The 144,179-nt window shown below is 37.5% G+C and overlaps 3 protein-coding genes and 2 long non-coding RNA genes across 7 annotated transcripts in view; 2 read left to right on the forward strand and 3 right to left on the reverse strand.

Annotated features, from left to right (window-relative positions):
- Positions 1-4,494: 4,494 nt before the first annotated feature.
- On the reverse strand, positions 4,495-41,344 carry EXO1 (exonuclease 1; the record flags this gene model as incomplete). Of its 2 annotated transcripts, none has more annotated exons than XM_082672143.1 (13): positions 4,495-4,633; positions 6,343-6,536; positions 9,645-9,746; positions 13,546-14,104; positions 18,061-18,307; positions 21,166-21,388; positions 28,066-28,162; positions 28,844-29,031; positions 30,866-31,078; positions 32,006-32,143; positions 33,121-33,244; positions 35,979-36,098; positions 41,184-41,344. In XM_082672143.1, the coding sequence occupies 13 exons, from the start codon at positions 41,342-41,344 to the stop codon at positions 4,495-4,497; spliced, it is 2,505 nt and encodes an 834-aa protein (XP_082528269.1). The 2 variants fall into 2 exon arrangements, with proteins under 2 accessions (XP_082528269.1, XP_082528268.1); XM_082672142.1 differs by having other exon boundaries at positions 21,163-21,388.
- A 2,018-nt stretch (positions 41,345-43,362) lies between these two features.
- LOC309835040 lies at positions 43,363-61,744 on the forward strand. Its single transcript, XR_014297919.1, has 4 exons — positions 43,363-43,426; positions 43,802-44,063; positions 60,747-60,835; positions 61,277-61,744. It is a non-coding gene; the product is annotated as an uncharacterized lncRNA (long non-coding RNA).
- Positions 61,745-78,323: 16,579 nt separating this feature from the next.
- LOC309832194 (phenylalanine--tRNA ligase beta subunit-like) lies at positions 78,324-80,685 on the reverse strand. The gene has a single exon (XM_082669836.1). The coding sequence runs from the start codon at positions 80,602-80,604 to the stop codon at positions 79,006-79,008; it is 1,599 nt and encodes a 532-aa protein (XP_082525962.1). The 5' UTR covers positions 80,605-80,685; the 3' UTR covers positions 78,324-79,005.
- A 7,167-nt stretch (positions 80,686-87,852) lies between these two features.
- Positions 87,853-96,652, forward strand: LOC309835048. 2 transcript variants are annotated; one of them, XR_014297921.1, is made up of 3 exons: positions 87,853-87,938; positions 94,854-94,936; positions 96,168-96,652. It is a non-coding gene; the product is annotated as an uncharacterized lncRNA (long non-coding RNA). The 2 variants fall into 2 exon arrangements; XR_014297922.1 differs by lacking the exon at positions 87,853-87,938 and adding an exon at positions 92,100-92,142.
- A 29,987-nt stretch (positions 96,653-126,639) lies between these two features.
- The window catches only part of WDR64 (WD repeat domain 64), a gene marked incomplete at both ends in the record, with an annotated part of 149,248 nt that continues 131,708 nt past the window's right edge, over positions 126,640-144,179 (reverse strand). Inside the window, 5 exons of the mRNA XM_082666678.1 lie at positions 126,640-126,723; positions 134,469-134,582; positions 135,414-135,494; positions 138,197-138,302; positions 140,722-140,910. Coding sequence (XP_082522804.1) covers positions 126,640-126,723; positions 134,469-134,582; positions 135,414-135,494; positions 138,197-138,302; positions 140,722-140,910 — 574 coding nt within the window. The remainder of the gene's footprint in view (positions 126,724-134,468; positions 134,583-135,413; positions 135,495-138,196; positions 138,303-140,721; positions 140,911-144,179) is intronic.

Genomic DNA, 144,179 nt, shown 5'->3' on the forward strand with positions numbered 1-144,179 from the left:
TATAAGGCCAACATTTTACTTTATGATATGGATAGCCTAGTAAGTTATGTTATTATAAGCAAACTGTCATAAAATACACCACCCAGGAAATAAAACTTTGCCAGCAATTCCCAGAATCTCTTCCATGTGCTTTGCTTTAATATCAATGTCCAACCACCCCACCCCCTGTAACCACCACCCTAAATTTTATAGTTATCACTTCTTTATATTTCTCTATTGTTTAATCACCAGAGTGTGCATCCCTAAATAATCTAGTTTAGTTGTGTCTTTTTTTTTTTTTTTGATATGCGGGCCTCTCACTGTTGTGGCCTGTCCCGTTGCGGAGCACAGGCTCCGGACACACAGGCTCAGCGGCCATGGCTCACGGGCCCAGCCGCTCCGCAGCATGTGGGACTTTCCCGGACCGGGGCATGAACCCGTGTCTCCTGCATCGACAAGCGGACTCTCAACCACTGCACCACCAGGGAAGCCCTGTCCTTTTTTTTAATATGGAATTCTCCTCTCCATCCCCTTCCTTACAATTTATCTGTTGAGAATCCAAGGGCATTTAACCTGTAGTTTCTTGCAGACTGGATTTTGCTAATTGCACACTCATGTTGCAGTCCCACATGTTCCTCTGTCCTCTGTATTTCCTGCACTTCGGCAGCTGGATCCAGAGGAATGATCAGACTCATCTCCAATCCCTTGGCAAGACTACAGAGGATGCTGAGTTCTTTCATTATGAAACATAAAATGTCTGGTTATGATGTTAATAGCAGCTGATGCTCAAAGCCTAAATCCATTAATCCACCAGGGGTTGCAAAATGGTGATGTTATCTTTTTCATTATTAGAACAGTAAAAAGAGATTTATCTTGTTTTATTACCCATTGGTACAGTACAGACAGGGAAAATGCCTGATATTTCTTTTATTTTCCCATATTCAAGATAATGAATTGATATTCTGTCATCCTCTGAAGGTGACCAATTTTTAAAAATGCTTATGATGGGTTCCAGTAAACAATTATCTTTTCAAGATCAAATTCTCCCATGTTTGGACAGTGGGGGCCTCTTCAGGTGTCTCCTTAATCATTTTGAAATTACATTAGTAGTTAGTAAAGGCTCTGTTTTAACAAGATATCCCAGGCTTGTCTTTTACACTTCTTTTCCAGACTATTTTTCCAAGAAGCTCTCATTTCTTTTGGTGAAAAATTGTATTTTAAGACTACAAGTTGAGTGATAGGGATGCTCATTGGTACTGGATTTTTTTTCTGGGTCTCTTCAGTGTGTATATATATATGTATATACATGTATATATATAGTATGTGTGTATATACATTCATAAGTCTCTATCAGTACTCCCAAGTTTATAACTACATTAAAAAAAATTAACCTGTTCTGTATTTTATCTGTATCTCCTTTCTCTAGACATTAAAAATCCTGGTTCTCAAGAAAATTGGGGATGAATTAAAATATCCCATAAATATTCATTTATTCTATCCCACATTATATACAGAATGGTCCTAAAATAACAGTATCAGACTACTACTACGAGTTAAACCAAATGTTTTGCATATGATCTCTCCTCTGTATTTATGCTACCTGTGTCATCTGGACATACAGCCATTGCATATCATACTCTGTCCTTTAGCTCCCAAATTTTTAATTGTACAAGTCACTATGTTTGATGGTCACCACCAATCTTTATGGTGCTGTTTCTCTATTTCAGTTATTTTCTGATTCCTCAGGAAGAGCTTAGTGAGCAGTATTTTCCAAATTCTTGTTCGATGGATAAGTTTGTGCCCTTTATAATTGAAAGTTGATTTTGTTGAACATAAAAGCCTTTGCTTACATTTTCCCTTGAGTATCTTTAACAAGTTACTCCATTTTCTTCATGTATAAAGAACAATTGTGGAAAGTGTGATGATCATCTTTTTTTTTCTTACATGTCACTTGCTGTTCTTGCCTACCCAGAGGATTTTTCCTTTCTTTAAAGTAACTTGTTGTCACTTATGTCTTGGTGTTGGCAGTTTGGGATCAATAATCTTGGGTATAATAGTGCATTTTAAAAATATTGTTTCAAATCTTTTAAAAATTAACGTTTTCTGAAAATAGGGGTTTTTTTCTTCAGAGACTCCTATTATCTTTATATTGGACCTTCTGCCTCATCTTCAACATCTGTCACTTCCTACTCTTTTAAAGTGTTTTTTTTCCATTTTGTTTTGATTTTTACCTATTTCTTTTAAGGCATCATCTATCTGTATGTTTATTTGCTTGTGTTCCTTCTAGTTTAGCCTTAATTTCCGAAATTTTTTTCTAATCCTTTCCTGAGCTTATCTTTTTTTTTTTTCTTCTGAGTTTTTCCAATTCTAAATTTCCTTCGTATCCTACACTATTTTCTTAATAACTTCTAGCACATTTTGAAATAGACTGGTTTTGATCTGCTCTGGGGACCTTTCTGGTAGATTTTCATTATTTGTAAAGATGTTATTCTGCTCCTGACTCCTTTAAATCAATTTTGTAAGGGATTGATCTAAAAACTTTTATGTGGTTTCTTTTTTTTTTTTGTGGTACGCGGGCCTCTCACTGTTGTGGCCTCTCCCGTTGCGGAGCACAGGCTCCGGATGCGCAGGCTCAGCGGCCATGGCTCACGGGCCCAGCCGCTCCGCGACATGTGGGATCTTCCCGGACCGGGGCATGAACCCATGTCCCCTGCATCGGCAGGCGGACTCTCAACCACTGTGTCACCAGGGAAGCCCTATGTGGTTTCTTTTTAAGTAAAAATAATTTTCTTTAACTTTGAGGAGGCATGGGTCATGGGACCTTCTCAACCTCAGCTGTTTTGTTGTTGGTGGTTTTTGTTTTTGTTTTCAGTGTTCAAAAACAAAAACAGTATTCTGCTGAGATTTCTTGGTCAACAATTCCTCCCTTCACTGTATTTAACCTTATCTTCCTTTGTGTCTATTGTCACTCTCCTGCTCAATTTTGGTTTTACAGCCAGCAGTTTCTCTTCTGTGGAGCCTTGACAAATATGGCAAATCATTTCAAAAGTTCATATGGACTACATTGCTTCATTCCTTCAGACATTACTGTAGGTCTCCTGCACTCACTCACCACTGGAATGCTCAAAGCGTCTCCCAGTTTCAAATGGCTGTTTGCAACTTGGCCTGCTATGTGTTTCAATAATCATTCTATTTAAGTTCTGTTCTCAGGTCCATTAGATGCCCTATTGCCATGCTCTACTTCTCCCTAATAGACGCCAGTACCACTTTGTGGTCTTGTGGCTTTTGGTAGCTTGTCTTCACCCACTTATATTTCAGGATTTAAGTATATGATGCCATCTAAATTTGTTGTAATGTTGTTCATTAGTATTTTGACTTTGCTATCCAGTTGCTGCTATGCGACGGTTCGGAGATTGACAAACTACAGCACTGCTACCATCTTCCCTTTCTTAATTTGTTCTATGACAGGAAACATTCACAGAAAGTTCAAATTTGCTTTTGTTCTTTGTATTTGATCTTTTCCAGATTTTTTTAAAAAATTTTTTCCCCTTTTAACATTTTTATGCTGTTTCTTACAATGTTACGTTTTTTGTTCCACTCTGACTTCCTCTACTAAGTCTCACTTAAAAATTAAAATGCTCTGGATCCCTTTCCTTTATCCTCTATATCAGACACTTTTACAATTCCTTTACTTCCTGTCAGATTGTCACTTACTTCACTTCCTTACTTCAGATCTTCACTTGCATAGCTGGTTTTCTTTCCAAGAATCTATTTCTTTGCAGAGTATGTACACATCACAGACCCTGCAGCTTTAGCATTTTACATTGCACCTAGGATACTAGTTTTAAATATACGTTAGGGAATTTTTAGCCCACACTTCAAAAAAGACATATAAGAGAAATAGGCTATTTTGAAGTTTAAGAATATTAATGATATAAGAAGTAGTGCCTTCCATATGATGCTGAAACCAATTTTCTTTTACTGTCAATCTGTAACCCAACCAAACTCTTCAGGGAAAACAGAGCACTGCCCCATTTATGCAAGATCTTTAACGCTTCCAACTACCCCTCCCATCTCAGCAACTGTATATCCAATTCAACCCTGAAAGACAGACAGGAAAGGCAGGTGAAAAAACTATAGCTCAAATAAACACAGTAATTTCCTCTAGTACAAAATGACCACAGAATTGTGGTTTTCCATTTACCATCCCTGTACTTGACAACATTACAGAAATCTTTAGAGTAGATTTTTGTAAGTTCCAAGGGACTTGCTCAATTAACATTAAAACTTCAAAAACCTGTCAAAACCAAAATTATTTCTCTAGTTAGCTTCTTATGAAAATATAATAAGCTGAACAAAAACAGTTACATAGTTAATATACAAAATGTGCTCTTTAAAAATAAATATCATAGATCTAAGAACAAGTCTTTCATACTGATAACTGCTTCATTCTCAAACAGGACATGAAATTGATAGAGATTCTCTTGCAGGCAATAGCCTCCCAGCTGCCCGTGTTTATTGGAATATTGCTCTCTGAACACGCATACAGTCAGAATTGTTAAATATATCCTCTTCTTCTGGAGTTAGTTGGATGTTATCTTTGACTGGAGACAGGGGATCTGGCTTCTTACAAGAAGGAAGCTTTTCAGAATCTCTGCAAAAGATAATATAATAAAATGAATTTATTGGGTGTTTTTAGGGTAGTGTTTATTCGAAAATAATCTACCTGGACAAAAGAGAGGTATGTAAAGAGGATAAAACCCTCTACTGTATAATTTGTCTCAATTTATTATATGACACATTCAGGTTCTCCTCTGAGTATGCCCAATAAAATTTAAGTTTTGCTTCTTAGTACCCATGACTGCTTTCTAAATCACCTTTCAAAGTAGGTGCCAAGTCACTACTAAATATAACTAGCTAAGGCAGAATGGTTCCAGTAAACAAACTTTAGTTCTTTTCTCTCTAGAACCCTTCTCAAGTCTGGCTGAGGACCAGCATGAGTGAAGCATAAACAAATGTTTAAGCCCTATCTTTTTACTCCTCCCAGTCTTCCAACTTTTGGAAGGAAGTTCTATGTCTATAAAAATTAATCCTATCATGAAGATAACAAAACTGATTCTATGTCCTGTCAACAAAATTCCAACAGGAGTAATTAAGTCTTATTTTTCTAAAAGGCATTTAAGAATACTGTTGCACCCTTAATTTCCCTTTAGTAGCAGTTCTCAAAGTATGATCCACAGATGCCTAAAAATTCCCAAGACACTTTCAGGGGGTTTGTAAGATCAAAACTATTTTCATAATAATATTTAGACTTTATCTGCCTTTCTTACCGTGCTGACATTTGTACGGATAATCCAAAAGCAGAACTGAGTAAAGCTTTGATCCCTGTTTGATCCCTGTTCAGGGAACTAGATCCCGCATGCATGCCGCAACTAAGAGTTCGTATGCTGCAACTAAGAAGCCCACATGTTGCAACTAAGAAGCCTGCATGCTGCAACTAAAAAAGATGCCGTGTGCCACAACTAAGACCTGGCACAGCCAAAATAAATAAATAAATATTAAAAAAAAAAGTTTGAGAACTGCTGCTATATGGTTTAATCTAGACTTAACACAATGTAAAGTAAAAACATAATTGTCCAGCACTTATTACAAAGTGTTTCCACTCATACTATCTCATCTGACTGTGATAACATTTCTATTAGGTAAGGTTTAATCTTATCATCCCATGTAAGTCACCTCCCCGCTTCCCTCCCTCCCTTTCTCTTTGTGTTTATTCTTAGTACATTTGCATTAATAAGAACCAGAAAATAAAGTAATTATAAATCTATGCTACTTTGTGGCTAATTTTGTTGTCTAACAGATGCAATTTGGTTCAAAAAATGTAGATATATAGAGGGTCAATTCTCTTAAAACAGTGTTTGCTACATACATTAGAAATCTGGTTAATTCATCATATAAACTCATTGATTCTTCCCATTTTAGATGTGATAATTTAGGGAAACAAACTGCTTTAAATCCAGAAGTACCATAGAGCGTTACCTTCCCATGTCTACAACAACATTCAGAAGGAAAGAAAAATAAGACACTTAAGGCCTGGAAAAGTAATTTGCTTAACGACAGAGAGTCCCCAAAGCCAGATTGAGAACTGAGGTTTTTAGTTTGCCACGTTTTCACTAAAAGAAGGTACAGGAACTGAAGTTAAATATTCCTACAAAGAGTCAGTTAAAGGGACTAGAGGAAAATAATTTTCTTAGGGTAAGAGAAAAAGAAGTTGATTCATATGAAAATAGAAAGAGGAGACAGGGATTGAAATTACAGAAAAAAAATATTTATCATTTTAGAATAAGTTACAAGATAACTCACTTTTTAAATCCAAAATTTTTCCAGAGTTCATTGATTTTTATCTGCAATCCTGGCTTGTTCTCGGCATTATGATGATTTCTCTTATGGATGCTTGATGGCTTCTTGCTCAGCCCACTGACTCTGGCAGGTACTAAAGGTTTGATCTTGGTTGTAGAAAGACTGTCCACAGAACTAGATTTATACAGCCCAGGAACCTGAAGATTAAATGCCTGTTTTAATACTATTCTGTTAAAGCAACTACCTTTATTTAATTTCAAACTATTATTTATACACTGGAACAAAAAATAACCTAAAATCGATGTGCAAAAGTGTGCTTATAAACGTCTACAAAAATTATCATAATATTTTCACCAGGTAATACATGTACCTGGCACTAAATCAAGAGTATAAAAGAACAGACAGAAAAGTGAGTCTCCCTTACTCCCTCACTGCCTTTAGGCAGTCACTGCTACCAGTTTCCTGTACAACCACTGAATTCATTCACACACACACACATACACCCCACACACAACTGGCAGCATACTACAAAATGTCATGTACTTTGTTTTTCTTGCCTAATATATCTTGATTTTACTTAACAATGTATCTTGGAGATTTTTCCATTTCACATGTAGAACTGAATTTTGTTTTGAATAGGTTGCCTGTTTTTTCCATTGTATAAATGTGCCATAATTTACTTAAACAGATCTCTACTGACATTTAAGTTGAATCCACTGATTTTTTTAATTGAGGTATAATTTACAACATTGTGTTAGTTTCAAGTGTATAGCAAAGTGACTCAGTTATATATACATATATATCATATATATATTCTTTTTCAGATTCTTTTCCATTATAGGTTATTACAAGATACTGAGCATAGTTCCCTGTGCTATACAATAGGTCCTTGTTGTTTATTCATTTTATATATAGTAGTAGGTATGTTAATCCCCAATTCCTAGTTTATCTCCCCACCCCTGCCCCCGCTATCCCCTTTGGTAACCATAAGTTTGTTTTCTATGTCTGTGAGTCTATCTCTGATTTGTAAATAAGTTCATTTATATCATTTTTTTTTTAGATTCCACAAATAAGTGATATTATATGATATTTGTCTTTGTCTGACTTGATTTTTATGCTGTGTGAAATATGGAGCCATTAAAATTTTGTTGCTATTTTTTTTGGATAGTAGGAGTGTAGTAATATAAAACAAGGCTTTAAAATTAATGAATCTAGTAGAGGGTGTATAAAGAATGGAAGGACTCACACATGAAAGATGAAATCTTGAATTAGGATGTTGGTGATGGGAAAAGGGAGAGCAAGAAATAAGACAAAGAAAGAAACAGGATTTAGATAGGTATAGTTATTTGGTTGTTTTTCTTTAACCCCTGAAAAAGAAGGATCCAACTGGAGGTTATAAGGAAAGAGGACAACCGTAAGATTTTGAAACTAAGTGACGTAGAACAAATATTATAATTTTATGTAACTGATAAAAATGCTCTGAGAAGTACTGGTTAGAGGTTAAAAAAATATGAGTTTGATTTTAGATACTGAATTTGGATATTAGGGAGCAAGAAGGAAGGTTCATCCAGGGAGTTGTCACCAAAACAGAAGTGACAGTTAAAACACTGACAATGAAAATCTGACAGAAAGAATAAAAATAATAAAAAGATGATGGTTTAATGTCCTTCTTTTGAGGACATTAAACCATCATATTTAATATAACTCCTTTTGAGAAAGTACTTTCTAAATCTCTAATCCTATCATTGTGAATAATTTTGGTATCTTTCCAGACATTTTACTATGATTGTACAAACATACACACGTGTGTGTATTTTCCAGCATTTAAGCAAACAAAAACACCATGCTATTTATTGTGTTTAATATTGTTTAATAGCATGGTTTCCCTTTTCATTCAAAAATAATATGGACATCTTTCCAAGACAGTATCTGTTTGAAAAAGCCTTTCTCACTTAAAGATTTTTAAAAGAATCTTATATTTACATATTTTACATTCATATCCTTGTTATCTTTCAGTTTTATATTTATATAGTATGAGATGGGGACTTTCTTTCAAATAGATATTCCAGGCCATTTATTTAAAATTTTTGTAAAGGTTTTATGCTTTTAAAAATATGCGTAAGAAAATAATATGTTAACTATATGAATATAGTTTTCTTGTATAAATATAAGAAAAATAATATAGGTTCACTATAGAAGAACATGAGAAAACAAAGAAAAAAAATTCACCTATATATCTACCAGCCAAGAGCTAAAACCAACAACGTATTTAATGTATTTCACTCTCTTATTTCTAGATATTTAGATTTTTTCCCCCAATTTTTCATTATTGCAACCAATGCAAGAATAAGTGCTCTTGTATTTAAACTCTCATTATCTCCTTAGGCTCAAGTTTTAGAATGCACTTACTGGGTTAAATTATTTCAACTCTTTCAAATTGCTTTCCAGAAATGGCACAACAATTCTTACTCTCCTAAACATGTGATTATTCATCTCACTATACTCTTATAAAATGAGTAAATTAAAAACTTTTTTGGAAAAATGAGAGGTAAGAAATTATATTTTATTACTTTGATTTGCATTGATTACTAATAAGGTTGAATGTGCTTTTTATATGTTAATCAGCCATTTGTGCTTTTTCTTTTGTGATTTCTGTTCATGTCCCTTGCCCATTTTTAAGTCAGGAATTAGTATTTTGATATTTACAGGCAAGAACACTTAATATATAAAATAGGCTTTAACTTACAAGCTTTCACTATGCAGTCACACATATATTTACAGAGTTTGATAAAAAAAAAAAAAAGCTTGGCTCATCAGGTACCCAATTTCTAGAATGCCTTTTTGCAATATACATCAAAGCTTTAAACCATGTATGCCTTTGGACCAGTAATACCACTCCATAGAATTCACCCCTACGAAAAAATCAAAAATGTGTACAGTACTCAAATATTTACCAACAAAATCTTCGTTGTAGTATTCTTTGCTACAGCAAAAATTTTTAGGGTAAAGGACAAACATAAGAAGATTAGCTAAACCCATACAATGGCATATTTTATTCATTATAAGTAATGTTATGTAAGTACATAGAAAAAGTTCTTTATACTGTAAGAGAAAAATAGCAGGTTTCACAATTTAAACACCTACAAATCATGCACAAATATGGTTCTAGATGGTTTGAAGGTAGACATTTTGTGTAAATAAGAATATAGGCATTTTGATTTTTAATTTTGCTTATATTTCTTATTGCCTGGTAATAAGCATGAGCTGCTTCTGAAATTTAAAAATAATTTAAGTAAGTGTTTTACCTTGTTCCTTAGAAGCGTGCCTTTTTTCGAAAAATGAAATAAGTATAGCTTGGATTTCTGATTACCTTGATTATCAAGTGACTTAAAATTGCAATCAGATTCCTAGATCCCCGAGATGAAAAAATAAAGCAAACTTAGATTTTTACTATCAAATTTTTATGACAACTGACCAATATTCAACAAAACATAAAACAAGTAAATTGAGAAAATCAGTGTAAATAAAATGTAATTTATCAGAAGAATAAAAGTATAAAAAGCATGAAATAGAATAAAAGAAAATTAATCTAATGTGGAAAGAATGGTGTTTGCTAGTTTCACTAAAGAAAACCAGCTGAAGAAGTAAACTATGTAAAATATAAATTAAAAAGCTATAAGCAAAAAAAAAAAAAAACTATAAGCATGGGGGATGGTGGTGGGATGAATTGGGAGACTGGGATTGACATATATACACTAATACATATAAAATAGATAACTAATAAGAACCTGCTGTATAGCACAGGGAACTCCACTTCGCTGTACAGTAGAAACTAATACAACATTGTAAAACCTCAACAAAACAAAAAAAACCCTACAACATGGAGATCACTGTCCTGGGAGAAAGAAAAAAAAAAGACATGCCAAGCATTTGCTGCCCTTCTTTTTAATGGACAGATGGCTGCAGTGATTCATTTCTTAATCACTTCAGGTCCAAACATATAAGAGTAATTTTCACTGAGTCTTTCCTGCCATGATTAAACCATACTGACATGATAGATCTCAATTCCTCCTGCCAAGTTTGCAATGTTGGGGACCTGGATCCTATAACAAAATCCATGTTCAAGGTCATCTTTGTACTGGATGTTCTGTGTATCCCCTTCCAAACTGTGAGCAAGGCACAAGCTGTGTCACATAATGTTAAAGCCAACCCAGTGTCTGGTATATTGTGATATTATCCAGAATCTACAACTGCTTCAGGCAATGGAAGACTATACTTGAAATTTTCATGCATCCCACATTGCCCCAAAGTAAAAAAGAAAGAAAGAAAAAAAAAACTATAAGCAGAGTCTCCAGAACCAGAGGAAGCACACAGGTCTTCTTAAAATTGAAGGTGTTTATGCTTGAGATGAAACTGACTTCTATCTATGCAAGAGGTATGCTTATGTGTACAAAGCAAAGAACAACACTGTAACTCATGGTGGCAAACTCAACAAAACCAGAGTAATCTAGGGAAAAATAACTCATGCTCATGGAAACAATGGCATGGGGTTCATGCCAAATTCTGAAGCAATCTTCCTGCTAAAGCCATTGGACACAGAATCCACGTGATGCTGTACCCCTTCAAGGATTTAAACTTTTTGGAAAGTAAATAAATAAAAGTGTTCTCTTGTTAAAAAAAAAAGTCTCCTGCTGTAACATCATTTGTAAACTTGGCTAATAGTTTTCATAAATTACTAGCTACAAAAGGTTGAACCTGTATAGTTCTACATCTCTTTTTCATTGTGTAACATGTTCAACATTAAAGAGAAAAAAGGCATATACTTTCAAGAAGTAGAGTAGCACTGTATCAAATGCACAGTTACCTTCAGCAAAGACTTTTAAGACCTACCCTCTACACCCCAATCCCATCATGTAAGACTTTTCTATAGACAGAATTATCTGGATTCCCACAAAAGTCAAATAAAAAAGGACAATGAATGCAAATTCAGAAGGCTTTACATTTCTGCATTTTTCAAGAGGTTTTTTTTTTTTTAATATTTATCTTGGGATTCTACATAGTATTATATATTTAAAACAATCCAAAAGTGAAAAATACTCCATTAATTTGGATTGTAACTTACAGAAACTCTAACATTTCTTGCTTATAGTAGTGATGACTCTGGGCTATATCATTTCTTAAAATAAAGATCAAGAGTAAGATCCTAAGATTAATTAATCTCCAATACCGTTAATGAACTCAGTATACATAGAATACATGGTTGTTGCTTTTCACAGTGAACCACCAGTGGAAGAGTCTCCAATGCATTTTCCTCAGAACCATACAGTAAAACCTGATATTCAAAATGAAGCCCCAGTCGCACTGTGGCTCTCTAAAACATTTTCTGAATAAAGAAAGATTACACAGTTTTCATGTTACCTGCTATTGTCCCAATTGTTTGACAATTAATTCATTTATCCAAAGAGGAATTTACCACATCTGGTGGCAAGAGATGACTTAATGAATGATTCTTAGTCTGTTTGTTGTTGAGGGGAGAGAATTTATGTTTCTATAATTGATAATCACAAAAATGGCTAGCCCCAAAGACAGAAGTGTGGAGAGTTCTGTCAGCATGATGAGCCCATAGGCTGTGAGCTGGTAAGGTTTCTCAGTAAAACATGCTAAAAGCTTTACAAAGTTAGTAAAGTAGCAAGATGTCTGCTGGAAAAGGAACAAGAACACCCGAAAGGAGCTCAGCAGACCTGAAAGTATCCTCACAAATAGACAGTGATTTTTAAAGAAAGATGTTCAAGAAATAGCAACTGTGATGGTACCCAAATGGTACCATGAGAAAAATGCAGTAAGATGTGGAAAATGAAAAAGATGACATTAAAATGGAGGCTCAGGGCTTCCCTGGTGGCGCAGTGGTTGAGAGTCCGCCTGCCAATGCAGGGGACACGGGTTCGCGCCCCGGTGCGGGAAGATCCCACATGCCGCGGAGCGGCTGGGCCTGTGAGCCATGGCCGCTGAGCCTGCGCGTCCGGAGCCTGTGCTCTGCAACGGGAGAGGCCACAACAGTGAGAGGCCCGCATACCGCAAAAAACAAACAAACAAAAATGGAGGCTCATGTTAAAAGAAACAGTCTTCTAGAACAGTATGGATAAACTGAAGGCAAAGTGAGTGAATGGGAAAAGAAAAGCAAAAGCCTCAAGGGCTTGGTTTGGCATACTCTTACTTAAAAAACACTACATGGAATGGATTTTGGATTTGAATATATTAATTGATTTCCGCTTTCTCCAAATGAAAACAATTTGCTTCCATATTGTAACTAGGCTTTTGTCTTTGAGTCCAATACAACTCAAGTTTCCTTTAGGAACTTGAATAAAATACTTTCCTTTTTATAAACACAAGATATACTGATTTATTAGATGTTTAATATTCAGGATTATCAGACCTCAAAGTTCTGTCAAATATTACCAAGGCTGTAATTGTTCTTACAACTTGGTAACTGTAGTTGTGAACATAAAATGAAGTATGTTAAATTGATAAATTTAAGATAACTCAGATTAAAGAATGTTATTATGCCATCATGTCATTTTAAAATATGATGTCACTGGGTCTTATGAGCAGTACTTATCTGGAGCTTTGATTTTACTTAAGTAAGGATAAAGATATTTTACAAATTAAAAAAATGGCTAGGATGCTTTTATTAACTTACACAGAATAACATAAAATCACTTGTACTACTATTTTGTTTTGTCATAAATGGGAACTGCAAAAAGAATAGTAAGAGTAAATAAAAAATGTATTTCTGAAGTACTAAAACTTACGATGAACACCATCCCATTAACAGGGCCATTTCATTATAAGGTTTCAAATGTTGTCTGAATTCAAGAGTATATTAAGGATTTAAATATCAAATTTATAATAACTTTTCATGAAGCTTATCATTCTGCTTAGGTCTTAAGTGTTCCACAACTTGAGACACCTATCAATGGAACACAGTGATTCAAGAAATATAGTTAGATTAAATGTATAAGAGTCTAAAATACAGAGAAGCCCTTCAGATGAATAAAACATGAACTTTCTACACAGTAAGATCTAGAATGAAAAATTAAAACAATCAATTATTTCCATAATTAGGCAAAATTTCCTCAATTGTCTGATAAACACCCTATTTTCTCTTACATATGAATTTGAAAACAAACGCTTCATAATGTGACTTACCTCTGAATCTAAATCCTTACTAGAAGGCTGAGAAAGTTTTGATGCATTTAAATTGTGTGGTGATAAGTCCATGCTTTCCTGAGACTGTGAAGACCAATCCACTTCATGTAAGGGATGAGATTCATCACTTGACTCATCACTCTTTAACTGAGATACATCAGATGGCTCATTATTCTCAGGCAGAGAGATGGGAGAATCACTGTTTCTAAGGAACTGCTGCAATGCTGTGCTTGGAGAGGGGCTTGGTGTTCTTGAAAACTCTCCAAGACTTCCAGACCAACTGAAACAACTTCTTAGTGTACCCGAGGTGGGTGGTGAGATGGTCCTCGTGAATCTGCTGGTCTTAAAAGACTGAGACTCTTCAGCAATCACAGTCACATCATCTGGAATATGCTCACTTGAATTATGTGCTACACTGATATCTAACAACTTCTTGCCATCTAGACAATCTGACTCATTTACATTGGCTTCTTTATCTGTGACAGCAGTTTCATCTAGAGACTGGCTGCTTGCTTTCTTTGATATACAGTCAGCAGAACCCAGAGAATTGGAAAAAAACCTAACAAAAAACAACAGAAAGAATGCAGAAGTATTTTAGAGTTTTCTCACAAAGGTGACAAGATTCATAATGGAAAAATGGTTCTTTTTAAAAAATCTCATAAATATATTAACTTCATAAAGGCAAAATAGATTTTACACATGGCTGATACTCAAATATTTGAGCAGATATAGAAATATGCAACAGAAAGGACACTTTATAACTATGGCCTCTTATTTTGTAAAAGCAAAATAAATTAGCCATTTTCCCCTCATCTTAGCTTACCTCCTAGTAGTAGCAAGCCATCTGGGAACTTGTAGTAGTATACTAATCTACCAAGCTTTTTATATACCCTGTAAACTTCTACACTAATTTAAATATTGAGGTTAAGACTTTCAAATCAATTATTCAATTCTGTATTACTAAAGAGGTATTACTTATTCAGGGTAGCAGCTTTAAAAACAATCACTTTTAAAAACTCCAATATAGGGCTTCCCTGGTAGCGCAGTGGTTGAGAGTCCACCTGCCAATACAGGGGAGACGGGTTCATGCCCTGGTCCGGGAAGATCCCACATGCCGCGGAGCGGCTAGGCCCGTGAGCCATGGCCGCTGAGCCTGTGCGTCCGGAGCCTGTGCTCCGCAACGGGAGAGACCACAACAGTGAGAGGCCCGCGCACCGCAAAAAAACCCCCCAAAAAACTCCAATATAAATGAAACAAAGATCAGTATCATTACTGGGAAGGATGTATTCAAGGAGTGTTTTTAGGTTTAAAAATAAACTCCTAGAGTGTATGATCAGCTAAATATGAAACTTAAAGAGAATTTACCTCATTAATAAGCATTAGTTCAAATCCAAGATGATTAAATAGAATATTTACTAAATGCTGGAGAGTAAATATCCTCTCTTATCTTTACATCAAACCCTTAGCTGATGTGTGTGGGTACAGGGCAGGAAGGAAGCAGCACGTAAAAGGAAAAGTCTTACTTGGTTTTTCACTGAGTAAGAAACATCAGCTCCCTTTTAAGCAAACAATAACCCCTATGATATCCAAACATTTTTCTATGTATTATTTCGTAGGTAAGAGAAGTTTGAGTAACAGAGCCCAAGGTTATAAAATTAATCAACTAAAGAACAGAATTAAAACCCAGAACCCCTCCTAGTTCACAGCTGTTTCTTTCCAAACAGCCTATGGTGTGACTTAACTGATAATTATATTTCTAGATCTGAGAAAATAAATAGGCATTATTCTAGGATAAGTATCTATATAATAAAGATAAGACTTAAAACAGACTTCCAAAAAGCAAACAGATTGGAGACAATCTTTTGCATATTTAATACCTCCTGTTATGTTATATTAAAAAGAATGGGGTGGGAATGACCACTGGCATATATATTAGTGACTGGGCACTGTGCCAGGTGTCTGATATATATAACTTCTGCTAGTCTTAAAACAGTCTTATGCATATGATCATCCATATTTTATAGTTAAAAAAAGAGGCTCAGGGAAGTTAAATGGCATATGAAAGATCACTCAACTAATTAAATGATAGAGTGAGAATTCAAGTCCAGGCCTATAAGATCGTGTGCTCCTTTCAAGGTACCATGCCAACTATGACTAGGAATCTTTCCTATCATATCTTTCCTAACTATACAACCCTGGGAAAGTTTCTTAACCTCTAAGAGCCTCAATTTCTTAGCCCAAAATAGAGAAAATAACGCCAACCTGAATATCTCATAATACTGTTGTGAGGAATAACACATAAAAGAACTTTGAAAATCAGCTAAGAAAACTAATTTAACAATATCTAATTATATTAGATATTGCTCTATAATCTAGATCAGAAAATTATACATCAAAGATTTACTCCCAATTATTATTTCACAGGAAGTTGATGCAGAAAAAAATATTTCTCCAAGCATTTCTTAATGCGTCCTCTGAACAATTTCTTAGCGAAACAACTAACTAAGCTATATAAAGCAGCTATTTACAGCTTCAAACAGAGATTTCATTAAGCTTCCACAGTGACTTAATAGCCAAGACCTGTAGAGACACACAAACATTATTCTCATTAGTTGTCTCCAAAGAGGCAGAAAAAGGAAATTCTAGTCTCACCTAAATGGAAAGAAAAAGAAGCACTAAGAGGCAGAGAAATGAAATCCTATTTTCACTCAAATGGAAAAATAAAACGAGTTCCAAAAATTTCTCTGAATGACAGAAGTCAACTTTCTAGAATGTATAAATCAGCATAAATCATCTAGAACCCTATTTTCCATCTTTTGAGGCCTACTTCTTCATTATTCCACTGTTAACAAGCACCTTTAATGAGGGTGACTAACAAAGGAAGAATCAAAATGATCATTTCATTGTACTGTGAATGTTTCCTTGGAAAGACTTGATGGGAGAAGGGTCTGAAACATCCCCTAAAGGAGGCTTAGGGATTATCAGTGGTTCATTCCTTCATGTCCTTCTCCTATCATCATGGTTAGACAAATCTGGCTGCAACCCAGTTTATTAAACTTGAAAAATAAAAAATATTCATTCTAAGTCTTCTAGAGAAATACAGGGGCTGATAAAGTTTCTCTTTCTTAAAGTTACTAAATCATGCCTAAATAACTTCTAACACTTAAATTTCCTGTTTCTAGTTGTGGTACCACTATCCGAAGTCAATAAAATAAGAACTATTTATTGTATGTTTATCATCTGTTGGGCAATATTTTATGCACTTTACTTATGGTAATAATTTAATTCTATCAACGATCCTAAGATTGTTATACTTGTTAGCCTTGAAGAAACAGAAGCACCCAGAAATTAACTTGCTCAAGTCAAACATCTCATGAGTAAACAGGACAGGATTCAAATCCAGGTGGTCTAACCCCAGAGTCCAAATTCCTAACCCCTAAGTTATACTGACTCTTCAAATTCTCATCTTCACTAGCAGGGACTATGGCAACAGCCTAACTAATCTTTCTGCTCAGCTTTGGACCTCTAGAATCCATTCTTCACAGTGTGTTCAGAGTGGTCTATCTAAACCAGGAATCAAATCATACTCCTCCCCTGATTAAAACCTTCTAAATGTTTCCCATCACCCCTAAAGACTCAAGTTCCTTAGATTGGCTTACAAGCCTTTCATGAACTGGCTTGCTTATTTCTGCTCCCTCATCATCTACATTTCTGCTCCCTTTTCATCCTTTTCCCAACTTACATTGTGGCAGAAGTAATAATAGCAGTGATCAACAGCAAATAGTTAACCCCATGCTCCGTGCTGTTGCTCACCTCCATGTCTCTGTCCAAGCTGCATGAGTCTGCTGGGAAAGTATCTGGCTCCCTTCTTTGCTTCACCCACTCATCATTTAAACCTAGGTAACAGCACCTAACACTCATCCCTTCCCTCCCACCATTTCCAACCATTGCCTCAGCATTAGATGCCCTCAAAACACCTCATGCATGATTTTGTCATTGTACTTACCACACTGTATGGAAAGATTTTGTTACTGACCTACTTCTCCAACTACGAAAAACTGCATGTTTCTCAAGAGCAAAAACTATGTCTCTCATTTTTGTAACCCAGCATCTAGTATGGTATCAGATTATCAATTAATATGAGAAATCCATAGTCATCTGCATTTAAATAGATTTCTAAAAATACTTCCCCAAATTATATTTAGCTCTTAAAGAAACTAAAAAAATAGAAACAAAGTGGGGGGAGGAGGAACCCCAAAAGTAACAGAGTTTTTCTAATGCAAAATGTAGTAAGGTCTACAATTCTTATTTTGGTTCTCCATGGAGAGATTACAAAAGTAACAGAAGTTCAAGGGACAGTGGAACTAAAGCAATACATGATAAAAAACTGTAATTGGATTAAGCCAGGTCTTACACCTATCCCATTAGATTCAATGTTATTCAAGACAATTAAAATAAATACCAACAGAGTATATAATACAACAGACACACAACATTCTATAGATATAACTATACCTGCTTCTGGTTCCTGGAACCACAACTGCACCACTTTCTTCATTTTTTCTCTGTAAAAATGTTGCAAATTTGTTTCTTGTCCTAGGTGGTATGCTTAAGCTTTTTTTAATAGTATTTCCATCTACCAGGTCAGGCATAAACCGTTCAGAAGAGTTCAATAATTTATCACCTTCACAACTATTTTTCTTGATCTTCTTTGTAAAGGAAGTAGAATACTGACCAAATAGATCATCTTCTGATAGCTCTTCTAAGTAAAAACAAAATTATCTGTAAATCTTTATTTCATGTATAGTTAGACATTTGGTCTTAGTTTCACAGTCCATGTCCTATTGTCCTAAAGATGAAGTCTTATTTTTTTTTAAACTATGCATCAGAAAAGGAAATAAAAGAATGACTTAAAGGGTCTAATTCTGAATGTAAAAAAAAAAAGGAATTAAATGTATGATTAAACTAATGTTTGGTTAAAAATATTGTTTCAACATTAAAAAAAAAAATGTTTCAAGGAGCTATATATACACACCATCACTGAGTTACAGTTTTTGAGGTGTATTTGATTGTCCTGTAATTTGTGCTCTAGCTCTTATCTTCATTACATAGCTATGGGGCTCTAGAAGACTGCTGTGTAACGAACGCATTTTATTGGTATAAGAATAAATCATAAGACTAAATAATGTAAGATGTTACAGCTGAAATGGGCAAGGACATAGAGATAGCATTAAGGTACTTTAAATTAGTCCAACTAATTCTCAGTTTGAATAGCTTCCACTCACATGGGAGTAAATGCTCATGACTCTAAGAAGTTGGTAAAACAGTTGAGGGTGCCAAAATACTACAGACCAGGTGATACCTCAAATTCAAAAATGTATAGAGTAAAAAAAACGTATAGGTCAGTAAACTTGTAAAAATCTGTTTATTATGCAGGGAATTGGGAGCTCTTACAGAAGAGGAAAAAAATAAACATCGTAAGATCCCCAGCAAGGCTTCACCAAGAAGCCACACCACACTAATCTCATTTTCTTTTTATAAGGTTGTTAGACTAGCTATGTGGAGAAATTCATAGACTTAGTATACATATTTTAAGCGAAACTTTAAGACATACTTGAGCCATACTTCTCAAATTTCCAGGTGACATAATACCCATGTTAGAAGACAATATAAAGGTTCAAAAAAGAAAAAAAAATAATAGGCAGAACAATGGATTATAATGAATTAAGATTACCTCAGTAAGGATAATGTAACCCATATTTAAGTTTAAAAATATAACTACCTGGCTTAACAGCAACTGGTGGATTATAAACTCAGTAAATGCCAGCAAAATGACAAGAATACTACTAAAAGCTCATGTTATCTTAGTTTGCAGTAGTAAAAGCAGCTTCTGGATGAAGGACTGAAATAGTGCCACAATTCTGAATATGATCTATGGTAAGCAGACCACATCTCAACAACCACTCACTGTAGTAGTTACAAATTATTAAAAAATTTGTATTGTATCCAAAGCATAACCTGGATAAGGAACTTTTAGCTTGCAAAAGAAATTTAGGAGGGTCACAATGGCTGTCTCTAAATATATGAAGGGCTGTCACATTGAAGAGGGAAAACATTTACTGTTTTTTGTTTTGTTTTTGTGTTTGTTTTGTGTGCCTGTGGACAAAATCCATTGATAAATGGTAGTTATAACGAAGCAGACTTAGTCTGACATAGGTAATTTACTGATGAGCTCTCTAGATAAAATGAATAAGCCTACCTTGATGGTAGAAGAAGGGAAGGAACTAATATGTACAGTGTACCTGCTATGTACCAGGGCTTTTTTATATGTTATATCACATATACAAAAATTTGTGAGATAGACAATATTGTTCCCATTTCAGAAGAGGAAACAAAGGTTCAGAGATATTATGAAAAAGATTTAGGTTCATAAGGAATCAGGACATTTTGGCCAAACATGAATAATCTATACCTAAATTTAAAAGATAAGGGCATGAACTAAAAGTTTGCAAGGGCTTTGTTTTGTTTTTGTTGTCAGATATTCATTCATGTAATGTCTGAGGGAAAGAAGGAAGAGAGAAGAAATGGATTCTTTCCATTTCTAAGCATATTCTATGGTGGAAAGAAGAAACCTTTTCCCAATACCTAGTATTCCATTCTCAGCACTTTTGTTCAACACTGTAATGGAGGTTCCAGTAGGCAAGAAAAAGAAATAAAAGGTATCCAGACTGGAAAAGGAGAAACAAGACTATCTTTATTTGCAGGTGATAGGATTGCCTACATAGAGAATCCTAGAGAGTCTAAAAAGAGATACTAGAACTAATAAGTGATTTTAGTAAGGTTGCAAAACACAAGATTAATATACAAAAATCAAGTGTATTTCTATATACTAGCAATGAACCAGAAATTGAAATTAAAAATACCATTTACAACAGCATCAAAAATCTGAAATATACAGATAAATTTGACAACATATGTGCAAGACCTGTACACTGAAAACGACAAAGCATCGCTGAAGACTTAAACTAAAGAAGACTTAAACAAATGGATCAGAAAACTTGATATTGTTAAGATGTCAATTCTCCCCAAACTTATCTATGGATTCAATTAAATCCCAATCAAAATCTCAGCAGGCTTTTTTTTTTTTTTTTTTTTTTTAAGAAATTGACAAGTTGATTCTAAAAGTTGTACGGAAATGTGAAGAACACAGAATAGCCAAAACAACTTTTCAAAAGAAGAACAAACTTAGGGACTTACACTACTGGATTTACACTACCAGATTTCAAGATTGACTATAAAAGCTACAGAAATCAAGACAGTGTGTCTGGCATAAAGACAGGAAAAGAGACCAATGGTACAGACCTGCACATATGTGGTCAACTGATTGTCAACAAATGTGCTAAGGCAATTGAATGGAAAAAGGATAATCTTTTTAACAAATGGTGTTGGAACAACTGGATTGCCATGTACAAAAAAAAGTGAACCTTGATCCTTACCTCACACCATATAAAAAATTAATTCAAAATGGATCAAAGGCCTAAATGTAAGAACTAAAACTATAAAGCTTCTAAACTGTGACCAATTCTCACTAGTGTTTCACAAAAACAAAATACATACCACTTCTTGGTCTTTTTGCAATGGATGACTTCCTTGGAAGATTTAATCCTTTAGTACTAATCACTAGTTCAATGCCCACAGTACTTGGATTTTCCTTCACCTTTGTAGCATCTGAAACAATGTCCAGCTCAAGTCTAGGGCAATAGTTCCTATTCCAAATGCTATTAATATTAGATGACTTTTGACATGTTTTGTCAGTCCAACTATGACTTCTTGATTGGGCAGGCTAAAATAGTAAAAGGAAAAAGGTTACTTTAAGAAGAAAAACAGTTAAATCATTTCCCTCTGTATCAACATAAATTATAAGTAAATAATTAAATTACCCCTTTGAACAGCTTTTGATGAAATATCTGTCCTCTAATAATAACATTTTCTACTTTGCTGGTCCTATACTTTTCCATTAAATGTGTCTTGTATTCCTAGGTCTGTTTCTCTCCCAATGAGGGTCAAGCAAACTCATTAGCTCATTTCTAAGAAATAAAAAAATGAATCTTCCTAAGATGAACAGTGCAAGAAATAAAACTACACTTGAAGAAACGTTACCAGAAAAAAACGTACTTTTAAAATTTGAGTATTAGTTCAATATACAATACTAATTAGTTTAATAATCATCTAGCAATAAGCCTCTAAATAATCACTGACATACCCTTTACAAAGGACCTGAAAATTAAAACCATAAAATTATGTATTTAATCAACTATCCCATCTCTAGAACTTGGATGAGTTCAAACCAAAACAATCTAATTTACAAAACAATAGCTTCTTTAGTGGACAATACCTATGTATTAAATAGGTATGTATTAGTAGACAATACCTATGTATTAAACAGAAAGCTACTTTGGTCTACATTGAGTCATGCACAAAACTTTCTCCAGGAAAGAACTTATTGACAGTAAGGATTGGTAAATAATCATTTTTAATGCTAAAACAAGTTATTCACAATTAATAACTATTTTATTATTTTTTCTAAATATATTTTAGATGAAAATGATCTGCTAATAGGATGTCAATGATATTCTAATAGAGTAGGAGAGGCACAGGGAAAAATCAACACTGGTACAAAAAATGTTGGTACTAGGGTGTGAATTCCACCTGACAAAAGTCCCACCTGAATCTGGAATCTAATCTTTCACTTAAAGAAAGGATTAAAAATAAAAATAAATAAATAAAAACGAGGTGACATTATTCATAATATACTCTGAGAATTAACAAGGAAGGTAATTTAGAATAATTGAGAGAATAGGTATAATAAAGACAGTTTAAGCAGTATAGCTCATGGCATTAGATCCCACTGATGGTTTTATTTAAAAAAAAAAATAGGCAAGTAGAAAACTTGACTGGGAAGAATAAATCTTAGATAAATAATAAGAATTAGTTTGATGTACAATTAGTGGTTCTGAAAGAAATTTCTCTATGAAAAAAATAATCTGATAAGGATTTGGACTTCTGAAGGATGGCCACCTTAGTGAGCCATAACATTCCCAATTGTATCTGAACATTTTCATTACAACCAATTATTTTTGAGTTTCTCAAAGGAAAAACTTGAGGATCATTCTGATGAAGTTATAATATCAGTAATTCAAATGTGTAAAGAAGATAGCAGAATAAAGACTTTTCAGTTCCCTTTTCCTACAAACTTCCAATTATAAGGTAAATAAGCCACAGAACTATAATGTACAGCACAGGGAATACAGTCATCCCTCAGTGGCTGCAGGGGATTGGTTCCAGGAGCCCCTCAGATACCAAAATCCACGATGCTCAAGTCCCTTATATAAAATGGAATAGTATGGTCAGCCCTCCAGATCTGCAGGTATCTGCGGATTCAACCAACCACAGACCCAATTCGATTGAATCCTTGGATGCAGAACCCATGGATATGGAGGGCTGACCAGTATAGTAAATAATACTATGTGACTTCCCTGGTGGTCCAGTGGTTAAGACTCCACGCTCCCAATGCAGGGGGCACGGGTTCAATCCCTGGTCAGGGAACCAAGATCCCTCATGCTGCACAGCATGGCAATAATAATAATAATAATAATATTGTAACTCTGTATGGTGACAGATGGTAAATAGACTGATCATGATAATTTCTTAATGTATATAAATATTGAATCACTATGTTGTACACCTGAAACTAATATGTCAATAAGTCAGTAAGAAAAAAATCATCCCCAAAGCAATAAGAAAGAAACACAAATACCATCTACAGAAAATTTAGGAGATATCTGTAACTTCCAAACCACAGTGAAGACAAGAGTATAGAGAGAAGAATTTAAAGAACCTAGCCCAAGGAGGGAGGGGCAAGATAGGGGTAGGGGATTAAGAGGTACAAACTACTAGGTGTAAGAAAGCTACAAGTATATATTTTACAATACAGGGAATATAGCCAATATTTTATAAATATAAATAAATTATAACTTTTAAAAATTGTGAATCACTATGTTGTACACCTGAAACTTATATAATATTGTAAATCAACTATACCTCAATAAAGAAAAAAAATAAAGAACTTAGCCCAAGAAAGATCAAAGTGTCTTCAAGCATCTGCAGAAAAGAAAATCAGTAAAAAACCAATTCCGGACTTCCCTGGTGGCGCAGTGGTTAAGAATCCGCCTGCCAATGCAGGGGAGATGGGTTTGAGCCCTGGTCTGGGAAGATCCCACATGCCGCAGAGCAACTAAGCCCATGCACCACAACTACTGTGCCTGCACTCTAGAGCCCACGAGCCACAACTACTAAGCCCACATGCCACAACTACTGAAGCCTACATGCCTAGAGCCCGTGCTCCACGAGAGAAGCCACCGCAATGAGAAGGCCGCACACCGCAACGAAGAGTAGCCCCGCTCACTGCAACTAGAGAAAGCCCATGCACAGCAATGAAGACGCAATGCAGCCAAAAAAAAAAAAAAAAATACAACCCACAAATTCCGCATACAGAAACCTGAAGACTCAGCAATTTAAGGGATCAGGTACCATGGAGGCCACAAGTAGGGGGAGGGCTAAAAAAAAGGTTTATTTGACTCCTGGGCGCTCATGTTCAATCTGTCCATACAGTCAATTCACACCCATCTGCTTCAGAGTGACTGGACCTTTGAAACCCAGAAACAATAACATAAAAACAGTAGGTACTTCAGAAGATGAAAACATCCATTTGTCTAAAGACAGAGATCAAATGAAAGGCTAAATAATGAATAGTGGGGAACAGCCCTACCCCTTCCTGGTCCACTCCAGTTCATTTCCCTCTCTTACTCTCAAAATGCAAACAGCCACATTTACATAGTTAAGTAGAAATTGGAGGATCCCTTTTTGGAAAAAAGAACTGTACAGAGAAAACATGCTGATGTTTGGGAATTCACAAAACAAAGGCAGCTTGTTTCCAACCAGTTCACCAAAGAGTAAAACCCAAGACTATAAGCCCCACTCATTCACACAAAGCTTCTTAAGCTTCTCAGTGCCTCTCCCAAACAGGAACAAATTGACAAGAAGCTCTAGGTGTTTGAAAAAAAAGTCTCCACCATGAAAGAGAAAAGTCAAAACACATAGGAAAAAAAAAAAAAATCCAAAGCAAACAGAGATAATGCAGAGAGCAGAAGAAAATGTACAACAGATTATAATTAATATTCTGAGAGAGGTGGGGGGAAAGAGGAGATTACATCCATGAAATAAAACAAAATCTTTAAAAAATCACAATCAAAGAAAGGGTTCTTGGGGCTTCCCTGGTGGCGCAGTGGTTGAGAGTCGGCCTGCCGATGCAGGGGACACGGGTTCGTGCCCCAGTCCGGGAGGATCCCACATGCCGTGGAGCGGCTGGGCCCGTGAGCCATGGCCGCTGAGCCTGCGCGTCCGGAGCCTGTGCTCCGCAATGGGACAAGCCACAACAGTGAGAGGCCTGCGTACCGCAAAAAAAAAAAAAAAAAAAAAAGAAAGGGTTCTTAGATATGAAAATTATAGTAAAAAGTAAAATTTCAACAGAATTTTCTGCAATGATAGAAAAGTTCTGTGCTGTCCGACATGGTAGCCACTAAGGACTTTAAAAGTGGCCAATGCAACTGAAGAACTAAAATTTAATTTAATGTTAATTTAAATAGCCACATGTGGCCAGTGGCTACATACTGGATAGTGCAAAGTTGACAGACAAAATAAAAAAAACTTTTCCCCAGAAACAGCAAAAGACAAAGACATGAGTAAGATAGAAAAGTTCCAGAATTTGAAGACCAGAAAAATCCAATATCTAATTAGTAGAAGTTCCAGATACAGAACAAGAGAAAACAGAAAAAAGGAACTAGCAACCTGAGTGTAAGGTTTATATAATTTGAGTTGCTGAACATAAAATTCTTTTTTAGTATCATCATGAATTTGTGCTCTCTTAATAAGCTTAATTTCAGCTGACAGTAACGATTCTTTTCAATGCTCAACTGGTCACCAGTTTGTCAGTGGCCATCTTCTCTAGGCTCACCTCTTTTTCTTTCTCAAGGTGCTCTGTTTCCTTTACCTGGTAAACACTAAGACATTCTTGGCACAGCCAGAATGAACTACTTAGAGTACCTTTAACATGTTATCCTCTTTCACACATGCTGTTTTCTTCAGCGTGGAACCACTCACCCATCTTGAAAAGCCCCACTCATCTTTGTAAAGCCAGGATACACACCAGTTCCTCTATAAGGAGACAGTAGAGGGCTTGGCTTGGAATCAGAGCTCCCCTACTGATTAAATTTGTGAGCTGGCAAGTCCCCTAACCTCCAATTGTTTCCTCATCTGTAAAATGGAAATAATGGTACTGACCTCGGAGGCTTGTTAAGGAGTAAATGAATTACTATGTCTAAGTTGCTTAGAATGGCACTTAGAACACAGCAAATGCTCAAGAAACGTTTATGATTATTAAAAAGTATTCTCTCCTAGGGACTTCCCTGGTGATCCAGTGATTAAGAATCTGCCTTCCAACGCAGGGGATGCAGGTTTGATCCCTGGTCAAGGAACTAAGATCCCACATGCCGCAGGGCAACTAAGCCCTCATGCCGTAACTATTGAGCCCGCATACCACGAGCAGAGTGAAGCCCACGCACCACAACAAAAGATCCCTCATGCCACAACAAAGATCCCAGGTGCTGCAACTAAGACCCGACACAGCCAAAAAAAAGTATTCTCTCCTTAGGTGGAGTTAAGTGCATGCCCTTTGTTTCCAGGGAGCCTCGAATACATCTATTATAGCACTTACCATATTTCTATATATATAACCATGTGTCTCTCCCTTAGATAATGAGTACCTCACAAGCAAGGATTACACTCTGTTTTTCTTTATATTCCAGAACACTAGCTAACCTAACTATGCTTGTTATAGTACTTAACAAATGCTTAGTAAAGAACTGAATGGTGAGTAAGGGTAAAGATCTGGATAACTATGAGAAAGGAGAAACTATTAACCAGAAAGACAAAAAAGAAGCAGAAGGACTTAGCAATGAAAAAGAAGCCAGGGGTGGGGGAGGAGCAAAATAGGTGAAGGAGATTAAGAGGTACAAACTACTAGATATAAAATAAATAAGTTACAAGGATGTAATGTACAGCACAGTGAATAGTCAATATTTTATAATAACACTGTATGGAGTATAATCTACAAAAATATCAAATTACTATGTTGTACACCTGAAACTAATACAGTTGACCCTCGAACAATACAGTTAATCTGAGTATAATTTATAGTCAGCCCTCCATATCCACAGTTCTCCTGCATCTGCGGATTCAGCCAACCAAGGACCGTGTAGTACTGTAGTATTTGCTATTGAAAAATACCCTTTTGTAAGTGGATGTGTGCAGTTCAAAGCCACATTGTTCAAGGGTCAACTGTATAATATTGTAAGTCAACAATACTTCACTTAAAAAAAATTAAATTCCAAGTCTTCTAGTCTGAATGAAAGAGATCATGTAACTGACATTCATTCATTCAACAAAAAACACGGTAAATATAATACGGCAGTGAATATCACAAAACCCTGCCTTTATGAAGATTACACTCTACCGGGAAGAATCAGAAAATAAATAATAGAGACATAATTTATGGAGTAACAAGTGCTGAAAAGAAAAAATGTTATTATTATTATTTTTTTTAACATCTTTATTGGGGTATAATTACTTTACAATGGTGTGTTAGTTTCTGCTTTATAACAAAGTGAATCAGTTATACATAAGAAAAAATATTAAGGAAAGCTGATAAGAAATAGAGTTTGCTTTTGACTGTGGATAGATTATAGGAAAGCATTTATGTAGATTCAGGAGACTTTTAGAATTATGTGATTGGTATACAGACTAGAGATTGGGTTAAAGATGTGCGAGTTCTCTGCATAAATGAGATAATTAGAGTCATAAGAACTTACTTAAGGAGTAAATCTGAACATAAACGAGAACAGAGTCTGAATGGAAATATGAACAGAAAAGAGAGAATGGTGGGAGAGTGTATCATAAGAGATACATACATACAATTGGGAAAAAGTAGAAGAAAACAGGAAAGGGCTCAGAGACACATAGCAGGGGTGCTCAGTAAGTATTTGCTAAATTGTGAATGAGCGAAAAATCAGTTTTTACTCCCCAAGGGAGGTATTTCTAGGTTTGGTCTTGCCAGAGGCTGAATGGGGTGAGATGAAAAAAGGTCATCAAACATTTGGTATATTCAAATGAAATGTTCAAGTGTAAAGGTTTGATAATACATTTTGTGGTCACTTTTTAATTTAAGGAAATTAACCAATATACATATTTTCTCTAACATCGAGTTGTTTTCAATCTACACCCTGCATAATGCCTGGATATAGAAATGCTTAAAAGATGTTTACTAAATGAAGATTTGCCTCTAGTCACAGTTCCCGAGACATAATTAAAATGTGCTCTTTTAGAAAGAAGTCTTTAATATGTTACCACGGCAGTGTCTGGATTGTAGTCATCAATCTGTTCGAAAGTATTTATATCTTTATTTCCAAGTGCTATTTGAAGAGCTATAGAATCATCAACATATCTAGGTTGGTAAGATTAAGGAAAAATGCTTTTATTAACAACCAAACAAATGATACTGTAATAAGACAGAAAAGTGTGTTCTATTGTCATAGGTTTATGACTTCAATGGACCCTACTTACTTTCCACATTCAGCTTTACTGAAACCACAGGCACAGTTTACTAGTCACAGCAGGAGTTGGCTATTTTCTGAAGCAAAGTCCCAAGGCATCACTTATTCCCTGTCAAGGGAGACAGAGAGGAAAGTCTTGGCGACTACCTATGTGACTCATGGCTCTACATCACCCTGGATGTACGTGGCCAGTGGCTGTGGGAAGAGCATCCTCAACTGGCATACTCATATGTTCAGAGCATTCTTCCTGGTTAATTGAGCTTGCTTGCCATGAGGGGTTCTCTTAAGTGCCACCTCTGGAGTATGTACCTTAAGTGACTGACTGTACATGTTTCTGTCAAGTCAATCTAAGTAGTTAGCAAGTTATAATGGATGAGCCTCAGGTTTTTAAACAAAAAGTTACTCTAAATTTTCGCTAGCATTGTAATTAAATTTAACAAAATAAAGATTTCACTATAAAAAAAGAAAGCAAAAAACAATTTGCAAACTTTTTACTGAATGTCTCACTAAAAAATCACCACAAAAATATGGAAGAAGTGCGAAGTTCTACCCTTCTGTTTCAGAAAGGATACCGCCCAGCATAGCTTAGTGTTTCAGGATCAATGTCATCTTCATAGGCATTCAAAGGGATGAGTTTCCTTTTGATGGGATCAAAAACGAGCTGATAGAGGAAGGTATTATTGGCCCGAATAAAGCCTTTGATGTAATCTTCTGGTACTGTTATATTCATCTTGAGATAATGTCCAATTTTCTTGATAACCTAATAATGAATGTAAAAATATTTATGAGTTATCTGCAGATAAAGAAGAGGGAATGCATTATTCCCAACACCTATCACTTTATATTAGAGAAGGATGAGGAGGGATAGAGAAATCAATTGCTTTTATCTACATTAAAAACCTCTACCAGTAAACCAACCATGTCATGACTTAAAATTCTAAGTCTCTATAACAGTATTTTCTTTGTTTGTTCTATTATTAATCCAAAGAATGAAAAATTCAGTTACACATCAAATTTACATTCCTAGGTATAACTTTAGGATACATTCTTCACCCTCAAAGTCCGTTTCATCTAGAAAACAAAAAACAAACAACACACGAAACCTAAGAATTAAAAAAAAACCAAATATTCATAGATCATATTTTAAAAATGAAGTCAACATTCTAATTCCTGTTAGAGTCATGGATGATTAAAGCTGGAAGGGGTTTTAAATCCTTTATATCAAACTCAGAGACAAAGAAGAGAAGACCCAGAGAACTGAAGTCATCCTGTAGTCACAGGCTAATTAGTGCATGTTGCTGTATTCCAAAATCTGCCACCATCTCCCAACCTTGAGACCTGTCTATTCTAGTACACCACCCTTAGTCCTGAGGACTCACATCTTGTACCCTTGGAGACAAAAAATGGAAATTCTGCTTTGCAAACTCTAAGGGCTTAAGAGAACTACTTAAGGGGGGGTGGGGTAGGAATAAGCTTCTTTAATGTATGTTTAATTTTTTAAGGTAAAGACATCAGAGAAATTATAGAGCAGCGATGTATGGGGTCTCAGAGTTTTCTAGAAAATACATGACACATGATACCACATCATATTATATGAGGAAGTAATACAAGAACCCAGTTGTACTCTATTAAGCCACATTAAAGAGATTTACATAAATGTGCAATTCCTCTCATAACTTTCACTTGTTTTAGAAGATAACTACTTTTCATAAAAATATGATACGTATGTTAAAATGTAATGAATTAATTATTGTTAATTTTAAGTGAATTAATAAACATTTTGATTTTTCTGTTTCAATTTCTTTTTTTTTTGGCTGCATTGGGTCTTCATTGCTGTGGGCAGGCTTTTCTCTCTAGTCGCAGCGAGTGGGGGCTACTCTTCATTGCAGTGCACAGGCTTCTCATTGTGGTGGTTTCTCTTGTTGCAGAGCATGGGTTCTAGGCACGCGGGCTTCCGTAGTTGCGGCACGCAGGTCCTGGAGCAGGCGGGCTTCAATAGTTGCGGCACGCAGGCTCTAGGGTGCGCAGGCTTCAGTAGTTGTGGTGCACGGGCTTGGTTGCTTTGCAGCATGTGGGATCTTCCTGGACCAGGGATTGAACCTGTGCCCTCTGCATTGTCAGGCAGATTCTTAACCACTGCGCCACCAGGGAAGTTCCTTCTGTTTCAATTTCTGACTCAGTAAATATCAATAGCTATAACCCATATAAAGAAAAATAATTGCCACAAAGAGATTTTAAGAGTGTAAAGGGATCCTGAGACCAAATAGTTTGAGAACCACTACTACAGAATAACAGTACAGAAATCAAAAGACTACATTTTAACATTAATTCTACCCTAGAATATCTTATCCTTAAGTTTTTTTATATTAGTCTTCATTTTAAAAAATTACTACTTGTTTTTTGTCAGTTGCTGAAAACATGGTTCATCCATTGCCAAAACCAAAGTTCTAGTGTTTTAGTCATTTTCTCCTTTCAATGACACCATATTGGATATGGATATAATAGAATATTTAAGATCCATATTCTGAGCAGTTCATCTATTATTTAAGAACTGCTTCAGAAACTGAATATGACACTTGGTAAATCACTCTTACCTTTAAAATATCTGGATTGTTGGCTAGTCTTAGTACTTTGCAGGCCTTGGCTAATCCAATCCCACGCAGCGATGAGAGATAGTCACAGCCTGAAAGAATGCACATATAACGGAACTTCTCTTCTGTGAACACATCCCCAAGCTGTTTGCACATTCCTAGCCGAGCCTGATCAACTTCTAGTCCATTTCCAAACTGGTCCATTTTTAAAATAACCTTCAAGAGGAATGGAAACTGTTAACACCTGAAAGAGCCATTTTTATTTTTCATCATCTAAGACATTGCAGTATTTCTAAGAAGTCTTTCTTGTTCTTTATCATAACTGAGAAGAGAGACAGGTAGACCAGTTAATTACTGTGATATTTGCAAATAAGTTAAATTGAAGCATAGGCTATGGCTAGACAAGGTCATACGCCAGAACTCAATTGTCTTGACTCTGGTATAAAGAAGGCCCTTTTTGACATGATAACCTATTACAGCAATTTATACAAAAAGCATTTTCTCCTTACCTTCTGCTTTTACATATTAAAGTAACCCTTTTGCTTAGTCTTACAGTAATACATGTCCATTGTAGAAAATTTGGAAAACACAGAAACTCAGGAAGAAGAAAACAGAAGTTGCCCCAAATGCCTCATCTATCACTGTTACCCAGCATTAACCTTTTCACAGATCCTTCTTCATCTATGAAATAAATAGATAATATAAATAATATAGATATTAATGAAAATGAAATCACCCTATAGTTTTGTATCTTAATATAATAAAATTTTCCATTAAATAGTTTTATACATAATTCTAAATAACTGCATAACATCTCATTAGTAGATAAGTTAGCTTATTTACCTAACCTAATTGAAAAATATAAAGCATATAAGTTACCATTATTAAAAAATAAGACCACTTTCCACTAAAGAATTTGGAGAAAACAAAACCCTCTAACTGTAAGGGCTTACTCTGAAAAATCGTCCAGATTACACAAATGTCAAGCAGCAAAACCTTTCTTTTCATTTTAATAAAACAATTATTAACAACTGTAAGTAAATATTAGTTGCAGGTATTAAATAGGATAAAAAACTTTAGCTCCTGATTTACACTATTTCCATCCACACAGAAAAATAGTATGGAGTAGTTGTAGTTAGGTACCTTTTTACAGCCAAAAGCGAGGAGATCAGAGTCTTCTGTAATTACAGCTTGTACAATACCAGCCTTGTTAAGATAGGCCAACTGTGCATCTGCTTCATATGGAGCCACAAGACAATCTACTCCCTGAGACCGAGCAGCCTATGCGAAAGGATTGGTCAATCTAAAGAACAGCATCTGCAAAGCACTGAACAACTCCCTATATCAAACCCATTTTATTACCAGCCTCAACATGTATTGAATACTTGCTAATACTATTTTTGAAAATCATTTCCTCTGAAGTTAAGTTTTTCTGCTTTTAGTGCTATATATATTGAACTAATCATACAGCCACTAAGAAATCTTTTTTAAAAATCAATATATAAATTAGGGAAAAAGAAATATTGCTGTACATTTGGGGGCAAATACAAGCTATAAAGCTTAATTATTTCAAATTATAGAAAGCTACCATCTTAAGAATGATTATGCTCTAAAAAGAACACAAGTCATGCGTTTCCCCAGGTTCTCTTATCACAGGACACTAGTCTGACACTGTACTGATGAAACAACAGAATTTAATCACTATCTTCCCATTTGTTTACCAAGCAGTTTGAACACAGACCTGAAAAGGGGGAAGTGTGGGCTATGATTTTGGGCATGCTGAAACTAAGATTTATGGTAATAGGTAATAAGGAAATAAGCTTCTAAGAAGCAGATCAAGTAGACTAGAAGTCTGTAGAGATCCTGAGTTGGCCAGGCTACTTCAACAGATCTCTGACAGTCATTCATGAGTGAAGGTTACAGTAACTGTCGAAGACTATGAGAGTGGGGTGGGATTGAACCTCCAGGAATTTATTCCTTGCATCTCTGCGGAGCACATCTATCTATGTAAGTGACACATCTAAAAAGGGAGAGCTTCACTTATTCCTTAGCATTTCTCCCTTGGAAACTGTTGGACTCCTCTCTTCTACCTACAGATACTGTTCCTTCTTCCTCTGACACCCAGCTTTCCTGAAGGTTAGGCCTAGAATAATTTTCCTCCCTTTACTTCCTTTAACAAACAACTCAACAAACAACTTATAACTAGCTAAATGAACACAGTAATTTGTTACTTTGGCTTAATTTCTTATTTAGCTCACCTTAATTACGTTGTGGGCCATAGCGTGTGTGATGTTGATAGAACGGGTGAAACATTCTCTGGCTTCTGAGACCTTCCCCTCACGGAGAAGATGCTTTCCCTTAAGAAGATTGGCTTGTCTTCTTCTGCAAGATAAAAAAAAAAGGTGAGAGAAGGAATCAAAAAATTACAATAAAACTATAATTCAAGAATTTTTCCTAGAATAAAAAATGTTTGACTCATTTGAAAGTGCACATCCAATCCTTGAGAACATTAACCCAGATCTTTGGGGCTTCTAGACAAAAAGAACAAGGATTTATAGTGCCTATACACACAAGCTTATCATCAGACTTTCCCATAGCAATGTTTCATGTCAAAAGAAAATGGAGTAATGAAGACACTTAAGAAAATGTAAGTCAAGGCTTTTACACCATTAAAACTAACTTTCCAGTGTAAAGGGTGCAACTTTATCAACATACTAAGAACTTGAAGTATACTGTTTCCTGTGAGTTTCTCTGTGGAATCTATTAATACTAGAGGACAAACTATGGAAAAACCAAAAAAACATGAGAGACATTGATATAAGGACTATTAATAGCCATCAGCTATATCGTGATTTGTAGACGCAAGACTAAATAACTACTGCTCTCTCCCTGTTTAGGGAGAGAGCAGTAGTTATGTGCCTTGACAATGTAGTACCACTATGTTTGAAATGGGGGGAGAGAGTGCACATGCAAAGGAAAGAAAAAGAAACTGTAACAGTTTTCAACAATCATATTGGTAGTGGTAGTATTCGTATTTTATTCTGAATCTATTGTTGAGTATAATGTGGGGTAAAATAAATGAGTTATTATAAGATATTCTAACTTTATTATCCTTGTATCCTTGAAAACGAGGATTCTTAGTAGGAAAGAAAGGAGCAACGGACACCATACAGAAAAAATTAAGTAAAAAAAAACCCTGTAGTCTTGAATTTGAATTGAAGTATCAGTATGAACTCATGAGGTTTACCTTTTAAGTAAACGTGCATATACACATACACACAAATTTCCAAGTTCACTTTTAAACTGAGCTCCAGAGATGAGGAGACTTTGTAGAAAAGGATTTTAAATGCCCCTCCCACCACTACAGTGGCTGATCCTACAGAGATAAGTCAGAAAGAGTACTCAGGTCAGAGACAGACAGCTGAAACATTTTTTAGCCTTTCTTGAAGTTAGCAAGAGGAAATAACTCTGTAATTAGAATTAAGAACAGGATGGGGGACACCCAGGTGGGATATGGCATGGACTAGTCTCTTAGCCACACTGGTTTAGGGTTGTCACCAATCCTTTAAGAAGTAACCTGGAACTAACTTTTTATTAAAAGTATTTTTAATAAACTGTGTATTATTCCTACTAGAATGTGGGTGCAGACAGTCTCAGTTAATCCTTTTATAAACTTTATAAAGTTCTGACTTTAAGAATCAGAGCCCACTAAATACAGCTAGATTGAAAAACCTAGACCTGAAGAGCCCTCTCTAATTTGATTCTAAGCCCAGAGATGGCAAAACTAGGCAAGCAGCACTCTCACAAAATGATCACTCAGTGAGGTTTACTTCTGTTTGGGGCTAACTCATACTACCTTTAACAACTAAGCCCAGTGCTCTTTCCTGTACAGCACAATGACTCCTGGACCTAAAAACTAACACAGGGTAAAAACAAGAACAGATGAAAAGTGGCAGAATAGGTGCTTCAATAAAATATAGAAATTCTTTAAAAAAAAAATACAGAAATTCTTTCTAAGGTCTGTTATAAAAATACTAGATTCTGTTGAGTTAAATATGAATGACAAAATTTCAATTATAACTACTGAAAGAACAGAAATAGAGTACATCACTTTTCAACTAGAAACAAGAGACAACAATAAGGTGGAAAAACAATCAACCCAGAAGTTAAGCAAGGTAGGAGCTATAGATTAGTAATTAATGATCAATGTAAAAAGAATAAAACTCTCCAGTTTTAAAAATGACAAAGATTGGGCTTCCCTGGTGGCGCAGTGGTTGAGAGTCTGCCTGCCAATGCAGGGGACACGGGTTCGTGCCCCAGTCCAGGAGGATCCCACATGCCGCGGAGCGGCTAGGCCCGTGAGCCATGGCCGCTGAGCCTGTGCGTCCGGAGCCTGTGCTCCGCAATGGGAGAGGCCACAGCAGTGAGAGGCCCGCATACCGCAAAAAAAAAAAAAAATGACAAAGATTGACAGAATGGATAAAAAAATTACAGTGATGTGTTCTTTATAGAAGACAAACTTAAAACCAATGACATAGTAAAACTGAAAATAAACAGAAAAAGACATTAGGAACATACAAAAGAAAATTGTTACTGCTATACAAACATCAGACAGGATAGACTTTAGAACAAAAAAACATAGAGACTAAAAGAGTCACTGCATATTGCTTCAATTTGCCACAAAAATATAACAAATTCTAAACTTGAATGCAACCAATAAAATAGCTTCAAAATAAACAAAGCAAAAAAAATCAGACAGAACTACAAGGTAATTGACAATTCTGCTATCATAGTGAAATTTTAATGTACTTTTCTCAGTAATTGATGAATTAAGTAGACACACATAAAAAACAAACAAAAAAAAAACATTAAAAAACCCAATAAGGATATGGAAGATTTGAACATTACAACCAATAAGCTTGATTTACTGGACAGACATAAAACCATCCACTCAATAACTGAAGAACACATATTCCTTTCTAGCACACATGGAACATCTAAGGAAATCTGTTCATGTACTAGAGATTAAAATAAGCCTCAACAAACTAAAATAAAAAGAAATTCGTATTATACAGACCACAATCTCAGATCTTAAAAAGTTAAAGAATTAACTTACTCTCTTCTAGACCTCTCCACTTCCTTTTTAGAAGGTAAAGTACATCCATCAAATACCAGGATAGGCTTGATCCCATGAGATAGTAACATATTTACAAATTTCATACAAAATCCTACATACCTATGAAAATGAAGAAAATAATTAAATGCTTTGCATCTTTAGGTAATACTTTTGCTATTTTTAAAACCAAATGAGACATATTATGAAAAGAGGTTTCTGTTTTTAAGCAAATGTTTTCACAGGAAATGTAAACTCTAATTTAGACTTGGATCCTAATGGGCTATGGGATATTTGCTTTCCTAATGTGTAGATTAAAAGGCTTTGACATCCCTTTCAGTTCTGACATTGTGTGATTCTATATCTAGCCTTTTTACCCCATTTTCTTTTTTTTTTTTGCTTTGAGAAATTTCAAATCTATTGAAAAGTTGAAAGAATAGTAGAAAAAATACCTGATTTCTCCAACAACACCATTATCATATCCAAGAAACTTAACAGCCACAAAATACCATCTAATATACAGTCTACATTAAAATTTGTCTGATTGTCCCAGTATTGTTATAACCAGTGGTGACCTGCTAAATGTTTAACAAGTTCTAGAGAAAGTGGTACCTAATATGTAGCATTTGTCAATCCCTGACATGAATATTCTACAGTGGTGGATAAACTACCAATATGGGCTCACTAAATGCTGAACTGGGAGGAGATGGTGTATAGCCAGCTCATAAAAATTGACTCCAGCACAGCACCGCTACAATTTTTTTCCCTAGTCCAGGATGCAAACAAGAATCAGGTATTGCATTTCAATTTTTATTCTGGCAAGAGAGTTAACAATAGCTCCACGTAGATTCATTCCAGGGTCACATGGATGGCTCAACATATGCAAATCATCACTGTGATACACCACATCAACAAAAGACAAAAACCATGTGATGATCATCTCAACAGATACAGAAAAAACATTTGACAAAATTCAACATCCATTCATGATAAAAACCCTTATGAAAGTGGGTAGAGAGGGAACATATCTCAACATAATAAAAACTATTTATGACAAACCCACAGCCAATATAATACTCAATGGTGAAAGCTCAAAGCCTTCCTGCTAAAATCTGGAACAAGACAACGATGTCCGCTCTCACCACTTCTCTTCAACATAGTATTAGAAGTCTTTTCCACAGCAATCAGACAATAAAAAAGAAATAAAAGGTATTCAGATTGGTAAGGAAGACATGATACCATACATAGAAAACCGTAAAGTTGTCATATAAAAACTACTAGAACTGATAAATGAATTCAGCAAGGTAGCGGGATACAAGGTTAACATACAGAAATCTGTTGCGTTTCTTTACACTAACAATGAAATAGCAGAAAGGGAATATAAACAAACAATCCCTTTTAAAATACTTAGGAATAAACCTCACCAAGGAGGTGAAAGACTTATATGCTGGGAACTACAAAACATTAATAAAGGAAATTGAAGAAATGAAAAGATATCCCATGTTCTTGGATTGGAAGAATTAATATTGTTAAAATGGCCATATGACCCAAAGCAATCTACAGATTTAATGCCACACCCATCAAAATACCCAAGACATTTTCATAGAACTAGAACAAATAATCCTAAAATTTATATGGAACCATAGAAGACCCAGAATTGCCAAATCAATCCTGAGAAAAAAGAACAAAGCAGGAGGCATAACCCGCCCAGACTTCAGACAATACTACAAAGCTATAGTAATCAAAACAGCATGGTATTGGCACAAAAACAGACATACAGATTAATGGAACCGAATAGAGATCCCAAAAATAAACCCACACACCTATGGACAATTAATCTTCAACAAAGGAGGCAAGAATATACAATGGGGAAAAGACAGTCTCTTCAGCAAGTGATGTTGGGAAAGTTGGACAGCTGCATGTAAATCAATGAAGCTAGAACACAGCCTCACACCATACACAAAAATAAACTCAAAATGGCTTAAAGACTAATATAAGACAAGACACCATAAAACTCCTGGAAGAGAACATAGACAAAACATTCTCTGACATAAATCATACCAATGCTTTCTTAGGTCAGGCTCCCAAGGCAATAGAAATAAAAGCAAAAATAAATAAATGGGACCTAATCAAACTTACAAGCTTTTGCACAGAAAAGGAAACAATAAACAAAACAAAAAGACAACCTATGGACTGGGAGAAAATATTTGCAAATGATGTGACTGAAAAGGGCTTAATTTCCAAAATATACAAACAGCTCCTACAGTTCAATTACCAAAAAAACCCAAACAACCCAATCAAAAAATGGGCAGAAGACCTACATAGACATTTCTCCAAAGAAGACATACAGATGCCTAATAGGCACATGAAAAGATGCTCATCATCACTAATTATTAGCGAAATGCAAATCAAAACAACAGTGAGACAGTGAGGTACCACCTCACACCACAGAATGGCCATCATTAAAAAGTCTACAAGTAATAAATGCTGGGGAAAGTGTGGAGAAAAGGGAATCCTCTTACACTGTTGGTGGGAATATAAATTGGTGCAGCCACTATAGAAAACAGTATGGAGGGAGGTTCCTTAAAAAGCTAAAAATAGAGTTGCCATATGATCCAACAATCCCACTCCTGGGCATATACCCAGACAAAACTGTAATTTGAAAAGATACATGCACGCCTATTTTTACAGCAGCACTATTTACAACAGCCAAGACATGGAAACAACCTAAATGTCCATTGAAAAATGAATGGATAAAGAAGATGTGGTATACATATAAAAGCAATGAAACGATGCCATTTGCAGCAACATGGATGGACCTAGAGATTATCATACTAAGTGAAGTAAGTCAAAAAGAGAAAGACAAATACCATATGATATCACTTACACGTGGAATCTAAAATACAACACGAACGAACACATCTATGAAACAAAAACAGACTCACAAATATAGAGCACAGACTTGTTATTGCCAAAGGGGAGGCGGGGCTGGGGAGGCAAGGATTGGGAGTTTGGGATTAGCAGATGTAAACTATTATATATAGGATGGATAAACAACAAGGTCCTACTGTATAGCACAGGGAACTATACTCAATATACTGGGATAAACCATAAGGAAAAAGAATTTATATATATGTATAACTGAATTACTTTGCTGTACAGTAGAAATTAAACACAACATTGTAAATCAACTAGACGTCAATAAAATTTAAAAACAATAGCTACACGTACAACTGCCATCAATTTTAACTCAAAAATATGAAAAGACACAATCTTAAAAGATAATCTTCTAAATCAAATATATTCATCTTAATGGAAAATTCACTACATTGTTCTTTTTTTCCTTTTATTGTAAACCAGTGACAATAGACCTTCATTGTCTACAGAACAATGATTGTGACCTACTGATTAAGTATCAAGTAAAAATAGAAGAAAGCAAACATAAAATTGTAATAAATTTTAAAGGAAATTTACTTTTTTTATTAAAAACTAGACAGAGGAACTCCCCTGGCGGTCCACTGGTTGGGATTCTGTGCTTCCACTGCAGGGAGCATGGGTTCAATCCCTGGTCAGGGAACTAAGATCCTGCACGCCGTGCAGTGTGGCAAAAAAAAATTACTAGAGAGAATATAAACATCAGACACCTGGTGCCCTCACTTTATATATTTTAGACATCTTTCCAGGTCAGCACATATAGAGCGACATCATTCTTTATTACGGTCATAAAGGTTTATCATAGGCTTATCCAAATTTTCTGACCTTTTCTGGTTAATATCCCCATCCAAAGGTGAAAAAGAAAAGGAAAGTAAACTATCAAATGTGACTTACTAGTTGCAGTGGGAAAAAAAATTACACAATACTTTGCTGAAAGTCCTGAAACTTTCTAGTTCAGTAAACATTTACTAAACACCTACAACATGGTCAGTCCTGTGGAGTTCATCTCTGACAACAAAGGATACTCCCTGTACTCTGGACAACTCTTCCAGTTAGTCAAAAATCTCAGAATCCTTAAAAATTACCAAAGAACTAGAGATAAAGTTTCTCCCCAGTGAAGACAATTCAAAGAAACACTGAAGGTAGCACTGAAAAACTTGCAGTCTTCAACTGTAATCGCAACTGCTCAAATTTAGTGGTGGAAAAGAAATCACTTTCAAATAATGATTATAACATGGGCTTCCCTGGTGGCGCAGTGGTTGAGAGTCTGCCTGCCGATGCAGGGGACACGCGTTCGTGCCCCGGTCTGGGAGGATCCCACATGCCGCGGAGCGGCTGGGCCCCGTAAGCCATAGCCGCTGAGCCTGCGCATCCGGAGCCTGTGCTCCGCAACGGGAGAGGCCACAACAGTGAGAGGCCCGCGTAATGCAAAAAAAAAAATGATTGTAACAGTTGGAGTGGCAGAAGTGCCCAGACTCCTTCAGATCCACACAAACTGTAACAGGTCACTTTTGGTCAAATTAACTCCATAGGCCTGAAAGCCCAAAACATACATTCACCTTTCAATAATGACTTCTCTGTTACTCTCCATCCCCACCCCCTCCCTCCATCTTCTGTAAACAAAAAGGGTTATTACTGTCCATTGTGCTTAAGTAAATCAGACTAAGATCTGTGAGCCTTTCCTCTAGGAGATAAATAATATATTGCAAAAAAGAAAACACATAATAGTATCCAAATTCCTGTGGGAAATCTCTGTCCAAAAACTATGCTTGCTTGTTTTTCTAGTGTTTCTATTTAAAAAATAAAGAGGACATTCGTCCTGCCTCAAATGAGGTCACAGAGTTATGACTGGATGTCAACAGGGTCACTAGTTTTGGCCCCAAGTGAAGTAAAAGGGAGTCAGAACACCTTGTCCCTTAGAAGCAACTGCCTTGTTTTGCTAATAGGGCTTAGCAATGTGTTGTCTGTACCCAAGAAAGTAGGAGTCTGAAATCACCATGGATTTTTAGAATATTGTTAAAAAGTTTATCTTACATAAAGAATAAAGAAGATAGTCTTTGTCCATTAGTGTCCTAATACTCTGGCTTAGTAGAAAGAATGAAAACTAGGACTATAACGTAGAAGGAAATGTTCCCTGATTTGGCAATATTCTAAAGCACATACTCTCACGTCTTGATAAACCTGGCATTGAATAAAAATGATTCCTTTCTGAAAAAAAGGCATTATAAGTCTCATTCTTAATTGGCAATGAATTAATATAAGGTCCAAACTTACTTATCGGTAGGTTCACCTTTGGCTAGTTTTTCAGCACAAGCAACAGCTCCTTTGTGAAGCCAGCAGTATGTATCCACAGCTACTACCTGCCCTTTATACTTCCTCATGTGGATAGGTTCAGAAGCTTCTTTGATAAATTGCAGTAATCCTTGTATCCCCATAGTGCCAAGTTAACTACATGATATGAAAAGAGAAAGGCAAAATTTAAAGCAAAATATATTTACCCAAAAGTGTTGGAAAAATAAAGAAAAAGAGCTTGGAAACTGATATAGCAACGATTATTGTTCAGATATTTGAGAATCATGCTCTTTAATATTTTAAGTGGGCTCCTCCCTGTCAAACAATTTCCATAGTCTAAAATATTTACCCCAGTCACTAATACTATCTCTAATGCCACTTCATAGTTCCTTAATGTTTATTCTTTCTAAAGTGCCTTCCCACTTGGAATCATAACGTTTGCTCCAAGCCCTTAACACAGTATAAAGCAAGCAGAAAGTACTAAAAAAGTATGAGACTGTCTTCTCTCCAAAAAGGCATTGTTAAAATCTATAAAACTATGTATGCTATGATACCACATTGCCTCTACACAGGCATTATAAGAAATAACATGCAAAACAGTTTGTAGAACATTTTAACTGAAAAATAAAATAATCAAACACAATTATAGAACTAAAGCTGTACTTTTCTAGGAATGAAATTTACTGCCATCAGAATGCTTTATTCCAAGCAATGAATGTTGTTTATAAGCAGTGGTGGGTGGCATCCAGAGGCAACTCCACTGGACTCTCTGAAAGCTATCCCCAAATAATGTGAAACCATGCCTGCTGTGCAAATAGTTTCAAGAAAAATGTTTTAGCTTCCCACCCTCTTCGTCTAGGTTGCAGCCCCCAAGCCCTTTCTATATGGAAACCTGTAGCTGCCAGTCCTTTCCCAAGCAACTATTGCCCCTTCCCCCAACTCCCCTGATAAAAAAGTAAAAGCAGTAGACACTGAGTAGCTGCTCAGCATTTCGTAAAATAAATCTCTCCCATAAGGCATTACGTTTGGGAGGAAAGGAAGAAAGTACAGGATCAGAAGTCAGACTTACCCTGTTGAAACCCTGTATCAAAGCTGTGATACTCTAGTCCAGCAGTTCTCAATTTTCAATTCTTGGCACATTCTCAACTCCACTCCTAGGGACTATGATTCACTAGTCCTGGAGTGAGGCGGGAATTCTAAATTTTAAATATGGCAGGTAATTTGGACACAGGAGGTCCTCTAGCCACAGTTTAGGAAAAACAATTAGTCTCCTACCTCTCAGACGTTCCTGAAAAGAGGTTTCTTTCTCTGAGGAAAACTGACATAGTATATACATTTCGTGAAACTTACATTTTTTTCTAAGTTAGGTAAATATTCTCGAATAAATGTTTCCTCTTCAGCACAATGAGAACGATGGGGGGCCTTAGGCACAAAGCATCCTCAGGAGACCGCCCGCAGCACCAAGTAGTAGTGACAGCACAATGTCACCGCTCCATCCCGTTTCACAGGGATTGGCAGGGAGGCCCACAAGCCCTTTCCAGGAAACACGTTCCTTTGGCCTGCACAACGTTAAGAAAACAATGTACTTGTCAAACATTTGGAAGCTGGGAAGTTGCTTGTAAAACTGACCTGATAGCTTGCGCAGGAGAACGAGAGGACCCTCCCTCGGTTCGCCGAACCGCAGCCCTGGCCAGGCCGAGCGCGCTCCCCCGGCCCATACACCGCCGCATTTCAGGGGTGCCCCCCAGCCCCGCGCCGCCTTCGGGGCCACTGCAGGGTCCGGGAACGCGTGAGACCCTCCCCTTCAGCCCCGCAGACCCCGGATCCCGAGGGCAGGGGCAGGAACCAGCGGGGACCCACCGCGTGCTCTGAACAGCCCGCTCCGCTCGCTTCCCGGCTAGGTCCCGCGCCGTCCGTCGGAGGGCAGCCCTGTGAGGGCTCAGAAGCCTATCCCCACGGTCCCCACTCGCCTGGGCCGCAGCACGCTAGGTGGCTGCGGGGAACTCAAGGGGCAGAGGCGCAGGGACGCAGCTGTGCACCGGCATCCGGACCTTTCAATTTGCGCGGGATGGCCCGCGACCCCGCCCAGAGGAAGTGACGCCCCATTTCGATGCCGGCTCCGCCTCTCACAGCCTCCCGCTTCCGGTCTGTGCCCGGACATCGCCGAGTGGATTCGGAACGCTGCAGCTGTAAGCGCTTGGTTCTCGGGGCAGCCTTCTGGAGGGGTGAGCGGAGCTGGCTCTGCTGGCCAACAGGGCACGGCGCCCGGGATGCGCATTGAGTTCCTCTCGCGGGCTGCTGGGAGTCGAGGATCTCTCCCGACTGCGGCCTCAGGTGTGAGCACTGAAGCTCTGAGAGGTCCGCAGCGTGTTTGTGTTGAGGTTTCTAAACTTAAGGGTCCCTGCTGGAATTGTCCCTAGTCCTTGTGTTGTGCTGCTAACCCTGGCTCTTGACAGGCAGCTGCATGTGGGCTCCAGGGACACAGAAAGTGCAGTTTGAGATATTTATTCCCTGGACCCTTCCTGTAGACTTTGGGAAGGGGAGGGAGCGCTTACTAAATAATTTAACTGATAAGTGACAGAGAGTCTTTCCTTAACCAGGCTGGCCAGGCTTCTCTGCCCTCTTCTCAAAGCCTCAACCTTGGCATGTAAAGACTTGAACAAACACTAACATGGTCTTTTAACATCAAATCCGCATCCCTCGAGTGACCCCAGCTACATTTGAAGTGCCTGCCTGAGAAAGCTCAAGGCTGCCAAAAGAATTTAGCATTTGTGCTGGTCAACATCCGAAGGTAGGATCTCTACCCCGTTTTTCTAGGAGGGGAGGAGCCTAACTGCCATAAATTCTGGTTAGCAATCCCAGGTGAGTCTCCAGTTCTCCTTCCCGATTCTTTTTTGTTTTTCACTCCCTGCCTCTACTGAGCCACCACTCACTTACACCCCCATTTCCTCTTGTAACTGCCCAGTAGCTTATGTACAAATCCAGGGTGAGTTCATTTCATGCTTGACACTTTTCCCTGTTGCAATATGTTATTTTTAAAAATTTTTTTTTTTTTTGCCGTACGCTGGCCTCTTACTGCTGTGGCTTCTCCCGTTGCGGAGCACAGGCTCCGGACGCGCAGGCTCAGCGGCCATGGCTCACGGGCCTAGCCGCTCCGCGGCATATGGGATCTTCCCGGACCGGGGCACGAACCTGTGTCCCCTGCATCGGCAGGCGGACTCTCAACCACTGCACCACCAGGGAAGCCCTGCAATATATTATTGACTAAAATCTGTCCTGACTACTTTACCTAGTGTCCAGCTTTGTTTACGTTTGGCCTGGGGAAACTATAACCAGTCATGAAAATGGGCCTATGGTGCACAGACTTTAAAGATGTTTTTGACTTTTGTGGCGGAAGCTTCAAGTCCTCATAATGCTCTAGACCTGGTTACTGTCTTCTTAGAAATATTGTGGTAAAAAGAAATTGGGAAGAACCTTAGGTCAGACCACAGAGTATACTCTGGGCCCAGAGATGGGCACGAATGATAATTCAGACTCAATTTAAGGAGTTAAAGGGGAAGAAGTGAGCACATTTTAAAAAATGCTCCCTTGGGGGCTTCCCTGGTGGCGCAGTGGTTGGGAGTCTGTCTACCGATGCAGGGGACACGGGTTCGTGCCCCGGTCTGGGAGGATCCCGCATGCCGAGGAGCGGCTGGGCCCGTGCGCCATGGCCGCTGGGCCTGTGCGTCCGGAGCCTGTGCTCCGCGGCAGGAGAGGCCACGGCAGTGAGAGGCCCGCGTACCGCAAAAAAAAAAAACAAAAAAACAAAAAAAAAAACTCCCTTTTTGACTGCCTACTCTGTATGTTTCTCTCAGGTTTCTTTTTAATGTCTTTTCATGATCAATCTAACATCTATCATGTCAACATATTACCTTATAAATTGTTGGAAAGGTGCCACTTGGGGAAGTGTGCTTAGTGGGAGCAAGGCTGCCTCCCTAGTTCTGGTCTGAAGAGCTGAGGCTAGGAGAGGAGGTCAGAAAAATTATCTTCCCTTGTGATTCTAACAGCTGAATAGCGGTAGACCTCACTCTGGACAAGCTTGGAGCTCACTGTAGTGGAAGGTGGGGGACAGTTCCAAACTGTAGGTTGAAGAGGAACTTAAGTGTGAGTGGGATGTGTTTGTCAGTAGTCAGTTTGGACTGACTGCCTACTGTAAGTACTGCTTCAATATGTCTGATCCAAGCAAGAGTATGCCACACATGAGGGTCTTAGGAAGGAGCCCAGATATCAAAAATGTGCCCACAGCATCATGAAACTAACCTAGGTTGCTGCCCTACAGACAACCCTTATCTTTATTACTGATTTGACTCCAAAGGTACCAGACTGGATTCTTGGCTGCAGTGTTTAAAAACTAAAAAAGAAAATACCAGTTAACAATGATTTCATAAACAGAATATTTTTACTCTTTGCAAAGATAAAACCATTTGAATCCATTCATGCAGTTACTTACTACACGCCTTTGGTGTGCCTGTCAGTACTAGGTGGTATGGGGAACGCAAAGAACTGGTTGCTGTCTTCAAGCAACGTAGGATCAAATTCTGTAGACAAAACATATATTCATCAAAAAATTAAATCATAACTCATGATGATGTATTATTAAATTCTGAAATGAGTGGTACACACCACAAATTATCAGCTTAAGATTCAGTCTTACCAGCTCTATGAACTCTTCTCTGACATGTGCCCAAACATCCTGTGATGACCTCTGCCCTGACCCTTCTCATACTATTTTATTTGACTTTGTCCCCCAGATTTACCAAATAATAATACAGGCCCAGTTACAGATGAATTTCAGATGAACAACAGATACATTTTTAGTATAAGTATGTCTAGTGCAATTTTTGAGACATACTAAAAGAAAATTCCATGTTTATCTGAAATTCAAATGTACCTGGACAGCTGTATACGTACCACATCTTTATCCATTCACCCATCATTAGACACTTATGTTGTTTTCATATCCTGACTCTTGTAAATAATGCAGTAATGAACATAGGGGTGTATATAATTTTCAAAGTAATGTTTTCAGGTTCTTTGAATAAATACCCAGAAGTGGAATTGCTGGGTCATATGGTAGTTCCAACTTTAAGTTTTTGAGGAATCTCCATACTGTTTTCCATAGTAGCCGCACCAATAGTGTACAAGGGTTCCTTTTTCTCCATATCCTCTCCAACATTTATTTCTTATCTCTTTGCTAATAGCCATTCTAACGGATGCGAGGTGATATATCATTGTGGTTTTGATTTGCATTTCCATAATAATTAGTGTGGTTGGACATCTTTTCATATGCTTGTTGGCCATTTTATGCCGCCTTTGGGAAAATGTCTATCCAGATCCTCTGCCCATTTTTGTATTGGGTTGTTTGGGTTTGTTTTTTGGTTTTTTTGATGTTGAGTTGCATGAGTTTTGTTTTGTTTTGCGGTACGCGGGCCTCTCACTGTTGTGGCCTCTCCCGTTGTGGAGCACAGGCTCCGGACGCGCAGACTCAGCGGCCATGGCTCACGGGCCCAGCCGCTCCGCGGCATGTGGGATCTTCCCGGACCGGGGCATGAACCCGTGTCTCCTGCATCGGCAGGCGGACTCTCAACCACTGTGCCACCAGGGAAGCCCTGCATGAGTTTTTTATATATTTTGGATGTTAACCCCTTAACAGCTACATGATTTGCAGATTTCTTCCCATACTGTAGGTTACCTTTTCGTTTTGATGCTGGTTTCTTTCATTGTGCAGAAGCTTTTTAGTTTGATGTAGAACCATTTGTCTATTTTTGCTTTTGTGTCACTTGCCTTTGAAGTCAGATCTAAAAAAAACCCACAAAGATAGATGTCAATGAGGTTACTGCCTATGTTTTCTTCTGGAAATTTTATGGTTTCAGGTCTTACATTCTAATCTTTAATCTATTTTGAGTTAATTTATGTATATGGTATAAGGTAGTGGTCTAGTTTCATTCTTTGCACGTGGCTGTCCAGTTTTCCCAGCACCATTTATTGAAGAGACTATCCTTTCTCCTTTGTATGTTCTTTGTACCTTTGTTGTAAATTAATTGTCCATATATGTATGGGTTTATTTCTGAGCTCTCAGTTTTTTTTGTTTTTTTTGTTTGCGGTACGCGGGCCTCTCACTGTTGTGGCCTCTCCCGTAGCGGAGCACAGGCTCCAGACGCGCAGGCTCAGTGGCCATGGCTCACGGGTCCAGCCGCTCTGCGGCATGTAGGATCTTCCTGGACTGGGGCACGAACCCATGTCCCCTGCATCGGCAGGCGGACTCTCAACCACTGCGCCACCAGGGAAGCCCTGAGCTCTCAGTTTTGTTCCATCGAGCTGTGTGTTTGTTTTTGTGCCAGTACCAATCTGTTTTGATATCTATAGCTTTGTAGTATAGTTTGAAATCAGGACATGTGATATCTCTATCTTTGTTCTTCTATCTCAAGATTATTTTGCCTGATGGGGATCTATTGTGGTTCCATACAAATTTTAGAATTATTTGCTCTAGTTCTGTGAAATACGCCATTGGAATTTTGGTAGTTTGCATTGAGTCTATGCTGCTTTGGGACAGGGACATTTTAACAACATTTTTTCTTCCATGAACATGGAATATCTTTCCATTTTTTTGTGTTTTCTTTAATTTCTTTCATTAGTGCCTTATGGTTTCCAGTGTGTAGGTCTTTCACTTCCCTGGTTAAATTTATTCCTAGGTATTTTATTGTTTTTGATGTAATTGTAATTATTATTTTTTGTTTCTCTTTTTGATAGTTTGTTATCAGTGTATAGAAATGTTACAGATCTGTATGTTGATTTTATAAACTGAAACTTAACTGAATTTATTTATTCTAACAGTTTTTTGGTGGAGTATTTAGGATTTTCTATATGTAGTATCATGTCATCTGCAAAAAGGACAGTTTTGCTTCTTCATTTATGATTTGGATGCCTTTTCTTTTTCTTGTCTAATTGTGATGAGGACTTCTAATACTATGTTGAATAAAAGTGGCAAGAGTGGTCATCCTTGTCTTGTTCCTCATCTTAGAGGAAAAGCTTTCAGCTTGTTACAGCTGAGTGTGATGTTAGCTGTGGGTTTGTCACTTATGGCCTTTATTATGTTGAGGTACATTCCCTCTATACCCCCTTTGTTGAGAGTTTTTATCGTAAGTGGATGTTGAGTTTTATCAAATTTTTTTGCATCTATTGAAATGATCATATGGTTTTTATCCTTAATTTTGTTAATGTGGTAATCATTGATAGGTATGTACTTATTGCCATTTCATTGTTTTCTCGTTGTTTTTGTAGTTTCTCCCTGTTCCTTTCTACTCTTTCTGTCTTTTCTTGTTTTTTGATGGTTTTCTTTGGTATTATGTTTAGATATGTTTAGTTTCTTTCTCATTTTCTTTTGTATAATTACTGTAAGTCTTTTTGGTTACTGTGAGTTTCACCTATAACATCTTATGTAAGTAGTAGCCTGTTTTAAGTTGGTAGCAACTTAAATTTGAAGATATTCCAAAGCTTTATCTTTTGCCACCCTCCCCTGCATGTTTTGTGTTTTCAGTGACACATTTTACATCTTTTTATTTTATGCATTCCTGAACTATTTATTGTAATTTAGTTAATTTTCCTACTCTTGTCTTTTAACATTCATACTTGCTTTACAAGTGATTGATCCACTATTTTTATTAATATTTGCCTTTTCCAGTGAGATTTTTACTTCTGCATGTTTTCTTATTATTATTTAGTGCCATTTCTTTTCAGCTTAAGGAAGTTCCTTTATCATTTCTTGTAGGGCCAGTTTAGTGAGGATGAACTCCTTTAGCTTTCACTTATCTGGGAAACTCCTGATCTCTCTTTCAATTCTGAGTGATAACTTGCTGGGTAGGGAATTCTTGGTTGGAAGTTTTTTCCCCTTCAGCAGTTTGACTTTGTCATGCTTCTCCCTTCCAGCCTGTAAAGTTTCTACTGAAAATCTGCTGATAGCCCTATGGGGTTTCCCTTTTATGCAACAAGTTGTTTTTCTCTTACTGCTTTTAGGATTCTCTCTTTGTCTTTAACTTTTACCATTTTAATTATAATGTGTCTTGGTGTTATCTTTTTGGGTTTATATTTCCTGTACCTGGATGTCTGTTTTCTTCCCCAAATTAGGGAAGTTTTCAGTTACTATTTCTTCAATTAATTAATTTTTCTGGCCCTTTCTCTTTCTCTTCTTCTAGAACCCTATAATGTGTTGTTCTGCTTGATGTTATCCCAAAGGTTCCTTAAAATGTCCTCATTTTTAAAAAGTTCGTTTTACATTTTGCTGTTCTGTCTGGGTGAGTTCCATTGCTTTGTCTTTCAGTTCTCTGATTCATTCTTCTACTTCATCCAGTCTGCTGTTGAACCTCTCTAGTGTATTTTTCAGTTCATTTATAATTTCTGTTTGGTTCTTTCTTATATTTTCTGTCTCTTTGTTGAAGTTCTCATTGTGTTCATTCATTCTTCTCCTGAGTTCAGTAAGCATCTTTATGACCATTACTTTTAACTCTTTATTAAGTAGATTGTTTATCTCCACTTCTTTTAGCTCTTTTTCTGAGATTTTGTCTTGTTCTTTCTATTGGAACATATTCCTGTGTCTCATTTTGTCTAATTTGCTGTGTTTGTTTCTATGCATTAGGTCAACTATCCATCTCTTCCAGTCTTCAAGTAGTGGATTTATTTAGGAGATGTCCTGTGGGGCTCAGAAGTGCAATCTCACTTGGCTACCAGAGCCAGGTGCTCAAGGGTTGTCCTCTGTGTAAGCTGTGTGAACCCTCCTCTTGTGGCAGGGCCATAGCTGCTGCTGTGTGCACTGGTGGGTGGGGCGGCCCCTGGCCAGGATGCAGGGTGCCTGGCTGGGCAGCTCTAGTTTTTTAAATATTCTATCTTGCTGAAAGATCATGTACGCTGATATTTAATTTGGAAAATATTGCCTCCATTGTTATGAAGCAGTGTATTCTAAGATGTGGAATAGGGAGGTGATTTAGGGCCCTAGAACTCAGTGATGTGATCACTTGCAGCCTCTCTGGGATGCCCTCCTAACTTTACCTTGTTTCAGGCAAGGTTGCTACAGCCACAGCTGAGCAGCATCTCCCCAACTCCCATACTTATGCACATGTCAGCACTTTACAAGAAGAGATGTGGGAATGGAGGTTCTTTTCAGTCAGCAAGGGAAGGCTTTTTTTCAGAGCCCAACTTCCCTCCAAGCCAGGGAGACACAGAACTGGGGATGACCTCAAGTGCTGGGCAGGTCAGCATCCTTTTCTCCTAGAGTTGTGAGGACTGTGTTTTCATTTTTTTCTTTGTTGAACTCAATATGAATGTTTGAAATGGGGTTCTTAAAGTATAAGAGATAGTTATGGAAAAGTGAGCAGAGGTGGTGATGGTTATATAGACATAGAACAGAATGCTTTTTTTGTCTGAGTGATTATTAACAGCTCTAGTTTTCTGACTGAGGAACTTATTTTTTAGCTCAATTAGATTAATTTATTTACACTTAATTGTTTTTACATTTTTAGATTATTTTAACTGAATGGCTTTTTCATTGTAGTTTTACAGTTACTTTTATTGTGTCAAGTGATTCTTATAATGTTAATATGAGATTTGCTTTTTAAATAAATTTACATTAAATATGAGTCAATGTAAAGAAAACCTACTAAGTAAATAATAGGACAGGTGTTTCTTATTTATGGCAAATATGGGAGTTTCCAAAACAGTCATTTCTCTCTTCTTCAAAATTACCCTTTGGCTATTGTCCCATTTCTCAGCTCCCATTGTAAAATTTCTTGAAAGAACTGTGTGTACTTGCTATATCATATTCTTCCATTCATTACTGTATATTTTTCTTTTTTTAATTTTTTGTATAACATAGGTACAGAAAGGTTCGCAAATGCTAAGCAAATTACCACAAAATGAACATACATATTACCTCCACTCAACCCTCCCAAAAGACCCTTTGTATCCCCTTTCCAATAACAAATATCTCTGTTCTCCTCAAAGGCAACTGTAATCTTTCTTCTAACTGTATGAACTAATTTTGCCTTTTTTGTAAAGTTTATGTAAGTGAAATCATGCAGTTTTTCTTCTTTAGCTTTGGCCTTTTTTTGCCTAATACTGTGTTTGAGATTCATCCATATTACTGAAAGAACCTATAGTCTTTTTTCTTTTCTGTTTCTATGTGCAATTCCATTATATAAATGTAATTTATCCATTCTACTACTAATAGATATCTGAGTTGTCTCCAGGTTTGGGATATTATTAGTAATGCTTCTATGGACATTCTTGTGTCTTCAATTCCTGCTGTTCTTGCTGCTGCTTATTCTACTTAGCCACACTAGTTTCCTTGTCATTCCTTTAACATTCCAGATACACACCCACCTGTAGGCCTTTGCACGTGCTGTTCCTTCCTCCTAGAATGTTCTTCCACTAGATATCCACATGACCTGCTCTACTTCTCTCAGGCCTTTGCTGAAAAGGTTCCCTCTCAGTGAGGCATTCGCTAACCATTAAATTGTAATTCCTCTGCCTACCCTGGGTCACCCAATTTTCCTTTCTCTGACTATTTTTTTCTCCATGTTACCTTCCATAATTTGGAATATTATGTATTTTAGTAATCTATTTGTTCACTGACCCTCCCCCTTCCCACTATAATGAGAGCTCTACAAGGGCAGAGAGTTTTGTCTGTGTAAGCAGCTCTTTGCAGGAAATCGCCCTCAGCAGGAGACCTCTTTTTTCTTGCCACTTTAGCAAAGCTATATTGTAACTAATCTTAAGCCAGGCACCCCCATGCTCTACTCATGTCCAGCCTAAGCACACCTTTCAGATCTTTTGATCACACAGTATGTTGCTTAACCTGTTGGTTTTTTCCATAGATCAAAGAAGTAAAAATGGAGAATAAATAACTAACAGATGACCAGATCACTCCCCTACCTTCCCCTTCAGTAATCTTGCGAACAAACTGTGTGAATGAGGTAGCATTTATAGAAAGATCACGAGTCAACAAGCTTCCACACAGTAGGAGGTGGCTACAAGTATGACTCCCTATGTCTGTCTATTAACTGAGATTACTTTCCCTTTTCCCTTTAAAAACTTTCATGGCCAAGCAGAATCTTCAGAGTTGGTTTTGGGGGTCTGCCTCCTCCCCATATTGCCAGCTTTTCTGATTAAAAGCAACTTTCCATTCTACTAACACTTGCCTCTTGGACATTGATTTTCGAGCAGCAAGCAGCCAAACCTGAGTTCGGTAGCATCTGTATTCTATAACACTTCCTGGCACAGAGTAGATTCTCAGTAAATTCTGGTTGAATGAATGAATATTGAAATTACCTACTAGGGACTTCCCTGGTGGCACAGTGGTTAGGACTCCCCACTCCCACTGCAAACTCCCAGGTTTGATCGCCGGTTAGGGAACTAGATCCAACATGCATGCCACAACTAAGAGTTCACATGCCACAACTAAGGAGCCCATGTGCTGCAACTAAGGAGCCCACAAGCCACAACTAGTGAGCCCGCCTGGCACAACCAAATAAATAAATAAATATTTTTTAAAAAGAAATTATCTACTAGCCTGTGTCTGAAAGTAGACACTGATATTTTTAGAACTTTGGGTAATAAAGATATTTGCAAAATTTACTTGACTGTCAAAGAATGAAAAGGTTGTCAACATGAGTATTATTTGAATAATCTAGGACATCAGATGCAAAAGGAATAGATGTAGGTTTTTATTGCCTACTGTGAAGGAAAAACGATTTTTAAACAGCCTTTTTTTTTCTTTGCAAAAACCTATGTAGTGCATTTACACAAAATGACACCTCTAAAAAATAATATAGTTGGTCCCAAAATACATATTTTAGAGAAACTGGCATAGGTATTTGGCAGAGCTCTCTTTTAAGGGATTGAAATATTAAAATAAACAGGAAATCTCTATCTTAATCTGTATAAATTATAAGTTTTACTATAAGAGTCCTGAATTATAACAATTAGCAAACACTTAGTATGTTTCAGGTTTGTTGTATATTTTACCTGCTTGACTTGTTTAACACTCATAACAATACTATGAGGTTGGTAAATTTATTATCCCCATTTTACAGATAAGACAAGTGAACTACAAAGTGATCTGAACTCAAGGTAGTTTAGCTATAGACTATGTGCTTTTAATCATTACCTTTCAATGGCTACTATATGTACTTATCCATAGAGAAAGAGAGAGATATCAGTTTAACGTTTTCAAAGTTATCAATTTACTGATCCCCTTCAGAATTATTTTAGTTTCATTTTTGAGATAATTTGCGAAGAAGAAAGGAAAGGAACTTTTATTTAGAATGTACTGTGTTTTGGGAATTCCCTGGTGGCACAGTGGTTAAGAATCTGCCCCCCAATGCAGGGGACATAGGTTCGAGCCCTGGTCCAGGAAGATTCCATATGCTGCGGAGTAACTAAGCCCGTGCACCAAAACTACTGAACCCGTGAGCCACAACTACTGAAGCCCACATGTCTAGAGCCCATGCTCCGCAACATGAGAAGCCACTGCAATGAGAAGCCCTTGCACCGCAACAATGAGTAGCCCCTGCTCACCACAACTAGAGAAAGCCTGTGCGCAGCAACAAAGACCCAATGCAGCCATAAATAAATAAATTAAATAATTTTTTAAAAGTTCTGTGTTTTGCATGTTGTACCTTATTTAATCCTCAGAATAGCTCTGAAAGGTAACTATTATTGTCCCATTTACAAAAGAGAAAACTGAAGCACAGAGAAGTAAAAAAGCTTATCATAAATACTATATGATGTGAATCAAATGTGATTCAAATCTAGCTCTGCCTTACTCCAAAAGTGTATATTCTTCACAATGACACATAGCTACATGAACTGGCATTACCCAGTGAACAGTGGAAATGAAAGCGAGGAGGTGCAGTAAACAGTTTCAGCTGGGAGCAGGCTATAATGGGGCTGTGGAATCAGGAAGACTGTAGACACAATTCCAACTGGAAATTTCTGGATCCACAGATCTTTTTTTCTGACCTTGGCCCTCAGAGCTATTATACATTCCCAGGTGAGTGCTAAGTAAATGTGTGGGACCCATCCAGGCTAACTCTTCCTTCTTATATGAGATCTTTAATAAATCATACATCTTGGGACCCAGTGGCTCAGACTGAGGAAGCTCCTCTTCCTGCTATTGGAGCAGCAATCAAATCTCTTAATGATTCTCAGTGTTACCATAACTTTTTCATGGCCCAGGATTATTCACTTGTCTCAACACTTCAACTTTTTGGTTTGGGGAAAAAAAATACAAAAAGCAAAAACGTCAAGAGAAAGCCGTCCACTTTCCTGGTGAGCTTGGGATCAGTCATACTATAGGCATGAAATGGTTATTGCTTTTTTGACTTTAGTGGGAAGGTGTGACTTGTAACAGGATATCAAAAGAATTCCAAGGTAAGCTGATGGAGGATATTTATTCACCAGATAGCTAGAAGGGATCCTTCTATTGAAAAATTCAGTAAAATGTAAACTGGAGCAGTGAAACAGACATCAATACATCAATGAAATGAGAAAAACAGTAACATATTGCTTAATGCGGTGACATTCAAGATGGAAAGGCTCAGCTTGAACAAAGGAGTCACACTGATTATAAGGCAAAGAGTGGTCCTTGTGTGGTGAGAGTCAAATTTTACATGAAGCAGCTGCTCTCAGAATGAAAGAGTAATGAATTTTTGTCTACTTATTGAGCACTTAGCCAGCTGTTCTATTTTCAGAACCAAAAGAGAAATAAATGCTTTAATTTCAGCATTTAAAATCTAAAAAACGTTTTTACCAGACATCTGTGGCCAATTTTTCCATTGTCCTTTTATGTGTGTGTGTGTGTGTGTGTGTGTGTATATATATGTATGTATGTATCTATATGTGTGTAGATATCTTCTGTTATTCCTTATATACTACCTTACTTGGTAAAGAGTTTAAACTCTGGACATATATTACTTGGATTAAAATCTAGACTACACAGTATTAGCTGTTTGTTAGCTGACGTTGGAAAAATTCTTAGTTTCTTTATTTTTCAATTTTCAACACTGAAAACTGGGACAAATAATACATCTAACCAAACTGCTTCGTAGAATTGTGAAGATTAAATGAGGTAATGTAAAGCAAATACAATGTCTTAATATTGGTTAAGTGAAAAAAAGCCCACAATACTTAATTGTATGGAGTGATCTATAGTTTGCCAAGAGGTTTCACACGTTTCTCATTTGGTCTTTTTTTTTTTTTTTTGGCTGCACCGTGCAGCTTTTGGGATCTTAGTTCCCTGACCAGGGATTGAATCCTTGCTCCCTGCAGTGGAAGCATGGAGTCCTAACCACTGGACAGCCAGAGAGTTTCCCTCATTAGGTCTTCAGTTACCTGGTGTGGGACTTCCCTGGTGGTGCAGAGGTTAAGACTCTGCGCTTCCACTGCAGGGGGCACAGGTTCAATCCCTGGTCAGGGAACTAAGATCCCATGTGCCACGTGGCACAACAACAACAAAAAATAATAAGTGAATAAATAATTATTCAGAAATAACTGAATCGGTTAAATAAAAATTGTGCCTATTGCATATTATTACCCATTTCTGGAAACTTACTGGGACTTAGAATATTTGGTTACCTAAGGGAAGGAAATTGAAATTTACTGAGCAGACGTCTTTTGGTTGTAAATGACAGAAACTCAACTCACATTAGCTCTTATAATGAAGTTATCCCTTCTGTTATGGGTTGAATTTGGTCTCCCCCCAACCCCCCCAAAAAATGATATGTTGAAGCTCTAACTCCCAGTACTTCAGAATGTGACCTTATTTGGAGATAAGATTATTATAGACGTAATTACTTTAAAATGAGATCATTAGGGTATGACCTAATCTAATGTGACTGTTGTCCTTATGAAAAGGGGAATTTGGACACATGAACAGAGGGAAAACAATGTGAAGAGACACAGGGAGGAAATGGCCATCTACAAGGCAAGCAGAGAGATCTGGAACAGATTCTTCTCTCCTAGTCCTCAGAAGGAGCCAATGTGCTGACACCTTGATTTTGGATTTCTATCCTCCAGAACTGTGAAACAATAATTATTTTATTGTTTAAGCCACTTGATTTATGGTACTTTGTTACAGCAGCCTTACCAAAATAAGCACCTTCTTGTACCTCAGTAGTTCAGGAGTAGCTTAAGGATTTAGATATGGGCGGATCTAAGGAATATAATGATATCATTAAGATTTTATATAATTCTTCATCTCTTTTTCCTCTGTGCTGCTTTTACTATATTTCATCAATTCTAAAGTGCACATTTTTCCTCTCATTTTCACATCTCTGAAGTCAGCATGCAACTTACATTTTCTTTTTACATTTCTTCATTCTTAGTGGAACATAAAAAAATGGTCTGTTATAATTAATAGCATTTTAGGAAATCTTAAGAGTGTTTATGGGCAGGCTCTGCCTGTGGGCAGTCTTGGCAGCTCAGAGTTTGATATCTAAGTCACTTAGCAACCCCCATGGAACAAGGGAGCCTTTTCCCAATTGTCTCAGCAAATAACCCAGATCAAATGTTCATTGGCTCTAATTGATCTGGCTTTGGTTAAACTCAAGCTTAAAAATCAGAGTTGGGGAGGAAGGGGCAGGTAGACTCAGCACCATTGAAATCTCATGACCCAAGAGTAGTAAAGTTGGGACTTCCCAAAGGTGTTTGTTCACAACCTCGGGAGTTCCCCAGGTGAAATTCAAAACTGACCCCTGTACATGGAGGGCAAGAAAACACCAAAGAGGCAGACCACTCCAGATTGGTAGGAGGCAGGTTTAATAAACAAGAGGATTTACATAGCAGGCTTGTCTTGGGTGGCCTCCACTTCTGCCTGCCAGAATATTAGTCTACTGAGAGGCCTTAACAGGGTTCAGTAACGTATGCAGTACAGATGGTCTCAGCAGCACATGACTGTCTCCAGGCTGTGTCCTTGAAACAGCAGTTAGTATGACAGTAGTAGACTGAACATAGATTCCAGGGATGGGTGGGAGTAAGGAGACTTAGATTGCCAGGGTCCAGCTCTCAGGTCAACCAGCAGTCACATTCTCTTGATGACCTCCATCCAATAAAAAATAAGTGTTGTTACCAAGAGGGGGGCTGAATGCTCTAGAAGGCCTGCGTTACCACAGAGTACCTGCCTGTGCCAAGCACTGTCGCATTACATGTCCTTAATCACTCTACCCATTTCACTAATCAGGAAACTGAGGCCCAGAGAATGATAGACCTACTGGCAGTGCTGAATGTTACCAAATAGTTATAAAGTGCTTACAGTGTATAGGACATTCTCCTAAGGGCTACAAATACAGGGATGAATACTGTCCTTGAACCTAAGATACTTAAGAGACCAGCTTGCCCTGAAATAAAAGTGAACCACAACAGAAATAGAAACATTGTACTATGAAATAATTAAATCTGCCTTGGCAGAAAGGAGGGATCCAATATGGGATAGAAGCTGAGAAAAATTCTTTTCACACTCTTTTAAAAAACCTTTCTTGCACTTGTGACAAATTACATCAGAGCACCAGGAAGCAAAGATATTAAATATTGCAAAGAACCTGGTACATGGAAAATATGAAATATTTATGGAATGAGTGATTGAAAGAGTGATGTGGGTATCACTTGAAAAAGCTAAATGTCATTAGGACGTGGTGTTGTTTCACAGGCTCTGAGTCTTTAGCTCCATGTGCATTTTCAGAGTCAGTCATTGTATCCAGGAGTTCCATCTTGCTCATTTCCACCTGATTTCAAGGGGCCTTATAGCTCTGAAGTTTGCACTGTCTTTTCCGCTGAATTTTGAATAACTTCCTTCTGTTCTTTTTAGCTATTTCATTATGAATCATCTCCTCATATTAATAGAAACTTGTTTTCCAAAATCTGTTGCATTTAGTTTTCAAAAAAATTTTACCAGGTCATAATTATAGTTCACTACTGCTCTGCTTGGTTAGTTTTCAGAAATAAGATATGTAATGACTTTAGAAAACTATAGACTTTTGTAAAAGTTTGGGTCTCAGTTTGTAATAAGATGATATCTATTTTCATTTCTAGTCTCCTGATTTGTGATGATCACATTTTACAATGGCAAAGTAGCTAGCTTGTTTCCACGTCACTGCCCTCCGAGCATCCTTGCTCTTCCCTCCCCTACTTTCTGGAATCACTCTTTTCCATCTCTGAGGTGCTCACTACCCAGTTGTACTTTCTTGATATTCAGTGTCATTGATAGGACCCTTGCCCATTACCACGGCTGATAGTCTCAATTACCTTTCCAAAATTAAAATTTGAGTTCATTGACTCTCAGAGTTATTTAGGAGTCGGATTCCTTTTCTATACAAACCACCTCCAGCTGGTCTCTAGGCTGGCCTATTTCTGCTCACTGGAGATCATCAGCTACTGAGGCTCATCTCAAGAAGTGTCTCAGTTGTGGTGAACCTACCATATTCCATTGTGAGTCTGTCTCCATTAGGCATGGACTTAGGTTTTCTGCATCAAAATTCCTGGAAGGCAGTGTAAAATTTGTAAATATTTTTGGCAAAAGCATACCTGGGTTTGTATAAGCCAGATAGAATTACCCTAATCTCAAGCCATTTTATCTTTATAAACCTATCTTCAGTAGCTCTTCAAATGATATAATTACTTTTCTGACATTTTGGATTTACAGGTTTATCTGTAACTGATACTAGTGCAACGCTGCTATATAGCTTCCTAGAAATTATCAGAACCACCTAGAGATCCCTTTTGGGTGGAAACTAGTGCTATAAAGCACCTTATGTTTGAAAAGGGCACTCGCTCTATTCATCAAAAATTCTCAGATTGAGTGACATTTTGATGTTGAACGTGCATGGAACACAGATCATCTATTGCTTCTGTCTTACTCTGCACATCAGAGCTCCTCTAAGGATCTGAATGTAGCAGTCAGAATCCTGGTGGACCACAAGCCCACCTTTTCTTTCACTGTTTCTTTGTAAAGGTCTGGATCCTTAAGATCAGCAAGCATAAGCTTGCTCCTGGCAATTTCTCTGTCATCCTTAGGTGGCATTTCTTAGACCAGATGGCATGTCCTTCCTCAGATTACCTGTTCATCACAAGTCAAGATGCCCTCATGCCTCCTAAATCAATGCATATTTTCTAACTATATTGGAAATATATATATTTTATAGTAACCTTAGGAAAATACAGAAATGTGTATCAAAGAAAAATCCTCAGTAATACTGTAGTACTACTATTTAGAGATAACTGCTGTTAACATTTGATGTATTTTCTGGCACTGTATATAAGTGTATTCTATAATTTTATATGTTTCTCAGATATCATTATTTCATGAGCATGTTCCTGTACAGTAAAAATTCTTTGAACACATCATATTATATGTTCCTTCATTATGAATGTATCAATGATTTACCTCTTTACCTATTGCTGGATGCTTAGATGTTATCTTTTATTGTAAATAGTGGACATATTTATAACTTTATTCTCTTATCCAGTGATCTACTTAAGATAAATTCCTTGAAGAGGAATTGGAGAATTCAAGGGGTTGATTATCTTTATCTTTAATGTTCTTCATATATACTGCTAGGTTGCCCTTCAGGAAAGCATTAGCAATTTAAACTACCAGCTCTTTATGAATACCTCTTTCAATATTCCCCCAATAACGTAGAATATTTTCATTAATTTTTTTTGACTATATGACAGATGAAAGATGTTATCACACTTTTCTTTTACATTTTATTTCTTTGGGTACTAAGAAGTTGAACATTGTTTCTCATATGTTTTTTCCTTATTTGCGTTTATTTTGTATGTTCACTCTTTATATCCTTTGCCTATTTTTTCTATAAGGTTATTAAAGTTTTCTTTTTTGATATTGGGCCTCAGCTGAAAAGAGTTGAGCTAATGCTACTTCTCTTTTCATGTACATTACCAGGCTTACTCCCTTTTATCTTGACTGACTGATTCCCATTTTACTCCCCCTCCCTCCTACTAGGAAACACATAGGCAAGTTTCCTAGTATATTCAATGAATATCCTTTCATTTATGTAAATTATTATAAAATGTGTACTATTGTAAGCATGTATTTTCATAAATCAAATGGTATTACATATAACATTTAATTCTGTTGCTTAGTTTTACTTAGTACAATTTTAAAAATCCATCTGTATTGCTCTGTGTGTATCTTGTACTTTATTTCTTATTGCTGAAAACTATTCCATGGTGGGTGCCTTCACCATATTTTCCCCAGGTACTTCTCCAATGAGGGTCACTCTGATGTCTCCCAGATTTCATCTCCACTGTGCCACTGTAAACAATGGCCACAATAAACATACCTCTGCATACTATACTGCTTTCAAGCTTGTGAGAATTTGGGGGGAATATATAAAGAGATATAGACACACACACACATACACAAACATACACAACACACACACACAGGAGTAGGATTGCTAGGTCATAGCAAATTTGACTAACCTGCCAATTGCTTTTCAGATGGTATTTCCAGTATGAATTCCCACCAGCAGTGCATGAGAGTTCTGAATTCCCTACATTCTTTCTACACTTACGGTCCACTCTAACAAGTAAGAGTGATAAATTATTGTTTTAATTTGCATTTCTCTGACTGCTAATGAATTTGAACATTGCTTTTTAGGTTTTCTCTTGTGTATATTGATAGCCTTCACCCATTTTTCTATGTGTTTCCTGTCTTTTTCTGATACATTTCCAAATCTCTTGTACATTTTGCTCTATTTGTAGGCCATGTTTGAAGTTTTCTCCAGTTTATTTTACTTTTGTTTATGATATTTTATACATTTCTAAGTTTTAAATTTATTAGGTAGTTAATGCTAATATTTTTATATGATTTCATCAGTGCATTTATTTATGATATTTGGCAAAGTAGTTTTTTTTCTTTGCTTTCTTCTGTACTTTCAATCTATCTACTTTGTTGCTTTCCTAAAATCGTTCTCTGTAGAATGTCAGACAATTATTCTAAAAGTGTGTTGTCACTTTTGATCCACTAGAGGCCAACACTTACCTGAAAGAAATTGATGTCCCTTCCTAAAATTCATATCTTTCCTCTCTGAAAGGAAGCAAACTGGCAGAAAATAAGTAATTTCATTTAAATTAAATGACTAGAAATTATATAGAAGAGTCTGGACAAAATGAAAGGACTATTTTTAAAGACAACAAATTATAATAAAAGGATTCAGGGCTTCCCTGGTGGAGCAGTGGTTAAGAATCCTCCTGCCAATGCAAGTGACACGGGTTTGAGCCCTGGTCCAGGAAGATCCCACATGCCATGGAGCAGCTAAGCCCGTGTACCACAACGACTGAGCCTGCACTCTAGAGCCCATGAGCCACAACTACTGAAGCCCACATGCCTAAATCCCATGCTCTGCAATGAGAGAAGCCACCGCAATGAGAAGTCCATGCACCACAAAGAAGAGTAGCCCCCACTTGCCGCAACTAGAGAAAGCCGGCACGCAACAACGAAGACCCAACACAGCCACAAATAAAATAAATAAATTTAAAAATAAATAAATTTAAAAATAAAGGATTCAAAGTTGTTTTTTACTGAAAAAATGAAAGCAAAAAATACAAATAAAGTAGTTTAATTTTTTTTAATTGACAAGAAAGTTTTGGTTTTAAAATAAAAATAAAAATGGTCTAGCTTCTACTCAAAATCTACATTAAGCATTAGTAAGTAAGAGGTGGGGTAAAAGCAACTTCAATGACTTTTTCTCCCTTTTCTCTGAAAGGCCAGGAGATGGGGCTAACCTGCCTCCCATATTGTGTAGGGCTCCTACACAGATGACTGAGTAGAAAACAGTTCACACACACACACACACACACACACACCAGTTTTAATTAAAATGAGATGATCTGTAAGAAAGGACCATGCTGAAGGACAATGCTGGCCCTGAAGCAGTCATTGAAATGTACCTCCTTTCTGAGTCCCATTACCATTCTTAAACTTATGTTTATCACACAAAAGCAGACAAATCCACAAAGGGTATGAAGGAAGAAGAGAAAGCTAAGGAAGGAAGGAAGGGAAGGAAGGAAGGAAAACGTGGTGAGGGAGGGTCAACTAGCAAGACTGCAGTTCTAACCTATGAAAACACAAAAGGACAGCTAAAAACTGTTCTTTACATATAGATAACTGCTTGCGTTTGGACCTGGAACCAACAATCAAGATCAAATGATAATTTAACTGAGCAGGACCCTATGAGGCCTTCCTGGGACAGACCCCTCTCCCATATCCTCTGCTTTAGCTCCTCTCTGAAGTACCTAGAAAATAGTATCTGATACACATTTCCTGACTTGTTTTATAGATGCTGAAACCTCCACCAAATGGAAGAGTTTAGCTACTTGATCACCATGAGCACATAGACCCCAGGCCTACTAGAGCCTAAGGCTTGATAATGTTAACCCCTGTGACACTGCCCTGTTACCGCACCATCAACCAATCAGAGAATGTGCAAGAGCTGATCCCATACCCTGGGACTCCCGTCCCTCACCTTGCCTTTAAAAATGCTTTGCTGAAACCCATCATGAAGTTTGGACTTTTTGAGCACCAGCTCTCCTGGACTCCTTGTATGGCACCTTATAATAAATGCAGCACTTTCCTTCACCACAACCCAATGTCACTAGATTGGCTTTACTGTGCATGGGCGAGCTGACCCAAGTTTTGGTTAGTAACAATAACCCATGTACAAAACACTATAAAACATAAGGTACTATTATTACAAGGATGGATATGGCAGTTAGGGACTTGGCTTCTAGGTGCCCTTCATGAATGAGATGGCTGGAACATATCAAATATGAGAGCTCATGCTACAAAAAGAAGTTATTTTTATATCAATTAAAAGAAATGCATGAAGGATTTATATCTGAATGTAAGACAGAATAAACATTTTTTAATTGACTAAGAATCTTTAAAAATAATTTACATTATACAGTACTTTTCTGTTGTTATGGTTCTGCTTGCTTTTGATTTAGTACCAATAAAAACTAAGTATATATAGCAATAAGAACATATTTACAAGTAAACAAGTTACTTTCTAAAGTTTATTTTATGTAATTACTTTCTAAAGTAATATGTACAAGGCAGAAAATGCAAATACTACAAAAGGATTTACTTTTTTTTTTTTTCCTAACCTGCACTTGATTTATCTGTCCTGAATTTTAGTCATTCTGGCAGATGTGTGGTGGTATCCCACTGTGGGTGTACTTTGCATTTCTCTGATAACTCTTTATACAAGGTTACACACATTTTCATTTGTTTGTTGGCCATTTGGCTATACTCTTGGGAAGTGCCTGTTTGAATCTCTTGCCCATTTTTCTGATAGGTTTTCTGTCTTTCTGTTGATCTGTAATTTTCTGTATATCCTTTTTTTTTTTTTTAAACATCTTTATTGGAGTATAATTGCTTTACAATGGTATGTTAGTTTCAGCTTCACAACAAAATGAATCAGTTATATATATACATATGTTCCCATATCTCTTCCCGCTTGCGTCTCCCTCCCTCACACCCTCCCTATCCCACCCCTCCAGGCGGTCACAAAGCACCGAGCTGATCTCCCTGTGCTATGCGGCTGCTTCCCACTAGCTATCTACCTTACGTTTGGTAGTGTATATATGTCCATGCCTCTTTATCGCTTTGTCACCGTTTACCCTTCCCCTCCCCATAGCCTCAAGTCCATTCTATAGTAAGTCTGTGTCTTTATTCCTGTTTCACCCGTAGGTTTTTCATGACATTTTTTTTTTCTTAAATTCCATATATATGTGTTAGCATACGGTATTTGTCTCTCTCTTTCTGATTTACTTCACTCTGTATGACAGACTCTAGGTCTATCCACCTCATTACAAATAGCTCAATTTCGTCTCTTTTTATGGCTGAGTAATATTCCATTGTATATATGTGCCACATCTTCTTTATCCATTCATCCGATGATGGACACTTAGGTTGTTTCCATCTCTGGGCTATTGTAAATAGAGCTGCAATGAACATTTTGGTACATGACTCTTTTTGAATTATGGTTTTCTCAGGGTATATGCCCAGTAGTGGGATTGCTGGGTCATATGGTAGTTCTATTTGTAGCTTTTTAAGGAATCTCCATACTGTTCTCCACAGTGGCTGTATCAATTTACATTCCCACCAACAATGTAAGAGGGTTCCCTTTTCTCCACACCCTCTCCAGCATTTATTATTTCTAGATTTTTTGATGATGGCCATTCTGACTGGTGTGAGATGATATCTCATTGTAGTTTTGATTTGCATTTCTCTAATGATTAGTGATGTTGAGCATTCTTTCATGTGTTTGTTGGCACTCTGTATATCTTCTTTGGAGAAATGTCTATTTAGGTCTTCTGCCCATTTTTGGATTGGGTTTTTTGTTTTTTTGTTATTGAGCTGCATGAGCTGCTTATAAATTTTGGAGATTAATCCTTTGTCAGTTACTTCATTTGCAAATATTTTCTCCCATTCTGAGGGTTGTCTTTTGGTCTTCTTTATGGTTTCCTTTGCTGCGCAAAAGCTTTTAAGTTTCATTAGGTCCCATTTGTTTACTTTTGTTTTTATTTCCATTTCTCTAGGAGGTGGGTCAAAAAGGACCTTGCTGTGATTTATGTCATAGAGTGTTCTGCCTATGTTTTCCTCTAAGAGTTTGATAGTTTCTGGCCTTACATTTAGGTCTTTAATCCATTTTGAGCTTATTTTTGTGTATGGTGTTAGGGAGTGATCTAATCTCATACTTTTACATGTAGCTGTCCAGTTTTCCCAGCACCACTTATTGAATAGGCTGTCCTTTCTCCACTGTACATTTCTGCCTCCTTTGTCAAAGATAAGGTGACCATATGTGCGTGGGTTTATCTCTGGGCTTTCTATCCTGTTCCATTGATCTATCTTTCTGTTTTTGTGCCAGTACCATACTGTCTTGATTACTGTAGCTTTGTAGTATAGTCTGAAGTCAGGAAGCCTGATTCCTCCAGCTCCATTTTTCGTTCTCAAGATTGCTTTGGCTATTCGGGGTCTTTTGTATTTCCATACAAATTGTGAAATTTTTTGTTCTAGTTCTGTGAAAAATGCCAGTGGTAGTTTGATAGGGATTGCATTGAATCTGTAGATTGCTTTGGGTAGTAGAGTCATTTTCACAATGTTGATTCTTCCAATCCAAGAACATGGTATATCTCTCCATCTAGTTGTATCATCTTTAATTTCTTTCATCAGTGTCTTATAATTTTCTGCATACAGGTCTTTTGTCTCCTTAGGTAGGTTTATTCCTAGGTATTTTATTCTTTTTGTTGCAATGGTAAATGGGAGTGTTTTCTTGATTTCACTTTCAGATTTTTCATCCTTAGTGTATAGGAATGCCAGAGATTTCTGTGCATTAATTTTGTATCCTGCTACTTTACCAAATTCATTGATTAGCTCTAGTAGTTTTCTGGTAGCATCTTTAGGATTCTCTATGTATAGTATCATGTCATCTGCAAACAGTGACAGCTTTACTTCTTCTTTTCCAATTTGGATTCCTTTTATTTCCTTTTCTTCTCTGATTGCTGTGGCTAAAACTTCCAAAACTATGTTGAATAAGAGTGGTGAGAGTGGGCAACCTTGTCTTGTTCCTGATCTTAGTGGAAATGCTTTCAGTTTTTCACCATTGAGGACGATGTTGGCTGTGGGTTTGTCATATATGGCCTTTATTATGTTGAGGAAAGTTCCCTCTATGCCTACTTTCTGCAGGGTTTTTATCATAAATGGGTGTTGAATTTTGTCAAAAGCTTTCTCTGCATCTATTGAGATGATCATATGGTTTTTCTCCTTCAATTTGTTAATATGGTGTATCACGTTGATTGATTTGCGTATATTGAAGAATCCTTGCATTCCTGGAATAAACCCCACTTGATCATGGTGTACGATCCGTTTAATGTGCTGTTGGATTCTGTTTGCTATTATTTTGTTGAGGATCTTTGCATCTATGTTCATCAGTGATATTGGCCTGTAGTTTTCTTTCTTTGTGACATCCTTGTCTGGTTTTGGTATCAGGGTGATGGTGGCCTCGTAGAATGAGTTGGGGAGTGTTCCTCCCTCTGCTATATTTTGGAAGAGTCTGAGAAGGATAGGTGATAGCTCTTCTCTAAATGTTTGATAGAATTCGCCTGTGAAGCCATCTGGTCCTGGGCTTTTGCTTGTTGGAAGATTTTAAATCACAGTTTCAATTTCAGTGCTTGTGATTGGTCTGTTCATATTTTCTATTTCTTCCTGATTCAGTCTTGGCAGGTTGTGCCTTTCTAAGAATTTGTCCATTTCTTCCAGGTTGTCCATTTTATTGGCATAGAGTTGCTTGTAGTAATCTCTCATGATAGTTTGTATTTCTGCAGTGTCAGTTGTTACTTCTCCTTTTTCATTTCTAATTCTATTGATTTGAGTCTTCTCCCTTTTTTTCTTGATGAGTCTGGCTAATGGTTTATCAATTTTGTTTATCCTTTCAAAGAACCAGCTTTTAGTTTTATTGATCTTTGCTATCGTTTCCTTCATTTCTTTTTCATTTATTTCTGATCTGATTTTTATGATTTCTTTCCTCCTGCTAACTTTGGGGTTTTTTTGTTCTTCTTTCTCTAATTGCTTTAGGTGCAAGGTTAGGTTGTTTATTCGAGATGTTTCCTGTTTCTTAAGGTAAGATTGTATTGCTATAAACTTCCCTCTTAGAACTGCTTTTGCTGCATCCCATAGATTTTGAGTCGTCGTGTCTCCATTGTCATTTGTTTCTAGGTATTTTTTGATTTCCTCTTTGATTTCTTCAGTGATCACTTCGTTATTAAGTAGTGTATTGTTTAGCCTCCATGTGTTTGTATTTTTTACAGATCTTCTCCTGTAATTGATATCGAGTCTCATAGCGTTGTGGTCGGAAAAGATACTTGATACAATTTCAATTTTCTTAAATTTACCAAGGCTTGATTTGTGACCCAAGGTATGATGTATCCTGGAGAATGTTCCATGAGCACTTGAGAAAAATGTGTATTCTGTTGTTTTTGGATGGAATGTCCTATAAATATCAATTAACTCCATCTCGTTTAATGTATCATTTAAAGCTTGTGTTTCCTTATTTATTTTCATTTTGGATGATCTGTCCATTGGTGAAAGTGGGGTGTTAAAGTCCCCTACTATGAATGTGTTACTGTCGATTTCCCCTTTTATGGTTGTCAGTATTTGCCTTATGTATTGAGGTGCACCTATGTTGGGTGCATAAATATTTACAATTGTTATATCTTCTTCTTGGATCGATCCCTTGATCATTATGTAGTGTCCTTCTTTGTCTCTTCTAATAGTCTTTGTTTTAAAGTCTATTTTGTCTGATATGAGAATTGCTACTCCAGCTTTCTTTTGGTTTCCATTTGCATGAAATGCCTTTTTCCATCCCCTTACTTTCAGTCTGTATGTGTCTCTAGGTCTGAAGTGGGTCTCTTGTAGACAGCAAATATATGGGTCTTGTTTTTGTATCCATTCAGCCAATCTGTGTCTTTTGGTGGGAGCATTTAGTCCATTTACATTTAAGATAATTATCGATATGTGTGTTCCTATTCCCATTTTCTTAATTGTTTTGGGTTTGTTATTGTAGGTCTTTTCCTTCTTTTGTATTTCTTGCCTAGAGAAGTTCCTTTAGCAGTTGTTGTAGAGCTGGTTTGGTGGTGCTGAACTCTCTCAGCTTTTGCTTGTCTGTAAAGGTTTTAATTTCTCCATCAAATCTGAATGAGATCCTTGCTGGGTAGAGTAATCTTGGTTGCAGGTTTTTCTCCTTCAACACTTTCAATATGTCCTGCCACTCCCTTCTGGCTTGCAGAGTTTCTGCTGAAAGATCAGCTGTTAACCTTATGGGGATTCCCTTGTGTGTTATTTGTTGTTTTTCCCTTGCTGCTTTTAATATGTTTTCTTTGTATTTAATTTTTGACAGTTTGATTAATATGTGTCTTGGCGTATTTCTCCTTGGATTTATCCTGTATGGGACTCTCTGTGCTTCCTGGACTTGATTAACTATTTCCTTTCCCATATTAGGGAAGTTTTCAACTATAATCTCTTCAAATATTTTCTCAGTCCCTTTCTTTTTCTCTTCTTCTTCTGGAACCCCTATAATTCGAATGTTGGTGCGTTTAATATTGTCCCAGAGGTCTCTGAGACTGTCCTCAGTTCTTTTCATTCTTTTTTCTTTATTCTGCTCTGCAGTAGTTATTTGCACTATTTTATCTTCCAGGTCACTTATCTGTTCTTCTGCCTCAGTTATTCTGCTATTGATCCCATCTAGAGTACTTCTAATTTCATTTATTGTGTTGTTCATCGTTGCTTGTTTCATCTTTAGTTCTTCTAGGTCCTTGTTAACTGATTCTCGCATTTTGTCCATTCTATTGTCCATTCTATCTCCAAGATTTCGGATCAACCTTACTATCATTATTCTGAATTCTTTTTCAGGTAGACTGCCTATTTCCTCTTCATTTGTTAGGTCTGGTGGGTTTTTATCTTGCTCCTTCATCTGCTGTGTGTTTTTCTGTCTTTTCATTTTGCTTATCTTACTGTGTTTGGGGTCTCCTTTTTGGCAGGCTGAAGGTTCGTAGTTCCTGTTGTTTTTTGTGTCTGTCCCCAGTGGCTAAGGTTGGTTCAGTGGGTTGTGTAGGCTTCCTGGTGGAGGGGACTAGTGCCTGTGTTCTGGTGGATGAGGCTGGATCTTGTCTTTCTGGTGGGCAGGTCCACGTCTGGTGGTGTGTTTTGGGGTGTTTGTAGACTTATTATGATTTTGGGCAGCCTCTCATCTAATGGGTGGGGTTGTGTTCCTGTCTTGCTAGTTGTTTGGCATAGGATGTCCAGCACTGTAGCTTGCTGGTCGTTGAGTGAAGCTGGGTGCTGGCGTTGAGATGGAGATCTCTCGGAGATTTTTGCTGTTTGATATTATGTGCAGCTGGGAGGCCTCTTGTGGACCAGTGTCCTGAAGTTGGCTCTCCCACCTCAGAGGCACAGCACTGACTCCTGGCTGCAGCACTAAGAGCCTTTCATCCACAGGGCTCCTTAATTTGGGATGATTCGTTGTCTATTCAGGTATTCCACAGATGCAGGGTATATCAAGTTGATTGTGGAGCTTTAATCCGCTGCTCCTGAGGCTGCTAGGAGAGATTTCCCTTTCTCTTCTTTGTTCTCACAGTTCCCAGGGGCTCAGCTTTGGATTTGGCCCCGCCTGTGCGTGTAGGTCGCCTGAGGGCGTCTGTTCTTTGCTCAGACAGGACGGGGTTAAAGGAGCCGCTGATTCGGAGGCTCTGGCTCACTCAGGCCGGGGGGTAGGGAGGGTCATGGAGTGTGGGGCGGGCCTGCGGCGGCAGAGGCCAGCATGACGTTGCAGCCTGAGGCGCGCCGTGCGTTCTCCCGGGGGAGTTGTCCCTGGATCCCGGGACCCTGGCAGTGGCAGGCTGCACAGGCTCCCCGGAAGGGCGTGTGGCTAGTGACCTGTGTTCGCACGCAGGCCTCCTGGTGGCGGCAGCAGCGGCCTTAACGTCTCATGTCTGTCTCTGGGCTCCGCACTTTTAGCCGCGGCTCGCGCCCGTCCCTGGAGCTCTCTCAAGCAGCGTTCTTAATCCCCTCTCCTCGTGCACCAGGAAACAAAGAGGGACGTAAAAGTCTCTTGCCTCTTCGGCAGGTCCAGACCCTTCCCCGGACTCTCTCCCGGCTAGCCACGGTGCACTAACGCCCTGCAGGCTGTGTTCACGCCGCCAACCTCAGTCCTCTCCCGGAGCTCCGACAAAAGCCGGAGCCTCAGCTCGCAGCCCCGCCCGCCCTGGCGGGCGAGCAGACAAGCCTCTCGGCTGGTGAGTTCCGGTCGGCCCGATCCTCTGCGCTGGAATCTGTCCGCTTTGCCCTCCGCACCCCTGTTGCTGCGCTCTCCTCCGTGGCTCCCAAGCTCCCCCACTCCGCCTCCCGAAGTCTCCACCCGCGAAGGGGCTTCCTAGTGTGTGGACACTTTTCCTCCTTCACAGCTCTCTCCCGCTGGTGCAGGACCCGTCCCTATCCTTTTGTCTCTGTTTAGTTTTTTCTTTTGCCCTAACCAGGTACGTGGGGGGTTCCTTGCCTTTTGGGAGGTCTGAGGTCTTCTGCCAGCGTTGAGTAGGTGCTCCGTAGGAGTTGTTCCACGCGTAGATGTATTTCTGGTGTATCTGTGGGGAGGAAGGTGATCTCCGCGTCTTACTCTTCTGCCATCTTCCCAGAAGTCTCAGATTTACTTTTAAAAGCATACTATTCTCCTGTCCCCATCCCCATGTCTCCCAGTTTCACCATCCAGAGGTAACTGTTATTGCCAGTTTCTTGTCATCAATATGTATGGATATTTCTTTTTTTGCAGAAATGGTATTATGCCATGTGAATTGTTCCACACCTTGCTTTAAAACACCACCACCACCACTACTACCAACAATAACAATAACTACTTAAGATAACATTATTTGGACTTCATTTCAGGTCATTTAGAACAGAATGGAATATGCCTTATTCTTTTTCACATTAGAAAGTATTCCACTGGATGAATGTACCAGAGTTGATTTGTCTAAGTCTTCTGTCTTCTATTGAAAGATATTTAGGTTGTTTTCAGTCATTGGCTATCAAAAATGATAATTCAGTGATTTTCTGAATACATATAGTCTTTTTTTCTGTAGGAATATAATTTAGAAATAGAAATCTAGAAGAGGAATTGATAAAAAGATGTGAATATCTTAATGTCTACAGATACTGCCAAAATTGTGCTTTAGATGGAGAGTATCAATTTATATTCCCACTACAGGATTGCCTTGCCCACCTTACTGTCTCTAAGATTGCTTTTTATCAAATTTTTTATTCTTTTCCGATCTGTTGGGTGAAAAAAGAAATCTTATTGCATTTCTCCTATTATGGGTAAAAATTTCAAAATCTTGCTATTTTAAAACCATTTGTAATATTTTCAGTGAACTGATTATGGCTTTTCTTGCCCATTTTCCCATTTTCCTATGTTGGTTGTAAGACCTTTTTAAAATGATTTGTAGATCTTTATGTAATATGGAAATTAGCCCCTTGTTTTATGTGTTGATAATTATTATCCTGAGTTTATTAGCAGAAATTTAAAATTTTTAAGTAGCAAAACTATCAATCTTCTCCATATGGCTTTTGGGCTTTAAAATGTCTTCTCCAGTCAGACTATTTTTAAATTCTTCTGTATTTTTTTTCCAGTACTTTTATTATACTTCTTAGCTCTTAAATCTTCAACGCAGTTAAAATTCATTTTGATGTAGGAAATGAGGTTGATACCTAGAATATTTTCTCCCAGATGGCTCCCCAATAGTTTCTGACCTATTTATTGACAATTCATCTTTCCCCATTGATTTGAAGAGTCTGTTTCTTAAAACTATTCCCCAGATATATTATATACCTATTTCTAGACTCTTCTACTGATTGATATTTATATCTCTTTATGTGCATGTAGCAGTCTATTTTGATTACTACTGCCTTATAACATGTTTTAAAATTAAGGATGCCCACAGTCACCACTTCTATTCAACATAATACTGGAAGTCCTAGTCAAAGCAATTAGTCAAGAAAAAGAAAAGACATCCCAAATCTGAATGAAAGAAGTAAAATTGTCTCTATTTGCAGATGACATCATCTTATACATAGATAACCCAAAGACTCCACACACAAGAAAAAACGTTTTAGAACTAATAAAATAAATTCAACAAGGTTACAGAATATAAAATCAACATACAAAAATCAGTTGCATTGGGGCTTCCCTAGTGTCACAGTGGTTAAGAATTTGCCTGCCAGTGTAGGAGACACAGGTTCAAGCCCTGGCCCAGGAAGATCCCACATGCCGCTGAGCAAATAAGCCCGTGCGCCACAACTACTGAGCTTGCACACTAGAGCCCATGAACCACCACTACTCATCCCACGAGCCACAACCACTGAGCCCATGCACCACAACTGTTGAAGCCTGCATACCTAGAGCCTATGCTCCACAGCAAGAGAAGCCACCGCAATAAGAAGCCCATGCACCACAACAAAGAGTAGGCCCCACCCACCACAAGTAGAGAAAAGCCCACGGGCAGCAATGAAGACCTAATGCAGCCAAAAATTAATTAATTAATTAATTTTAAAAAATCAGTTGCATTTAATACACTAAGAACAAACTGACAGGAAATTAAGAGGACAATTTCATTTAAAATAGCATCAAAAATAACAAAATATTTAGGAATAAACTTAAACAAAGGAGGTGAAAGATTTGTATACTGAAAACTATAAAACACTGATAAAAAATTAAAGAAGACACAAATACCGGTGTACCTCAGAGATAATGCAGGTTTGTTTCAGATGATCTCAGTAAAATTGATATCACAATAAAACAAGTCACATGAATTTTTTGGTTTCCCAGTGCGTTCAAAAGTTATGTTTACACAATACTGTAGTCTATTAAGTGTGTAATAGCCTTATATCTGAAAAAACAATATAGTATTGTGCACTTTAAAATATGTTGAGATAGATCTCATGTTAAGTGTTCTTACCCCCAAAAAAGAACTCAACAAGCCAACATCCTACAAAAGAACAAAAAGAAAATTTTGAAAGTGATGGATATGTTTAGTACGTTGGTTGTGGTGTTGGTATCACAGTTGTATACATCCAGATATATACATTAAATGTGTGGAATTTTTAATATATCAGTTATACCACTGTAAAGCTAAGAAATATATCTGGAAGTCGCTGAAATATATAAAGATCTTTATTTTCTCCCTGTTAACATTAGAAGTTTGCTTTAAAACATTTGTTATTTTTATTCATCAAAGTTTATATATTATCTTAGGGGGGATTTTCATCATTATAATACTTTGGCTTCTCAGCCAAAAATAAATACTATTCTATTTAAGTGTTTTATTTTTATCCCTTGATTTAATTTTTTTAATTAAAAATTTTAATAGAGGGCTTAAATTGTTTAATACACATCTTGAATGTTTGTTATTACATGTATTCCTAAGCAATTAATATTGTAATTGCTGTTGTATATATTTTTTCTTCCATTGTATCTGTTACTTAATTGTAGTTTGTATATTGGAAAGCTATAGATTTTTTGCATTTATTTTGTACCTAGACAACTTACTGAATTTTCTTCTTGTTTATAATGGCTTTTGAGTCAATTCTCTTAGGGTGTTTCAAGTATACAGACATATTATGTGAGAGTAACACCATTCAAAACTTTTTGTCTTCATTTTTAAGAAGCAAAATAAGAATATACTAAAAAAGTAAAGTTGCATAACTTATAATAAACATCTGGGATACAGAATAAAGTTTAGGCATATTTTAAAATAATGAGGGAAGATGACAGAGAAAGTGAGAGAGAGAGAGATTTTGCCAGAAAAAATAAAAATGAGCCTCTTGGCAATCATTATGAAAATTAGAAAATCTAGTTAATAGCTAAATATATATAATGAGCAGGAACATGATGAACATAACATTTGTTCAGTCTTTTATATTAGGCCACCTACATTGAACTTTAAGGTAAATTCTTCTTAAAATTGCAACTGACATGGTCAAATTATGTGGCAAGTTCTTTGAGTCCACTGCAGCAGCAGCTAATGAAAAGAGAGGACCTCTGTCCCTTTTCTGCCAGCAAAACTTGCAACTGGTGGATAGTGATCCACCAACTGACCTGCTTCTTATTTTTCCTAAGCCAGAGATGAAAGAATTCTCACTGAGTCAATAAAAGAAGCGGGAGGAAAAGGGTATGAGAGTACCACTGGATTCAACTGAACATGACACAGTAAGGGACTGACTGTTAGCAAAAGATGACACCCCTTCTGCTATTATCAGGATGGGAATCATTGATCATATCATCACTCAAGAGATGAGTCACCTTCTTATGGACTGATTTGCTTTGCTCGGTAGAGGCACTTCCTAGCATAGCTGGCTTACTTTAGATTGACATTGCTGCATTGGCAGATGGCCCACTTCTTCCCTACCAAAAAATTATTTTGGATTCAATTCATATTTTGCTTCCAAATTTATTTTTACACTTTTAAAAATTGGATACTAAATCTGTTTGTGTGCTAAGTAAATTTTATGTGCATTTAAGCATTTCTTCTAGGCAGTCCAATAAATTCTCCAGATGATCTCTTTTTATATAGACAGAGATCACCAACTAGATAGAAGAAATGCAGGCAGATACTGCTTATGGAGTTTTAGTTACATAAACGGGCTTATATATTTAGTTATGTGAACAGCTTTTATGTTCAGACTTGCCCCTTTCATTTTAACAATCCATCTTGACCTTTGATGTTGGTGCATGTAAATGTAACTCACTCGTTTAATGACTTAAAATTACAGTGTGGATGTACTATAATTTAATTAACCAATCCCTTATTGATGGAGATTTGGGTGGTTCTGGCAGAAATTCATTGCATTATATATATATAGGAGTATAATTGCTTTACAATGTTGTGTTAGACTCTGCCACACAGCGAAGTGAATCAGCCATATGCATACACACATCCCCTCCCTCTTGGACTTCCCCCTCCCATCCCACCCAACTAGGCCATCACAGAGCACCGGGCTGAGCTCCCTTTGCTATACAGCAGGTTCCCACTAGCTATCTATTTTACATATGGTAGTGTATTTATGTCAAACCTAATCTCCCAATTCATCCCACCTTCCCCTTCCCCCCCGTGTCGACATGTCCATTCTCTACGTCCGCCTTTCTGTTCCTGCCCTGCAAAAAAGTTCATCTGTACCATTTTTCTAGATTCCACATATATGTGTTAATATACTATATTTGTTTTTCTCTTTCTGACTTACTCCAGTCTGTATGACAGATTCTTGGTCCATCCACATCTCTACAAATGACCCAATTTCATTTTTTTTTATGGCTGAATAATCTTCCATTATATATATATATATATATATATATATATATATATATATATATATATATACCACATCTTCTTTATCCATTCATCTGTTGATGGACATTTAGTTTGTTTCCATGTCCTGGCTATTGTAAGTAGTGCTGCACTAAACATGGGGGTACATGTGACTTTTTGAATTATGATTTTCTCAGGGTATATGTCCAGTAGTGGGTCATACTGTAGTTCTATTGTTAGTTTTTTAAGGAACCTCCATACTGTTCTCCACAGTGGCTGTATCAATTTACATTCCCACCAACAGGGCAAGAGAATTCCCTTTTCTCCGCACCCTCTCCAGCATTTATTGTTTGTAGATTTTCTGATGATGGCCATTCTGTCCAATGTGAGGTGGTACATCATTGTAGTTTTGGTTTGCATTTCTCTAATAATTAGCAGTGTTGAGCATCTTTTCATGTGCCATTTGGCCATCTGTACATCTTTGCTAAAATGTCTATTTAGGTCTTCTGCCCGTTTTTTGATTGGGTTGTTTATTTTTTTGATATTGAGCTGCATGAGCTGTTTGTATATTTTGCAGATTAATCCTTTGTTGCTTCCTTTGCAAATATTTTCTCCCATTCTGTGGGTTGTCTTTTCATCTTGTTTATGGTGTCCTTTGCTGTGCAAAAGCTTTTAAGTTTCATTAGGTCCCATTTAAGTTTCATTTTTGTTTTTAGTTTTATTACTCTAAGAGTTGCCTCATAAAAGATCTTGCTGTGATTTATGTCAAAGAGTGTTTTCCCTATGCTTCCCTCTAAGAATTTTATAGTGTCCACTCTTACATTTAGGACTTTAATCCATTTTGAGTTTATTTTTGTATATGGTGTTAGGTAGTGTTCTAATTTTATTCTTTTACATGTAGTTGTCCAGTTTTCCCAGCACCATTTATCAAAGAGGCTGTCTCGTCTCCATTGTATATTCTTGCCTCCTTTGTCATAGATTAGGTGACCATAGGTGCATGGGTTTATCTCTGGGCTTTCTATCCTGTACCATTGATCTGTATTTTTGTTTTTGTGCCAGTACCATACTGCTTTGATTACTGTGGCTTTGTAGAGTAATCTGAAGTCAGAGAGCCTGATTCTTTCACTTCCATTTTTCTTTCTTAAGATTTGGCTATTCAGGGTCTTCTGTGTTTCCATACAAATTGTGTAATTTTTTGTTCTAATTCTGTGAAAAATGTCATTGGTGATTTGATAGTTATTGCATGGAATCTGTAGATACCTTTGGGTAGTATAGTCATTTTCATAATATTGATTCTTCTAATCCAGGAACATGGTATATCTCTCCATCTGTTTGTGTCATTTTTGATTTCTTTCATCAGTGTTTTATAGTTTTCTGAGTATAGGTCTTTTGCCTCCTTAGGTAGGTTTATTCCTAGGTATTTTATTCTTTTAATTGTGATGGTAAATGGTATTGCTTCCTTAATTTCTCTTTCTGATCTTTCGTTGTTAGTGTATAGGAATGCAAGAGATTTCTGTACATTAATTTTATATCCTGTGACCTTACCAAATTCATTGATTAGTTCTAGTAGTTTTCTGGTGGCATCTTTAGGATTTTCTATGTATAGTATCATGTCATCTGCAAACAGTGACAGTTTTACTTCTTTTCCAATTTGTATTCCTTTTATTTCTTCTTCTTCTCTGATTGCTGTGGCTAGGACTTCCAATACTATGTTGAATACTAGTGGCGAGAGTGGACATCCTTGTCTTTTTCCTGATGTTAGAGGAAATGCTTTCAGTTTTTCACGATTGGGAATTAGGTTTACTGTGGGTTTGTCATATATGGCCTTTATTATGTTGAGATAGAGTCCCTCTATGCCCACTTTCTGGAGAGTATTTATCATAAATAGGTGTTGAATTTTGTCAAAAGTTTTTTCTGTATCTATTGAGATGATCATATGGTTTTTATTCTTTAATTTGTTATTCTGGTATATCACATTGATTGATTTGCATATATTGAAGAATCCTTGCATTCCTGGGATAAATCCCACTTGATTATGGTGTATGATCTTTTTAATGTGTTGTTGGATTCAGTTTGCTAGTATTTTGTTGAGGATTTTTGTGTCTATGTTCGTCAATGATATTGGTCTGTGATTTTCTTTTTTTGTAGTATCTTTGTCTGGTTTTGGTATCAGGGTGATGGTGGCCTCATTGAATGAGTTTGGGTGTTTCCTTCCTCTGCAATTTTTTGGAACTGTTTGAGAAGGATAGGTATTAACTCTTCTCTAAATGTTTTATAGAATTCACCTGTGAAGCCATCTGGTCCTGGAGTTTTGTTTGTTGGAAGATTTTTCATTACAGTTTCAATTTCATTACTTGTGATTGGTCTGCTTATATTTTCTAATTCTTCCTGGTTCAATCTTGGAAACTTGTACCTCTCCAAGAATTTGTCCAATTCTTCAAGGTTGTCCATTTTATTGGTGTATAGTTGCTTGTAGTAGTCTCTTACGATCCTTTGTATTTCTGTGGTGTTCATTGTAATCTCTCATTTTTCATTTCTAATTTTATTGATTGGCATCCTCTCCCTTTTTTTCTTGATGAGTCTGGCTAAAGGTTTATCAATTTTGTTTATCTTCTCAAAGAACCAACTTTTAGTTTTATTGATCTTTGCTATGGTTTTCTTCATTTACATTTCATTTATTTCTGCACTGATCCTTATGATTACTTTCCTTCTACTAACTTTGGATTTTCTTTGTTCTTCTTTTTCTAGTTGCTTTAGGTGTAAGGTTAGACTGTTTATTTGAGATTTTTCTTATTTCTTGAGGTGAGCTTGAATTGGTATAAACTTCCCTCTTAGAACTGCTTTTGCTCTGTCCCATAGGTTTTGGATCATTGTTTTTTCGTTGTCATTTGTTTCTAGGTATTTTTTTATTTTGTCTTTGATTTCTTCAGTGATTTCTTGGTTATTTAGCAGCACACTGTTTAGCCTCCATGTGTTTGTGTTTTCTACAGTGTTTTTCCTGTAATTGATTGCTAATCTCATAGCATTGTGGTCAGAAAAGATGGTTGATACGATTTCATTTTTCTTAAATTTTCCATGATTTGTGACCCAAGATGTGATCTGTTCTGGAGAATGTTCTTTTTTTTTTTTTTTTTTTTTTTTTTTATTAATTATTTAAAGCCATGATTTTATAACACTGACAACAATAAAATGTATGGCCTAGGACAAAAATAAGTTCTTCATTGTTTCCTAATGTTCATAGTGCACTGGTACCAGTGTGTCCCTTTTAACTCTTCTAGCAGAATGAATCTGTGCTGTGTGTCCACAAACCCCATCTCTGAGTATCACAGAGTAGCCAATACCGATGCACCCTCAAATACTTTGAATATATGTGCATTTTTCTTTCACTTTAAGATGACTTCAAAGGCTGTAACTATTACACCATCGCTAATTCTTAAAAGTTTTCTAAAAATGCTGTTATTGTTTCCCAGTGATGAACATGCATCAAACATAGAAAATAAGAACTAAAAATTCTTAGTTAATCTCGTACGTGTGCTCTAATCAGCTATCTCATTTCATCAGGGAAAAGAACAGGATTCTGTCCTGCAGACGTGATGGTGAGAGGCTCTGATGTGTGGAGAGCTTCTCTGTTTCTCAGAACAGCTCCTGGCCCCCCACTGGGCTCTCACGTACAAGCTGGCCTGATGCGGGGATGGCAGTACCACCCACGGAGCCAGACACTGCTTTCTACTTTATTCAACATTAATGCACAAGCACAAGTGGACTGACTTACTGTGGGGACAACTAAAGGGCACCTAGGAGGAGAGAGGGACCTTCGGGGCGAGAACCACACAACAGAGACCCGTCTTCACAAAAACGGCTCAATGTTGATTTCCACGCAGGAGCAGGGCATGGTCAGCTCGAATTTGGTGATAACATCAGGATGAAGGACCCCCAGCTTCCCGATGCTCTGACCCCGGGCAAAGATCTCAGCACATCGCCCGGGGAAGAATGCAGGGCCTTCTGATGCTTTGATCACATATCCTCCCTTCTTTTCGCCAGGAGGCACATCAAGTAGCTGCATGAGTCTGTCCAGAAGCCCATGGATTATCTCGAACCCAGGATTCTTGTTGTAATAAACAGCACAGAGATGCCTGTAGTTTCTTGCACCTACATCTCTGCTAGAATCTTTTATTACAATGTCAGAGATTTCAAACAGTTTCAGAGGAAGGGGCATCTTCCGATTCGCAGCTATGGTCTTTAGGAGGCCAGGAAGAAGGGTAGTGCGTGCCACCTGAAATTCAGCTGTTTTAGGATTACTTATGAGGACTGCCTTTGTTGCAGAGATATCCAAACCCAGTTTATCAGCAATATCTTCTTGGGAGCACAGAGCAAAGGTAAGTGCCTCAGTGAATCCAGCAGCTGCCATGTCGTGTCTCAGGAGTTCTGTGAGTTTATTTAGAGGAAATTGATTAGCTATGGTGTATGTTTTCGGGAGAGTCATCTGAATGTTGTTATATCCATAAGCAATAGCTGCATCTTCTATGATATCACAGGCGTGGATAATGTCAGCTCTGGTTGGAGGGATTTCAATTTCAATCTGATTCCCATCGCCTATGACTTCTGACTTTAAACACATCCTGGTCAGAAGCTTGGCAAGATTTTCTGGAGTTTCTCTGATCCCAACTTTTTTGTTAATTAGATCAGCTCTCACCATCTCCTTTCGATAAGCCAGTTCTGGAAAGGTATGTAATTTTCCATTAGGAAAAACTACCTCAGCTGCTTCAACCGTAAATTGATTCTCACAATATTCACTGAACGTGGTAACAATGATATCAAGAACTATTTTTGCCTTAGTAAAGTCTGTCCCTGTGCATTCAATAAATATATTTCTAGTATTTACTGTTATTTTGGAATGATGTCCATTGATGACTGGAGGCATTGAAAGGACGACACCATTGCTATCATAGATAACCGGATACAGAGGTTTATTTTCAATTATATGTAAATAATGTTTAAGGTGGTTGTCAGTCTTGTATATGTTCATCAGTTCACAGGCTGTATACTCCTTGGTCTTATTTAGAGGCTTGAATTTGATATCGGAAGGTTTCTTCGCAGTATAAGTAAATGGGCCTGACAAAGTGTCCAAGTCATGGGTACCAATAGCAACCAAGGCTCTTTTCCTGCAAATGTTCTGATGTAACTTCTCCTGAAGTTCAATGAAGCTTTCATATCGATCTTTAGTAAACTTTATGTTTCGGAGAACTGCTGCAACAGCATACGGGCGTATTTTAGCTGTCTCTTCTGTGATGATCAATTTCTGGATTTCTCCATTAGGCATTACCCGTTTATACATTGGAGCCTTTATCCTTTCTTTGAAGACCTGAAGTCCTCGAACCAATCCTTCCAGACACAGGAGATCATATAATTTCATCAAGTTCCAGACCAAATTCAAAACATAGTTCATCAAATTCTTCGTCAGTGTAGGTCCGGCCCAGAGCTCGGAAGAGCAAATCGCGCTTCAGGCTGACAGTCGGCATGGCGAGTCCGGCCCTGGAGAATGTTCTGTGTGCACTTCAGAAGAAAGTATATTCTGCTTTGGGGTGGAATGTCCTATAAATATCAACTAAGACTATCTGGTCTATTGTGTCATTTAAAGCTTGTGTTTCCTTATTTATTTTCTGTCTGGGTGATCTGTCTATTGGTGTAAATAGGGTGTTAAAAGTCCCCTACTATTATTGCGTTACTGTCTGTTTCCTCTTTTATGGCTATTAGCATTTGCCTTATGTGTTGAGGTGCTCCTATGTTGGATGCATAAATATTTATAATTTTTATGTTTTTTTCTTGGATTGATCCCTTAATCATTATGTAGTGTCCTTCCTTATCTCTTGTAACAGTCTTTATTTTAAAGTCTTTTTTATGTGATATCAGTATTGCTACTCCAGGTTTCTTGTGATTTCCATGTGCATGGGATATCTTTTTCCATCCCCTCACTTTCAGTCTGTATGTGTCCCTAGGTCTGAAGTGCATTTCTCATACATAGCGTATATACGGGTCTTGTTTTTGTATCCATTCAGCCAGTCTGTGTCTTTTGGTTGGAGCATTCAATCCGTTTACAATCCATTTATCAATATGTATGTTCCTATTACCATTTTCATAATTGATTTGGGTTTGTTTTTGTGGGTCTTTTTCTTCTTTTATGTTTCCCACTTAGAGAAGTTCCTTTAGCATTTGTTGTAAAGCTGGTTTGGTGGTGCTAAATTCTCGTAGCTTTTGCTTATCTGTAAAACTTTTGATTTCTTGGTCAAATCTGAATGAGATCCTTGCTGGGGAGAGTAATCTTGGCTGTAGGTTTTTCTCCTTCATCACTTTAAATATGTCCTGCCACTCCCTTCTGGCTTGCAGAGTTTCTGCTGAGAAGTCAGCTGTTAACCTTATGGGGATTCCCTGGTATGTTATTTATTGCTTTTCCCTTGCTGCTTTTAATATTTTTTCTTTGAATTTATTATTTGTTCATTTGATTAATATATGTCTTGGTGTGTTTCTCCTAGAGTTCATCCTGTATGGGACTCTCTGCACTTCCTGGACTTGGGTGCCTATTTCCTTTCCCATTTTAGAGAAGTTTTTGACTATAATCTCTTCAAATATTTCTAGACCCTTTCTCTTTTTCTTCTTCTGGGACCCCTATACTTCGAATGTTAGTGTGTTAAATGTTGTCCCAGAAGTCTCTGAGACTGTCCTCAATTCTTTTCATTCTTTTTTCTTTATTCTGCTCCATGACAGTTATCTCCACCATTTTATCTTCCTGCTCACTTATCCATTCTTCTGCCTCAGTTATTCTGCTATTGATTCCTTCTGGAGAATTTTTAATTTCAGTTATTTTGTTGTTCATCTCTGTTTGTTTACTCTTTAGTTCTTCTAAGGTACTTGTTAAACATTTCTTGTATTTTCTCCTTTCTGTTTCTGAGATTTTGGATCATCTTTACTATCATTACTCTGAATTCTTTTTCATGTAGCTTGCCTATTTCCTCTTCATTTATTTGGTCTTGTAGGTTTTACATTGCTCCTTAGCCTGTAACATATTTTTTTGTTGTCTTACTTTTTTTTTTTTTGGTGGACGGGCTGTATTCCTTTCCTACTGTTTGTTTGGCCTGAGGCGTCCAGCACTGGTTGAAGGCAGTTGGGTAGAGCCAGGTCTTGGTGCCAAGATGAGGACCTCCAGGAGGCCTTACTCTGATTAATATTCCCTGGGGTCTGAGTTTCTCCATTAGTCCAGCAGTTTGGACTCTGTGCTCCCACCACAGGAGCTCAGGCCTGAGCCCTGGCCTGGGAACCAAGATCCTGCAAGCCAAGCAACACGGCAAATGAAAAAAAAAGGAACACTACAATAACAAAGAATGCAAAATAATGTAAAATTAGAAAGATACAAAATATATTAAGGAAAATAAAAATATAATTGAAACAACTACAACAAGGTAAAACAGAACCACAACAGAAAAAAGAAAGAAAAAAAAGACAAAAGGGGCAGAGCAATAACAAGGTATAAAGAATAATATAAAATTAGAAAAATAAATGATTTATCAGAAAAAATAAAAATATAAATGAATCAGCAACAACAAGGTAAAACTAAACCACACCCCAAAAGAAGGGAAAAAAAAAGTAAAAAGCCAGAAAAGTCCTTGGCTGTGGGGAGTGGGGCTTAGGTGGGGATGTGGTTTAGGGTGGGGGCGGGGCCTAAACTTAGGACCTGTGCAGCAGGTGGGGGAATGGCAGCATGGCCTGAGGGGGGCCTCAGAGCATGGTGTTCCAGAGTTTGGAGGTATGGCCCTTGGTGAGGGTGTGTGGGCAGGGTTTAGGCCTAGCACAGTTGGAGAGGGTCTCAAAGTGGGTCTCGGAGTGTGGTGTGTAGAGGTAGGGCCCTGGGTGGGGCTCTAGAGGTGGGGCTTAGGGTCTGCACTGCCTGCCAGAGGGGGCCTCTGAGGGCAGGGGAAGGGAAAGTCCTGGTCATGCTTGCTTCTGTTCCTCTGCTCCCCCAAGGGTCTCCCCCATTGTTGCTGGACCGCTAAGCGTGGTGGGCCCCACCAGGTGAAAGAACTCCTCCCCTCCCCCAGCCACCCCTCAGGGGTGCCAGTCCCATCAGTCCAGCCTTTACTTTTCCTCCCCTTTCCCTCCCTCCCACTGCCTCAGGATCCACATAGCTGGAGGGGGCCTCAGTGAGTGGAGGATCAGGCCTGGGATCTCAGCAGGCTCCCCGAGGCCCAAGTGGGCAGGGGAAATGCTGGCCATTCTCCCTTCTGATCCTCTGCCCTCCCAACAGTCTCCCCTTTTCCCCCTCCCAGCATGGGATCCCTTCCCCTCCTCCAGCCGCCCCTCAGGGGTACCACTCCTGTCCTGCCTCCACTTCTCCTTCCCCCTCACTCCCCACCACATCCTGTCTTGCTGCTGGAGGTTCCTCCCATCCCCTTGTGTGTCTGTGGTCTCCCACCAGTGCCTGGTAAGTGCCCGGTAAGTGCCCTAGTTGTGTGGAGATGCGAACTCCCATGTCCTCCCAGTCTTCCATCTTCAATTCATTGCATTATTCTTACCTCCCTTTAATCTACAGTAGCCAGAATTGAGAATGAGTATAGTAATACCAGAATCCAAGTTTCACCCAGAGTAGGAGTATTTTCTAGTTTAGAAATGTCCGCTCTGTGGCAGTCGGAATCAGCAGAGAGCTGTGAAGAATTGGGAGCTAAGGTTAGGGCAATCAGTGTTTGGATTTGACAGCATAGGTGAGTGGCCGGGCACAAGAGTAAGCCATGAGTGGAATCACAGTAGTTGGCTTGGTAAATTCAAGCACTCAGGTTTAGTAAACTGCAACATTGGAGGAAAATGGCAATACTGGTCTTATTTATTTTTCATAATCCTGAAATACTGGCACTAATATTAGTGGTATTACTAACACCATTTCATGAAAAAGTATTGTATGGTGCCATCATATTCTGCACTTTGTCCTGAGAAAACATTGAACCCAAGAGAGAGCTGAGCCAAGAACTGTTGTTCTTGTGCCCTTACAGCCTAAATCACTTTAGAAAGGGTAAGCCGGGGAAAATGTTAGAATAAATTATCCATGGGAGAACTGTCTGTTTCTAAGAAAATGAATTTGGTCCTCTTTTTAGAAAGGTCATCTCATCCCCTCTCCTCCCTTTTCCTGCTATCCTACCTCATTTTCCTTAGGGTCTCTTCCTGACTTTCATCCCAACTCTCACTCCCATTCAAATTCCATCAGGAACTTCTGGAAATTGATGGGACCCAAACTGCCTCTGGGGAAAATAAAAAGCTGTGTTAAAAGGAAAGAACTGTGCTGCCTCACCAGTAATTTAGAAAATAGGAATTAATACAACTAAAGGACACTCTGAACAGGTTTTAAAAGGGAAGTGAGGGCTTCCCTGGTGGTGCAGTGGTTGAGAGTCCACCTGCCAAGGCAGGGGACACGGGGTCGTGCCCCGGTCCGGGAAGATCCCACATGCTGCGTAGCGGCTGGGCCCGTGAGTCATGGCTGCTGAGCCTGCGCATCCGGAGCCTGTGCTCCGCAATGGGAGAGGCCACAACAGTGAGAGGCCCGCGTACAGCAAAAAAAAAAAAAAAAAAAAAAAAAAAAAGGGAAGTGATGTAGTCAGAATGCTTTCTTGTCAGGTAACCTCTATTTAATATGAAATTTAAACGCAATATATAACTCTGGATATATCTCACAAGGTACAAAATTCAGAGTTTAGACTTTTGAAATACTAAAATAATGGTACCAAATCAAGAAAAATACTAGGAAATACTTGGTTCTTTAAAAATAGCATGATATTCTGGCATATCAGAATTTTGCAAAACTATATTTCAATCATTTATTGGGTCAAGGCTGGAAACACTAGACAGGGCAATGTACGAGGGTGTAAAACCACGCTGACATATGAAGAAACCCATAAACTGGGGCTGAGTAGCCTGTCATAGTGAAAAGGCCTGAATTTCGAATCAGAAGACTTGCTGTTAGGTCTTGGACAAGTTCTTCCACCCTGTGCGCCTTAGTTTCTTCATCAATACAATAAGCATAGAAACACTGCTCTGTCTCTTCCAGAGGGCTGCTACATATAAACATTTATATAATATTAAATAAAATAGTGGTAACAAAAGCTGTAAAAGTAAGACCTTAGGCTCTAAGGATAGAATTATCCTTTACTTAAAAATTTTAATATTAGGAGACAAACAATGTCATTTGATTTTGCTCTCAAACTCTACATAAAGGCAGGTCCTCTAATACATTCCTCTTTCTTGAATGATCCCCCACTCTTATTTGGATGTAAATTGCAAGGAAATTTTGAATTATAGGATGAGAAGTTTCCTTCCCCACAAACAATATGGGCTGGTACTTCTCATGAATATCACATTCAATTTTTGGTCACTGTCATCTTTATTCAGAATGAAGTATCCTGAATGAAAAAAAAAATTTTTTTTTATACTGTACTGTTGGGAGTTAAAGGGCCAGTTTTTTAAAAAAAATATATACACTATGGATCCCCCTCCTATTATTTTGAAGCAAACCCCAGATATCATATTAACAGGCTTTGTGAATTTGATGTTTAATTTGAACTATCTTTGATTCCTGGATATCTGTTGCCTCTATACCCTGTGGCTGAGCTAGTCTTGAAACTTTACTGGGCATGGGAGCCTTGGGTGGCTTGTTTGCTTGGAAAGGAAGCTTGGCTACTTCCTGGCAATTATCCTGCACTCTCCTTGCTTGGTCCTACCTTGCTCCTGCTCTCTCACCTCATCTTTGAACTCTGGCTCTACTGGAAGTTCGAAGTTCAAGCTTCTTGCTGGTGCTTGTCTCCACTGAGCTGGGTTCTCACTCTAAGGGAAGAGACCCTAGCTTGAACTTGCCCTTCTAAGCTTTCCTGACTTTTGCTTCCTCAGGCAGGCCACAACCTAGTTCTAACCCTTCAAATCCCACCCCGGCAGCACTAGTTCACTGCCAGCCCCATTAAGGAGGAGAAAAAGACATGCAAACATGTGGCTGCTTTCTCTCATGTTGTGGCATTGCTTCTAATTCACCTGGTTCCTTAAAGTATCCTTTGATGGCACTCTTCCAGGCAGAATTAGCAAGTCCACATTTTCATGTTGCAGTCATAATAATTGATGGGAAGAAGATACTAAGTATCCTCTTCTCATTTGTGTTAAACTCTGCCATTGGGCCACTATTATTTTTTTTTGTGGGAGGGGTTATTATCCCAGTTTTCTACAGCACTTTTAGGTCAGCAACTTATTCTCTTGACTTGTACAATTCTGATTCTGATTCCAATTCTAGTGTGTGGATTTTCCAACAACACCAAGCAATTCTTCAAAACCGGCTGGGTGTCCTACAATTGAACTCAGTTGTGACACTCTCTACCTGGAAATAGCATCAGATCCCTCAGGTTAAGGGCTCAGTCCTATAAGACTGCCCCCAGGTCAGATGCCAGTCACAAATTCAGGTTGTTACATATGCTTCTGTCAACTGGCTATACATAAGAGTTTCCCATGACCCCCTCCTTTTGCTCCATAAATTCACTAGAATGGCTCACAGAACTCAGAAACATTTTACTTACTAGATTACTAGTTTATTATAAAAGAATATAATTCAGGAACAGCCCGGTAGAAGAGATGTATAGGGCAAGGTATGGGGAAGGGATATGGAGCTTCCAAGTCATCTCCAAGCATACCACTATCCCCAAATCTCCATATGTTCACCAACCCAGAAGCTCTCTGAAACTCAGCCTTTTGGGTCTTTTAGGAGGCTTCATTACATAAGTATGGTTGGTGAAATCATTGATCATTGGCAATTAAACTAAATCTCCAGCCCCTCTCTCCTCCCTGAAGGTTGGGGTTGGGACTAAAAGCTCTGTTACTGGAAGGGCAACCCTTACCAGGACCCAAGTGTGGGCTCTTGTCTAACACTTGGAAATGAATTGTCCAAGGAGACACATGTGCTGACAAAGCAAAATACTTTATTGGGAAGGAGTGCCCAGGTGGAGAGCAGCTGGGTAAGGGAACCTAGGAGAACTGCTCTGCCACATGGCTTGCAGTCTCAGGTTTCATGATAATGGGGTTGGCTTTCCAGGTTGTCACTGGCCAATCATGCTGCTTGTGGTCGTATTTCATCTGATTCAAGGCCCTTCCTGGTGGTGTGTGCATCTCTCAGTCAAGATGGTTTCCACCACGAGGGTTTCTGGGAAGTTGGCAGGACCTATTATGGACTGGCATCTCTTTCCTACTTTTGGCCCCTCCCGATTTCTTCTGGCTGGTGGTAGCTTGTCACTTCTGTGTTTCTTATTGAGACCTCCTATTGTGAGATAACTCACACAAGCAGCTATTATCCTTCCTGGCCAGGGCAGTTGGTTTCAGCCAATGGTGCCCTAACAGTTCTAACACTCTAATCACATGGTTGTTCCCTCAGATGACCTAAGGACATTCCAGAAGTTGCCTCATTAACATAACAAAAGACACTTTAATAGCTCTACTTAACTTAGGAAATTTCTTGGGTTTTAGAAGCTCTGCCAAGAATGGGGATGAAGACCAAATACGTATTTCTTATTATTTATCACAATAGCACAACTTGCTTTCTAGGATCCATGCAGCCTCCTTTACCCAACAACCCTAAGGAAGAACTCAGGGAACACAACTTCCTGGAGCTAAGCTGGAAGACATTTGAGTAACACTGGGTCTGCAGCATCCAAAACCATTCCACACAGACCCCCCAGACTATTTCTGGAATGCCCTGTATCCTCTTCCATCTGGGTGAGTGGCTTCCAGATGTAGCACATGATGCTGGGGAGGTGGAAGGGTTCTTATTTCCCAAGTGCCCTGGAGCCAACAATTAGCTCCAAGACATTCAGTCCTCCTGAAACCCTGTAACCCAGATTGGGACATGAACCCACGGTCTTTTAACTGATCACACAATTGGTCTCAGGAATTAATGAAGCTCAGGTTCTTGATGTCTCATCGCAGAAAAAATTCAGTGATAGACAAAGTGATATGTAAGAAGTGGATTTATTTAGAGAGAAACACACTCCACAGACAGATTTTGGGCCATCTCAGAAGGTGAGAGCAGCACCAGGGTATGGGGTTGTCAGTTTTTATAGTGGTGGGTAATTCCATAGGCTAATGAGTAGGAGGAGTATTCCAGCTATTTTGGGGAAAGGGTGGGGATTTCCAGGAATTGGGTCACCACCCACTTTTTGATCTTTATGGTCAGCCTTGGAACTGTCATGGCACCTGTGGGTGTGTCATTTAGCTTGCTGATGTGTTACAGTGAGCGTATGAGACTTAAGGTCTGGTGGAAGTCGACTCATCCACCATCTTGAACCTATTTTGTTCTAATTAGTTTATGTTGTGTCCTTGGTCTATGTCATTCTTTTAAATGTTGTGCCCTGCCCTCTTCCCTTCTGTTTCACCCCCCCATCCTTGAGGCTAGGCCTATAGGCAGACAAAATGGCCAACAGGCCTACCCCCTACTTAAAACATCACGTTGTAGATCCTGCTCTGCTAGGGATCTCCAGCCCTACTGTGGTCTTTGATGACATAGCAAAAGTTTGCAGTGGAGATTAGATGGATTGAACACAAAATTAGGATGAATGAGGTTCAGTTCCATTTCTACCTATCTCATTTATGTTAGTGGTGATTATTCTTATTTCTTCATCTCTGACACAGAAGTAGTGATTATTTCCTAGGAAGGTGTTAGAATACACTTAAGAATAAGCTTTCTGTGTGTAACTATTCCCCCTTTCCCTAATACCATGTTTAGATACTTTTCTAAGGAACTTTCCATTCTATACTATTTTGGATTTGAGTTACATTTGCCTTTGGACTAAATCAGTATTCATTGGAGAAAGGATTTTCTCTCCAGGCAGAAAGTTGTGTGGGTTTGTTTCTATTTTCTGAAAACACATGTGAAGCTGCTCCTACCAGAGGATCTAGAGTCTCAGAATCCTAATTGGCGATGGAAAAAGCACGTTATCAGTTGCCCAAGCTATTTTCCTTTTTCTTTTTATTATTGTAAGCAATAGGGAAAATGTAAGAACTGACATGGATAAAAAATTGACAGTTGTAAAATGTGAAGTTTGGTTTTCCTCTCTCCTGGTTAGGTTACTTGTGTTTATTTGGCAAACAGCATAGTAGAATGGAGAGCAAGTAAAACCAAGCAAGACCCTGTGGGGCTCCCAGGTACAAATCCTTTCTGGGTCCCCCATTTCTTGTTCCTTCCTGAATACCAAAGAGAAGATTCAAACAGTTGCTAATCAGGGAAGTAAGGGAATGCAGAAACAAAGGAGGAGCAATCAAGAAAAGATAGTGAAGTGATTAAAGCAGGATCCTGGTTCCTCCTCAAGGGATATACATAACAATATCTTTGAATTCTTCTGCAGGAACTAAGGCCCCCACCCAGGTGGAGAATGGTAATTTCAGGCTGAGCACAAGATTCCTGGAGCACTGGCCCTATTACCACCAACCAATCAGAAGAAAGTCATACACCCTGCAGCCATCACCCCAAATTTTGCCTATTAAAAATTCTCCCTGAAAATGATTGGGCAATTTGAAGTTTTTTTAGAGCATGAACTACCCATTCTCTTTGCTTGGCCCTGCAGTAAATTTTCTCTGCTCCAAACTGATGTTTTTGTTTGTTTTACCTCACTAAGCATTGGACACACAAACAAGATCAGTAATACAAGTATGGGGGGAATGTCAGAAAATGTTTTGAATATAACATTTGCAAGATAAGAAAAAAGTGGGGTGAATGCTTAGGTGAAAGGAAGCTAAAAAAATATAAATGCATACATACATACTGATGACAAATTAAAATTATAATGGAGTAATCACACTTCAGGCATACAAAATGGAGTCAGGCAGCCATTGAGGATTTAGTCTCAGGCACATCCCTGCATTGAGAACATGAACATTCTTTGAACTGTACTGGACCCAAAGATACCACCAGCCATATTCAAAACAACACCTGCCAGCTGCAACTTAATGGTTAGTCTCAAGGTCTTACCTTGTAAATATGCAACAATTCAGAGCCCCCAAAATCCTTACTTAACAAGTACCCTTACTTCTTGCCAGCTCCAATTATAAATCTTGATAATAACTCATGTAACCTTGCAGTTTTATTGCCTTTATGTCTCCTCCATTTTGTAGTATGGCGGAACACAATTCAAGTGTTTCTTAAATCTGTGTCTCCTGTGTTTCTTGAATCTGTGTCTCCTGCAATCCTAACAAAACTCAAATAAACACCTTTTTATTCAATCAGATCTCCATTTCTAAAATTTCAGTTAATAATACATACATTTATGTATTTACTTATACATCTATCTATATACACAAAGTATACATTAAATAAATGTATGTGTATAATAAATATATATGGATAATAAATATTTTGCTAAGTAGTTTTACATGACCTATTTAATTTTCATGATTACTTTAAATAACAAAATTTTAACTGAGTAAGTTTTAAATATCTAATTGGCTTTATTGAATTGAAACCAAGCAAGACACTGTGGGGCCTCCCAGGCACAAGCCCATCTGTGTGCCCCACCTTTTGCTTGTGAAAAAACCTTTAGTCTCCTAGTTCTCCCTGAGTTCCAAAGAATAGGCTCAAGCAGTTAATCATTTAAGAAGGGGCAGAAAAGAAAACAAAGAATCAGTTAAGCAAAGAAGGAGATGATTACTTTTAGCAATAAGTCAAACTGGGATGGGGTTATAAGACCCTAGTTTTCCTTGAGGAAAACAGATAACAATGTCTGACATACATTCTTAGGTTGTTGTTACAGAAATCAGATCCCCACTGTTACTGAACCAAAATTTGTGTGTCTGATAAACAGTGAGGCCAAAGAAACTGAAACATTGGAGTTTGGAGGGAGAAGTTTATTGGAAGGGCCTAGCAAGGAGAAAAAGTGGCTCATGCTCAAAACTCCCTGATGGTTTTCAGGGAACAGTTTTTAAAGGCAACATTTAGGGTCATGGCTACACAGTTTATGACTTTCTTCTGATTGGTTGGTGGTGAGATATCAGGGTGGTGTTCCAGGAATCTCAATCATCAACTTTCTGGTTTTGACCAGTCTGGGGTCTCAGCACATAGTTACCATCCTCCACCTGGGTAGGGGCCTTAGTTCCTGCAGAACAACTCAAAGATATGCATCAGATTGTTATGTATATCACTTGAGGAGGAACTAGGACTTTGTTTTATCTCTACATTACTATATCATAACTGCTTTTCCTTTGCTTCTGTATTTCCTCACTTCCCTAATTGTAACAGAGAAGAGCCAAATCTGATGACGTGTTGAATCTGTTTCTTTTACTTTAAATTTTGCTTTCTGCTGCTTTTGTTCACTAAAAGGATACTGTCTATTCATAATGGCCTGCCTCAGGGAACCCTGCCCCTCTGCCTGAATGTTAAACCAAAATGCCTTTGTTCAAGGAAGGATCCTGACCCTGACCACCTGTGGATGGCTGCAAGAAAGAAGAAATTAACACATCCCCTCCCTGAGGCTGGCCATTCCAGAGAACATTTGGAAAACTTACGGCCTTTTTACTTTACTTCCTCTTCTCCTCCCCTTCTCTGTTCTATAAAAGAAACTGGCATCCAAACCCCAATAATATGGTTTTGGGGAAACATTAGTCTGCCATCTTCTCAGTCTGCTGGCTTTCTGAATAAAGTCATATTCCTTGCCTTAACACCTTGTCTCCAATTTATTGGCCTGTCATGTGGCAAGCAGAGCGAGCTTGGACTCAGTAACAAATTTGGCAAGCCAGCCAGGAGCCTCGCTGCTCATGACTAGCCAGCCCCAGTCAGGGAATTTTGGAGAAAGGCCCTAGCAGCTGCTGGGACCATTTGTCCTGAGAATCTTCCCTTCAAATTTCCCTGAAGAGGCACCAGCTACCCCAGCACTTGGCAGTTGAAGCAAGGAACTGACAAACTTCTATGTGTCAACAGACTCGATTTTGGAGGGTAAGTCCCTCCAGTGTGCAAACTGGGAACATATCCCACCCTCAATTTGAGCTTTTCCTTTAGGGGACAAGCCAATTTGGTTGGGGTACCCTGCTGGAGAGGGGAATTGTTGTTGTACTCTACTTGATTTTGGGAGCTAGTTCATTGGTTTTGTAGGGTAAGTCTACCTGATTTGGGAACTAATTAGTTGGTTTTGTTTTTTTTTTTGGTTCTGTGTGCATTGATGCTAGAATTTGTTTGTGCCTTTTGTGTTGGAATTGTCTATATCTTCTGCATTTTGGTGTTATCAAACTTATAAAAATGGGAAATACTCCATCTAACCCAAAGGAAAGCCCTTTGGGGCGTATATTACATAAATGGGCAAAACATAGCTGCAAGCCTATGACTAAGGCTCACAGTTTGCAATAGTATATTATGAAAGACATAATATACTATTGTAATAGGGTGTGGACACAATATATGTTAGGATCAGAAGAGCAGTGGCCCCTGAATGGCTCACTCAATTATTATACGACCTCACAGTTAGAGGTGTTTTGCAAAGAGCAGGGAAAAGAGATGAGATTCCACATGTAGAAGCATTTATGCTATTGCATCAGGAAGAAAAGAAGTCAGAGGACTGCCACCTTATGGTGCAGCAATCTGAAAGGAAACCCAAGGAGAAACCTGTTCTACAAGGGGAAGAGGGAGACAATGAGAGTGGGAACATGTTATTTCAAAACTTAAAACCCCTGCAGCCTATCCAGCTCCCCCAGTGGCCAAGCAGTCTGCACTGGCAGTTGTTCCAACTGCCCCCCATGACACCAACATATTCACCACCTCTTGTTTCCCTTACCCATGGGGATCAAATAGAAGTTTCTATGGTCACCCCCAGGGCACAGGGACCTGGTTTAGTCTCACCATCTAAGATCCAACAGAGCACCCAGTTTGGACCGGGAGCCACTTCCACAGCAGGGCGATTTCCCTTGTGCCAACATGCTGTAAGAAGCCTGGGGACTCCCTTAGACTTGAGGCATTCGATTCTAATTTCCCCAGAGGAGTCCCAAGTAACTTCAACAGTGGGGAACAAGTTGATTGACTTTCTAATAGATACCGCTCCCAAAACCTTCCCTATTTATCTTAAGAGGCTTGTAAATATTAAACAAAGGGGAAACAAAGTCATCCTAGGAAAAACTTGCCTGTATCTTTGAGATGCAGATGTCCTATTTGGTCTTCTCAGGAGGCCTTATCTCTGCCATCTTTTTAAAATACAAACTTTGAAAGGAGGGTAAAGTAATTTAGAAATTGACTTGTCAAGGATAAATAAAAATCCTAAGTGTCTTTTCTGTGAAAATTTAGCCATTCAGACAAGGGAGCTTGATTTGTTCCCTCTGCCAGAAACCTAATTTTAATCCAACATCTTTTGTAAACTGATGGGTTTTACATTGCTGTACCTGACTCAGGGCTGAGATTTTAAAATGAGAACTACGAGGTCTCTGTGTGCTTGTATGTGTCTTTGTCTTCGGATAACATTGCTGAGGTTGATTTGTGGATGAGCTCTGTTTAATTGGCCTAAAGAAAAGTAAGTGCTTACAAACCAACAATTCTAAATACAAGAGAAATTGAGCTAAATGATTTTCAGGTTCACATGAACTGGGAAATATTCAGTATTAAATTAATACCTGGTATTCATATTTTTTTGTTGATCTAATTAATATAGACATATCTTTAAATTCATCAACATTAAGTATAATACTTTTATTGTGCCTAGGTTTAATATAAGCTAAATAAAATCTTGTTATATCTGTTGCAAATTTGTCAGCAAGGAAAGTAGTTTGATGAGAGGAAAGGTTTAAGGAAAGAAAATGCAAATGAGATAAGAGCTTTGGGTGAACTTTTAGAAATAATTATATTTTAGGAATGTTTATATAAAATTAATCTCTCCAGTTACTCAACAACTCGAAAATTAGAATTTTTGTGCTAAAATAAGTTAAGTGATGGAAGCTTTGTGGAAAGTGGACCCTGAGAAAAGAGTTTTGTGCATGGTCAGGACTGACTAAGTTTAAAATAAGTTTAATTGAGTAAATGAATTTTAAAAGTAAACTGGTGCAAAACTTGGATTTGGCTTTTCTCTCTGTTAAGAAGACAATGTTTCTTAAGATGTTGAACTGGCTTTGATAATAGATTTTAAGTTTCTTTACATCTTAAGTGATCTGTTCTGTATTTGCCTTTGAAATCTTTTATTGTTACTTTGACTAAGTGAATAACTATTGTTTCACAGTGACCTGTGATCCAATCTGACTATTTTAAACCCTTTTTGATATTTTTTTGACAAAACTTCCCAAATCAAATTATAATGAAGTTCCTTTGACCTCTAGCTAAATTTGGGATGTTTCAAAGGGCCCCTGAAACACCCCAAAGAGAGATATTAACTAATTATGTTTACTTGGTATGTTGAATTACATGGGAAGTTTTGTCAAATAAATAATAAATCTTCTTAGGTTATATTGTATGGCAAATGATACAGGTATTTTAGAGATTATATGGAGTTCCTAAAATTTGATATGTCCTGGTAAAATGTTATCAGTCATAATTCTAGTTATTATCTGAAAGTGTTGCATGTCACAGCAGTAACCGAGTTACTTTGTCAATTGCATTGTAATCAGATTTAAACGTGCCTTCTTAAGTCTTTCATCATTATAGACAGTTACGGCTTCACTCTGATGCCTTTGCAGAAATGCTTCCTCTTCAAGAAGATTTATAGAAAAGACCTTTGGAGAAACAAGATTCTGGCTTTCAGACCATAATGCTGAACTGGGTAAGAAATTGAAAAATTCTAATGGGAAAACCTGTCAGCTTCATAAAGTTATTAACAAAAAGTTAGACTGAGTGAACTGGTGAATATGGTTATATAATTTTTATGGTTTCTATCTGAAAAAGTACTGGTTTAAATCTGTGTTTTCCAGGAGTGAGGAAAACTATCCCATTAAACTAATTACAACTTACAGTAATTTGGTAAATTATACCTTTGTAAACAGAATTAAAACATTTATCTTTTTCTCTCTTCCTGGTTGATCCTGCCAATAGCATATGCTTGTCTCAATGATTAAGCCATGCATGTCTAAGTATTCATGGCTAGTACAGTGAGACTGCAGATGGCTCATTAAATCAATTATGGTACCTTTGTTCAATTATTATTGCAACTGGATTATAACTAGTTATACTAATCATTGTTTTAATTTGTTCTTTGTTTCCAAATTGCTTGTGCTTTGTGTCTCCCTGCTGTGCTATATCTTTGTCAATGTTACCAGCTACATTACTTATATCCTATTTTGTATATTGTTGTCCCTTACAATACCCAATGTGTAACCAGGCCTCCAACAAAACTTCTATGGCTAAACATCTTGAGAAAATAGATCACATTTATAACATAAAATAATTGTAATATTGTGATTCTAGGTATGGGAAGAAGCAACAAGGGGAAATGTCTCCTGGATCATAATTAGATAGAGGATCCAGAGAATCTTTAACTATAAGTAGGGCTTACTCCAAAAATTAGCATCTGGAGTGGCATATCAAGAATTTTAGCCTGATCTGGGATGAGCCTCCCAGAGCCATGGGACAAAATTTGATCATGAAATGTCTCCCAAATATTGGTCAAATTCCTGACCAAGAGGAGAGGATCTGGGAAATGGAATATTTCCTGCCATATCAGGCATCAGCAATTGCAGCCCTCAAACGTGAGGTGGTGAACCCTGAGGAAACTCGGGAAGGAGAAGAATACCTGCCATCTAGCAGCCATCAGACTACAGTCACTCCTTATGGTAAGCCCTGAGAAATCTCAGGATATGAAAATATGGGATATAGGCCCCAGATAGCTGAGGTGTATATTAAAGGAAAGATTTCAGTGAGCCCAGACTCTTGCATCTTCCCTTATATAGAACGCTAAATTCCTTAACTTGAGATGCTGCCTCCCAGGCTTGAAGCCCTCAAAATTTCCACCGAATAAATCATAACTCTCAATTTTTAGGTTGTGAATATTTTTAAAGTCTACAGGTATAAAGGAGACACTTTCCAGAGAGGAACAAAAATAACAACATTTGGAAGACTGACACTGATGGCGGACACTCCCAGAAAGATCCATCTGACAAAGCAGTTAAAATGGTCATCACCCCTTTTTCCACAAGATTGTGGAATGGACATTGACAGTGGGGAATTGTAACAGGGAAGAGCCAAATCTGTTGGATCTGTTTCTTTTACTTTAACCTTTGCTTTCTGCTGCTCTTGTTCACTAAAAGGATACTGTCCATACATAATGGCCTGCCTCAGGGAAACCTGCCCCTCTGCCTGAATGTGAAACCAAAGTGCCTTTGTTCATGGAAGCATCCTGACCCTGACCACCTGTGGAATGCTGCCAGAAAGGCAAAATTAACACATCCCCTCCCTGACGGTGGCCATTTCAGGGGACATTTGCAAAACTTATGGCCTTGTACTTTACTTCCTTATCTCCTCCCCCTCTCTGTTCTATAAAAGAAACTGGCATCCAAACCCCTATAAGAGGGTTTTTGGAGACATTAGTCTGCCATCTTCTTGGTCTGCCAGCTTTCTGAATAAAGTCATATTACTTGCCTCAACACCGCGTCTCCAACTTATTGGCCTGTCGTGTGGTGAGCAGAGCGAGCTTGGACACGGTAACATAATTAGTAACTGCCTGAGTCCACCCTTTGGAACTCAAGGAAGACTAGGAGGCTGAAGCCTTTCTCCTACAATCAAGGAACAGAAGACCCAGCAAGGCTTTTGTACCTGGTAGTACCCTGCAAGGTCCTGCTAAGTTCCATCACCAGGCAAAAACTACTGACCCCAAACATGTAGACATTGACTGGTTGGAGTCAGAATATTGACAATTGAGATTCCTGAAACACCACCCTGCCAATCAGAAAATTGTCCACAAGCTGATCATGCATGCAACAACCCTCTCCCCTAACACTGTCTGTGAAAACACTTGCCTGAAACCAACAAAGAATCGGGACTTTTGAGCATGAGCTGCTTAGTCTTCTCGTTTGGCACCCTGCATTATATGCTGAATATAAGCAGGACCTTGTGGGGCCCTCCCAGGTACAAACCCTTTCTGTGTCCCCCATTTCTTGTTTGTAGGAAAAAGACTTCATCATCCTAGACCTTCCCTGAGTTCCAAAGGGCAGATTCAAAAAATACTAATCAGAAAAGTGAGGGAATGCCGAAACAAAGGAGGAGCAATCATGAAACAATAGTGCAGTGATAAAGCAGGGTCCTGGTTCCTCCTCAAGGAATATACATAACAATACCTTTGAATTTTTCTGAGGGAACTAAGGCTCCCACCTAGGTGGACCATGGTAACTTCAGGCTGAGCAAAAGAGTCCTGGAACACCGCCCTGTTACCTCACCACCAACCAATCAGAAGAAAGTCTGCACACAGTGGAAAATAAGACTCTGATCCCCACTCCAACCAATTAACTGTAATTAGCTTCCCCTTTCTCCCTTTAAAAACTTTCATGGTCCAGCAGAATCTTCAGAGTTGGTTCTTGGACACAAGTCCACCTTCTCCCCAGGTTGCTAGCCTCCTGAATAAAGCAGCCTTTCCTTTCCAATCAACACCTGTCTCAAGTATTGGCTTTCGAGCAGTGACCAGCTGAAGCTGAGTTCAGTAACAATGCTGTACTTTCCTTCACCACAGTCCAGAGTGAGTAGATAGGCTTTGCTATGCATCGGGTGAGCAGACCCAGGCTCTGTTCAGTAACAGAATGATTCGTGAATTGGATAGTATCCTTTCTAGCAAATAGAGGAGAGATCCAAAATGAGAAAGGGAGAAATTTTTAAAGGCAAGCAAGAAAGTCATTTAAAAAAAATTATTTCATGCTTAGGTAACCTACCTATAGGGTATGAAAGGGGACTATGTGGCAGATTATCTCACCTTTCTTTGGGGGATGTAAAGGATTACCTCATTGGTGCTAACCAAAAATTCCACATTGACTGATTAGGATAATATTCCTGGGGGACGTTGTAAATGCTGTTAAGTTAGGTAGTAAGTCCTGGTTTTAGCACAAGTGACTCCATTTTGGGTTCATTGTTTCTTTTTTTAACATCACTATGAAGTGGGTACTATTGGAGAGGCAGAAATTTTTCTCTATGCTTCTAGGTTCTTCTGGCTGGTATAAGGAATAGTCATGAGATAGATTAACAGGAGAAAATCAAACAAAAGTTTAATAACACATATACACGGGAGAGACCCAGGAGAACTGAGTAACTCCCCAAAACGGCTGAAGCCCTCAACTTAAATACCATCCCCAGCTGAAGACAAAACAGGATATTGAGGGTGGGGAGAGTCAGTTATAGGAGGCTACCAGGAAAATCACAGTAAACAAGAGTATGGTTGTTATGCATATTTAAGTCATTGCCTTCTCCATTGATAAGAGTTCCTAGAGGTTTGGCCATCCTCTTCTTGGTACATCCAGGGAGACATCCTTACAAATGTAAATGTTTCTTACAAAAGTGTAACTCTTACTTGGTTTTCAGAGTTTTTCCCATGTCTGCTGTTTCTTAGAAAATAACCAGTTTGCAATAATTAATATACCAAAAAGACATATTTTAGGATGAAAAATTCTGCCCCCCTACAGTACTGTTGTAATTTTTATTTTGTATATGAGTGGACTTGCACACAGAAAACTTAAAGAACTTGCCCTAAACCATATTTGTGTGGAGCCAAGATTTGAAATAGGGGAGATTGTTTTTAGAACCTGTGTTCTTTACTTCAAAGATAAATCTGATTTAGCTCTGAATTGTGAAGAGTGAGAGTTTAAGGAGTTTCTTTGGAGACTCAGTGCCACTCAAGATGACTGGGGGTGGCTGGTGGGATATTCAGACTGGAGTAAATCCAGATGGTTAGTCTCCTCTAAAAGAACCTGCAGCAGAGCAGAATTTGTCACCCTAAAATAGGTCTCTGGCATTTTAGTTGTTTTAAGCTGGATATTTTCTGAGAAGCAGAAAACATGGAAGGGCTCTGAAAACCAAGTAGGATTTACCCTTTTGTAAGAAACATTTTCATTTGTAAGGGAAATCTCCATTTGTAAGGACGTCTACCTCTCTGTACCTGGGAGAGGAAGATGACTAAATCTCTAGAACCTCTTATCCGTGGAGAAGGGAATAACTTAAATTTGCATCACAACCACCTTTGTTTACTGTGATTTTCCTGATACCCTCCTATAACTGACTTCCACTCTCAAAATCCTCTTTTTTCTTCTGCTGGAGATGGTATTTAAGGTGAGGGCTTTAGCCATTTTGGCAAGTTACTCAGTTCTCCTGAATCTATCTCTCCCATGTATGCATGTTATTAAACTTTTGTTTTATTTTCTCCTGTTAATCTGTCTCATGTCAATTTAATTCTTAAGCCATCTAGAAAAACCTAGAAGGACAGAGGAAATTTTTCTCTATCCCAACAAACCAGAGACAGTCCTGAAACCCCAGATCTAGAACATATTTTTGGTATTGGCCTGGAAATTTGAAGAGAAGAAAAAAGATTCTATTTATTAGAATATTTTATGGACATTATGTGATTGTCACGTGGTACAGGCAAATTTGAAGCATATATATTTTTTATTGGTTTGACTTCTGATCCAGTTTTGCAAAAACCTGCATGCAGTATTTCTTACCAATCTGCTATCATCTTCAGAAGTGCATAAATAGTAAAATTAATGAAATCCCTTGTCTTAACTACTGTTTTAGCATATACTTTTCTCCATACATGGCCACCTATCTATAACACTGTTCTAATAAAAAGTTCTTTGTTCTATGTAGCAGAAACCTTTTATTTTTGTTTTCTTCCCAATATGTTCATCTCTTTCTTTCCAAGACTGACTTAGTCAGTATGGCAGAAAAATAACGTTTCCAGACAGTGAACAGAAATGCAGAAGTTAAATTTACTAGCCAAACACCACATCTGAGTCACTACACCACGAATAAATTATGTGTATGTATGTGTTACCTAACTCAGGTTCAGCCGCTTGCTGCTCAAAAGCCAACACTCAAGAGGGAAATACTGGTAGAAGGGAAAGTTGCTTTAACCAGAAAAGCTGACAGTCTTGGAAGAAGGTGGACTCATGTCTCCCAAAACCAACTCCCCAGATTCTGCTCAGCTAAGAAAGTTTTTCAAGGAAAAAAGGGAAGTAATTTCAGTTAATCATTGAGATGGGGATCAAACTTGTAGCCATCTCCCACTGCACTCAGGCTTGTCAACTTCTTGTGATCTTTCTTTCGATGCTATCTGTTCACACAGTTTGTTCGTGACATTATTGAAGGAGAAGCTAGGGAAGTGATCTGGTCATCTGTTAATTACTTATTCTTCACTTCTACTTCTTTGATCTAAGAAAAGAACCAACAGGTTAGGCAAGGTATTGTGTTATCAAAAGATTTAAAAGTGTGCTTCACCGGAGATGAGTAGAGCATGGAGGTGCCTGGTTTAAGGTAAGTTACAATATAGCCTTGCTAAAGTGACAAGACAAAAGGGGCCTCCTGCAGAGAGCTTTTTCTTTACTGCAAAGTGCTCTCTCCTGCCAAAAGCTGCTTACAAATGAGCAATACATTTAACTTGTCCAATTTGTTCCAACATCGTAAGACATTTTAAGGAAATGGTAGGGAGTTTTTAGCTTAATTCTATTCATTAAAAAATTTTATTTAGCCACTTTTCCTCTGTCCTTTCTTTCAGTGTTTGGACTTTTTTGTAGGAAAAAAAAATTAAGTAGGATATGATGTTTCTTTTAATATTAAATGTTTTCTTAAAACATGTTGCCATAATAAAAATTGTAAATAGTACAGATGGTGTATAACTAAATCAAAACTTATTTTGACTTAGATGCCACATACAATCATCTCTTATTTAATAATGTAAAAGTGGGAACTGATTGTATATGTAGGAATTCTTTTTTTTGGTCTCTTTCAACTCTATCTATCTATATTTCTAAATCTTCCCAAAACTTATATGGTTGTTGTCTTTTAATGTGATGTGCATTAACTATAAAAGTTGGAAAATGGCTTTCATTTACCTTAAAAAAAGTCTTCCTTTCTGTGCCCAACTAATATGATGCATATAACTGACAAAAAGAGGTGTTAATTTGTCAGACTTGGAAATTTTCCTGTGTCCTGGAAGTACCTGTACTGACTTCCATCTTAGCACTTCTAGCACTTTGGCACCCATATCTGAGTCCATCTGTGTTTCTTCTCCTAGGTGATGATCTCAAGGACAGAGATCATGTCTTATTTTCCTCAATATCTCTCGATTTTTACATAATATTTGTTAAGCAAATTAATGTCATTCTCTCCCTTACCTAAATACTTATACATCAATTAAAAAACTGGTGTCTCACAGCATTGTAAATCAACTATACTTCAGTTTAAAACAAACAAACAAACTGGTGTCTCTAAGAAAAATATGAATGTAAGCAGCCCATAAATAGTTAGATTAACATTTTGGGGCACCCATAATATAATAATATTTACACTAGGTATTTAAAGGACATAGAAAGAAAATACTGGACATGGTCTCTTCCTTTAAAACATTTTTAGATTAATGGAAGGAGAGAGTACAAAAACACATACAAAAAATATTACAAGCATCTATTACAAAAATGATGCAGTCATCCTGCTCACATGCAAATACAAGCCACACAAATACAGTCCACTTAACTGTAGCTTGAGTATGCAATATTTGTGTCATACATTATCCCTGAGATATTTCGAATCCTTGCTAAAATTTCCACTGTTGTCTGGCATACTTCTAGCTATTTTCCCTCAACTATCTGGCTGTTATATGTTTGGTGGATAAAAAACCTCTTCAATATTAACCTATAACATAATTTGGAAGATATTTCTGCTACAAAAGTATCATAATACATATTTCAAAGCCAAATAAAAATCATGTGTGGGTTTTCAGATTTTCTCTACCACTACTTATCACAACAGCTTGGCTAATTTCAATCTGATCTGAATATTTTAGTCTTGTTTTTCCTTAAGCTCACTCCTGATGGCGTGTAATTGTTCTGTTCAGCTCATTCTGTGTTTTGTCCAGCTCTTTCCTTGACACACATTCACACTTTCCTCTCTTACCTAACTTTACTGTGTTTTCTCCTTTCTTTTCAGCCTTTTGAAGTATAAGATAATCTGACAAACTCATCTCCAAGATGTTTTCACAGAAAAGGGATGAAAGTCCGAGGTTAAGGGTACATGTCAGTTTCAACATTTAGGCATCCAGGAACAATGTTTTCATTGGAAGATCCAGGAGAGTATCCCTCAAATGCCACTAAATAGAAGGTTGCTTTCTCAACCTATATCTGGATTCAGAAATGATTGATTGATTAGATACTAGAAGGCTAACAACCTGGAATAATACTACACAGCTTTATAAGTGGGAATGATTTGTTTGATGAGAACATGCTCACTGCAATCACCACTCACATGTAACCTGACTGAGACCCTCTTGTCTTGGCCTGCATAATCTGGCAGGGAATCTGAATAATCATTTCAACAGGTGATTTTTTGACAAAGAGAACATTCTCAATTGTTACAAGATGTCTGTCAGCATCCTTCCTTTTTGGGTAAGGGAGACTGATTGAGGTATAAAATCAGACCCCAAAGCCTTCCATGTTGTAGAGCCTTAGGCTTAGAGATTTCTTTACAGATCGTATAATCGAATCCATAGTCTGTACAGGACTACCTCTACAGCACCACTTGTTGGACAATAATCTGTCAAGCAGAGACTGGGATATATCAGTAAGGAATATTTCATCCCAGGTAAAATAGGGCCTAATGAATAACCTCTTCTCTATTGGATATGATTTGTGGCTGTCAGCAGTCTGCTTCCTTGGCCAGGATAAGCATTAACAAAGTGTTTTTTACTGGCTTTCTCTGCGTACTAACTAACATGCCATGTAGAAGTTATGGTTGCCTTATTTCATTTGTTCATCATATTTACAGATACCTGTTATGTTTATTTTGTGTATGTTTTCCATAAATGTAACATTGATGTCTTCCATTATTATGTTTTCAAATCTAAAATTATTGGTTTGAATAAATTTATTGGTTTGGGGTAGGTACTTATTTAAATTTCAATTGCCATATACATATTTATTTCAAGGTTAGTCAATGAATGATCACATAAATTCTTTTTGATTTTTGCATAGGACAAAGGAAAAGGGAGGGAAACATCTGTAAGTTGTTGGTACTATGCTAGGCACTCTATGTACTTTAATTCTTTTATCCTTCCACACAAGCTTGTCAAGAGGAAGATTCTTGTCTGAGGATATAGAGCAACTCTTGCAAAGCTTGAATAATTTGCTCAGTCATACAGATAGTAAAAGAGCCAGTCAGGATTTGAAACCAGGTCTCTCTGACTCCGTGATCTCTATTCTGTCTGCTGCTTCCTCTCCCAAAGCTTTATTTGAATTTAGTCTCCCCACTGTGCCGTTTCTGGGAATCTCTGTTCAACAATTCCTTTGATAAGGTGAATGATGGCTACCATCTCTATCCCATTCCAAAACAAAAGGAAGAATAAAAAGAGAACCCACTCTCTCCACCTTGTCTGCCCCTCACTCACAATTCCATTTCTGTCTTTCTCTTTATGGTAAAACAGCCTGAAGTAGTTGCCCTTACTTCCTGTCTCTGTTTCCCTGCCTCCAGCTCACTCCTGAATCACTGGAGCTTCCTTCTATCCCCACCGACTCCACCTTTTAAGGTCTCCAAACTCTTCTTAGTTCTCAGAACTTACAGTATACCTTTCTGCTCTTAAATTATTTGACCTTTGGAAATGTGCAGTATTGATCAGTCCTTCCTTCTTGAAACCCTCTCCTTCCTTTTCCCTGTAAGCTGTCTTCTTTCCTGGTTCTCCTCCTGCTGCCCCTCCCCTCCTGCCCCTACTCATCCCAGGTTCTTTCACTACCTCTTCTTGTTTCACCTATGCCTTCAATGGAAGAGATTCCATAGAGTTTTCACTCTTTTTCTTTCTTCTCACTTCTCTTTTCTCTTTATATTCAATTTATTTTCCGTGTGAAGTCTTATTTGTTGCTATAGCCTCAACTCCCTAAATATGTGTCCCCTGTTCCAGACCTTCCTTTTAAAGTATGTATTGGGTATCTCCCAGTGTGTGTATCAAGTCACTAAAATTTCAACTCATTAACTTCTCTCCCCTCTCTCCCCATCGCCTTGCTCAGTACCCTCCCCAGCTCTCAGTCAGTTGCTTTGTACTTAGTCACTTGATTTATTATAATTATTTATGCATTATTATTTGTGTTCCTTCTGTGACTGATTAGCTATCAAAGAGCTTATCCGAAATGCTTATAATAATTTCTTCCATTTTTAGCATAGTTTCTGTCCAAAAGTAGAGACTTAGTAAATTCTTGTTGAATAAATGACTAAGACTGCAGATATGCCTTTAAAGATTCAATTGAATCATTTAGCAACAACTCTGGAAGCACAATAATAAAATCCACCTTTATGGCTCAATTTTCTGTGATCCATACAGATAAACCAAATTCCTGAGATAAAAATATGGGCTATTTTGTTGAATATTCTAAGCATGTCACTAAGGAACACTCCCCAGTTCTTGGCAAGAGTTAGTCTTAGTATCTCATGCCAGTGTAAAGAGTTATATAATCTTAGCTTTGACTCAGATGACGTAATACCAAAGCCCTTCAGAACACAGTAGAACATTCTAACTCAGATCCCTATCAGTTCAGTCCCAGTGCTCAAATGTACTGATCATATGGCTGCATTGCAGAAGCATCTACTCCTGCTTTGCCACTGTATGGTCAGGCCACACAAGATGGTTCTTTTCTTGCTCTCTGTACATCCCCTGCTTGACCAGCCCCTGCTTCACTCACATGACTATCCAATCCTGTTAATTATAAGGCTTAGCTATTCCCCGGTACTGATGAGCCCACCTGATGTCAATTCCCCCTATAGATGGTAGCTTCCTTCTCCCCTGAGTAGTGAAGACTGCTGCCATGTCTCATCTGCCACACACAGTGGGGTGTCACTCCAGGACACTTTATGTAAGCTTCCCCCTGTCCAATAAACCACTGAAGTCTCTGGTACTATCTCCAGGCTCTTTCTTTGGTCTTGAAGCTGGGCAACTATAAGGCTTGCAGGCGGCAAGCACCCACTCCATTCTCTCTCCTTCTCAACCCTTTGCACATGGTTGGAATTATTCCCTGCAGATTTGACTCAGTCTGTATGGCACCACTTTAGTAAGTTTGAAAGCTCTTAAGGCTTTAAGGGTAGCACTAAGAAATTACATAGATGAAATATTTCTTTACAACCTTGTTTCTTAAAAGTATAAAACTACCATAGAGATATTTTCTTAGTCACATACAGAATAAGACTGAATTGGATATGATTGAACAGGTATTTCTGAGTCAGTTGATAAACATTGATTAAGCTCTTAGAGTGAAAATGATAAGGATGCCTTGACCTCACCCTAGATATAGCTGAGTCAGCACTGTTGGGTGGGTGAGCCTGGGAATCTGCATTATATTAAAAATAAACCATTCTCAGCTGATTTTAATGTAGCTAATGGGCTAGCTTTTGGAAATCACTGGTCTATATTTCACCTGAGTAAAACCCATAGAGATATCTAGATTTGGAACTAACTAAAAGAACCATGTTAATTTAACTTTCCATTTTTAGTGGCAAATTTTTAGAAATTCAGGCAAATTTTCAGTTTTATAGTTGTGTAAATTGAAAGCTCAGAGAAAAAAAAAGTAAATGTTTGTTTTACCCAAAATGAAATGTTTATATTATCCAGTTTAAATGATGCTTTATATATGATTGATTTGTCATGCTGGAATGGTTCATGATTCAGCTTTGCTAATGAGTATGAATAGGAAGAGCATATGGCGTATTGGAATAGAAATAGTTATGGCAATCAGAAATTCAAATTAAATAACAAATATTATCAACTGCTTCCTATGTGCTGGAATAATATGCAAATCATGAAAACATTTTAAACATTGAGGAAATTAACTACTAAGTAAAGTCAGACTATGGGAAAATACTGATTTGTAAGTAGGAGCATAATATCAGGGGGATTATCATAATAATCCCTCCAAGTCAAGGGCAAATTGAATTAAATTCTGTAGTGTTAGAGTTAATGCCATTGATGTTGTTATTAATTTCATATTTCTAATATTCATCAAAATGGACTCAGATTTTCTCATGTTGTATACATTCAGCAGGGTATTTATTAATTTTCAATGCTCAGGAAGGTGAATTTACTAATTTTTAAGGCAGCTGAAAGAATATAAAGGGTGGAATAGTAAAGGTATTTTTTCTGGATCCAGAAGAAAAATTAAATTACTCATTTGGCAGAGTATGAGGTGTGGGAGAGGAGAAGAGAAAGAAGAGTAATAAAGGAGGTTGGTTTTAGTAGAAGTTAGGTGTGGGGAAATGAGGAAAGCCTTTAAAGGAAGGTAGAAGAAAATGATATTTGAAATCCGCAATTGCATGGTTCTAGACTCTAGAAAGATACTCTAGAAAGATATGGTAATCCTTTAAGAAGATAGAGGGGCAAAGTGAGGGAGGGGAAGAGGGATTGGAAAAGGGTCCGATCAATATCTGGTATTATGAGTGTTTGAAGGCAAGTTTGACTTATTCTCTCTTCAGTACCAAACAAAATACGGTTTTGAAATTTCAATTGAGAACAACTCAGAAGTTAGATAACACTTCCTACTGTTGGGGAAGAGAAAACTCCCCCCTCTACCCATCTTGAGTCCTTGTGGCTGGACTAATGATAAAATTGACACAAGACAGATTGACACAAGTAAAAGAAACAAGTTTTAATCATGTCACGGAGGTCTCATAGAAACGGAACCTAAGAAGTGCCCAAAGCAGATAGCTTTTATACTTTTTAGACAAAGAAACAATACATTTGTGAGGAATTGGCAGGACAAAGAAACTTAGGTTTGGATGCTCAGTTAGTGAAGAATCTAAACAGAGTCTGGGCTTGGGGTAGTAAATTTTAAAGTAGCAAGGGTGGTTTATACAGGTATGACACCTTTATTTCCAGAGATAGGGAATTGGGGGCTGAGAAGCCTATATAAACAAAACTTGTGCTCCTTTAATTTACCACCCCAAGCCCAAACTGTTTAGATTCTTTACTAATTGGACACCCAAAGCCCAAGTTTCTTTGTCCTGTCCATTCCTCAGAAATTTATTGTTTCTTTGTGTAAAAAGTATAAAAGCTGCTTGCTTTGGCCACTTTTTAGATTCTATTTCTATGAGACCTAGGTGCACACATTGAAAATTTGTTTATTTTTTTCTACTAATCTGTCTTATGTCAATTTTATTATTAGTCCAGTCACAAGGAATCAAGAAGTTTGTGGACAAATTTCCCACTCCCTGAACTTACCATAATTTTGGTAATAAAAAAAGAAAAGGTTTTGAATTCTTACTCCTTTTCTATTTATCCTGGATGCCTATTTATGTTAAAGGATCTAAGGTTATTCTCTACACTGTAGAGTTTCCAGGAGTCCCATTTTGGAAGGAAGCACTTGTGAATGAAAAATGTTGCCTGCCATATCAGTAAACGAAGGATGTTGTAGCAACCAAGCCACTACAGCCAGCCCAGACGTGGAGCCCTGAGGGAACTCAGGATGGAGACAAAGGGGCTGTCCACTGCCAAGCCCTCATCCACTGCTGCCACCCCCAAAGTTGCACCCTGAGAGCACTCAGGATGGGAAGAATACGATACTGGCCCTAGATAGCTAAGGTGCATATCAAAGGAATGATTTCAGTGAGCCCAGACTCTTGCATCTTCCCACATATAGAAAAGCACTAAATTCATTAACTTGAGATGTCTGGTTTTCCTTAATTAACAGAAATATTTTTGATGTTTCAACTCCCTGTTCTGTTGCAAAACCCCCTATATATTCTGGCTCCACCCTTACCTCTTGGAGTAGTCCCTCAGAGCTATCTGAGAGGCTGCCTCCCAGGCTTGAAATCCTCAGAAAGTCTGTTGAATAAAACATAATTCTCAACTTTTAGGTTGTGCTTTTTTTTTCAGTTGATACACTTGTCAGGGAGGAAGAAATTTTCCTCAACACTTCCAGGTTTTCCTGGCTTGTATAAAGATTTAAGTGACATGAGATAGATTAAGGGGAGAAAAATCAAACAAAAATTTAGTAATACGTGTGTATGGGAGAGATCCAGGAAAATGGGGTGACTGACCAAAATGGTGTCTGTTTTATTCAGCAGACACTTAGGACTTCGAGACCAAAAGACAGCATCTCAAATAACCCTGAGAATGAGAGGCAGAGCCTTGAGAGTGGGCTATGAAAGGTGCAGAGCCAGCAGGACTAAGCACAGGCAACAGAGCACAAAGATTAGAGCTAACAGAATATTGAGTCAGGTTTGTTCTTCTCTGTTATTTACTATTATACTTGATATTTCTCATTTCATTCCTTAACAGAACAATTCCATTATGTGAAGGGCAATTCAATACAGGTTTTGTCCCTTGTATCACATCATTCTGTTTGAAAACTACATTTTTCAACTAGTTTATTTTGGTAACTCATTGAATTGCTTTTACAGAATTGTACTTTGGCTTTGTTGGACCTAAATCAAGAGACACTGTAATAAACAGCCAAACAGAAATAACTGTTATACTTATTACAGGGATACAGAGATAGTAGCATCATCTCTAGATCACACAGGGCATTTTACAAAGACTCAAGGGAAAACTGTCAGGCCTCAGGGTTAGGAAAGGCTGTTCTATCAGAGAACTGATCTGCTTTGATCTTGTTAATACCATAATTCCTATACAGGATGTTGTTTTCTCTTTTCTCTGATGGCTTAGATAGTTTAGAACCAAATTTGTATTCTTCCCTTAGCAATGGTCTTAGAGCATCAACACATATTATATTCTTGTACAAGTAGTGCTCTGGCCTAGATTGTTCAAGTAATTTATTTTAACTTTTTATATTCTATGTATTTTTGTAAATTAATTTAGCCCTTTGATGAGATAAGTTCTAGTGTGTATGGTATTGAGCCCGTGTACAAAATGATAGCTTTGTTTTAGTCCTCCTGGTACTAGAATAATTTATACTTTCCTAAAAGAAAGCAGCTTTGAGGAGGTAATTTGTAAGGATGTTCTATATAATATGGAGCTAGCCATAAGTATCAAATTCTAATATTTTACATTTTTTATGTGTTACTAATATTTGCTAATCTATTTGGCTGCTAATAATATGGAACATTGAAGCAGTGACTGGTAGGCATATTCAGTTTTTGTTTAGCCTAAACAAGAGGAACTGAAGGGGCTGGAAGTTCTGGAGACCTCCTTACTGGTGGTGGCTATGTGGTTGAATTAAAAGATTGTCATTAGTAACTCACATTGTCTCTGTGTTTATGAATATCCACAGTCTTTGCCCACTACCAATGTGGTGTAAATGTCAGTGAGGGACAAATTATTTCTTTTTCATTTTCATCAATTGGAATGAGATGGTTATAGGACAAAAGCCATGAGACAGGTCAGATCTTACAGGGCAGCTACACCATGCCATGCACAGTAAAACAATACATGATATCAGCACATCACTCAATTGTTTTTTAACACACTGAGGCATGCAGGACAGGCAAAAGTTCTATTTTCCAGATTAGAAAATCAAGGATCAGGAAGATTAAGTTATCTGATGTTGTAAGAGAGAAGAACAAACCTGACTCCATATTGAAACTATTCAATATGCTCTAACCACTGTACTCTGTTGCCCCCACCCGAATCTGCACAATTCCCAGAGCACAGTTCCCTACACATCATGAGCTAGTGTACTCTAGCAGACCAGACCTAACTGACTAACCCTTGACTGAGTTGGATTTGGAACTGTTCACTGGTAGAAGCAGTTTCATGGACCAAGATAGGCAATGTGCTGGGTACGTGGTAATAACCCTAGAAAGCATTATTGAGGTGACAGTTTTGCCTCCAAGGAGCTCAGCTCAAAAGGCAGAAACCGTTGTTCTGACAAGAGCTCTCTTTCTTGCTGAAGGAAAGTGAGTAAATATACATACAGACTCCTGGTATTCATTCTCCATGGTACATGCACTTTGGGCAATCTGGAAAGAAAGAGGACTCCTTACTTCAAATAATAAGGACATAAAACATGCTTCTGAAATCTCGTCACTGTTAGATGGAGTTCATAAAGCCCTCATAAGTGGCCATAACGCATTGCAAAGTGTTATGGCCACTTAACATTAAGAAGAGCAGTCATCATCCCTTTTCCCATGGGAATGGATTGTGGAATGGACATTGACAGTAGGGAATTATAACAGAGAACAAACGACTTCATATTGAATCTATTCAATGTGCTCTAACCATTGTGCTCTGTTGCCTGTGCTTAGTCATGCTGGCTCTGCACCTTTTGTAAAACAATATTGCCCATAGCTTGAAATATACAGGATAGCCCATTCTCAAGGCTCTGACCTTTAAAGGTATAGCACTTCTCCATTCATATAGAGATTAAAAGATACAGAACAGAGAATAACATTTGTCGTGTTGGAGGTTTATTGGAACATTGTGACCAGACCTACGTGGACAGCTGCAAGAACAAAGGATCCTGGCACCAAGAGGTTTGCAACAACCAGCCACACCCCCTCCCCTTTTAGTATAAAAGAAGCCTGAATTCTAACTTGGGTAAGATGGTTCTTTGGGACACTAGTCCACCATCTTCTCAGTCTGCTGGCTTTCTGAATAAAGTTGCTATTCCTTGCCCCAACAACTCATTTCTCAGTATGAACTTGGACTTGGTAACAATGTCATACAGCTTGTGAGCCGGAACAGACTGGGCTCTTAACAGTGATCTCCTCATTTCCAAACCCAGTGCTTTCCCTACTCATCATGTATATAAAGTTGCAACAAATTCTTATTCTAGAACTTGGGGACACAGCAAGATATCTACTCACAGTCCTTACTCTCAGAAAGCTTACCTTCTAGGGAAGAGTAACAGATAACAACAACAAAAAAAGCAAATTAATATTATGAACTGGTATTAAGTAATATACAGAACAGGTAAGGAGGGTAGAGAAACAAGACATAGAACTGGGGAGACAGGTAGGGGAGGTGCTATTTCAAATGGGGATGATCAGAAAATAACTCTTATAAGGTGACATTTGATCAGATATCTGAAAAAAAAAGTGCCCTGGGGAAAATATCCTCATTTTACAACAGATATGCTGGCTGAGGTATATAATCTTTTTTGACACTTTGCTTATATTGAAAGGATATGCTTTGGCCTGTATATTTTAGACTTATATTTGTCTATGTAAAATTTCCCATTGGTGATTATTATCACATTGGTAATTTTTGTCAGATGTTCCCAGCTTGGTGAGAGTAAAATCTGCTAGCCTGGAATAAATCTAATTTAAAATGTGCTAAGATATTGCCCAAAATATCCTAGCCACACACAGAAGGTTGGGTGGACTTGGCTTCAAAACTGGGCTCAAGAGCAGATGGGATTTCAGGATATTATAGGATAAGATAGCCAGAATTTTATGGCCAAGATTATATCTTCCACAATAAATGAATCCAAGAATCCATTTCAATTAGATTATGAAAAGTATAAAATTTTCCTACATTTAAAAACTTTACAATTTAATTTGACTAAAAACAAACCAACAAAAGAACAAAACAAACAAAACACATGATGTATAAATGAATAATAATAACAAATGTCATATATCCAAGCTTGGCTTCATTGGGAATTAGTAGACTCTTTGGACACTTTCCTGAAACATTCATAGTCTGAAACTGCTCTCGTTAATATTTCTTTCTCATTTTGTCCTGTATCAATGTATTATATCCCTTATTCCATAATCTTGTATTTTCTCTATTAGGTAGAGCCACTTAGTCATGACAGGCAATTCCTCTGGTCTCAAAACATTTTACCATCTCCTTCACCATCCTAGTTTACTACTTTTAAACTCTGGTTGCAAGTGAGGAGTGATCACCTAGGGAGATTAACAACAACAACAAAAATGATGCCTGGGCCTCACTCAGGAGATTGGAATTAACTGTAACCCCTCTCTTCTTATTAGTTTTTTTCTGCTGCTGTAACAAATTATGACAATCTTAATGGTTTAAAATAACACAAATTTATTATCTTACAGTTCTGGAGGCCAAATATCTGAAACGAATATTACAGGTCTGTGCTCCTTCTAGAAGCTCCAGGGAAAATCTGTTTTCTTGCCTTTTCTAGTTTCAGAAGCAGCCTGCATTCTTTGACTTGGGACACCTTCTTCCATCTTCAAAGCATATTACACCAACGTCTGCTTCTCTTGTCAAATCTCTTTTTATCAACTTTGATTCTCTTGCCTCCTTCTTATAAGGACCTTTGTGATTTCTTTGTGTTCATCTACATACCAGGATAAACTATCATAAAACCCATTATTTTTCCATATGTCAGAATTTATAATGTGATAAATATTGCATTTTAAATCAGTAAGGAAATTACAGTCAATTTACAAAGTTAAGACAACTATTGGTTATATCTTTACCCAACACTACACAATGAAATAAATTACAGATATACTACATTTAAGTTTATATAAAAAAGAAAACCCTTAAAAAAAAGAGTGAATACAGTTTGATAATTTGGTAGGAAAGGTCTCTTTTTAAATCTGAATTATAATTAACATACAATATTTTGTTAGTTTCAGATATACAACATAGTGGTTCAAAATTTTTATACATTATGAAATGATCACCACACATGTAGTTACCATGTCACCATACAAAGTTATTACAATATTGTTGACTATATTCCTATGTGTACATTACATACCAATGACTTATTTTTTTATAACTAGAAGTTTGTACTTCTTAATCCCCTTCACCTAATTCACCCCCACTCTAACCACTCTCCCTTCTGGCAATAACCTGCTGTTCTCTGTATCTATGAGTCCCTTTTTGTTTTGTTATATTTTTTCATTTGTCTTGTGTTTTACGTTCAACATATGAATGAAATAATACAGAATTTGTTTTTCTCTGTCTGACATATTTCACTTAGCATAATACCTTCACAGTCCATCCATGTTGCTGCAAAGAGGAAAATTTCATTCTTTTTTATGGATGAATAAATTGTTCTTCTTCCTTAAGATTGTTTTAGCTATTTGGGGTCTTTTGTGGATCCATACAAATTTAGGATTCAACTTCTGTGAGAAACTCTATTGGTATTTTGATAGGGATTACAGTGAATCTGTTAATTGCTTTGGGGAGTATGGACATTTATTCCATTTTATTTTTACTTTTATTTTTATTTTTTGGCCATGCTGCATGGCTTGCAGGACCAGGGATTGAACCAGGCCATGGCAGTGAAAGCGTTGAGTCCTAACTACTGGACCACTAGGGAACTCCCATGGACATTTTAGCAGTATTGATTTTTCCAATCCATGAGCATGGTATATCTATGCATTTGTTTGTGTCATTTTCAATTTCTTTCATTAGTGTCTGATAGTTTTTAGAGTACAGATCTTTTACCTCTTTAGTTAAATTTATTCTTAAGAGAAATGCCACAGATCTGTATATTGAATATGTATATTGCATATTTACCAAATTCATTTATTAGTTCTAACCGGTTTTTGGTGGAGTCTTTGGAGTATTTTTTTCTTTAATCTAGTATCATGTCATGTGCAAACAGTGAGTTTTACTTCTTCCTATCCAATTTAGAAAAATTTAGCCTTTTATTTTTTCTTTGCTTAACTGTTGTGGATATGATTTCCAATACTATGTTGAATAAAAATGGTGAGAGTGGGCATCCTTGTCTTGTTCCTGATTTTACAGAAAAAGCTTTCAGCTTTTCACCATTGAGTATGATGTTAATTGTTGCTTTGTCACATATGGTCTTTATTATGTTGAGGTATGTTTCTTCTCTACATACTTTTTTGGGAGTTTTTATCGTAAATGGATGCTGAATTTTGTCAAATGATTTTTGCATACACGAGATGATCATATGTTTTGCATCCTTTGTTTTGTTAATGTGGTGTCTCACATTGAGTGATTTGTGGCTATGGAACCATCCTTGCATCCCTGGGATAAATTCCACTTGATCATGGTTTATGATCCTTTAATGTGTTGTTGAATTCAGTTAACTAATATTTTGTTGAGGATTTTTGCACACATATTCACCATAATATTGACTTGTAATTTTTTGTGATGTCTTTGTTTGGTTTTGGTATCAGGGTGATGCTGGCCTTATAGAATGACTTTGGAAGCATTCCTTCTTCTTCCATTTTTTTTTTTGTTGTTGTTTATGAATAGCTTGAGAAGGCTAGGCATGAACTCTTCTTTAAATATTTGGTCACCTCCTGTCAAGCTGTCTGATCCTGGACTTTTGTTTGTTTGGAGTTTTTAAAAATTACTGATTCAATTTCATTACTGGTAATTGGTCTGTTCATATTTTCTATTTTGTTCTAATTCAGTCTCGGGAGATTGTATGTTTCTAGGAATTTGTTCATTTCTTCTAGGTTGTCCATTTTATTGGTGTATACTAGTTATCTCTTATGATCCTTTGTATTTTATTGGTGTATACTAGTTATCTCTTATGATCCTTTGTATTTCTGTGGTGTCATTTGTAATTTTCTCTCTTTCTTTCTGATTTTGTTTAAATACAGCCTCTCTCTTTTATTCTTGATGAGTCCGGCTAAGGTTTATTAATTTTATTTATCTTTTCAAAGAACCAGCTCTTAGTTTCTTTGATTTTTTTGTCTATTTTATCAGTAATTATTTCTGCTTGGTCTTTATGATTCCTTTCCTTCTACTAACTTTGGGTTTTGTTTGTTCTTCGTTTTCTATTTCCTTTCATTGTAAGGTTAGGTTGCTTACTTGAGATTTGTCTTGTTTCCTGATGTAGGCTTGTATTGCTATAAATATCCCTCTTAGAATTGCTTTTGCTGTGTCCCATAGATGTTTGAATTGTTGTATTTCCAATTTCATTTGTCTCCAGATATTTTTTTTTAATTCCCTCAGTGACTCATTTGTTGTTTAGTAGCATGTTCTTAAGCCTGCATGTGTTTGTGTTTTTTGCAGTTTTTTTCTTGTAGTGATTTCCAGTCTCATAGCTTTGTGGTTGGAAAAGTTACTTGATATGATGTTAGTCTTCTTAAATTTATTGAGACTTGTTTTGTAGCTTAGCATGTGATCTAGCCTGCAGAATGTTTCATGTGCACTTGGAAATAATATGTCTTCTGTTGCTTTTGGATGGATTGTATATAGAGATCTATTAAGTCCATCTGTTCTAATGTGTCATTTAAGGCTAGTGTTTCCTTATTGAATTTCCATCTGGATAATCTATTAATGTAAGTGGGGTGTTAAATCCTCTACTATTATTGTATTACTCTCAATTTCCCCCTTTGTTTATTAATATATGCTGTATTTATTTAGGTGCTTCTATGTTAGGTGCATATATATTTACAATTGTTATATCTTCTTGACGGATTGATTTCTTTATTGTTATGTAATGTCCTTCTTTGACTCTGATAACTCATTATTGACTGGGGGATTTTTGCAGAAACTATGCTTGTGGCCAGTGATTTTTATGTTAGCTGGCCAAAAATTAATTCTGTTATTTCACTAACTTTGTGGGTTGTTACATTAAGTAGTTACACCTGACACACCTGTAAAGTCTTCTAATTTTTGTGAAATGTTGTCTTCAATCCACTCTTCTGTAGAAGCAAATGGGCATTCTCCAACACCATGGGTTTCATTTTCACTTTCCATATCAGAATCAATCACTAAGATTTTTTGTTGGTCTAATATTCACAATGTCTGAATCAGAACTATATTCTAAAGAATTATCACCTTCTGAGACACTAGTACATATGTCACTCAGTCGATCAAAGAAAGTATCTGTATGGATTCACTGAAAAATTCTTCTTCACTCAAAATTTTGTGATGCATTATTTTTGAAAATTTTATGTTTATAGTATACACAAGGTTGGAACAAAAACCTAATGGAGAAAAATGTGAATGATAATGACAATCATAAATTGTATACTGAACCCTCGGTCAATTTTAAGCTCTGACAACTTTGCACAGTGATGTTAATTGTATCACTCTCTAAAAACGTATTGATACGTCTCCAGTCAATAACGTTCAGGTAACAAAAGATGTATTAATATGTCTCCAGTCAATAATGCGATAACAGTCTTTGTTTTAAATTCTACATTGTCTGATATGAATATTGTTATCCCAAGTTTCCTTCCTTTTCCATTTGCATGGAATACATTTTCCATCTCCTCACTTTTGGTCTGTGTGTGTATTTAGCTCTGAACAGAGGTTTTTGTAGGCAGCATATATGTTGGTCTTGTTTTTATATCTATTCAGCCACTCTATGTCTTTTGATTGAAGCATTTAGTCCGTTTACACTTAATGTAATTATTGATATATCTGAACTTTCTCTGTTCTGTTAATTGTTTTCTGGTTGTTTTTACAGTTCTTTATTTTTCCTTTCTTTTTCTTTTGCTCCCTTCCCTTGTGATTTGATGACTATCTTTAGTGTTATGTTTGAATTCCTGTGTGTGTGTGTGTGTGTGTGTGTGTGTGTGTGTGTGTGTGTCTGTTATATACATTTCTGGTTTGTGGTTATCAAGAGGTTTATATATGACTAAATAGAAATGTTAATATATAAATATACATAGTATATATATGACTATTTTAGTTGATGATCTCTTAAGTTTGAACCATTCTAACAACCCTGTACTTTTTCTCCTCCCCCACCATTTTATGTTTTGACATCATATTTTACATCTATTTGTTTTGTGTATCCCTTAACTATTCATTGTGGGTAAATGACTTTACTACTTTTGTTTTTTAAACTTCCTACTAGATTTGGAAGTGGTTGATCTACTATTATTACTGTATATTTACCTTTAACAATGAGATTTTTCTTTTTGTAATTTTCATATTTCTAATTGTATTCTTTTCTGCTTAGTAAAGCCCCATTAACATTTCTTGTAAAGCTTGTTTAGTGGTGCTGAACTCTTTTAGCTTTTGCTTCTCTGTAAAATGTTTAATCTCTCCTTCAAATCTGAGTGAAAGCTTTACTGGGTAGAGTATTCTTGGTTGTAGCTTTTCCCTTTCATCACTCAAAATATATTGTACCACTCCCTTCTGGCCTGTTGAACCATCCTTGTTACCCTTGGAATGAATGCACCTTGATCATGGTGTATGATCTTTTTTATGTGCTGTTAGATTTGGTTTGCTAATATTTTGTTGAGGATTTTTGCATTAATATTCATCAAAGATATTGGCCTGTAATTTTTTTTTGTAGTGTCTTTGTTTGGCTTTTGTATCAGGGTAATGGTGACCTCATAGAATGAATTTGGGAGTATTCCCACCTCCTCAAATTTATGGAATATTTTGAGAAGGATAGGTATAAGTTCTTCTTATATGTTTGGTAGAATTCCCCGGTGAAACTGTTCAGCCCTGGATTATTGTTTGTGAGGACTTTTTAAAATTACAGGTTCTATTTTACTTCTAGTGATCAGTCTGGTCAAATTGTCTGTTTTTGCTTGACTCAGTGTTGGCAGGCTCTATATTTCTAGAATTTGTCCATTTCTTCTAGGTTGTACAATTTTTTGACATATAACTGTTCATAGTATTGTCTTATGTGTTTTGTATTTCTGTGGTATCAGTTGTTATTTCTCCCTTTTCATTTCCTATTTTGTTTATTTGTGTCCTCTCTTTTTCTCAGTGAGCCTGGCTAGTGTTTTGTTAATTTTGTTTATCTCTTTAAAAAACCAGTTATTGATCTTTTCTATTTTTAAAAATCTCTATTTCCTCTCTGATCTTTATTATTTTCTTCCTTTTGGGGCTTTTTGTTTGTTTGTTTGTCTTCTTTTTAAATTATTTTAGGTGGTAGGTTAGGTTGTTTATTTGAGATTTTTCTTCTTTCTTGAGGAGGGCCAGTATCACTATGAATTTTCTGCTTAGAACTGCTTTGGCTGCACCCTATACATTTTGTATGGTTGTTTTTTTCATTTTTGTTTGTCTTGAGGTATTTTCTGATTTCTTCTTTGATTTTTATCATTGACCCCATTGGATATTTTAATAGCATGTTGTTTAATCTCCATATGTTTCTTCTTTTCCCATTTTTCTTTCTGTAGTTGATTTCTAGTTTCATACTCTTGCAGTCAGAAAAGATGGTTGACATAATTTCTATCTTCTTAAATTTGTCAAGTCTTGTTTTGTGACCTACTATGTGGTCTTTCCCAGAGAACATTCCATGCATGCTTGAAAAGAATGTGTATTCTGCTTTTTTTGGATGTAGTGTCCTGTAGATATCAACTAAGTCCAACTGTTGCCTTATTGCTTTTCTGTCTGAATGATTTGTTCACTGATGTCAGTAAGGTGTTAAAGTCTCCTACTATTATTGTATTATTGTCAGTTTCTCCCTTTCTGTCTGTTAGTATTTGCTTTATATATTTCGGTGCTCCTGTGTTGGGTGCCTATATGTTAGCAAGTGTAATATCCTCTTCTTCTACTCATCCCTTTATCATTATATAATGTCCTTCTTTGTCTTTCTTTATGGCCTTTGTTTTAAAGTCTATTTTGTTTGATATGAGTGCTGCTACCCCTGCTTTCTTATTGTTTCTGTTTGCATGAAATATCTTTTTCCATCTCTTCACTTTCAGTCTGTGTTCATTCTTCATCCCAAAGTGATTTTACTGTAGGCAGCATATTGCAGGTTCTATTTTTTTTTTCCAATCAGCTACTCTATGTCTTTTGATTGAAACATTTAGTCCATTGACATTTTAAGTAATTGTTGATAGGTGTATACTCGTTGCCATTTTAATCCTTGTTTTCCAGTTATTTTTCTAGGTCTTCTTTGCTCATTTCTTCTTTTCATTTTTCTTTTTGTGGTTTGATGATTTTATTTTGTAGTATCCTTGAGTTTTTTTTTTTTTTTTTTTTTAGTGAACTTAGTGTATGTTTTTGATTTGTGATTACCATGGGGGTTCATGTATATTGACACATATCTATATTTACTTGCTTTAAACTGATAGTTATTTAACATCAAACACATTCTAAGAGATCTATATTTTTTTACTCTCCCTTCCCCCCACATTTTCTGATTTTTATGTCCTATTTTACATCTTCATGTTTATCCTTTCACTGTTTATTGTAGTTATAATTGCTTAAAATGTTTAATTTTTTAAAATCTCTGTACTGACTTATTTAAGTGATATGAAATCCTTACTATATATTTGCCTTTCCTATTGGGATTTCCCCTTTCCTAAATATTCTTGCTTCTTTTCCATTTAGAGAAGAGCTTTCAACATTTCTTTTAGGATAAGTTTAGTATTGCTGAATTCCTGTAGTTTTTACTTGTCTGAGAAATTCTTTATCTCTCTTTCTATTCTAAATTATAATCTTACTGGGTGGAGTCTCCTATGTTGCAGGCTTTTCCCTATCAGGACTTTGAATACACCATTCCACTCCCTTCTGGCCTACAAAGTTTCTGCAGAGAAATCAGCTGATAGGTTTATAGGGGTTCCCTTGTAAATAAATCTTTATTTTTCTCTTGCTGCCTTCAGAATCCCCTCTATCTTTTAACCTTTGCCATCTTAATTATGATATGTTGTGGTGTGGGTCTGTTGGTCAGTTCATCTTGTTTGGAACCCTTTTCATTTTACTTAACTTTCTCTGTCTCTATGAATTTAGGGGAAACAGTTATCTACTGTGGTTTTGAAGAGGTTTTCTTTTGGGAGCATTCATCTGTAGACTGTGTCTGTCCGTTGTCTTTGGTAAAAGAGCTAGTTTTGATATGGACACCAGCTACATCTTTCCTCAGGGTATGCTGCCCACCCCCAGCAAGAGGGTGTGGTTGGTGTTGGAGTATCTAAAGCCTGTGTAGGGTGTGAGGCGGGACTTCCTCTCTGCTCTTTGTCTGTAACTACCCTGTCAGGGGTGGGGAGTTGAAGTAGATGTTGTTGGAGTGTAAGCCCTGAGAGTTGGGCTTGATCAGACTCCATTCCTCTTGAGTGCTTGCCCTGCCCCAGGAGGAAAGTTCTGAAGCAAAGTAAGCCCATGTGTTCACAAAGCACTGATGCATCACCTGTGTAGGCATCCATGGTCCTGCTTAGATGCAGCCCAAGTTCAGTTTCCTTTCCTCTGTTGTGTTAATTCTAGATCTAGTACAAGGCTTTGGCATGGAATGGGTGGGGCTGGAGTGTTTACTAGACTGGGGGTGGGGATTGGGGTGTTGTGGCTGCAGAAATTAAGGTGGCTGAACTGCCACCATAGATCTGGGCTGCCTCTGTGGCAGTCTTCTCCCAGGACCTGTATGCCCCAGATCTAGGGCTAAGCTGTGGCATGGTGTGGGTTAGGCCCAGGCTCTCTCTCAGCTCAAGAAGGTTCCTGAGGTATCGCCCAAGTAAGCACTGACAAAGACCACTGCAGCCCCACCTGGACCATACCCCAGCCCCCCTGGGATGTCTCTGTGTAGCTAGACCAAGTCTTTTCACAGGGTTAAGCTAGCCCAGATCATGCACCAGGCTGTGGTGTGGAGTGAGCAGGGCCAGGTGTTCACCCCATTTGGATTTTGGGGACTACGATGAGGTGACAGCAACCAATGCAGAACTTTCTCTACCCTGACTGTTGGCAAGCTAGCATGCATGCACTCTTTGCAAGTAGAGTCTAGGCTTCTCCAGCCCTTCTATCTGTCCCAGCAGTTCTCTCAGTAGCCAAGTGGGCTTGTCTCCTCTGTGTAGGACCTCAGGACTGGGATACCCAGTCTGTGGCTCAATCTGCTCACTCCCTAGGGTGAGGGTCCACCTGTGTGGACCATTTCTTCCTTTTAGATTCCTCCTAGATTCAGAGGACCTGACCTTATGCCTTTTTTTCCATCCTATCCAGTTATGTGGAAATCTTTCTTGCAGCTATGGTTGTATAAGAATTCTTCTGCCAGTCTCCAGTTAGTTTTCCATGAGAATTATTCTACATGTAGATGTATTTTGATATGTTTGCAGGGGGACATGAGCTCCACATCTCCTACTCCACCATCTTGATCCAACTCTCTAAGTATCTTTATAATCATTACCTGGACTCTTTATTAGGTAGATTGCTTACCTCTACTTTTCTTAGTTCTTCTGGAGTTTATCTTGTTCCTTCATTTGGATCATATTCTTCTGTTGCCTCATTTATTATTCTCTGGTTTTATTTCTATGTATTAGGTAGGTTGTTTACATTTCCTGATCTTGGAGGAGTGGCCTTATGTAGTAGACATCCTGTGGATCTCTGCAACACACTCCCTTCTGATCACCAGAGCTATAGGTTCTAACGGTTCCCCCTATGTGCACTGAGTGGGTCCTTCTGTAGTGACAGGGCCAACTACTGCTGCCCCCACCCAGTTGGTCACACACAGCGGGCTGGCAGTCTTCATGACTGGCTTCATGGCCCAAGGAGTCCTGGGGCTGGTACTGTCTACCTGGTAGGTGGAGCTGTTCTTGGAGAGTGTGGCTGTGGGACCTGAGGAGTCCTGAGGCCAATGCTCACCTGCTGATGGTTAGGACCAGGTCCCAGTATGGCTGGTTTTGTGGCTTATAGTACTCCAGAGCTGATGCTGATCCATTGGTAGGCAGGGCCATTTCCCAGGACGGCTGCTTTTGGGACCCAGGCATTCCTGGAACTGGTGCTAGCCCATTGGTGGTCAAGGTTGGGTTCCCACACAGCTGGCTACTTGGCCTGGGAGGTTCTGGGACTGGTGCTGATCAGCTGGTTGTTCAGTTAGCCCCTAGCACTAACAGGCTACAGTGAGGATTCCAAAATGACACTTGCCAGCACCAGTGTCCTTGTGTTAGAATGAGCTCCCCCAAAATGACTTCTACCAGTGTCTAGGTTCCCAGGGACAGTCCTAATAACCTCCTACCTCTCCTGGAGTCTGTCCAAGATCAGCAATTGGGTCTGACACAAGAGTCTTTCAAATTACTGTCTCTGCCCTGGGACTTGGAGCCTGTGAGATTTTTGCATGTGCCCTTTAAGAGTAGAATCTCTGTTTCTTACAGCTCTCTGGCTCTCCTATACAGGCATCCTGCTAGCCTTCAGTGCTAACATTCTGGGGGGCTCATCTGTTGCAGAACTCCTGGTCTGGGGAGTCCCATGTTGGGGTCAGGCCCCGCACTCCTTGGAACAAACCTCTAATCTCTGCAGCTGAGATTATCCTTCTGATTTTGGGTCGTCTATCCAGGTATGTGGGTCTTGACTATACCACATCTTCACGCTTCCTATCCATTTTGTTATGGTTCCTTCTTTATATTTATCTTTAGGTATGGAAAATCTTTTGTTAGTCTTCAGATCATTCTCACCAATAGGGTCTCTGTAAATAGTTGTAATTTTGGTTTGCCCATGGGAGTAGGTGAGCTCATGATCTTCCTACCTCTTGGCCTAATCGTGGTCACACCCCTGTTTATTTTTAAATTATCTGTATTTTAAAACTCTATGACATTACTGTTATTGCTTTATCCTGTTAATGTTCATTTAAGTTAACCACTTGTATACGATTTTCCACCTCTGAACTCCTATCCATTTTCCATCTTCTTAAATAATATCCTTTAGTGCTTTCTTTAATGTGTTTCTACTATGATTAATTTCCTCAATTTTTGTTGTCCAGAATCCTATGTGATTTTTAGCTATTTTCCCCTTGACTGAGAATGCTTAGCTAGCATTCATTTTATTTCAGAACTTCGAGGATACCATTCTATGTTTTCTGGCACTTCACAACCATTTTTTTCTGTGGAGAAGTTGGCAGAAGTCATTTTAATTGTGCTACTTTGAAGATATTTTGTCCTTTTTCTACTTCTGTTGCTTCCATAATTTGTTCTTTGTTCAATTTTCAGCAATTTTACTATGAAATGTGTGGATTTGCATTTTTTAATTAATAATTGTTTATTTTGCCTAAGGCCAATGGCTCTTCCTGATTCTGTAGGTTAGAGGCTTTATCAGGTTTTGAAAACTAACTGAATATTGCTGCTACCTATTCTTTTCTCTCCTGGTACTACTGTTATTCTTCATATTACCTCAATTCTGCTTTTACCCTCTCTTGTTTTTCATCTTTCCATCTCTCAGTGCTTCATTACAGATAATTCCTTGTAACCTATATTTTTCAGCTCACTAATTTTCTATTTAGTTGACTTAGTCTGTTGTTATATCCTTTGAGTTTTTCATTTTTGTCATTGTGTTTTTTGGTTCTAGAATTTCCATTTAGTTCTTATCAACAATTTCTATTTCTTTGCTAAAATTCTAAATCTTGTGTTTTTGGTTTTTTTTTTTTGCGGTACGCGGGCCTTTCACCGTTGTGGCCTCTCCCGTTGCGGAGCACAGGCTCCGGACGCGCAGGCCCAGCGGCCATGGCTCACGGGCCCAGCCGCTCCACGTCATGTGGGATCCTCCCAGACCGGGGCACGAACCCATGTCCCCTGCATCGGCAGGTGGACTCTCAACCACTGCGCCACCAGAGAAGCCCTAAATCTTGTGTTTTATCTCCTCCAATATAATAAGCACAGTTATTTTAAAGTCTATATCTGGAGTTCCCAGGTGTTGTTTCTATTACCCGCTGTTTTCTGTCAGTTGTCATTCTTGTTGTCTTGTGTCCTCATGTACCTAGTCATTTTTTGTAGTGTCATAGGTATATATTTGGAATAGTAAAGATGTAATGTAAGGCCTAAGATGACATCATCTTTCTCCACAGTATGTACTCCTGCTTCTGAAGGCTCCTGGGTACTCTAGCAATTTAGGATTACCTTAGTCCAATTTCAGGGATTAAAATATCTGGAGGCAGAACTGTAGTCCCAGTGAAGATCTGTTTAACTTTATGTCACTCTTATTTCTAATATGCAGGTTTTTGGAGCCTCAACCCAAAGCCAGAGGGGATTATACCTTGATGGGGTCTGGATTCCTTTCCCTGTCTCTTTAGCCCTAATTATCACTTCAACTCCTTAGCCACTTAACCTTCCATTCTTGAATCACCACATGCTTACAGGAGAAAATTAGCTTCAAAAGTTGAGCCTCAGTCCTCCCCTAGAATCTGGTACATTCATGCTTCACCATCCTATTTGTGATCAGATGCCTTCACAGAGATTTCTTTATTTTGTCCTTGTTTCTTAGTTGTCTTCAGTGGGAGTGATTGGTCCAAACTACATAGTCTACCATCACCTGAGGCAGAAATCATTACCTTATGTTTTAGTAAATATTTTAACTCCACGCTAAAATAAAATATTCTTATTTATTTGTCAACAAGTCAAGCCTTTTCTTAAATGATTAATTTACTCGGCCTCTCATTTGATAAGTGAGGGAAAAGACAAAATTTTTCTACATATTTTGTGTATCATTTAAAATTATTATAATCACATAATTAGTTATACTGCTATTCTTAACATTATACTGACTAAAATACAATCATTTATTACATAATGTGCAAAAATTCCAAAATATTTTTTTTAATTATGAGGGTCAAGAAATTGTATATTTCTGTTAAAAGAGGTTTGAGAGAATTCCTCAGTCAAAAAAGGAGAGGGATGCTAATTTAGGGCCTTGAATGCCACATTAAAGGAATTGAGTGCATGGCAGGGTATTCAATATTGTCTCATTCTAGGAAATGTATGCCTAGGGATGAAATGGCCTTCTTTTACAACTGAGATTGAGAGGCAGGAAATGAGATCATTTTCATAAACTCCTTTGAATTTTCTTGTTACTTTTAGAATTTTTTTTTTATAAAGAGTATTCTGGGGCAAAATGGATAAAGGAGGTTAAAAGTTTCAGACATCCAGTTATAAAATAAATAAGTCATTGGGATGTAAAGTATAACACTGTGACTATATACTGTGTTGTATATTTGAAAGTTGCTGAGAGTAGATCTCTGCTTTTTGTTTGCTTTTTTTATTCCTCAGCAACCCTCAGGTGCCTGCACTCCAGCTGCTCCCCCATGTACTCCCCAGAGAGTAGATCTTAAAAGTCCTCATCACAAGAAAAAAATAAATGTAACTACATATGGGGATGGATGTTAATTAGACTTAATCTGGAGATCACTTCACAAAATATACTAATGTTGAATCATTTTATTGCACACCTGAAACTAATATAATATTATATGTCAATTATACATCAATTAAAGGAAAAAAATCTCCTGGCTTTCTTAGGTATTTAGGGCCAATTTCCCATAACTATATTCTGTTTTTGCAGGAGTCTCTTCTTTCATTTGAGTGAATGATACAAATTATTTTTAAAAAATTAAAAAACTTTAATGTTCAATATTTTCTGTTGGAACTTTAGTTTTGAATGTAATTAAAATAAGTGAAGAAAAAAGTTAAAAGAAAAAAAACAATAGGAAAAATGATTAGATTCCTATGAACAATAAAAATTAGTACATGTCTATAAATAAACATAAAAAAGTAAAATTTTTTATTCATATGAATAAGATCCATATGAATAAAAAATTTGCTTAGCTTCCCAAAGTTGCTGGGATTTAAGAATTATAGAACACTTCCTAGAATGTAAAGGCAGTATCAAATGTTCAGGGACCATAGTTTTTTCTTCCCAGGTAGCCTTGTGCTTTGGGGAAAGTAGACTAACCCTTGACACAGGAATGCTTTTATTACTTAGAACCACAAATATTTTTCCCAAAATGATTTGGGTCAGCCAGTCTTCAGGCTTCAATTCTTGATATTTCCTCATGTCTTTGACTTATTTAAAATCTCATTTATTATTGATCAAATATAGATGCTTTCATTTTTTACATGAGTATCCAATGGTGAAATTAATCATTTGATCAAAATATCAGAATCAATTAATAAAGGTATCAGTAAAAGATGAACCCCAGCAACTGCAGATAACCATTCAAGTTCTATTATCTGGAGTCATTTATAGTCTAAATGCAAATAACTTCTGACTTTATCTAAGAAACTCTGAGCATTTTCTTCCATATGACATTTCTCTAAATGAAAAAGACAAATAGCTAGAGGCTTGACTGGCACATTTTTCTTTTTAAAAATAATTCTCTTTATACTGCACATAGCATGACACATAAGTAATTTTACTCTTACTGCGTACATTCTGATAATAATTCTGGTTATAAATTAGGGTGAACAATGGGGGGAGGTGGAAAACAAGTCATTGATAACCATATTATTTTAGATCTACTTATGCTATTGATTTTATTTGTTTCTTTATGAGTCATTTTTCTGACAGTAAATAAGAAATATTCCTTATTCAGTAAGTGGATTTCCATGTATGAAAGAAGCTGGCAAACTGGATGTTGCTGCTTGCATGGTATTCAGAGATGAGACCATCTGAAGACCCTGAGTAATCTTTTCCATCAATAGGATGGCCTGAGGATACAGAGGTTGGTGACAATATCTGATAGACCCTCACTTTCATCCTGAAATAAAGACTGGAGTATCACTGAGACCTTGCCATTTGAAGTGCAGCTCAGGCAACAGCAGCCACTTCTGATTTTTCTCTCTTTACTTGGGGATAGCTGGGAAGAAAGAAGAAGTCAGGTTTATCTGTGGGACAAGATTTCCTTTCAGACTTCTCCTCCGTTGTACCTGTGAAATAAAGGACAGGTCAGTTAGTAACTGCATTATATGACAAACACAATTTTTTAGAGTCAATCTGTACCACTAATTTTTATGAAGATTTTAATCCTCCTAAAGGATTAAAGGAAGAAAGTTTAGTTATTTACTTAGCTACCCTGTGTGCCTCCTGGGTAAAAATGTGTTAAAAAAAAAATAGGAGGTGAGGCTCCAGCAGCTCATGGTGGAAGAGCAAAGGCTTTAGAACTACTTAACTCTGGAATTATCCATTCTTGTGATTCTCTGTCTAATCTGCAAAGGGTTGGGGGTTGGTTAAAATAAAAGAAAACAAAGAAGCTTGTTAGGTTGTTGTAATATTAATATCATGAGTCCATTGTCTTATAAAAAAATAAATCAAGTGATGATCCCACAAATGAGAAAAATTGTTAGTTTTGAATTAGATATTTTTAGAAAACATGCATATAAAAAGTTAAGCTTGTTTGGTTTCAAAATTTAGATCAAGAGGTGTCTAAATTTGTCAGAGAGGAAGCAAGATGGTGGAGTAGAAGTACCTAAGCTCACCTCTTCTCATGAAAACATCAAAATCACAACTAACTGCTGAAAAACCATCAACAAAAAACCTGGAATCTACCAAAAAGATACTCTACTTTCATTTCAAAGACAAAAAAGCCACAATGAGACAGTAGGAGGGGTGCATCTGTGATACAATCAAATACCATACTTTCCACAAACTGGAAAATAATTAAATCACAGAGGTTTTCCCACAGGAGTGAGAGTTCTGAGCCCCACATCAGGCATCCCAGCCTGGGGGTCTGGCATCAGGAGGAGGATCCCCAAGAGCATTTGGCTTTGAATGCAAATGGGATTTGATCACAGCAACTCCACAGGACTGGGGGAAACAGAAACTCAACTCTTGGAGGGCAAACGCAAGGTCTTGTGTGCACCAGGACCCCAGGGGAAAAAAGCAATGACTTCATAGGAACCTGGGCCAGACCTACTAGCTGGCCTTGGAGGGTCTTCTGGGGAGGTGGGGAAGGCTGTGGCTCACTGTGGGGACAAGGACACTGGTGGCAGAGGTACTGGGAGATATTCATGGACATGAGCTCTCCTGGAGGCTGCCATTTTGACACCAAGTCCTGGTACCACCCAACAGCCCATAGGCTCCAGTGCTGGGATGTCTCAGGTCAAACAAACAATGGGGCAGGAACAAAGCCCCACCGATCAGCACACAGGCTGCCTAACGTCTTCCTGAGACCACAGCCCCCTCTAAACACACCCCTTGACACAGCCCTGGCCACCAGAGGGACAAGACCCAACTCCATTGACCAGAGGATAGGCACTGGTCCCTCCCACAAGGAAACCTGCCCAAGCCTCTTAGAACAGACTCAGTCACCAGGGAGCAGACATCAGAAGCAAGAGGAACTACAGTCCTACAGCCTACAGAATGGAGACTGCAAACTGAAAGCTAGACAAAATGAGATGGTAGAGGAATATGTTCCAGATGAAAGAACAAGATAAAACCTCAGAAGAACAACTAAGTGAAGTGGAGATAGGCAACATACCCACCCAAAAATTCAGAGTAATGATAGTAAAGATCATGCCAGATCTCGAAAAAGAATGGAGGAGTAGACCAAAAAGATACAAGAAATGTTTAACAAAGAGCTAGAAGACATAAAGAAAAAACAAACAGATTTGAACAATACAATAACTGCAATGAAAAATACACCAGAAGGAATCAATAGCAGAATAAATGAGGCAGAAAAAATGGATTAGTGAGCTGCAAGACAGACTGGTGGAAATCACTGTCACAGAACAGAATAATAATAAAAAAAAAGAATGAAAAGAAATGAGGACAGTTTAAGACATCTAGGAGAACATTAAATGCACAGACATTAACATTATAGGTGTCCCACAAGGAGAAAAGAGAAAGAAAGGGCCAGAAAAGCTATTTTAAGAGATAATAGCTGAAAACATCCCTAATATGTGAAACAGTCAGCCAAGTCCAGGAAGTGCAGAGAGTCCCAGGCAGGATAAACCCAAGGAGGAGCACAGTGAGACACATATTAATCGAATTGACAAAAATTAAAGAAAGATAGAAAATATTAAAAGCAACAAGAAAAAAGCAACAAATAACATACAAGGGGATCCCCATAAGTTTCTACAGCAGAAACTCTGTAGACCAGAAGAGAGTGGCATGATATAGTTAAACCTATATATAGGTTTAAAGGGAAAAAGGGAAAAAACTATAACCAAGAAAACTCTACCCAGCAAGGCTCTTGTTCAGATATGATGGAGAAATCAAGCTTTACAGACAAGCAAAAGGTAAGAGAATTCAGCACCACCAAACCAGCTTTACAACCAATGCTAAAGGAACTTCTCTAGGCAGAAAAGAGAAGGCCACAACTAGAAACAAGAAAATTACAAGTGGAAAAGCTCACCATTAAAGGCAAACATACAGTAAAGGTAGGAAATCATACACACACAAATATGATATCAAAACGAGTAATCATGATAAGAGGAGAGGACAAGTGCAGAATATTGGAAATGCATCTGAAATTTAAGAGACCAGTAACTTAAAACAATCTTGTTTATATAGAGACTGCTATATCAAAACCTGATGATAACTGCAAACCAAAAATCTACAATAGATATACAAACAAAAAAGAAAAAGGAATCCAAACACAACACTAAAGATAGTCTTTAAATCACCAGAGAAGAGACCAAAAGAGGAAGGGAAGAAAAAAGATCTACAAAAGTAAATCCAAAACAATTAACAAAATGGCAACAGGAACATACATTTCGATAATTACCTTAAACATAAATGGATTAAATGCTTCAGCCAGAGAACTTAGACTGGTTGAATGGATAGGAAAACAAGACTCAAAAATATGCATTCTATAAGAGACCCACTTCAGATCTAGGGACACATACAGACTGAAAGTGAGGGGATAGAAAGAGATATTCCATGCAAATGGAAATCAAAAGAAAGCTAGAGTAGCAATACTCATATCAGACAAAATAGACTTTAAAATAGAGACTGCTATAAGAGACAAAGAAGGACACTACATAATGATCAAGGGATCAGTCCAAGAGAAGACATAACAATTGTAAATATAGATGCACCCAACATAGGAACACCTCAATATATATGGCAAATGCTAACAGCCATAAAAGGAGAAATCAACAGTAACAAAATAATAGTGGGTTGGGGGACTTCCCTGGTGGTTCAGTAGTAAAGAATCTGCCTTCCAATCCAGGGGACAGAGGTTCAAGCCCTGGTTGGGGAACTAGGATCCCACATGCTGCAGGGCAGCTAAGCCCACATGCCACAACTACTGAGGTAGCGTGCCTTAACTAGAGAGCCTGTGTGCTGCAAACTACAGAGCTCACATGCTCTGGAGCCTGTGCACCACAAGTAGAGAAGAGAAAACCCGCATGCCACAACTAGAGAGAAGCCCGCACGCCGCAACAAAAGACCCCGCATGCCTCAGCGAACTAAGCGCAACTAACCTCAGCGCAACTAAGACCCAATGCAGCCAAAAAATAAATAAATGAATAAATACATAAACAATAGTGGGGGACTTTAACACCCCACTTTCATCAATGAACAGATCATCCAGACAGAAAATCAATAAAGAAACACAGGCCTTAAATGACACATTAGAACAGATAGACTTAATTGATATTTATAGAGCATTCCATCCAAATGCAGCAGAATACACATTCTTTTCAAGTGCACATGGAATATTCTCCTGGATAGATCACAAGCTGGGCCATAAAAACGCCTTCATAGATTTAAGAAAATTGAAATAATATCGAGCATCTTTTCCAACCACAACACTTTGAGACTAGAAATCAACCACAAGAAAAAAAGTACAAAAAAAAAATAACACAGGTGGAGGCTAAACAATATGCTACCAAACAACAAGTGGATCACTGAAAAAATCAAAGAAGAAATAAAAAAATGCCCAGAGACAAATGAAAATGAAAACATGATGATCCAAAACTTATGAGACACAGCAAAAGAAGTTCTAAGAGGAAAGTTTATAGCAATAAAATTGTACCCCACAAAAGAAGAAAAATCTTAAATAACCTAACCTTACACGTAAAGCAACTGGAGAAAGAAGAACAAACAAAACCCAAAGTTAGTAAAAGGACAGAAATCATAAAGACCAGAGCAGAAATAAATGAAATAGAAATGAAGAAAAGAATAGAAAAGATCAATGAAACTAAAAGCTGGTTCTTTAAAAAGATAAACAAAATTGATAAAGCTTTAGCCAGACCCATCAAGAAAAAGAGGGAGAGGGCTCAAATCAATAAAATTAGAAATGAAAAAGGAGAAGTTACAATGGACACCACAGAAATACAAAGGATCATAAGAGACTAGTACCAGCAACTATATGCCAATAAAATGGACAACCTAGGAGAAATGGACAAATTCTTAGAAAGGTAAATCTCCCAAGACTGAACCAGGAAGAAATAGGAAGTATGAACAGACCAATCACAGGTACTGAAATTGCAACTGTGATTTAAAAACTTCCAACAAACAAAAGTCCAAGAACGATGGCTTTAGAGGTGAATTCTATCAAACATTTAGAGAAGAGTTAACACCTATCCTTCTGAAACTATTCCAAAAAATCTCAGAGGAAGGAACACTCCCAAACTCATTCTATGAGTCCACCATCACCCTGATACCAAAACCAGACAAAGTTACCACAAGAAAAGAAAATTACAGGCCAATATCACTGATGAACATACGTGCGAAAATCCTCAACAAAATACTAGCAAAGTGAATCCAACAATACATTAAAAGGATCATACACCATGATCAAGTGAGATTTATTCCAGGGATGCAAGGATTTTTCAATATCTGCAAATTGAACATTGTGATACACCACATTAACAAAATGAAGAATAAAATCCATATGATCATCTCAGTAGATGCAGAAAAAACTTTTGACAAAATTCAACACCCATTTATGATAAAAACTCTCCAGAAAGAGGCATAGAGGGAAACTACCTCAACATAATAAAGGCCATATATGACAGACCCACAGCTAACATTGTGCCTAAAGATGAAAAGCTGAAATCATTTCCTCTAAGATCAGGAACAAGACAAGGATGTCCACTCTCTCCACTTTTATTCAACATAGTTTTGGAAGCCCTAGCTAAAAATAAACTCAAAACAGAGTAAAGGTCTACATGTAAGGTTGTATACCATAAAACTGTTAGAGGAATATGTAGGCGAACCAACTTTGACATAAATCACCACAGTATCTTTTTTGATCCACCTCCTAGAGTAATGGAAAAAAAACAAAAAATAAACAAATGAGACAATTAAACTCAAATGCTTTTGCACAGCAAATGAAACCATAAATAAAATGATAAGATGACCCACAGAATGGGAAAAAATATTTGCAAACAGTGTGACTGACAATGGATTAATCTCCAAAATTTACAAACAGCTCATGCGGCTCAATATCAAAAAATTAAACAAACCAATCAAAAAATGGGCAGAAGACCTAAATAGACATTTCTCCACAGAAGACATAATGATGGCCAAGAGGCACATGAAAAGATGCTCAACATCACTAATTATTAGAGAAATGCAAATCAAAACTACAGTGAGATATCACCTCACACCAGTCAGAATGGACATCATCAAAAAGTCTACAAACAATAACTGCTGGAGAGGGCGTGGAGAAAAGGGAACTCTCCTACACTGTTGGTGGGAATGTAACTTTGTTACAGCCACTATGGAGAACAATCTGAATGTTCCTTAAGAAACTAAAAATAGAGCTACCATATGACCCAGCAATCCCACTCCTGGGCATATATCCCAAGAAAAACATGGTCCAAAAGGATACATGCACCCCAATGTTCATTGTGGTGCTGTTTACAATAACCAAGACATGGAAGCAACCTAAATATCCATTGAAAGATGAATGAATAAAGATGTGGTACATATATACAATGGAATATTACTCAGCCATTAAAAAGGAAGAAATAATACCTTTTGCAGCAACATGGATGGACCTGGAGATTATCATACTAAGTGAAGTAAATCAGATAGAGAAAGAGAAATATCATATGATGTCACATATGCAGAATTTAAAAAGAAAGATACCAATGAACTTATTTACAAAACAGAAACAGACTCACATACTTAGAAAACAAACTTATGGTTACCAAATGGGAAAGGTTGTGGGGAGAGAGAAAATAGGAGGTTGGGATTAACATATACACACTACTATCTATAAAATAGATAATCAACCAGGACCTACTGTATAGCACAGGGAAATCTACTCAATACTCTGGAATAACCTATTTGGGAAAAGAATCTGAAAAAGAATAGATATATGTATATGTGTAAGCTAATCACTTTGTTGTACACCTGAAACTAACACAACAATGTAAATCAACTATACTGCAATACAAAATAAAAATAGGGCTTCCCTGGTGGCGCAGTGGTTGAGAATCTGCCTGCCAATGCAGGGGACACGGGTTCGAGACCTGATCTGGGAAGATCCCACATGCCGCGGAGCAACTAGGCCCGTGAGCCACAACTACTGAGCCTGCACATCTGGAGTTTGTGCTCCGCAATAAGAGAGGCTGTGACAGTGAGAAGCCCGCTCATCACAATGAAGAATGGCCCCCACTCGCTGCAACTAGAGAAAGCCCTCACACAGAAACAAAGACTCAACACAGCCAAAAATAAATAAATAAATAAATTAATTTTAAAAAATATGTCAACTTAATTAGAAAAGTAATTTGTTAAATTTAAATAAATAAATAAATAAAAATAAGGGAATTCCCTGGTGGTCCAGTGGTTAGGTCTCTGTGCTTCCACTGCATGGGTCACAGGTTTGATCCCTGGTTGGGTAACTAAGTTCCCACATGCCATGTGGTGTGGCCAAAAAATAAAAATAATAAAAATAAAAATTACTATATATTAGATCTTCCTCTTAATTTTTGATCAATTTTAATAACTAGATAAATGACCACATTTTAAGTTAGGCTTATATAAACTTCCTAGAACTAGTAGAAGAGTTTTAAGGTTTGAGTTTTTTAGGCTGTTTGGTTTAAGAGAATGAGCATGAAATTTGGAGTAAAATGTTGGCCTCAGGTTATCACTTAATTTTATGTGATCTTGGCAAGTCACTTAACCTCCCTTCTGGCTCCACTTTTTTCCAATTCTACAATGGGTATAACACTTTGTGTGATTTTTGTGAAAATCAAAAGAATCATTTATAAAAATACTATGTAAACTGTAAAGTTTTGTGTTAGTTTTCCTACTAATATTGGGGTGGCCAAAAAGTTTCTTCGGGGTTTTCTGTAAGACTTTACTTTTACTTTTTGGCCAACCCAGTATGTGGAAAGCATTCTCCTTGACTTGGCTGGTAAGCCAGAAACTTACTGATGTCTTGGCTCCTTCAGGCAGGTACAATAATGTTAGGAAGCAAGGATGGCTACACAGCCCTCAGATATGTCATGTCATACTGCCTAGCTTTTAAAATTAGTCAGTGAACCTAAGTCTGACATTAGCTCTCAGAAAGTTTTACTTTTTCAGGCTCAGAGGTCTTGTTTGATTTTTCTGTCTGTCCAGGAAATTCATGATTTCCATCTCACTAAGATAAAACACATGCATCCTGGAATATTTGTAAACCAAGTAGGAACTGAGATAATTTTAGACCCAGAAATAAGAAACAATCCAAACAGAAATGGGATACACTATGGAATTCTAAGTACTAACTCACTCTTTCATGTTGAACATGGCTTCCCTTCTTCTTTCCTGGAATGCCATCTGAAAAGTCCCTTTGTGCCTCTGAACCAATTAGTGGAAGAAATCTTAGACTAGTGGGGCTTGGTACCTAGAAGCCATAAACAAGGAGTTAGACATACTTAAAGTGCTAACTTCTGTAATGTGAATTCAAGGGTGGGGGATAGGGAGTGAGAAGATTCAACTGCTTTAAAATATACCCACCTTCCCAGGAGCCCACTATTAATTCTGATACTTTACCCTTAGCATCATCTGTAGTTTAAGTGTTTGATACCTGTAATAGGTATCAACATGTTCTTGGGAAAGAGAATTAACATTTTAAGAAACAATAGGTTAAGATTAAGTTGTAATATTTTGTCTTTGGTTTATTATTCTTGGTTAATTCTTTAATTTAACAGGTTATCTGGGTTGGAGACTTGAAGGATGAATAGGGATTTGGAGGGAAACAAGTGGTGGATGAGTTATGGGCAGAGGGGCAGCACAGGCAAAGTCACAGAAGAGGAAAGAACAGTGATGCTTAAGGAATGGTAAGTAATTTAGCATAGCTGGAGTATAGGGTACGTGGGAGAATGTGGTGGAAAGTGGGGTTATACAGTTCAGGCAGAGATCAGATCATGAGAGGTTTGTATGCCAGGCTAAAGGCATCTGGATTTTATCCTCTAGGTGATGAAGAGCCAGGGTAAAGTTTGAAATAGTTTTCTGTAGTATTGTTTAGTGTGGAATGACAGAGACAAGTGGTCAAGGCCATTGACAAACAGAACTGAAGACTTCTCTGGGATCGGACACAACACGTTTATGGAAGCATCATTCTGCTTGGTTATGTGATTTTCTCCAACCTTGCTTTTTAGCCCAGGGTCAGGGATGAGATGTCAGATTCCCTATTGTTCTGTAACCACTCTACTCTTAGATACCTCCAACTCACCCTATATATAGGCAGAGAACCAAAAACAATCCCTGCCTCTCTGTTTTCAGTCATGAAACCTTCCAAGGCATGTCTTCGAATCTGCAAAGCAGAGGAGTGAATGTTTAAGCAAAAGGGCACATTACATCAGTGGCAAAATTCCTGGATTCAAATTCTGTCACTTACTAGCTGCATGATCTTAAGCAAATTCTTTCCCTGTTGATGAGTTATGAGGATCAAATGCACATAGTGATGTGCTACTTAAATATGAGTTAGTGCTATTGTTTTATTATTACTAATAACAATATGTCAAAAAGAAATTAAGAGAAAAGAAATGAATTGATAAATATTGCACAATTGAGAATGAAAAGGAATGGGCAAAACAAAATTGCTAGTAGAAATCAGAGATTCCTTAGTAAAAGGTATTTTACCTCAAGCATTAACTCTTTGTTATTTTACCAACAAACTGAGAAGATAAAGGTGTGGTAAGAAGAGGGCATTCAGTTGTTTCAAGAGCTTTAAAACATTTCTAAAGACTTCCCCAAATTTATTTAATATTTCAGTTAAATTACTTAAAAATTTATCTCTTCAAATTGGAAGAAAATATTAAAAGTGAATACCAATCTTTATTTTTAGGTTGTGCTATTCAACAAAATTGAGGAATTTTTATATGCTATACATGTATCTTTGCCCATAAAGAGCTTATGATTTATTGGTGGAGGTGAGAAGCAAGAGTAAGTATACCAATAATTCTAGTTCAGTGTAGAACATGGTAAGTGAACATGTTATGAGACACAAAGCAAGAAGAGATTGGGGCCTTTGGGAAAAGTGGAATTAACATTTATTGAGTACCTACGATGTACCTCATATATATTTTCTCATTTAATCCTCACAAGAACTCTTTGAAGGATTAGATTATTAGTTATTAGAGAAAATAACATCTAAGATTAAACCTAAGTCTGTTACATTCCACAGCCAGTCCCTTTCCTGCCTGTCAGCCTGTCCTCTGGGAGAAACTGAGTTCCGTTTGGACAGAAAGCTAGGGTTTATAAAAATTGTTTCATTTGGAAAGTGTTAAATATTTATTAAACATGAAGTTGATGCTGTGAAAGAATAATGACATAATGAACACTGCTCTGTTTTACAAATTGGAACAATACCCTCAACTTTGAGGTTTTCAGTGTGCCATTCCCAGTCCTTTTCATCTGCTCTCAAACATAATCTGAATGTTATATTCTTAATTCTCTTGCTTTTATTTATACAATTTTACCTTTTATGCTTTTTGCCAAAACAATATTTTATTTAGTTTTTCCTCTCCTCTATTTTTATCTAAATGAAATCGCTATGTATGTATTCTTATGCAAAACTTTTCTCATTCAATAGTATGTCTCAAACACTCATTTGTGTAGGTGAGTGCTATTCTAGTTCATTTAGTTTTACTGTGCCATAGTATTTCAATTTATAAATATGCCATAATTTAGTTACCAGTTATACTGTTGATGAGCATTTAGGCTGCTTTCAGGTTTTTGCTGTTACAAACAATACTGCTCTGAGCTCTCTTGTTCCTGCCTCCCAAACACATGCTCAAGAATTTCTACTCAGCAGAGTATGCTTATTTTCAACTTTACTAGATAATGCCTGTCACATAATTTTCCAAAGTGATTCTAGCAGTTTACACTATTTCCACTAGCAGATTATTGTTCTGATTGTTCCAAATGCACACCAATTGTCAGACTGTTTGATATTTGCCAAGTTGGTGGCTGTAAAATGCTATCTTATAATATTATTGATGTGCATTTCCATGATTACTAATGAGGCTGAGCATCTTTTCATGTATATATTGGTAATTTTTTTTCCTTTTGTGAAGCATCTATTCAAGTATTTGACTCTTTTTTAAATTGGACTACCTTTTCTACTTACTGATTTTTTCCTATTCTGGATACTAATACATTGTCAGTTACAGAGTAGGATGGACTTTGACAGAGAGAGATCATGGATACGGCAAGGGTAGACCAGGTGGACTATAGGGATAGAATACTGAGAAAAATGTTCAGGAAAACAACAATTAGTCTGATTTACAGAGGGTTGGGCAACTGTAGGTTAGAAATGGGAGATAAGTTTGGTTTGTATTGTTGAAAATCTTGAGGAAATCCATTTTAATTAATTAATGCCAGACCTTAGCCTAAAGACTCATGCTATATCCGTTTTTTAGAAATTTTAGAAATTGAAATAGAATAAATAACAGTGTACATTTCTCTCCTGTTTCTGCACGGAAGAAAAGTGTGTCTATCTGTGATAAGCAGAATAATGGTAACCGAAGATATTCGCACCCTACTCCTCTCACCTGGAATCTGTGAATATATTGCCTCACTTGGCGAAAGAGACTTTGCAGATGTGGCTAAGGTTAAGAACCTTGTGATGGATTATCCAGGTGGGCCCAATCTAGTCACAGGAATTTTTAAAAGCAGAGAATATTTCCCACTGGTCAGAGAGACATGTGACCACAGAAGAATGGGCAGAGAGTTGCAACATTTCTGGCTTTGAAGATGAAGGAAGGGGACCACAAACTAAGGAGTATGAGATTCTCCCCTAGAGCCTCCAGAAAGGAAACAGCTCTGGCAACACCAGTAAAACCAGAGTCAGACTTTTGATCTACAGAACTGTGAAATAACTAATTTGTATTGTTTAAGCCACCAAGTTTGCAGGGATATGTAACAGCAGCGATAGAAAACGAATACACTGGGCACATCTAAATTCAAAAAAGCAAAAGCAAAAGTTTTTGTTTGTTTGTTTTTTAAGGTTACCTTGGGAGAAGAAAGAGAGTTAAAATACTTAAAATCATGTTCCACTTCAAAGGTCTTAGGAGGTGTACGCTTGAAGAGCAAAGACATCGAGCTCATTTTTTCCCATCTGCATATAAAGATACACATACACACATACACACAAAAACAGTTAAGGACATGCCCACGCCTTTTATTTTCTGCCTAATCAGCAAGTATCCATCATGTACTTCTTTGTCTGGGCCTCCAAATTCTCTTGGCTCCCATGGCACCAGTCCTAACCATGTGACCTTTGCACTTAACTCTTATTCCACTTGGCTTCCCAGATTTCCCTCCAAAGAAACCACAGAGATGTCTACTAAACCTGAACATTCCATGTAGTTAAATTCATTAATAGCCATTGGAGGGGGGAAAGAACAGTATAGTAAGGATGAGGAAATCTCTGGTATAAAACCAAAGTTTGATTTTTTTTGTGACTCAGGTCAGCTCCCACTATAGTTAAAACTTACTTATGCATATATTTTAAAAGTTATAACCAAGTATTAAAACATTTTTTAAAGATAATAAGTAGTATGTTCTAAAATGCAGTACTTGTACAGAAGAAGGCCTGATTTGCTACACACAAGACATAATTATTTACTTATAACAAAATGTGAACACATATCCTACTTTAAGCTATCCCAAATATATCATATCATTTCAAACTTCTGTATCTATCATTTATATCTCTTGCGTCTTCTTGTAATATTCTCCACTAGTCATTGTTTTTTTGTTCCACAATATCTTTTGAGTGCCTACTTTGTGCTAAGTACTGAACTAAGAACTGGGTATATAAAGATGTATAAAACATGGTTCTTGTCCTCAAGGAACTCAGAGAATAATGAAGGAATGCATATTAACAAAATTAGAATATAGTGTTTTCAGTACTAAGATACATGGATGCTCAAGGCTCAGCAATTACCCGAGGAGATTGATCAACTTTGCTTGGTGAACTTTATCATATCCTGATGAGTCTTGGCTCTACTATACCACCTCTTACATTTTAGCCAGACTTCTTCCCCAGTGTTCCTTACTGCCCAGCTAAGGCAAGCCTTGAACACTGCAGTGGAATTTTGGCAGTCATTTGGAACCCTTGTTAATTGTTCCCAAACTGTTCCTGTTTTGCACCACATTCTGTGTGGTTTGTGACTCAGCTTCAATTCCTATTTACAGCCATTCTACCAACTTTTGGACTAGATGACGGCATTGTGTCTCCCCAGCTTTGACCCACTTAGGATTTCCCTAAAAGACCTTATTTAAGACAGTCCTCTCTGATTCTTCACACTTTGGACTCATCTTGTCAGCTATTCCAGCTCTGGTCTGCTGGATATTACCAGTCTAGGCAGTCTGGTCCTGTGAGGGCTAGACATTTAGACATCTATAATCTAGGTCTGAGCTTTGCTGATGTTGAAAGCTCAAATGAGCACCAATCTCTTCCATTATAACAAAGATTCAGCCATGGTCAAAACCAGGACTGAGCTTTGCAAAAGCATAAAACACATTTTGACCAATATTTTATTCTTTACTGGAGGACTATCCTCCCTCCCCTATGCCTTTAAGCATGCTCAAGTCTCCCCCACAAACAATCAAACACATGAAACAAACTATTCTTCATCCTTACAGCTATTTGACTTCCTTGCAAAGTAATCTATACTGTCATCACCTCATGTCTCTTATTTATTTCTCAACCAAGACAATGTGAATTTTTACCCATCACTCTTTGAAATTTTACTCTCTAGAATCATCAGTGACCTTTCAGCTGACAGACATGCCCAAACCAGTGTTTACTATTCTCTTGTCCTATGTGACCTTCACTGCCACATTCTACAAAGGTGTCCTCTCTACCACTTTTCTTATTCTCTCCTCCCTTGATTTCCATCACACCACTTGTTTATGACTTTCAACATGTTGGCTACTCCTTCTTAATGTTTTTCACTGTTTTTTCTTCCTTGGCCTGCTCTTTACAGGCTATTTCTTGATTTCTTCCTCAGTTTTCTGTTTTTTTTTTTTCTCACTCTATACACAGGACATAAGTGACTTTTCCACATTGAAAATACTACTATGTTGATGACACCAAAATCTTTACCTATAAGTCTGACCTCTTTTGGGAGCTCCAAACAGATCTCACTGCTCATTAAATATATCCACTTGGAAGTCCCACAAACACCTCAGACTTAAACCTGTCCAAAACCAAACTTACCACCTTTTTCTTCAGACCTGCTCTTCCCCTTAGGTATTCTGTCACAGTGATTTCCGTAAAGTTAAAAATCCTTATGTTGGCCCATAAAAGTCTTACTGTGCTTTGGCCCCTATAGACTTTTCTCATTTTATTTCCTACTATATCCTCCCTAATTACTCCCTGGACTCCAAGCCTTGAAAGACTAACATAGTCTTTCACTGTTTAGTGCCTTTGCTTAAGCAATTGCCTCTTTGGTCTTTGTTTGATTAAATTCTATGTATCACAGTATCATGTAGTTTAATTTCATCTTCGGGAAACCAAATGCTCTTACCTTTGCCGGTCAAATACCAGAGGATATTCATATTTTTGCTTCTTCTCTGTGAACTTGCTTTCTTCTTTTATTTCTATGGGATATTCATTAACATCACAAGGCAAAATAACATCACTTGTCTGTGATATTTCAAAGATTCTTCGCTGTCCAAAATATCCACAGTAATGACCATTGAGAGCATGCCAGAGCCTGGGGAAAGGCAAAAATAGGGAGAAGAAAATAACTGGAATTCAGTAGAAGTTATTCTGTTTATTAGATCATTTATGTAGATTTTCACTGGCCCAACAGGTATTTTAAACTTGGGTCCAGGACTCTTCCTATTAAATATATGGAGCTAATCATAACATAAACATTTTTATCAGTTAGAATTCTAATCTACAACAATTTTGGAAATGTCAATTTAAATCTATACTTATGATAATCATTTATTAAACCCAGAAGACAAGAAATAGATTTTTCCCAAAATAACACTTGTTCAACCTCATCATGTTGACTTGTCAGCTGAATTAAGCTGTAGAATGGGTCATATCTCAGCTGTCTACTTTCTGTATCAGCATCAATAGAACTCATGAGAGGAGATAGCTACTAATGGTTTCACTCTTACCAAAATCATCTCAACCTCCATCTACATTTCCTACTATTGTGGAAACACCATACTATTTTTTACAACTGAGTTCTGCAATAAAGTGGGAGAAGAAGTGGTTCTTTATACATATGCATTATGTCACTCCAAGAAGTCCTTCTAAATAGCCCACATGGTTTAAAGTCATACAGAATGTCATTAGCAGGAGTATGTGCTAATACATAAATAAGACAAATAAATTATTGTTTGGCAGATCTTCTGTTTCTGTCTTGATTTCAAGCTTAAAATTGCATATGATGGAAACAATCATAATGTGCCTGCCTCAATGACCCAGAAGAAAAATAATAATCTAAATGAACAACCTAAATGAATTAGATTTAGAGGAGAATAATCGAAATGAATTAAGAGTAGACTCCACAAAGTACAAGTGGTATCCCAGATCAAAGAGGTAGGCACTGAGGAGTAGGTAAAACAGAGGTATCCAGTCAGGAAACCTCACACCTGACAGTGTCCTGAGAATGTACCATTCCTTCCATATTTCAATTCCCCAATGCTACATAGGTGTTTTCATGGACTTCCCAGAGGCTTGACCAAAGTGAAATGGACTAGCCCTTTCAACACAGAAGTTAGAGGGGTAAGGGACTAACTTTAGGACAACCCTAAATTCATTCTGCTGGAGGCAAGGACTGAAGTAACGTTTGGTCTCCTTGTTTTGTGGTGTTTCCTACTCCATGTGAAACTCTCCCAAGTGACTGATCCTATCTCTCAGCCTGAATTTCTGAGCCTCAGATATGGATCCTTAGCCCTTTCTATCCTCTGTCCCAGAGCTAAGCTTTTATTATGCTTTTTCCTATTACAAAATCAACCTTTTTGACAAACAAGAGTTAGAGTGTTAAAACTGCCTACTCCTTTAGAAAGTGACAGCAAGTTTTAGCAGAAGGACTTATTTATGAAGAGAACTGTATTCTGAGATAGCTACTAATAGAGCTAGGTTTTTTGAACTGAGTATTTAGGGATAACTTCACTTGAAGGAATTGTAAGAGTAATTTCTCCATACCAAGGATAACTGGTTTGAGCAGGAAATGCTTATAACAACAGAAGTGTGCACACATGTAACATGGGGAGTGTGTGTGTGCGTGTTTGTGCATTACATTGCCCAAGTAACACTTCTGATGACAGGTAGCTGAAAATAAGCTGGAGCAGAGACTCAAGGGACAGAGTTGTGAAAAACATCTATAATAATTACATGTAATTTTCATGTCAATTCATTTTTTCTACGAATAAAACAACAGATCTCCTCTTTGACAGAGCAAACAGTTCTGTTTGCCCTCAAATAAGACCTTACCCCAAAGATTCACCTTGAACTCAACATTTCTAAGTTTTTCATCTTTCCACATTGCAAATATTTTCCTTTTTTATTTTAATGTCTCCTCTCTCAATGAATGGCACCAATATTCACCTAGTTTTATAATGCCAGGAGTCATTCTTGACATCTATCTCTTACCTTCTCTGTCAGTTAAAGTTCACATCTTCTGGATTTTACCTCCTAGATAGTTCTCAAATGCAAAATATTTATTCCCAGCACTGTTACCACTCCCCTAGTTCATGCCACTATATTCACCACAGACATCTAACTAGTCTCTTTGTTCTCACTTTTGCTGCTCCAAAATCCATTCTCCACACATTTTCATTTTTTAAATGTAATTCAAATTATGTTAGTCACCCACTTAAAATCCTTTGGTGGCTATTTATTTCAAGGTGAAGATCCAAACCCTGAACAATGTCTGCTACATGCTACATGGACTTGTCCCTGTCTAAATCACCAGCCTCAAGCTCATACAGCTAGCTAAAATCTTTTGTATTTCAGACCAGAGTCATTCATGCAACATAAAATTTTTCATCTTCATTATGTTTAAACTCTCTAAAATACTTTGAAGCCTCTTTATCTCTCTTGGTCTTATGTAACTTTATGCCCTTAAAAGAACAATTCATCATCATGATTTTTTAAATGTAATTTTAAAAAAATTTATTTTATAATGATGTATAGTTGATTAACAATTTTGTGTTGGTTTCAGGTGTACAATAGAGTGATTCCATTTTACATATACATGCATCTATTCTTTTTCAAATTATTTTCCCATTTAGGTTTTTACAGAGTTTGGGCAGAGCTCCCTGTGCTATGAACCTTGTTGGTTACCTGTTTTGAATATAGCAGTGTGTACTATCAATCGCAAATTCCCGATCTATCCCTCCCCCCTCCCCTCCTCCCTGGTAACCAGAGGTTCATTCTCTAAGTCTGAGTCTGTTTCTGTTTTGTAAATAAGTTCATTGGTATCTTTTTTTTTTTTTTTAGATTCTGCATGTAAGCAATATCATGTGATATTTTTCTCTGTCTGACTTACTTCAGTTAGTATGATAATCTCCAGGTCCATCCATGTTGCTGCAAGAGGCATTATTTCTTTCTTTTTAATGGCTGAGTAATATTCCATTGTATATATGTTCCACATCTTCTTTATCCATTCATCTGTCAATGGATATTTAGGTTGCTTCCATGTCTTGCCTATTGTAAACAGTGCTGCAATGAACACTGTGGTGCATGTATCCTTTCAGACCATGTTTTTCTCAGGATATATGCCCAGGAGTGGGATTGCTGGGTCATATGGCAGCTCAATTTTTAGTTTCTTCAGTAACCTCCTTACTGTTCTCTATAGTGGCTGTACCAATTTACATTCCCACCAACAGTGTAGGAGGGTTCCCTTTTCCCCTCTCCAGCATTTGCTATTTGTAGACTTTTTGATGATGGCCATTCTGACTGGTGTAAGGTGATATCTTATTGCAGTTTTGATTTACATTTCTCTAATAATTAGTGATGCTG

The sequence above is a fragment of the Grampus griseus genome (assembly GCF_964374135.1).
Source record: "Grampus griseus genome assembly, chromosome: 1".
NCBI lineage: Eukaryota > Metazoa > Chordata > Mammalia > Artiodactyla > Delphinidae > Grampus > Grampus griseus.

Bases quoted from the DNA above. Each gene is read 5' to 3' on its own strand.
- LOC309832194 (XM_082669836.1), bottom strand. From the start codon at position 80,604: ATGAACTATGTTTTGAATTTGGTCTGGAACTTGATGAAATTATATGAT.